Source organism: Saccopteryx bilineata, chromosome 4, assembly GCF_036850765.1.
Source record: "Saccopteryx bilineata isolate mSacBil1 chromosome 4, mSacBil1_pri_phased_curated, whole genome shotgun sequence".
Classification (NCBI taxonomy): Eukaryota; Metazoa; Chordata; class Mammalia; order Chiroptera; family Emballonuridae; genus Saccopteryx; species Saccopteryx bilineata.
The window spans coordinates 159586047-159729305 of record NC_089493.1 but is presented as its reverse complement, the minus strand read 5'-3'; the positions used below and the strand labels follow the sequence as shown (position 1 = coordinate 159729305).

The 143259-nt window shown below is 41.6% G+C and overlaps 2 protein-coding genes across 5 annotated transcripts; both read right to left on the bottom strand.

The window, feature by feature from the left end:
• Positions 1-13451: 13451 nt before the first annotated feature.
• On the bottom strand, positions 13452-31047 carry CAMLG (calcium modulating ligand). Of its 2 annotated transcripts, none has more exons than XM_066272496.1 (4): positions 30327-31047; positions 26598-27052; positions 23261-23326; positions 13452-14090 (listed from the first exon to the last, which is right to left on the bottom strand). In XM_066272496.1, exons 1-4 carry the CDS (start codon positions 30496-30498, stop codon positions 13899-13901), a joined length of 885 nt encoding a protein of 294 aa, XP_066128593.1. In that variant the 5' UTR covers positions 30499-31047; the 3' UTR covers positions 13452-13898. The 2 variants fall into 2 exon arrangements, with proteins under 2 accessions (XP_066128593.1, XP_066128592.1); XM_066272495.1 differs by having other exon boundaries at positions 26598-27055; positions 30327-31035.
• A 12129-nt stretch (positions 31048-43176) lies between these two features.
• Positions 43177-140710, bottom strand: SEC24A (SEC24 homolog A, COPII coat complex component). Of its 3 annotated transcripts, none has more exons than XM_066272490.1 (23): positions 140228-140710; positions 125166-125642; positions 117822-117992; positions 105587-105664; positions 104512-104672; positions 103851-104023; positions 102918-103020; positions 101793-101919; positions 98485-98594; positions 95970-96082; positions 93226-93344; positions 86682-86737; positions 85373-85579; positions 83779-83899; positions 83306-83464; positions 70732-70905; positions 64998-65108; positions 56210-56385; positions 54129-54266; positions 50698-50802; positions 50056-50148; positions 45174-45277; positions 43177-44901 (listed from the first exon to the last, which is right to left on the bottom strand). In XM_066272490.1, exons 1-23 carry the CDS (start codon positions 140322-140324, stop codon positions 44787-44789), a joined length of 3288 nt encoding a protein of 1095 aa, XP_066128587.1. In that variant the 5' UTR covers positions 140325-140710; the 3' UTR covers positions 43177-44786. The 3 variants fall into 3 exon arrangements, with proteins under 3 accessions (XP_066128587.1, XP_066128588.1, XP_066128589.1); XM_066272491.1 differs by having other exon boundaries at positions 117822-117941; positions 140228-140663; XM_066272492.1 differs by lacking the exon at positions 117822-117992.
• Between the last annotated feature and the right edge of the window lie 2549 nt (positions 140711-143259).

Below are 143259 nucleotides of genomic sequence, written 5' to 3'. Positions count from 1 at the left end.
GCTCTGGTGGAGACAGAGCCACGCCCGGGAGGGGCAGAGCATCGCCCCCTGGTGGGCAGAGCGTCGCCCCCTGGTGGGCCTGCCAGGTGGATCCCGGTGGGGCGTATGCAGGAGTCTGTCTCTCCCCGTTTCTAGCTTCAGAAAAATACAAAAAAAAAACAAAACACATTTGTAGTATTTTATATTGTAATTATGCTTACATGCCTATTAATTTTTTCAAATTTATTTTTTTTATTTATTAATTTTAGAGAGGAGAGAGAGAGTGAGTGAGAGAGAGAGAGAGAGAGAGAGAGAGAGAGAGAAAGAAAGAAAGGGGGGAGGAGCAGGAAGCTTCAACTCCCATATGTGCCTTAGACCAGGCAAGTGCAGGGTATTGGACCAGCAACCTCAGCATTCCAGGTCAATGCTCCATCCACTGTGCCACCACAGGTTAGGCAGCCTATTAATTTTTTATTTTTTGTATTTTTCTGAAGTTGGAAACGGGGAGGCAGTCAGACAGACTCCTGCATGCGCCCGACCGCGATCCACCCCGCACGCCCACCGGGGGTGATGCTCTGCCCATCTGGGGCATTGCTCTGTTGCAACCAGAGCCATTCTAGCGCCTGAGGCAGAGGCCACAGAGCCATCCTCAGCGCCCAGGCCAACTTTGCTCCAATGGAGCCTTGGCTGCAGGAGGGGAAGAGAGAGACAGAGAGGAAGGAGAGGGGAAGGGGTGGAGAAGCAGATGGGCGCCTCTCCTGTGTGCCCTGGCCGAGAATCGAACCCGGGACTTCTGCATGCCAGGCCGACGCTCTACCACTGGGCCAACCAGCCTGGGCTGCCTATTAATTTTTAATAGTAATTGTAAGAAGAAAGTACTCGTTTAGATAATATGTAAATTAGTACTTTATCATTGAATGAATTTTTTTGTGAATGTATCATGATGTAACAATTTATTGGAAATATCTGAACAAGAAATATCCTTCAGCCTGACCAGGCGGTGGCGCAGTGGATAGAGCATCGGATTGGGATGCAGAGGACCCAGGTTCGAGACCCTGAGGTCACCAGCTTGAGCGCGGGCTCATCTGGTTTGAGCAAAAAGCTCACCAGCTTGGACCCAAGGTCGCTGCCTCGAGCAAGGGGTTACTTGGTCTGCTGAAGGCCCGAGGTCAAGAGACATATGAAAGAGCAATCAGTGAACAACTAAGATCTCGCAACGAAAAATAAACTAATGATTGATGCTTCTCATCTCTCTCTGTTCCTGTCTGTTTGTCCCTGTCTATCCCTCTCTCTGACTCTTTCTCTGTCTCTGTAAAAAAATAAATAAATAAAACCTTCATATTGAATTTTAAGGCAAGTGCTGCAGCTAGAGTATCAACATTCAGTCTCGATTTCTCACTTGTCCAAAAATCATTAGCAATTGAAAAAACTCATTCAACTGTTGCATTAGTTCCAGGGCAGCACAATGTAAATTGAACAAGAATAAATAAATTTTCACATGGAATATGTTTATTTTATTTATTTATTTATTTATTTATTTTGTATTTTTCTGAAGCTGGAAACAGGGAGAGACAGTCAGACAGACTCCCGCATGCGCCCGACCGGGATCCACCCGGCACGCCCACCAAGGGCGAGGCTCTGCCCACCAGGGGGTGATGCTCTGCCCCTCCGGGGCGTTGCTCTGCCTGACCAGAGCCACTCTAGCGCCTGGGGCAGAGGCCAAGGAGCCATCCCCAGCGTCCGGGCCATCTTTGCTCCAATGGAGCCTTGGCTGCGGGAGGGGAAGAGAGAGACAGAGAGGAAGGAGGGGGTGGGGGTGGAGAAGCAAATGGGCGCTTCTCCTATGTGCCCTGGCCGGGAATCAAACCCGGGTCCCCCGCACACCAGGCCGACGCTCTACCACTAAGCCAACCCGCCAGGGCCCGGAATATGTTTATTTTTGAAGAGGCTGAATATTTCCACCCATCTTTTATCAATTTTGATGTGTTCATTTTCCCATTGTATTAATTTTTCAGAATTTAAATATACATTAAATCTTCTAATTTCTTCAAAGAGAAATTGTCTATTTTTCTTTTTTGCATTTTTTTCTGAAGCTGGAAACAGGTAGAAACAGTCAGACAGACTCCCGCATGCGCCCAACTGGGATCCACCCAGCACGCCCACCATGGGGCGACGCTCTGCCCACCAGGGGGCGATGCTCTGCCCATCCTGGGCGTCGCCATGTTGCGACCAGAGCCACCCTAGCGCCTGGGCCACAGAGCCATCCCCAGCGCCCGGGCCATCTTTGCTCCAATGGAGCCTCGGTTGCGGGAGGGGAAGAGAGAGATAGAGAGGAAGGTGCGGCGGAGGGGTGGAGAAGCAAATGGGCGCTTCTCCTGTGTGCCCTGGCCGGGAATCGAACCCGGGTCCTCCGCACGCTAGGCCGACGCTCTACCGCTGAGCCAACCGGCCAGGGCGAAATTGTCTATTTTGATGTCTGGTATTTCTTTAGATAAAAACTCAAGACAAGATTCGGCATCTGTCCAATAGACTTGCAATGAAGTAAAAAAACACCATTGAAAACTGTTATTTCCCATGATGTTTGTTTCAGACCATTCTTTGATATATTGAAAACATGTCCGGTAAAAATTCTGCACTTCTTTGATAAACGTTTCTGTTATGTCCAGATTTGATTCCTCTAAGTCTGACAATTATTTTTTGAAAAGGAAGAAATTTTTTTCAAAACGAAATTTATATTGAAAAATAAAGTCGCCCTGGCCGGTTGGCTCAGTGGTAGAGCGTCGGCCTAGCGTGCGGAGGACCCGGGTTCGATTCCCGGCCAGGGCACACAGGAGAAGCGCCCATTTGCTTCTCCACCCCTCCGCCGTGCTTTCCTCTCTGTCTCTCTCTTCCCCTCCCGCAGCCGAGGCTCCATTGGAGCAAAGATGGCCCGGGCGCTGGGGATGGCTCTGTGGCCTCTGCCTCAGGCGCTAGAGTGGCTCTGGTCGCAACATGGCGACGCCCAGGATGGGCAGAGCATCGCCCCCTGGTGGGCAGAGCTTCGCCCCTGGTGGGCGTGCCGGGTGGATCCCGGTCGGGCGCATGCGGGAGTCTGTCTGACTGTCTCTCCCTGTTTCCAGCTTCAGAAAAATGAAAAAAAAAAGAAAAATAAAGAAAAATAAAGTCATTCAAAATAAGACTATGTTCTGTAGCTGAAATGTGTTCACCTTCAATCTTTTGAATCGTTTTATGAAAAATAGATGCTTGATTATGTACAAAATACATTAATATATCAGATATTTTATTATTTAAAAATGATTCCAAGATTTTAGGACATTTGTCTAAACTTAAAAAATATGAATGGAGAGGCTCAAATAATTGTAGAACACACTCGTTAGCAGGTGTTAGAGCAAGCTATCTAACTTTTGAATATCCTAAAAGTTTTTTGTATTCAACATTTGCTTCTTCACAAAATGTTTTAAAGTAGCAACACGAACAGTAAAACGACTAAAATGCAAATAAATTGTAGTTACTATTATTTCAACATCAATTGGCATGGCACATGATACTGTGTTGATATGTGCATTGCAACCTATTCCTAGTATTTTCTTTTGGAGTAACTTTTTTTAAAATCTTTTTTTTAATTAATTTATTTTTACAGGGACAGAGAGAGAGTCAGAGAGAGGGACAGATAGGGACAGACAGGAACGAAGAGAGATGAGAAGCATCAATCATCAGTTTTTTGTTGTGACACCTTAGTTGTTCATTGATTGCTTTCTCATATGTGCCTTGACCACAGGCCTTCAGCAGACCGAGTAATCCCTTGCTCGAGGCAGCTACCTTGGGTCCAAGCTGGCGAGCTTTTTGCTCAAGCCAGATGAGCCCGTGCTCAAGCTGGCAACCTCGGGGTCTCAAACCTGGGTCCTCCATGTCCCAGTCCGACGCTCTATCCACTGTGCCACCGCCTGGTCAGGCTGGAGTAACTCTTTTAATTTTACATACATATTATTCACCCTTTTGTGTCTCCACCCAACAAAATTTGTATTTGTATCATCAGCCGTTAGTGCAACAACTTTGGACTTCAAATTGTTTTCATTTATTACTCTGTAGATGGTTTGACAAAATTTCAGAAATTTCTGACCAGGCGGTGGCACGGTGGATAGAGCGTCGGACTGGGACAACTTTGTGAATTATGGTATGAAATGTAAATGTTTCCTCCATTGCAGCCAACTGTTTTTTCATCTTCAGAATAATTTAGAGTTTTGAAAAAACTTGTTACTTTACAAATAGAAGCTGATGAATCTAATGATTACTTATTTTTGTTGGTGGTCAAGTGTTTCGTTATTACTGCTCTGCCCCCAACTGCAATACAAAATTCTCCACTGCAAATATTGCAGAAAACAATGGTATCTCTCTTTAAAAAGAATGTAAATTCTTTTTTTCAATTCATCATTGAAATGGCATTTTCTCTATTTTGATTTTTCAAGCCCTTAAATGAAATTTGAAATTAAAAATAAAATATAGAGCTACACGAACAATGCAAGCACATTATGAACTGAAAATGTTACATTATGGTAGGCAAATTTTCCAGAAGCTAGATTAACAAAACTAAATATCAAACAAAACCACTAATTTGGAATGATATTCAGGTATATTTATCAATTTCTAATTAAAAAACATCTGTTTTATGCAACTATTTAATCAAAATGCATTATTAATAGATACAGTTAGAGGATAGATTTCCACTTTAAAACTCGAGTTGCAGGAAAATATTGTAAATAAAATTATATGGCCTGGCCTATGGTGGCGCAGTGGATAAAGCGTCGACCTGGAAATGCTGAGGTTGCCGGTTCGAAACCCTGGGCTTGCCTGGTCAGGGCACATATAGGAGTTGATGCTTCCAGCTCCTCCCCCCTATCTCTCTCTCCTCTCTCTCCTCTCTCTTTCTCTCTGTCTCTCTATCTCCTCTCTAAAATGAATAAATAAAATAAAAATTAAAAAAAATTATATGTATTTGGAAATTATTAAATAGATAATGAATTAATAAAACATGAATTGTGGGCCCCATCTATGACACTGTGGATGAGCCTAGGGTATTTCTTCCAAGAAGCAGGTATACTGATCTCATTTGCACAAGGGCCACTTAACTATGTCTTGCCTGAATAGTCAGGTTTTCTATTCTTCCCTCGAAGATCTCTGTTGTGGGTGTTGATAGTCCTATTTTCTGCTGCTTTGTTTAATATATAGTGTTTCCTTTATTCCTCCTACCTCAATGCCCCACTCATATTTCAGGCTGGGACCTACTCCTAATTTAGAGCTCTCTTTCCACCTTTTGCCAACTTCTATTATGAATTTACCTTTGCCACCCAGCTTAGTATATCCCAAGGTTCTCTTTACCACGCCACAGTTGCAGAGCTCCAGGGAAAAGCACCCTGGTCTCATCTCTCCAGGCAGAGGAGAATAGAAGCTCCATATCCACACATGCTGCAGATGGCTTTTCCAGTCTACATAAATCATTACCAGCTAGAAGCAGCGGTCGTTGGGACTTGGACATGAGCTGCAAAGTATAGAATTGTGACAACAATTCCAGTGCCATGCGGACTTTTCCTGGATGTGGACTTTTCCTGGAGTCCTGCTCCTTGTGACAGCTCCTAAGGGACTGAACTGGGGTTGGATTGCATTTGCAGGGATCTGGAATGGTGTTGGTGCCAACTTGGACTTGGTGAACATGTTAAGGACACTACTCTTTTATGGATTGTTGTTGTATTGGCCAAGAGTTTGCTTAAAGGCTTTAATCACTGTAAAAAAAAAATAGAAGACTGAATAAAGAAGATGTGGCACATATACACTAGGGCAGGGGTCTCAAACTCAACTCAGCATGTGGGCCGCAGAGCAAGATCACAGCCGTTCGGTGGGCCGCACTAAGTCTACAAAAGGCAACTGTTACACAACACTTTTCTCACTGCAGTTGAAAACAAAAAAAAATCAGTACAACAAGCACAATCGTACATGCAGTTTACTCAGTGTCACAAAACGACCAGAAACTGTAGTTCGCATCACAACTGCTGTTAACTAAGCTAATATCTAGCTAGGATGCTAGAGAAATGAAAAATACAAGTAGGCCCCTAGGCTTACTTAATTTTATCCAAAATATTTTTTTTTTCATTTTTCTGAAGCTGGAAACGGGGAGAGACAGTCAGACAGACTCCCGCATGCGCCCGACCGGGATCCACCCGGCCCGCCCACCATGGGGTGACGCTCTGCCCACCAGGGGGCGATAATCTGCCCATCCTGGGCGTCGCCATGTTGCGACCAGAGCCACTCTAGCGCCTGAGGCAGAGGCCACAGAGCCATCCCCAGCGCCCGGGCCATCTTTTGCTCCAATGGAGCCTTTGCTGCGGGAGGGGAAGAGAAGAGACAGAGAGGAAGGAGGGGGTGGGGGTGGAGAAGCAAATGGGCGCTTCTACTGTGTGCCCTGGCCGGAAATCGAACCCGGGTCCTCCGCACGCTAGGCCGACGCTCTACCGCTGAGCCAACCGGCCAGGGCCTATCCAAAATATTTTGAACTTCGTGGATTAGTCTGCGGGCCACACAAAATTGTTTGGTGGGCCGCGAGTTTGAGACCCCTGCACTAGGGTATGCTACTCAGCCATAAGAAATGATGACATCGGATCATTTACAACAAAATGGTGGGATCTTGATAACATTATATGGAGTGAACTAAGTAAATCAGAAAAAAACAAGAACTGCATGATTCCATACATTGGTGGGACATAAAAACGAAACTAAGCCTGACCTGTGGTGGCGCAGTGGATAAAGAGTCAACCTGGAAATGCTGAGGTGGCAGGTTCAAAACCCTGGCCTTGCCTGGTCAAGGCACAAATAGGAGTTGATGCTTTCAGCTCCTCCCCCTTCTCTCTCTTTCTCTCTCTCCTCTCTCTCTGTCTCTCTATCTCCTCTCTAAAAATGAATAAATAAATTTTAAAAGAAATAAAAAAAAAACCCAAGACTAAGAGACATGGATAAGAGTGTGGTGGTTGGGGGGGGGAGGAAGGGGGCGAGGGAAAGCGGGAGGGGGAGGGGCACAAAGAAAACTAGATAGGCCCTGGCCGGTTGGCTCAGCGGTAGAGCGTCGGCCTAGCATGCGGAGGACCCGGGTTCGATTCCTGGCCAGGGCACACAGAAGAAGCGCCCATTTGCTTCTCCACCCCTCCGCCGCGCTTTCCTCTCTGTCTCTCTCTTCCCCTCCCGCAGCCAAGGCTCCATTGGAGCAAAGATGGCCCGGGCGCTGGGCATGGCTCTGTGGCCTCTGCCTCAGGCGCTAGAGTGGCTCTGGTCGCAGCATGGCGACACCCAGGATGGGCAGAGCATCGCCCCCTGGTGGGCAGAGCGTCGCCCCTGGTGGGCGTGCCGGGTGGATCCCGGTCGGGCGCATGCGGGAGTCTGTCTGACTGTCTCTCCCTGTTTCCAGCTTCAGAAAAATGAAAAGAAAAGAAAAAAAAAAAAAAAAAGAAAACTAGATAGAAGGTGACATAGGACAATCTGACTTTGGGTGATGAGTATGCAACATAATTGAAGATAACCTGGACATGTTTTCTTTGAATATATGTACCCTGATTTATTGATGTCACCCCATTAAAATTAATAAAAATTTATTTATAAATAAAAAACTAATAATAAAACCATGAATTGTGCTTACCTATGATTAAATATTCACTGAGAAAGAAATAATCATGAGTATACAATGTCATATGTGCCATGTCGTGTTTCAGTAAGAAGTACACAGAGCCATTTTTGCACTTGGTATATCGCGTGCTCTCTCAAGGTCTCCCATGCTAAGCACATGCGTCTCATAATCACGTCTCGCCACACTGTACTGATCCTTGATGAATTGTCATGTCAAATACAAATACGTCACATCACACGCAATGGATCGACTTTGCATCGATTGAATACGGACATTTACAGATTAGTCTTCCAATATCAAAAAGGAGGACAGATAGAAGGATACTTTTTGAGGGAGGATGGACCTTACAAAAGAAGGATTGTCTTCCCTAAAGGAGGACGATTGGTCACCTTAATTTTACTGTATGTAAAATTTACCTCAATACATTTGATTGTTAAAAAATGCAACTGACTTAAGGGTCTAAAATGAATTTTGCTCTTACTAAGCAGCCTACTCCCCACCCGTAGCTACAGTGCGGTCCATGCCAAGTGTAAGTAAGGCCTGCACTAACATGTGACCAGATGGACATCGGTGTGGCTCAGGTACGAGAGCCACTGTAAACTGTTTCTGGGCTGAAGGTAAAGTCTGTGGAGCTTAGTCTAAAAGAAATAGGAAACCACTAGTGATCAATTGTGGAGATACTAAAAAGTGGTCAAATTCTAGATATATTCCAGAGGCATCTCTCCAAACACTAATTATTAAATTGGATGTTAACTGTGAGGGGAAGGGAGAAACGAAGATGCTCCCTGAATTTGAACAGCACTACTGTGGATTTTGATGAATCTGAAGATGAGAAGTGTGTGAGAACAGCAGATTTAGCGGGGGGGGGGGGGGGGGGGGAAGGAGAGAAAAATCAGTGTTTTGGTTTCAGTGATGTAATGTTTGAGATGCCTGCTTAGATATACAGAAGGCAATAATGACTACATGAGGGGACATATTAGCCTAGAGTTCAAAGGAGAAATAGAGATTGGAGAGATAAAGGAGGGTTGTAAGCATTTTATGAAATGAATAATATTTGAAGTAATGGAATTGGATGAGGCCATGCAGAATTAATGTTACAACTTATATAGATTCTTGAAATCACTTATCTTGATTTTAATTGAAAAAATACTGAGACTTGGGAAACAATCTTAGATCACTAATTTTTTTGGACTCTAAGCTGAAACTAGAGCCCAGTATCTGATACCCTGACCAGAGCTCTCATTCCCCTTTAAAAGAACACATTGAAGTGACAATTCTGACTGCCTTTTTTTTTTTTAGATTTTATTCATTGATTTTAGAGAGAGGAGGGAGAGAGATAAAGAGAGGGAGAAGTTAGACGCATCAATTTGTAGCTGCTTCCTGTATGTACCTTGACCAGGCAAGCCCAGAGTTTTAAACCGGGGACCTCAGGCCCTGACCGGTTGGCTCAGCGGTAGAGCGTTGGCCTGGTGTGCGGGGGACCCGGGTTTGATTCCCGACCAGGGCACATAGGAGAGGCGCCCATTTGCTTCTCCACCCACCCCCTTCCTCTCTGTCTCTCTCTTCCCTTCCCGCAGCCAAGGCTCCATTGGAGCAAGGATGGCCCGGGTGCTGGGGATGGCTCCTTGGCCTCTGCCCCAGGCGCTAGAGTGGCTCTGGTCTCGGCAGAGCGTCACCCCCTGGTGGGCAGAGCATCGCCCCTGGTGGGCGTGCCGGGTGGATCCCGGTGGGGCGCATGCCGGAGTCTGTCTGACTGTCTCTCCCCGTTTCCAGCTTCAGAAAAAAAAAACAAAAAAACCCCAAAAACCTAAACTGGGGACCTCAGTGTTCCAATTTGATGCTTTATACACACTGTACAACCACAGTCCTTGACTGCCTTTTTTTTTTTTTTTTTTTTTTTTTTTTTGGTATTTTTCCGAAGTTAGAAGCCGGGAGGCAGTAAGACAGACTCCTGCATGTGCCTGACTGGGATTCACCTGGCATGCCCACCAGGGGGCGATGCTCTGCTCATTTGGGGCATTGCTTCTTCATTGTGGTCGGAGCCATTCTAGCGCCTGAGGTGGAGGCCATGGAGCCTTCCTCAGCGCCCAGGCCAACTTTGCTCCAATGGAGCCTTGGCTGCAGGAGAGTTAGAGAGGAAGGAGAGAGGGAAGAGTGGAGGAACAGATGGGTGCTTCTCTTGTGTGCGCTGACCAGGAATTGAACTCAGGACTACCACATGCCGGGCTGATGCTCTACCGCTGAGCCAACCAGCCAGGGTCCTGGCTTTTTATTTTTTAATTTATTTTTAATTTTTCTGTGACAGAGACAGAGAGAGGGACAGATAGGGACAGACAGGAAGGGAGAGAGATGAGAAACATCAATTATTTGTTGTAACACCTCACTTGTTCACTGACTGCTTTCTCATATGTGACTTGACTAGGGGGCTAAAGCAGACCCAGTGACCCCTTGCTCGAGGCAGCAACCTTGAACTCATGCTGGTGAGCCTTGCTCAAACCAGATGAGCCCACACTCCAGCTGATGACCTTGGGGTCTTGAACCTGGGTCCACCACATCCCAGTCCAACGCTCTATCCACTATGCCACCGCCTGGTCAGGCTGACTGGCTTTTTATGCCCACAATATATTTATGGAAAGTTCACAGCAGGTCTATGTCCCAAAAGAAGCTGCTTTTATCACACAGGTGGAAGAAGTACAGGCAGACCTCACTTTACTGTGCTTTGTTTTACTGCACTTCACAGATACTTTTTTTTTTTTTTTTTTTTTTTTACAAATTGAAGGTTTGTGGCAGCACTCTGTCAAGCAGCTCTATTGGTGTCATTTTCCAACAGGCTCACTTGATGGTTTGCCTTTTTTAGCTATAAAGTTTTTTTATTGGTGTTCTGCATTTGGACTAAATTGAAACATTGGATCTTTGGGGGCTCCAACCTGCTGGTTTTCAGATTGTAACTTGTACCATCAGTTCTGCTGAATTTCTAGCTTGTAAACTGCAGATCTTGAGACTTCTTAGCTCCATAATCTCAGGAACCAATTCCTTATAATAAATTTCTATCTAACATCTGCCTAAAATAAATGTTTTTATATGTCAATAGACCAAACAATGGCCGTTGGTGCCAATTCAACACCAAGAAGAATCCCCAGTTTGGGGTGCAGTGAAGAAAACTTTATTTAGTACAAAACAGCTCAATGGTAATAATACAGCCTGGCTGTGAAAACAGTGGCACTGTGGAAGAGCTCAACGGTGCCACAGGGCAGCAGGCAGCGAGGCTGCAGGGCCAGGCCCGTCTGCAGGAAGGCAACTCTGCTTTGCTCTGCACTGGTTTGCACTGGTCTGCACCTGTCTACACTGGTCTGCACCTGTTTACACTGGTCACACCTGTCTGCACCAGTTTGCTTCCAGAGACATCTTCCATGTTTCAACTGCAACCCAGGAACGTGGTCTTCAGTCTTCGGTGGAAAGTGCACTCCTGCCTGACCTGTGGTGGCACAGTGGATCAAGCATCGACCTGGAACGCTGAGGTCGCTGGTTTGATTCCCTGGGCTTGCTGGTCAGGGCACATATGGGAGTTGATGCTTCGTGCTCCTCCCCCTTCTCTCTCTCTCTCTCCTCTCTAAAATGAATAAAGTCTTTAAAAAAATAAAATAAAAAATTTTAAAAAGCACACTCCTATGAAATATTTTTAAATTAAGGTATGTAGTGTTTTTTTTTTTAGACCTAATGCACTTTATAGACTACACTGTAATTATAACTTTCATGTGCGCTGGGAAACCAAATAATTATTGTGATGCACTTTATGGATATTCACTTTATTGTGATAGTTGAACCAAACACACGATATCTCCATGGTAGCCTGTAATTATAGTCCACTCTGTCTCTCATGCATCACTTTCAGTAAATTGTCCTGGCTTCTAACGCCGATTTTGGTTCTAATTAACCCAGTCCTGAGCATCTCATAACCCTCTTGCTGTTTTTAGTACCAACTGTAATGCACATATTCACTTATACAACTAATCAGACTAAGAAGCTGCTGATGTTGCCTCTCAACAACCATCCCCGTCAGTTTAGTTTTAACACATATACATTTAAAGTCGCTGAGATTTCTGCCTGACCAGGCGGTGGTGCAGTGGATGGAGTGTCGGACTGGGATGCAGAGGACCCAGGTTCGAGATCCCAAGGTCACTGGTTTGAGCTTGGGCTCATCTGGTTGTTTTTTTGTTTTTGTTTTTAACAGAGACAGAGAGTCAGAGAGAGGAATAGACAGGGACAGACAGGAACAGAGAGATGAGAAGCATTAATCATTAGTTTTTCGTTGCGACACCCTAGTTGTTCATTGATTGCTTTTTCATATGTGCCTTGACCGTAGGCCTTCAGCAGACCAAGTGATCCCTTGCTCGAGCCAGCGATCTTGGGTCCCAGCTAGTGAGCTTTGCTCAAACCAGATGAGCCCGCACTCAAGCTGGCGACCCCGGGGTCTCGAACCTGGGTCCTCCGCATCCCAGTCCGACGCTCTATCCACTGTGCCACTGCCTAGTCAGGCGGCTCATCTGGTTTGAGCAAGGCTCACCAGCTTGGACCCAAGGTCGCTGGCTCGAGCAAGGGGTTACTCAGTCTGCTGTAGCCCCATGGTCAAGGCACATATGAGAAAGCAATCGATGAACAACTAAGGTGTCACAATGAAAAAAATAAATAAAGTCCCTGAGATTTCCAAAGAAAATTTTCTTTTTAATTATTCCAAAGACAATTAAATTTTTTATTTATTGATTGATTTTAAAGAAAGGGAAGGAGAAACATCGACCAGTTGCTCCACCCATTCATGCACCCATTGGTTGCCTAGTGTGTGCCCTGACCAGGAATCAAACCCACAACCTTGGCACATCAGTATGATGCTCTAATTGACTAAGCTACCTGGCCAGGGGCAAACACCAAGAAATTTTTATTTCTGTTTGACACTACTCAACATGCTTAGAGTGGCATCAGTAGACACAGGTATCTTATACCTGTTGTCTTTGAAATAAATTTGATAATGATCTCTAATTACTAAACCTTTGCATGTGTCAATTGAGAAATTTTTTTTTTTAAGAAACAAAAGTATATTTGTGCAACTAAAGACCACTAGTGTCTTCCCAGAGACTGAGGGGGATATGGCAAATCAAGATGCTTTCCAATCCTATAGACACTAGATTCATTATGGGATCAGGAAAAAAATATGTGCTTGTAATCTTATCCTAAATCAGAGGATTGAACTTAATTACACTTCTATTTTCCAGTATTCTGCTTCAAAATAAAGTGACAAAAATCAAGATTTTGTGAGTAAGAATAAAAGAAAGGATATATGTTTTTAAATCACAAGGCTTAATCAAATAAGCCATACAAAAACCTGTAAGGAAATGTAACACCAGGCGATATAACATTTATGTTTTATATACTCTTTTAAGACAAACATTCCAAATATGAGTGTTACTGAGTAGGTTAAAAGGATATTTATGCTATTGAGTTGCATACCTCAGTCAATTCTTCAAATCACATTTTTATATCTAATCATTCAAGTCCAGTTTGCTTAAAAAACATACTTCTGAAAATTAAAAACTCAAAAGCAAAAATTTCCAATTCTGAGATGGGCAATGAAAATTTTTTCATAAATAAAAATTAAAATAAATATTTCATAAATACCTTCTTATTTCACATGTATGAATCTTAATCTTTTCTCCCATTACAATATTTGGACTGGAGTAAGAAGACACTGACTCCACAAGAAAAGACACAATTGGCTACCTTATTCAGTCCTTATAAATTAAAATGTGCAGACTTAACATGAGCCACTTCCATTTATTTCATTTTATTATTAAGATGGCTCCATTTCTCGGGCAGAACAACACAAATAAATGCAAGATGTGGTCCCCAATTACAAAGGGCTGGCTGGCTCATCTGTGCCCCTCAAAGCATCAGCTCAGCCCCAGAAAGAAGAATTACAAATCTGAGAAGTTAGGGAAAGGTATTGACGAAGGATTCTAATTAAACAAGAAAAATCAGTTAGTGACATTGGTACTCTATTTTTCATATCAGTATTAATACAAATTCGACCCTTTTAAATCAGGGAACCTGCCATTCCATTCTTAAGTTATTTTACAACCCCTACAAAGTAAAAGAATTACTAAAGGTATAAACCGATTTGCCTCTTTTAGAGATACTGCAATACACCAGAGAAACTGGAAATTGGTTTTCTATAAGCTTCTCCTTCTGAGTTCTGCAGGCTTCATGGTACTTCAGAGCCCCAATACTCAAGCAGTTCATGACAAAAGATAAAAGTGAAAAAGTAGACACAGAGATCTGTGAAAACTTCGCCCATTTTGCTGTAAGTATCCATTGATCGATTTATCACTTCAGCAGGAATTCCAGACAACAGAAGTGCAGCTGTTAGTACTGTTGTCTTTATCTTCTTTTCACCCTGCACAGAGAAAGACAAGTAAATCTTATGGCTTTCAAAAGACAACTTAAACTCTATAAAAACAATATCAGTGCTATTTTTGCCTGATTTCAAAACTGTTAATGAAGTTTCAAAATATCAATCAATAATAAATCAACAGATATTTACTGAATAAATAACATGTTAAGTAGTTACTTAAACTGCAAGCGGTAGGAGAAAAGACACCATTCTTGCTATGAAGTTTAAAAAATGTCTTTGCCTGATCAGGTGGTGGAGCAGTGGACAGAGCATCAGCCTGGGACGCAGAGGACCCAGGTTCGAATCCCAAGGTTGCTGGCTTGATCAAGGGGTCTCAGACTCGGCTGGAGCTCCCCGGTCAAGGCACATATGAGAAGGCAATCAATGAACAACTGAGGTGCTGCAACTACGAGTTGATGCTTCTCATCTCTCTCCCTTTCTGTCTGTCTATCCCTTTCTGTCCCTATCCCGCTCTCTCACACATACACAAAAGTCTTATCTTAGAGCCAAGACAAGAATAACAATTTAAGATATATACACACAACAGCACAAGAAAAAGACATGTAAAAACATTACTAGATAGGACATAAATAAATGCTAAGTGAATGACATGGATAAGATGTGGTAGAGTGGCTCAAAGGAGATAAAAATTACCCCCAGGTTCTATATATAAAAGCACTGGGAAGAATTTCAAGAGAAATGGAATTAAAAACAGGCCTTCAAGCCTGAGCCACAGGGTTGCTGACTTGAGCTGGAGGTCACCAGTTCAATCTCTAGTCAAGGTATGTGTGAGAAACAATCAATGTGCAACTAAAGTGGAGCAATGAGTTGATGCCTCTCTTCTCCCCCCTCAAATATAAATAAATAAATAAATTTATTAAAAACAGGCCTTTAAGAATAAGCAAGATTTAGATGGGCAGAAGTAAAAGAAGAAATCATTTTTTTAAATGTTTACTGACTTTTGAGAGAGAAAGTGTGAGAGAGCGAAAGATGGCCCTGGCCGGTTGGCTCAGTGGTAGAGCGTCGGCCTGGCGTGCAGGGGACCCGGGTTCGATTCCCAGCCAGGGCACATAGAAGCGCCCATTTGCTTCTCCACCCCTCCCCCTCTCCTTCCTCTCTGTCTCTCTCTTCCCCTCCCGCAGCCAAGGCTCCATTGGAGCAAAGATGGCCTGGGCACTGGGGATGGCTCCTTGGCCTCTGCCCCAGGCGCTAGACTGGCTCTGGTTGCGGCAGAGCGACGCCCCTGAGGGGCAGAGCATCGTCCCCTGGTGGGCAGAGCGTGGCCCCTGGTGGGCGTGCTGGGTGGATCCCGGTCGGGCGCATGCGGGAGTCTGACTGTCCCTGTTTCCAGCTTCAGAAAAATACACACACACACACACAAAAAAAAAAAAAAAAAAAAGGAAAGAGAGTAAGAGACAGAAGGGAACATCGATCTGTTCCTGTATGTGCCCTGACTGGGAATTGAACTGGCAACCTCTGAGCTTCAGGACAAATGCTCTAACCAACTGAGCTATTCAGCCAAGGCTAAAAGGAGAACTCTTATTGAAAAGTAAATCTAATGATAACAAAAGTCAGAATAGTGGCAGGTGTACTGGAGAACAGTGAGTAATTTTGTAACAGAATCATAGGAACCTTCTGCAGAGCCCTAATTACCATGCAAGGCAATTCATACTTGATTACAAATGCAATAGGATATCACAGAACATTTATTTCCTAATAGAATTTTCTAGTTTCATTTTTTAAAGAGATTCAAGGATGTATTTTCACTTAATTTACTGATTTGGGGTAACCAAATCCAGTCATATGATTCCAAAAATTTAAGACTATAAAGAGCTATAGTTACTCAAGTGAAATCAAACCCTATGTCTACAAAAATATTCATACAAAAAAATCTTAGCTTCTTTAATGATAATAACCAAAAATTGGAAACAACCAAAAAGTCTATCAACAGTTTGGACAGGCCTGACCTGTGGTGGCGCAGTGGATAAAGCGTTGACCTGGGAATGCTGAGGTTGCCGGTTCAAAACCCTGGGCTTGCCTGGTCAAGGCACATATGGGAGTTGATGCTTCCTGCTCCTCCCCCCTTCTCTCTCTCTCTCTCTCTGTCTCTCTCTGTCTCCTCTAAAAAAAAATGAATAAATAAATAAAAATAATTAAAAAAAACAGCATAGAAACAAAAAAAATTAAAAAAAAAATTTTAAAAAACCCAGTTTGGACAAATAAATGGATATATTCACACAATGGAATATTACTCAGCAAAAAAAGGGGGGAGGGGCCCTGGCCGGTTGGCTCAGTGGTGGAGTGTCGGCCTGGTGTGTGGGAGTCCCAGGTTCGATTCCCGGCCAGGGTGCATAGGAGAGGCGCCCATCTGCTTCTCCACCCCTCCCCCTCTCCTTCCTCTCTATCTCTCTCTTCCCTTCCAGCAGCCGAGGCTCCATTGGAGCAAAAGATGGCCCGGGAGCTGGGGATGGCTCCTTGGCCTCTGCCCCAGGCGCTAGAGTGGCTCTGGTCGCGACAGAGCGACACCCCGAATGGGCAGAGCATCGCCCCCTGGTGGGCGTGCTGGGTGGATCCCGGTAGGGCGCATGTGGGAGTCTGTCTGACTGCCTCCCCGTTTCCAGCTTCAGAAAAATACACACACACACAAAAAAAAAAGGGGGGGGGAGGGATAAATTACTAATACATTCAACAACATGGATAATTACCAATACTATGCACAATAAAAAAAGCTTTATATAAAATGTATGTACAGAAATAATTCCATTCATATGAAGTAGTAAAACAGAAAAAAGTAATCTATGGTGAAAAAAAGAAAATCTGACCTTCAGAGTGTAGGGGCTGGGGCTGCCAGGAAAGGGATGGAACTTGCTGATAGTAATGTTCTAAACCTTGAAAGAATTTGGTTTTCATGGGCTGTCAAAACTCATTAAATGGTATACTAAAGACTTTAGCAATTCACTGTATGAAAATTTTACCATAAAGAAAAAGAACCACAGCCTGACCAAGCGGCAGCGCAGTGGACAGAACGTTGGACTAGGACACAGAGGACCCAGGTTCAAAACCCCGAGATCTCCGGCTTGAGCATGGGCTCACCAGCTTGAGCATGGGGTCGCTTGCTTGAGTGTTCGATCATAGACATGACCCCATGGTTGCTGGCTTGAGCCTAAGGTCACTGACTTGATCAAGGGGTCACGCGCTCTGCTATAGCCCCCCATTCAAGACATATGAGAAAGCAATCAGTGAACAACTAAGGAGCTCCAATGAAGAACTGATGTTTCTCATCTCTCTCCCTTCCTGTCTGTCTGTCCCTACGTGTCCCTCTCTCTGTGTCTGTTACAAAAAATAAATAAAAGAAACAGAAAAAGAACCACAAACAAACACTGAATTGTAATAAGTAAGCTGAATTGTACAGGGGTAAAGGATATTAACATCTACATCTACAACACACATAATTTGAGTGCATCAAGAAAAAAATATGTATTAAAACTGGAGAATCTGGCCCTGGCCGGTTGGCTCAGTGGTAGAGCATCGGCCTGGTATGCAGGAGTCCCGGGTTCAATTCCTGGCCAGGGCACACAGAAGTGCCATCTGCTTCTCTACCCCTCCCCCTCTCCTTCCTCTCTGTCTCTCTCTTCCCCTCCCACAGCCAGGGCTCCATTGGAGCAAAGTTGGCCTGGACACTGAGGATGGCTCTGTGGCCTCTGCCTCAGGTGCTAGAATGGCTCTGGTTGCAACAGAGCGATGCCCCAGATGGGCAGAGCATCGCCCCCTGGTGGGCGTGCCGGGTGGATCCCAGTCAGGTGCATGCGGGAGTCTGTCTCCTCCCCGTTTCCAACTTCAGAAAAATACAAAAGGAAAAGAAAAGAAAAAGAGAAAAACAAACAAACAAACAAAACAAACTGGAGAATCTGCATGACCAGGTGGTGATGCAGGGGATACAGCATCGATCTGGGATACTAAGAAGCCAGGTTCAAAACCCTAAGGTCATTGGCTTGAGCATGGGGTCACCAGCTTGAGTGTGGAGTCACCAGACATGACCCCATGGTCGCTGACCGGAACCCAAAGGTCGCTGGCTTGAAGCAAAGTTGGTGGCTTGACCAAAAGGTCACTGACTCAGCTACAGATCCGTGCCCTAAGTCAAGTCACCTATGAGAAGTAGTCAATGAACAACTAAAATGCCATAACCACAGGCTGATGTTTCTCATCTCTCTCCCTTCCTGTCCCTGTCCCTGTCTCTCACTTGCTATAAAAAAGAGAAGAAAATTGGATATACAATACAGAGTGTGGCAAAAGTAGGTTCATAGTTGTTTGTATGGGAACAAAACAATAATTAATAAATATTAATACAAAAATAAATTTTGTATTCTTACAACTTAAACCGACTTTTGCCTCACCCTGTATAATGAAATGTTAATTATACAATCTAGATCATAAGTATAAATGGGAGTTCCCTACAGAATTTTTTCAACTTTTCTACGTTTAGAAACTGTTATAACAAAATGTTTTGAGAGAAAAGTATATGGCAGTCTCCCTTCCTTCTCTGTCCACCATTCACCAAGTAATTTAGTACACTACTATTAAAAATAATCATTGTTAAAAGTTTCATGTATTATTCTTTCAGAGTTTCTTATACAGATATAAGCAAAATTAAACATCTATAGTTTCTTCCCTTTTACAAAAACGAAGTATACTGTGGGTCCTATTCTGTATTTTGATTTTTTTCTCTAAATATTTTTTTGAAAGCTTGTCAATATTAGTACATGAGCTTCTGAATGAATAGGTTATAACTCTTTTTTTAAAATTGATTTTAGAGAGAGAGAGAAAAAAAACATCAATTTGTTTACAGTGGTCGGCAAACTCATTAGTCAACAGTACGACTGAAATTTCTTTTGAGAGATAAATTTTTTAAACTTAAACTATATAGGTAGGTACATTCCTTATCGAGGTAGCGCCCGCACGTGGTATTTTGTGGAAGAGCCACACTCAAGGGACCAAAGAGCCGCATGTGGTTTGTGAACTGCAGTTTGCCAACCAGGGCACTAACCTATGCACTACACTCATTTGTTGATTTTTGTTCAAACCTAATACCTTGGCATATTGGCCGATGTTCTATCCAACCAGTCTGAGCCTAACTAGTCACTTATTAGTAGACATTTGGGTTGTTACCAAACTTTTGTCATTGCCAAACTACAATCCATGTTTCAAGGTTAAGTTTCTAAACAAATGCTTTTATTAAAACTATGCTTTTGGAACACTTGAAATCTTGCTCAGTGTCATATGTTGTCAGTTTGAATCAAATAAAACTCATAAAAATTTTTAAAAAATTACATATTTGGGGAAGGGGGTCAATATACATCTGTATCATCAAAAGAATGTTTTTATTTTTTTTAGATTTATTCATTTTAGAGAGAGGAGACAGAGAGAGAGAGACAGAGAGAGAGAAGGGAGGAGGAGCAGGAAGCATCAACTCCCATATGTGCCTTGACCAGGCAAGCCCAGGGTTTCAAACTGGTGACCTCAGCATTCCAGGTCGATGCTTTACCCACTGTGCCACTGCAGGACAGGCTTGTATCATCAAAAAATTTTTAATTAAAAAGAACATGTGGCCCTGGCTGGTTGGCTCAGTGGTAGAGCATTGGCCTGGTGTGCAGGAGTCCCGGGTTCGATTCCTGGCCAGGGCACACAGGAGAAGCGCCCATCTGCTTCTCCACCCCTCCCCCTCACCTTCCTCCCTGTCTCTCTCTTCCCCTCCCGCAGCCAAGGCTCCATCGGAGCAAAGTTTGCCCGGGTGCTGAGGATGGCTCTGTGGCCTCTGCCTTAGGCGCTAGAATGGCTCTGGTTGCGACAGAGCATCACCCCCTGGTGGGCGTGCCGGGTGGATCCCGGTAGGGCGCATGCGGGAGTCTGTCTGACTGCCTCCCCGTTTCTGGCTTCGGAAAAATGCAAGGGAAAAAAAAAAAAAAAAAAGAACATGTCTTGGCCTTCGTCAGATTGTTCAGTGGACAGATCATTGTCCCAGCACATTAAGGTTCTGAGTTTGACCCCTGGTCAATGCACGTACAAGAAGCAATCAATGACCAAATGGAACAATGAGTTGATGCTTCTCTCCCTCTCTCTCTCTCTCCCTCTCTCTCCCTTTCTCTCTCTCTCTCTCTCTCAAATCAATGGGGAAAGTTTTTTAAAATATCTTTTATTTTTTTACTTTTACTTTGTGTATTTGACCTATTTGGCCCCTTAAAAATATAAACGTCTCACCCTGGCCAAGTAGCTCAGTTGGGTTGAACATCTTTCCAATATGCCAAGGTTGTGGTTTGATCACTGGCCAGGGCAAATAAAGAATCAACCAATGAGGCCTGACCTGTGGTGGCACAGTGGCTAAAGCATCGATCTGGAACGCTAAGGTCGCTGGTTCAAAACCCTGGGTTTGCCTGGTCAAGGCACATAAGGGAGATGATGCTTCCTGCTCCTCGCCCCCCCCCATCTCTCTCTTTCTCTCGCTCTCTCTCTCTCTCCTCTCTAAAATGAATAAAATCTTTTTAAAAAAATAATTAAGAATCAACCAATGAACATGTAAATAAGTGATCAATGAATCAATGTTTCTCTGTCTCAGTCTCTCCTACCTTCCCCTCTCTCTCTAAAATCAATAAATAAGCAAAGAAAAATAGCCCTGGGCAACAGCTCAGTTGGTTAGAGCAGTAGTCCCCAACCTTTTTTGGTCCACGGACCAGTTTAATGTCAGAAAATATTTTCATGGACGGGCCTTTAGGGTGGGATGGATAAATGTATCACGTGACCGAGACAAGCATCAAGAATGAGTCTTAGACGGATGTAACAGAGGGAATCTGGTCATTTTTTAAAAATAAAACATTGTTCAGACTTAAATATAAATAAAACGGAAATAATGTAAGTTATTTATTCTTTCTCTGCGGACCAGTACCAATGGCCCACAGACCAGCATTGGTCTGCGGTCCCGGGGTTGGGGACCACTGGGTTAGAGCATCGTCCTGAAGCTCAGAGGTTGCTGGTTCAATCTCTGGTCAGGACACATATAGGAATAGATTGATATTCCTCTCTCTCTCCCTTCCTCTCTCTCTAAAAATCAATAAAATAAATTTTTAAAAAAGTAAAAAAAGGTCCTGGCCGGTTGGCTCAGCGGTAGAGCGTCGGCCTGGCGTGCGGGGGACCCGGGTTCGATTCCTGGCCAGGGCACATAGGAGAAGCGCCCATTTGCTTCTCCACCCCCCCTTTCCTCTCTGTCTCTCCCTTCCCCTCCCACAGCCAAGGCTCCATTGGAGCAAAGATGGCCCGGGAGCTGGGGATGGCTCCTTGGCCTCTGCCCCAGGCGCTAGAGTGGCTCTGGTCGTGGCAGAGTGACACCCCGGAGGGGCAGAGCATCGCCCCCTGGTGGGCACCTGGTGGGCGTGCCGGGTGGATCCCGGTTGGGCGCATGTGGGAGTCTGTCTGACTGTCTCTCCCCGTTTCCAGCTTCAGAAAATTAAAAAAAGAAAGAAGAAAAAAAAAAAGTAAAAAAATACTTAAAAAAAATTTTTTTTAAATGTGTTTCAATGAGGTCTATCAGTGCATTACAAATTACTAAGCAAATAGCCAAGTAGCCATTTTTCAGCAAAAAACACACAAAACTCAATCACACAAACAGAATTATCTTCTATGATAGCCAAGCCAAGTTCCATAAATCTGTATATGTGCAATCAAGCAGATCAGATAAACACTGAGACTCCCCATGATTCTGTTATGCAATTTCGGCCAAATATTTTTTGCAAATATAAGGTCCTTGGCAATAAAGAACAAGTGCATTGTTTTTTGTTGTTGTTTTTTAAGCTTTTTTATTGATTGATTTGAAAGAGAGAGAAACATTGATTTATTGCTCTACCTATACATTCATTGGTTGATTCTTTTTCTTTTTCTTTTTTTGTATCTTTCTGAAGCTGGAAACAGGGAGGCAGTCAGACAGACTCCCGCATGCGCCCGACCGGGATCCACCCGGCACGCCCACCAGGGGGCGATGCTCTGCCCATCTGGGGCGTTGCTCTGTTGCGACCAGAGCCACTCTAGCGCCTGAGGCAAAGGCCATGTAGCCATCCCCAGCACCCGGGCCATCTTAGCTCCAATGGAGCCTGGGCTGCGGGAGGGGAAGAGAGAGACAGAGAGGAAGGAGAGGGGGAGGGGTGGAGAAGCAGATGGGTGCTTCTCCTGTGTTCCCTGGCCAGGAATCGAACCCGGGACTTCCGCAAGCCAGGCCGACGCTCTACCACTGAGCCAACCGGCCAGGGCCCATTGGTTGATTCTTATATGCACATTGTCCGGGGATCAAACCTGCAACCCTGGTGTATGGCGATGACACTCCAACCAACTGAGCTACCCAGTCAGGACAAGTGCATTGCTATTAAGTGTCCACTAAGAAGCACAGTAAGATCAGTGAATCCATTTTAAAATTAATTTATCATAAAATGGACTATTGCCTGACTAGGCAGTGGCGCAGTGGATACAGTATCCAACTGGGATGTGGAGGACCCAGGTTCGATACCCCGAGGTTGCCAGCTTGAGCGTAGGTTCATCTGGTTTGAGCAAGGCTCACCAGCTTGAGCCCAAAGTCGCTGGCTCGAGCAAGGGGTCACTTAGTCTGCTGTAGCCCCCCCATCAAGGCACATATGAGAAATCAATTAATGAACAACTAAGGAACCGCAACAAAGAATTGATGTTTTTCATCTCTCTCCCTTCCTGTCTGTCTGTCCCTATCTGACCCTTTCTCTGTCTCTCTCTGTCTCTGCCACACACAAAAAAATTAAAATTAAAAAAATAAATAAATAAAATGTATTACTAAAGTTTTATTAAGTAACTAAATTAAACACTTTTATACACATACTATTTAAAATCCCTTTTGAGGTTTTTCCCCCCAATCCTTGGTGGATCAACATTTTTTGTAAAATATAATTAAAATGTTATGGCAACATCCAATGTCTATCAATGTGTCTCCTCACTTTCTGAACTTAACTCATTGCAAACAGAACAAATAGTTTGATTGGTGACCAATCACACTGAGTAGCACTGATTCAGACCATAAGTATGACTCATTTCTAAAAAGGTCTTAAGATAACCCAGTCATTACTCAATCTAAGTACATCATAATAATTTAGAAAAAAAATGTAATTTACCTTGGGAAAATATTTGTATAGTCCCATGTATGCAAGTTGTAAAGTAAGGAATGGAGCAAATATGGACTGTGAAGACAGAAGATACAATTATATACTTATAACATACCCATTCAAATCACAATAAATCAAACTAACAGCAGCTATAAACTCCAAGCAAAAAAACTATAATAAAATATTTAATTTTAACAGCTGAAAGTAGTTGTTTCTACAGAAGAGTGAACAAAGGGATTATATTTATTATCATGAACATGTTTCTCAAACCAAGTCACACTCTTTTTTTTTTTTTTTTTTTTTTACAGAGGCAGAGATAGACAGGGACAGACAGACAGGAACAGAGAGAGATGAGAAGCATCAATCATCAGTTTCTCGTTGCGCGTTGCGACTTCTTAGTTGTTCATTGATTGCTTTCTCACATGTGCCTTGACCGTGGGCCTTCAGCAGACCGAGTAACCCCTTGCTGGAGCCAGCGACCTTGGGTCCAAGCTGGCGAGCTCTTTGCTCAAGCCAGATGAGCCCGCGCGCGACCTCGGAGTCTCGAACCTGGGTACTACCGCATCCCAGTCCGACGCTCTATCCACTGCGCCACCGCCTGGTCAGGCAAGTCACACTCTTTAATGTCCCCAAAATGTCTTGTCTCATAAAAACTTATTTTTTAAAAAACTTAAAAGTATTCAGTGGTGACAGATGTACAATATACCATGCAGTAACATTTCTCTCATCTGGAGGTAATTTACTGACAATTTGAAAGTACACATAGGTCTGACCTGTGGTGGCACAGTGGATAAAGAGTCAGCCTGGAATGCTGAGGTTGCCGGTTTGAAACCCCAGGCTTGCCTGGTCAAGGCACATATGGGAGTTGACATTTCCTTCCCCCTTCTCTCTCTCTCTCTCTTTCTCTCTCTCTCTCTCTTTCTCACTCTCCTCTCCAAAAAGAATTTTAAAAATCTTAAAAAAAAAGAAGAAAGAAAGCACATATAAAAAGCCTGGTTCTCAAAATAAGTGCCCATACATTCCTCAGACTTTGGGGCAAAAAATTAACTCATGTAACTACATCTTTGGCCCTCAAATGACAAGCTATTCTTAGTAAAGATTATCTTGCTTCTCACACAATAAAATAAAAAAGATCGCCTGACCAGGTGGTGGCGCAGTGGATAGAGCGTCAGATTAGGATGTGGAGGACCCAGGTTCGAGACCCCGAGGTTGCCAGCTTGAGCACGAGCTCATCTGGTTTGAGCAAGGCTCACCAACTTGAGCCCAAGGTTGCTGGCTTGAGCAAGGGGTCACTTGGTCTGCTGTCAAGGCGTATATGGGAAATCAATTAATGAACAACTAAGGAACCGCAACGAAGAATTGATGTTTCTCATCTCTCTCCCTTCCTGTCTGTCCCTATCTGTCCCTCTCTCTGACTCTCCCTGTCTCTCCCACAAGAAAAGATAAAAAAATTAAAAAAGATCAAAATAATACATAATTTACACTTATTTCCAAAATTAAAACTATTATGAAAGGAATAAAGGAGCAAACATTACTGGATGAAAATATAGTGAAAACAGTGAAAATAAGTTGAAAATATGATAGGAAAGAAAACCAAAAAGCAAAAAAGATACAAAAAGTAGGCACAAAAATAGGACAACTTTAAAGCCTGAAAGCAGAGTCCTTTAAAAGAAAAAAAAGCAACTAAACATCTCACTTAATGCTGTATGCTACAAAAAAAAAAAAAATTCAAACTTGTTCAACAGATTCTCTTTAAGGAAAGATTGGCATAAAAATATATTTTTAAAAATTTGTGCAATAATATAAACCATAAATATCTAGAAAATCTTACATGCCTAGGACGTGATATTCTTAACATGTATACTGAATGGGCCTGACCAGGCGGGGGTGCAGTGGATAGAGTGTCGAACTGGGATGCAGAGGACCCAGGTTCGAGACCCCGAGGTCGCCAGCTTGAGCATGGGCTCATCTGGTTTGAGCAAAAAGCCCACCAGCTTGAACCCAAGGTCGCTGGCTCCAGCAAGGGGTTACTTGGTCTGCTGAAGGCCCGTGGTCAAGGCACATATGAGAAAGCAATCAATGAACAACTAAGGTGTTGCAATGCGCAATGAAAAACTAATGATTGATGCTTCTCATCTCTCTCCGTTCCTGTCTGTCTCAGTCTATCTCTCTCTCTGACTCACTCTCTGTCTCTGTAAAAAATAAATAAAAAGGCCCTGGCCAGTTGGCTCAGTGGTAGAGCATCGGCCTGGCGTGTGGAAGTCCTGGGTTCGATTCCCGGCCAGGGCACACAGGAGAAGCGCCCATATGCTTCTCCACCCCTCTCCCTCTCCTTCCTCTCTGTCTCTCTTCCCCTCCCGCAGCCAAGGCTCCACTGGAGCAAAAGATGGCCCGGGCGCTGGGGATGGCTCTTTGGCCTCTGCCTCAGGTGCTAGACTGGCTCTGGTCGCGACAGAGTGACGCCCCGGATGGGCAGAGCATCGCCCCCTGGTGGGTGTGCCGGGTGGATCCCGGTCAGGCACATGCAGGAGTCTGTCTGACTGCCTCCCCGTTTCTAGCTTCAGAAAAATACAAAATAATAATAATAATAATAAATTAATTAATTAATTAATTAATTAAAATAAAAAAAACAAAACAAAACATGTATACTGAATGGAAATATTACAAAGAGCAAGACACTAAACAATATATTAAGAACAGTGTTTTTCCTCATTCCTTTGCACAGTGTATAACAAAAGAACCTGTAAATCCCAGTTTTCAACAAGCAGCCACTGGCACATGAAGGTACAGCAAAAAGGACATTTTTATAATACTACATTATAAAATGCTGAAATGCCTTTCAAACCATAAAAAAATTACATGTTCAGGACCAAACAAACTTCATTTTAATGCTTAAAATTATTTGAAAAATGGTAATTAACATATAGTATATGTAGGTACTTTTGCCCTTTGGGTTTAGAACAAAACTGCCTGGGTTTAGTCCTAGCTGTCACTTAGTAGCAGTGTAACCTTGGGCAAATGATTTAACCTCTATGAGTCTTCATTCCCTCATCTATAAAGCAAAGATTCAAATGATACTTTAGTTCATAAAGATGAGGTTAAATGAATCCATATATGTAAATCACTTAGAATGGTACCTACATGTAGAAGGAGTTTAGCAATTACTATTAGGCTCTGTACTTAACCAGAATTCCTCATTCTATAACTAAGGTGGGTAGCTATTTATAACACATATCCAAATGGCCCCGTGAATCTGACAAATATTACGTTAATAGAGGCACTGAATTCTAAGGATTAAAAACAATCATTATTATAACTAATTTTCATTTTCCAGTAAGTTTCTTACCAAATATTTGCAAACAAAAGCTCTGACTCCAAAGGCAAGAAGAGCACATCCGACCAATCTAAAGATTCGGAAAGAGTCGAATTCTTCTGTTGTATTTCCATCCTCTTGATTGGGTTTTTCACTAATCAGCTGCTTCCGTAGCTTCATGGCTTCTTCAAATCTGGAGAGGTACTGTTCTAGGCCATGGCGAGAACCCCTCTGGACAGTGCCTGCGGTCAGGTCCCCTCGGTTCCGCTGCCGGAGCTCAAGGCTTACATCATTACTGCATTCAGGTGGTTTCATAAAAGAGTCCATTTTGTCTCCCATATCAGTCCCCTTTACCTCCGCCACAGCATTCTGCTGGTCAGTTGTTCCTGTACTGACCGAATCACCTAGCACTACTCGCTTTGAAACTGAAGGAACGGTGAGGGAGTTCAATTTATCACTGTCCTGTTGCTTTGCTTTTGTTTGACTTTCTTCTGAGAAAAGAAAGTTAGAAGCCTTATGAATTCATAGTAACTTAAAATATATGCCAGTGAGCTAGAACCCTGAATCTAAATTAATACTGATTCTGCATAAAGCATAAAAACTAGTTCTGGCACTAACCAAAGAGCTCAGGTGGTTAGAGCATACTCCCACCTACAGAGGCTGCACGTTGGATCTTGGGTGGGAGCACATACATGAATAAACCAATGTGGGCATGAATAAATGGAACAACAAGTCTAGGACTCTCCTTTCTTTTTCTTTTTTTTCCTTTCTCTCTCCCTTCCTTTCTCTGAAAATAAATAAAATTAAATTAAAAAAAAAAGAATTTAAAACATACACTAGTTCCTTCTTCTATACCCTCAAAATATATCACTCAAAAAGAGTATGTCTGCAGAGAATATAATCCAAACTTTGGGGGTAAAAGGCTAATAAACAAATTGGAGAAGATAGGCAGGGAGGAGCAAGCTCTAAAGATCAAGTTTTCATGAGTAATAGTATGTCCCTGAAGTATGGTTGCATTGTTAATTGGTTAAAAATAGAAAATTATTACAGCTTTTTAAAATCTGTATTTTTATTTTATTTTATTGATTGATTTTTAGAGAGGGGGGGGAGAGAGAGAGAGAGAGAGAGAGAGAAGGGGGAGGAGCAGGAAGCATCAACTCCCATATGTGCCTTGACCAGGCAAGCCCAAGGTTTTTGAACCGGCAACCTTAGTGTTCCAGGTCGACGCTTTATCCCACTGCGTCACCACAGGTCAGGCCTAAAATCTGTATTTTTTAAAAAATAATTTCTCAGCCTTTTGGCTAAGATCAAGTGTAATTCTATAGTTTAATATTATATTTCTGGCCCTGGCTGGTTGGCTCCGTGGTAGAGCGTCAGCCCAGCGTGTTGATGTCCCGGGTTTAATTCTGGTCAGGGCACACAGGAGAAGCACCCATCTGGTTCTCCACCCCTCCCTTTCTCGCTTCTCTCTCTTTTTCTCTCTTCTCTCCTCCCCTCCTACAGCCATAGCTCAATTAAAGAGAGTTGGCCCCGGCACTGAGGATGGCTCCATGGCCTCTGCCTCAGGCGCTAAGAAATAGCTCCAATTGCAAGGGAGCAGCGGCTCAGATGGGTAGAGCACTGCCCCCTTGTGGGCTTTCTGGGTGGATCCTGGTCAGGGCGCATGGGGGAATCTGTCTCTGCCTCCCCTCTTCTCATTAAATAAAAAATAATAAAATAGAGCCCTGGCCGGTTGGCTCAGCGGTAGAGCGTCGGCCTAGCGTGCGGAGGACCCGAGTTCGATTCCCGGCCAGGGCACACAGGAGAATCGCCCATTTGCTTCTCCACCCCTCCGCTGCGCTTTCCTCTCTGTCTCTCTCTTCCCCTCCTGCAGCCGAGGCTCCATTGGAGCAAAGATGGCCCGGGCGCTGGAGATGGCTCTGTGGCCTCTGCCTCAGGCGCTAGAGTGGCTCTGGTCGCAACATGGCGACCCCCAGGATGGGCAGAGCATCGCCCCTGGTGGGCGTGCCGGGTGGATCCCGGTCGGGCACATGCGGGAGTCTGTCTGTCTCTCCCTGCTTCCAGCTTCAGAAAAATGAAAAAATATATATATATTAATATTATTAATAATATTATAATTTTATTATTATATTTCTGAATCCAGAGTCCTGTTGGCATAGAGTGTGGTATCTTTTACAGCTACTGTTTAATCTTTCTACCGCAGTCAGGAAGCCATTAGTAGGGACTTACACAGTTTTTAGGATGTTGTTCTGCTTTAAAACAAAACCTTCATGACAGATAACATTTTCAAAGCAAAAGAACAAAATATAGGATGTAACTCAAGAAAGATAGTAAATGCTTGAGGAAAGAATAAACATTCTACTAATCATTAAAGAAATAGTCTAACTATTGTTCTAGAACAATATGAAATAGCACGCTTACCTCTCTTGGTAGTTTTCAGCTGCAAACCTGTGAACTGTCTGTAAGTTCAGAACTATGTATCTAAAGTTCCACAGAACAGAAGCCACAGAGATCTAAGGAGCTTTCAACCAGTAACTAAAGGCCAGTTACTAAAGGAAAGTTAGAGAACACTAGCACATACCAGATGCTCAGTAAATATTTAGATAAAATAAGTAAATAAAGTTACATAAAATTTTTTTTAAGACTTTATTTATTCATTTTAGAGAGGAGAGAAGGAGGGGAGAGAGAGAGAGAGAGAGAGAAGAGGGGAGGAGCAGGAAGCATCAACTCCCATATGTGCCTTGACCAGGTAATCCCAGGGTTTTGAACCGGCGACCTCAGCATTCCAGGTCGACGCTTTATCCACTGCGCCACCACAGGTCAGGCACATAAAAATTTTTTAAAGAAACTCATTGTACAGATCAGAGGGGAGAGAAACGAGGAACTCTATTACAGTTAGACATAGTTCCTGACATAATCACATTAATCTCAGCATTTTAGGTGAGAAGACCTCGGGTGAGCACATCCCACTTGTTGGTTCTATAAAGAATGGTCGCTCCAATTTTTTAGAAGACCTGTAGATGACAATGCTGAGGGCACTGAGCACAGATTGTAAGAGTCCTTGATCCATGCAGGAAGGACTCGGGGCAGTTGAGTACAGACAAGCTCATGGGGCCATAGTTGCAGCAAAAGGCAAAAGAAGGCAGACAGACGCTAGGGAAGGCGCTGGAAAGGAAAGCATTTGGGACAGTCAGAGCAGTACGCCTAGCGATAAAATGTGCGCCTTCCTAGGCGAAGGGGTGGGGAAGGAAGAGGGAGTTCCCCGTCTCAGTAAACTGGGCAGCAGGCACCACGCAGAGGGACTCGAGAGCGAGGGCTTCGCAGTCCGCAGCAGAGGGGAGACAAGGTCTGGGCGAAACCTCCGAAAAATAGAAGGGAGCGACAAGAAACGTCCTGAGCCTGACCTGTGGTGGCGCAGTGGATCAAGCATTGACCTGGAACCCTGAGGTGCCGGTTCGAAACCCTGGGCTTGCCCGATCAAGGTCAAGGCACATATGGGAGTTGATGTTTCCTGCTCCTCCCCCCTTCTCTCTCTCTCTATCTCCCTCTGTCTCTCTTCTCTAAAATGAATAAATAAAAATAATAAATAAATAAAAAGAAACGCCCTGAGGCTAAGAAGTGAGAACTTGGGCCATTTACCTACGGAGCAGGGGCAGAGAGCAGAGCTTGTTCAATAAGGTCAGCGGGGTGGAGGAGGGAAGGAATGATCCTGAAGACTGAAAGGGGTGGGCGGGACACTGACGGGCACACGGAGGTTCTCACCCGCGCCGCTCCCGGGCCTGTGAAAGCCCATGATCCGGTTGATGCGCTGTTCCGAGTTCATGAGCAGCTTTCTCCGCCGCAGCTCCGCCCGACGCTGGGAAGCAGACAGGCCTGAGCCCACCGGGGCCGCCGGCCGCTCCCCGCTGTCAGTAGCGACAGTCACCGGCTCCATCTTCCCTTCCACAATCTGGGAGTGGTGATGATGGTGATGGTGGGGCTGGCGGCGGTAGCGGTGAAGCCGATGACATCAGGCTGGGCCTCTGGGCGCGCGTCCCCCCTCCCCCACTCCCCACCTCACTGTAGACCCGCCCTCCGAGGCCAGGCTGCGGACTGCGCACTGAGGACGCGAGCGGCCCGACCGGACCAGGCCGAAGCTTGTGTCGCCATCTTGGATAAGGGCAGGGCGTGACGCCCCAGGTCCTTCGGCCTAGGCTGGCCTGGGCCGCTCTCCCCCGCGGTAGATCCCTCTGCTGTCAAAGCAGAGGTGAAGAGCATCGGCTCTCAGACCGTCAGCCCGAAAGGATTAGCATTCTCATCACAGATGTGTTCCAGGAAGCAAAATGGAGGTAGCAGCAGCATGCACTGGTTTCCACTGACCTTCTGTCGCCTCTCTTATAGGCCGAAGGGTCACGTCACTCTGGCAGGGAAGCTTTGGGGAGCGTGGCTTTTGGGATTTGTTCTCGGTAGTGATTCTTCATCCTCAACCGCTCTTGTCCCAAATGCGTCTGGTTTGTTTCACGCTTTCCTTACGGCTCTGTTCAAGACTTCTCCAATGAAACCTTCCCAGTCCATTCTATTTAAATCAACACTCCCTATTTTAATTTTTTTTTTTTTTACAGGGACAGAGAGAGAGAGAGAGAGAGAGAGAGAGTCAGAGAGAGGGACAGACAGGAACGGAGAGAGATGAGAAGCATTGATCATCAGTTTTTCGTTGCGATACCTTGTTTATTGATTGCTTTCTCATATGTGCCTTGACCGTGGGGCTGCAGCAGAGCGAGTGACCCCTTGCTCAAGTCAGAGACCTGGGTCCAAGCTGGTGAGCTTTGCTCAAACCAGATGAGCCCGCGCTCAAGCTGGCAACCTCGGGGTCTGGAACCTGGGTCCTCTGCATCCAAAAAAAAAATTTGTATTTCTAAATTACAATTGACATACAGTATTATATTCTTCAAGTGTGCAATTAAGACATACAATTTATGAAATGATCATCCTGTAAGACTAGTACCTATTTTCTTTATCTGCGTTTTTCTCTTCAACCCTTATAACTGACTCACAAGCTAAATTTATGTACTTATTCCGTTTTTTGTGTTTCTCTGTGAAGACAAGCCCTGTGTTTTGTTAATGGACGTAACTCCTAGAATGAGTGTGAGCGCTCATCAGGGTTGATTTAGGCAGTGGTGAGGGCCCAAATAATCTTAGGGGCCCAAGAAAAGGTTTGTTTATTTTTAGAGAAAGAGAGATGGACAGACAGGCAGAAAGGAAGAGAGATGAGAAACATCAATTTGTTGAGGCACTTTTAGTTGTTCATTGATTGTTTTCTTATATGTGCCTTGATAAGGGGGTGGGGGGGGTGGGAGGGGCCCATCTAAGCCAGTCACCAGTGACCTTGGGCTCAATCCAGCAACCATGGGGTCATGTCTATCATCCCATGCTTAAACCAGAAACCCTATGCTTAAGCCTGCAACCTCGGGTTTCTCTCTCTTTTTTTTTTACCTCAGGGTTTCAAACAGTGGTCCTCAGTGGCCACTGTGCTACTGCCTGATCAAGCTGTTTTTTCATTTCTTTAAAAATAAGGAAAACGGGCCCTGGCCGGTTGACTCAGTGGTAGAGCGTCAGCCTGGCGTGCAGGAGTCCTGGGTTCAATTCCCAGCCAGGGCACACAGGAGAAGCGCCCATCTGCTTCTCCACCTCTCCCCCTCTCCTTCCTCTCTGTCTCTCTCTTCCCCTCCCGCAGCCAAGGCTCCATTGGAGCAAAGTTTGCCCGGCGCTGAGGATGGCTCTATGACCTCTGCCTCAGGCCCTAGAGTGGCTCTGGTCACAACAAAGCGACGCCCTGGATGGGCAGAGCATCGCCCCCTGGTGGGCATGCCCAGTGGATCCCAGTCGGACACATGCGGGAGTCTGTCTGACTGCCTCCCCATTTCCAACTTAAGCAAAATACAAAAAAAAAGTAATAAATAAATAAATAAGGAAAACTTAGCCTGACCAGGCGGTGGCGCAGTAGATAGAGTGATGGACTGGGATGCTGAAGGATCCAGGTTCGAGACCCCAAGGTCACCAGCTTGAGCACGGGCTTATCTGGTTTGAGCAAAAAGCTCACCGGCTTGGACCCAAAGTCGCTGGCTCCAGCAAGGGGTTACTCGGTCTGCTGAAGGCCCACGGTCAAGGCACATATGAGAAAGCAATCAATGAACAACTAAGAAGTTGCAACGCGCAACGAGAAACTAATGATTGATGCTTCTCATCTCTCTCCGTTTCTGTCTGTCTGTCCCTGTCTATCTCTGCCTCTGCAAAAAAATAAATAAATAAACCTTTAGAAGAAAAATAAGGAAAACTTAATAATAATTAATATATAATAATGAATCCAGCCTGGAATATAGTCCTTATTCCAATACAGTCTTAATATATAAATTTGAATGAGCTTTTTATTATTTTGTGACAGAAACACAGAGAGGATCAGATAGGTATAAGAAAGGGAGAGAGCCCCTGGCCGGTTGGCTCAGCGGTAGAGCGTCGGCCTAGCGTGCGGAGGACCCGGGGTTCGATTCCCGGCCAGGGCACATAGGAGAAGCGCACATTTGCTTCTCCACCCCTCCGCCGCGCCTTCCTCTCTGTTTCTCTCTTCCCCTCCCGCAGCCAAAGCTCCCTTGGAACAAAGATGGCCCGGGCGCTGGGGATGGCTCTGTGGCCTCTGCCCCAGACGCTAGAGTGGCTCTGGTCGCCACATGGCGACGCCCAGGATGGGCAGAGCATCGCCCCCTGGTGGGCAGAGCGTCGCCTCAAGGTGGGCGTGCCGGGTGGATCCCGGTCGGGCGCATGCGGGAGTCTGTCTAACTGTCTCTCCCTGTTTCCAGCTTCAGAAAAAAAAAAAGAAAGGGAGAGAGGCCCTGGCCGGTTGGCTCAGTGGTAGAGCATCGGCCTGGCGTGCAGAAGTCCCTGGTTCGATTCCCGGCCAGGGCACACAGGAGAGGCGCCCATCTGCTTCTCCACCCCTCCCCCTCTCCTTCCTCTCTGTCTCTCTCTTCCCCTCCCGCAGCGAGGCTACATTGGAGCAAAGATGGCCCGGGTGCTGGGGATGGCTCCTTGGCCTCTGCCTCAGGCGCTAGAGTGGCTCTGGTAGCAACAGAGCGACGCCCGGGAGGGGCAGAGCATCGCCCCCTGGTGGGCAGAGCGTCGCCCCCTGGTGGGCGTGCCGGGTGGATCCTGGTCTGGAGCATGCGGGAGTCTGTCTGACTGTCTATCCCCCTTTCCAGCTTCAGAAAAATACAAAAAAAAAAAAAAAGGGAGAGAGTGAGATGAGAAGCATTGATTCTTTGTTGCAGCACCTTAGTTGTTCATTGATTGCTTTTCATATGTGCCTTGAGCAAGTGACCCCTTGCTCAAGCCAGTGACCTTTGGGCTCAAGCCAGTAATTCTGAGGTCATGTCTATGATCCCACACTCAAGCTGGTGATCCTGTCCTCAAGCTGGAGACCTCAGGGTTTCAAACCTGTGTCCTAATCCAACACTCTATACTGCTCCAACGCCTGGTCAGGGGAGTATGCTATTTTGGAGAAAGAAGGTCACAAAAAGAAAGTGCCTAAGGCCTACAAATGCAGCCCTGGAGCCCAGTAATAACTAAGTGAAGGAGTGAAATGAATGAAGGAATTGAATCTGGCATTAACCCTTTCTGGGAGGCTGCAGAGGTTGAAGCAGGCTAGTGCGCCCTCTGCAATGGAGCCAGCTGCACAATCACGCTCAAAATCAGCAAGTGGGTGAAATCTCTCTTAGGCAGAAGGAAATAAAATACTATTGTTAACTGTTAATCATCTAACCCTGTACCAGACAACAAAAAAGGAGTCTGAGAAAAAAATGTAAAAAACTTTATCTTTTGGACTCAACCACATAAGGAGCTTAAATATAAAACACAACTTTACGTGTTGGCCACATAGCTCAGTTGGTTAGAGCATCATCCAGAAGCACCAAGGTTGCTGATTCCATCCCTTGTCAGGGCACATACAGGGACAGATTGATGTTCCTGTCTCTCTCTCTCTCTTTCTCTTTTCCTCTCTCTTTAAGATCAATAAAACAGCCTGACCAGGCGGTGGCGCAGTAGATAGATTGTTGAACTGGGATGCGGAGGACCCAGGTTCGAGACCCCGAGTCTCCAGCTTGAGCGCGGGCTCATCTGGTTTAAGCAAAGCTCACCAGCTTGGACCCAAAGTCGCTAGCTCGAGCAAGGGGTTACTCGGTCTGCTGTAGCCCCACGGGCAAGGCACATATGAGAAAGCAATCAATGAACAACTAAGGTGTCGCAACGAAAAACTAATGATTGATGCTTCTCATCTCTCTCCGTTCCTGTCTGTCTGTCCCTATCTATCCCTCTCTCTCTCTCTCTCTGTCTCTGTAAAACAAACAAACAAACAAACAAAAACTACAAAAAGATCAATAAAACAAACATTTTTAAAAATTATATAAAATAAACACAACTTTATGTCTTGATTGTATAAAAGCTATTAACATGCCCTAGTTAATAATTTTAAACCATTAAAAGAGCTTTCTAGGCATATCTGTACAGACTTACATCTCTAAGGCTCAGACTGTATCTTTTAAAAATTCTGCAATGTTGCCCTGGCCAGGTGGTGGTGCAGTGGATAGACGGTTGAGTTGAGACTCTGAGGACCCAGGTGTGAAACCCTGAGGTTGCCGGCTTGAGCACAGGCTCACCAGCTTGAATGTGGGATTATAGACATGACCCTGTCGTTGCTGGCTTGAACCCCAAGGTCGTTGGCCTGAAGCTTAAGGTCACTGGCTTAAGCTGGAGTCCCCCCCCCCATCAAGGTACATGTGAGAAGCAATCAATGAACAACTAAAGTGCCACAACTGAGTTGATTCTTTTCATCTCTCTCCCTTTCTGTTTCTATCTTTCTCTAAAAAAAAAACAACAAAAAAACAAAACAAAACAAAAAAACCCCATAAAAATATCTAGGAAAATTATAAGACGCTAAAAATATTGAAGAAACAAATAAATAGAAGCCTCTACTATGCCCATGGATAGAAAGAATAAACATCACTAAAATATCCATACTGCACAATTTACAGATTCAACAAAATTCCTATCAAAATAGACCGTAGCTGGTTGGCTCAATGGTAGAGTGTTGGGCTGGCGTGTGGATGTCCCAGGTTCGATTACCAGTCAGGGCACACAGGAGAAGTGCCCATCTGCTTCTCCACCCCTCCCCCTCTCACTTTTTTTTCCTCCATCTCCCAGCAACCATAGTTCCATTGGAGGGAGTTGGTCCAGGTCACTGAGGATAGCTCCATGGCCTTTGCCTCAGGCACTAAGAAGAGCTGGGTTGTTGAGCAACTGAGCAAGGCCCAGATGGGCACAGCATCTCCTCCTAATGGGTTTGCCAGGTAGATCCCGGTAGGGGTGCATGCAGGAGTCTTTCTGCCTCCCCTCCTTTCACTGAGTAAATAAAAAAGAAACAAAAATTCCTATCAAAATACCAATGATAGAGCGTCGGCCTGGTGTGTGGAAGTCCCGGGTTCAATTCCCAGCCAGGGCACACAGGAAAAGCGCCCATCTGCTTCTCCACCCCTCCCCCTCTCCTTCCTCTCTGTCTCTCTCCTCCCCTCCCGCAGTCAAGGCTTCATTGGAGCAAAGATGGCCTGGGCGCTGGGGATGGCTCCATGGCCTCTGCCTCAGGCGCTAGAGTGACTCTGGTTGCAACAGAGCAACGCCCCGGATGGGCAGAGCATCGCCCCCTGGTGGGTGTGCCAGGTGGATCCTGGTCGGGCACATGCAGGATCCTGTCTGACTGCCTCCCTGTTTCCAGCTTCAGAAAAATACAAAAAGAAAAAGAAAAAAAAACCCAATGATTTTTTCACAGAATTATAACAAATACTTCAAAAATTTATATGATGAGGGTAAAAGAGGGATAAATGGTAATAGAAAGAGACTTGATTTGGGGTGGTGAACAAATGGTGCAGTGTAATACACCTGAAACCAGCGGTGGGATTCAAATAATTTAACAACTGAATTTCTGCCCTAATGACCGTTTTAAGTATAAAAAAAAGATATAACAAAAAGGTAGTTTATTATTTCATGTATTTAATACTTAAACAAGAACAATTAAAGAGGTACACAAAATTAGATTATGTTTTAAAATATTAATGAAAAAATATTAAATAATACCTGACAAAAAACAGCAAAACTGTTATTTACAGTATTTCCATATTGCTTTTTTTTTTTTTGTATTTTTCTGAAGTTGGAAACAGGAAGGCAGTCAGACAGACTCCCGCACGCGCCCGACCGGGATCCACCCGGCACACCCACCAGGGGGCGATGCTCTGCCCATCTGGGGCATTGCTCTGTTGTGACCAGAACCATTCTAGCGCCTGAGGCAGAGGCCATGGAGTCATCCTCAGCACCCGGGCCAACTTTGCTCCAATGGAGCCTCGGATGCGGGAGAGGAAGTGAGAGACAGAGAGGAAGGAGAGGGGGAGGGGTGGAGAAGCAAATGGGTGCTTCTCCTGTGTGCCCTGGCCAGGAATCGAACCCAGGACCTCTGCACGCCAGGCCGACCTGCTTTTCTTTCTTTTTTTTTTTTTTTTGTATTTTTCTGAAGCTGGAAACGAGGAGAGACAGACTCCCGCATGCGCCCAACCGGGATCCACCCGGCACGCCCACCAGGGGGCGACACTCTGCCCACCAGGGAGTGATGCTCTGCCCCTCCGGGCATCGCTCTGTTGCGACCAGAGCCACTCTAGCGCCTGGGGGAGACACCAAGGAGCCATCCCAGCGCCCGGGCCATCTTTGCTCCAATGGAGCCTTGCTGTGGGAGGAGAAGAGAGAGACAGAGAGGAAGGAGAGGGGGAGGGGTGGAGAAGCAGATGGGCGCCTCTCCTGTGTGCCCTGGCCGGGAATCGAACCCGGGACTTCTGCACGCCAGGCGACACTCTACCACTCAGCCAACCGGCCAGGGCTGCTTTTTTTTTTTTAAGTGAGAAAGACAGAGAGAGGGACAGATATGGACAGACAGGAAGAGAGAGAGAGGAGAAGCATCAGTTCTTCGTTGCAGCACCTTAATTGTTCATCGATTGCTTTCTCATATGTGCCTTGACCGGGAGGCTTCAGCCAAGCCAGTGACCCCTTTGCTCAAGCCAGAAGCCTTGGACTCAAGCCAGTGACCTGTGGGCTCACACCAGCAACCGTAGGGTCATGTCTATAATCCCACACTCAAGCTAGTGACCCCACACTCAAGCTGGTGAGCCTGCACTCAAGCTGGATGAGTCCACACTCAAACTGTTGACCTTGAGGTTTCAAACCTTGGTCCTCTGCCTCCCAGGTTGATGCTCTTATCCACTGCACCACTGACTGGTCAGGCCCATATTGCTTCTTTTTTTAAATTTTTATTTATTTATTTATTTTCATTTTTCCGAAGCTGGAAACGGGGAGGCAGTCAGACAGACTCCTGCATGCGCCTGACCAAGATCCACCGGGCATGCCCACCAGGGGGCGATGTTCTGCCCCTCTGGGGCGTCGCTCTGTCGCATCCAGAACCATTCTAGCGCCTGAGGCAGAGGCCACAGAGCCATCCCCTGCGCTCGGGCCATCTTTGCTCCAATGGAGCCTCGGCTGTGGGAGGGGAAGAGAGAGACAGAGAGGAAGGAGAGGGGGAGGGGTGGAGAAGCAGATGGGCGCCTCTCCTGTGTGCCCTGGCCAGGAATCGAACCCGGGACTCCTGCACGCCAGGCCGACGCTCTACTGCTGAGCCAACCGGCCAGGGCCCATATTGCTTCTTGATTGTCATCCTCACTTGCAGTTTTTTTCACCTCTGGACAGAATGAACATTACTGTGGGTGCTTAGAATATGCTGTTATGCAGATGAACGTTAAAAAAGAGTAAGGAATGTAAATTTGTGATTTCCACATTAGTCAGCTACCCAGGCATCCACTTTAGAGAGAACCCTGATTACAAGTGCCATTTGAACAACTGGTTGGCCAAACTCAACAAAAAAATTAGGTATTGGTTCTGCCAAACTGGTGTGAACTGGCTGAATCCTACCACTGCCTAAAATTGGACAGATATGTGGAAGGAACATAACTACACTGCCTTCTTATACCATACACAAGAATAAACTAAAAATGGGCTAAAGATTTTTTTTAAGTGAGAGGAGGGGAGATAGTGAGACAGACTTCCACATGTACCCTGACCGGAATCTGCCCAGCAACCCCCATCTGGGGCCAATGCTAGAATCAACTGAGCTATCCTCAGCCCCTGAGGCTGACGCTTGACCAATGAGCTGTCCTCAGTGCCTGGGGTCAAAGCTTGAACCAATCCAGCCACAGGCTGTGGTAGGAAAAGAAAGGGAGAAGGGGTGGTGGTGGAGAGAAGCAGATGGTCACTTCTGCTGTGTGCCCTGACTGGGAATTGAACCTGGGACATCCATATACTGGGCTGATACTCTATCCACTTAGCAAACCAGCCAGGGCCTAAAGATTAAATATAAGACTTGAAACCATAAAATTCCTAGAAGAAAACATAAGAAAGTAAAATCTATAATATTTCTGTAGTAAAATTTCTAATATTTTTTTTCTGATATATCTCCTTGGACAAGGGAAACAAAACAAAAATAAATGTGATTACATCAAACTAAAAAGTTTTACAGAAGGAAACCATCAACAAGATGAAAGACAACCTACTGAATGAGAGAAGATATTCACCAATGATATATCTGATAAGGGGCTAACATCTGAAATTTATAAAGAACTCATAGAATGCAACACCAAAAAAAAAAAAATCCAAATATAAACATTGGCAGAGAACCTAAAATAACACTTGTCCAAAGAGGACATACAGATGGCCAATAGACATGTGAAAAGATGTTCAACATCACTAATCATCAGAAAAACGCAAATTAAAACCACAATGAATTTTCTCTCTTCTTGTCTGTCTGCCCCCCAACTTGGGGGAATAAAACCCCCACAATGAGATAGCACCTCACACTTGACCTGTGGTGGCACAGTGAATAGAGCGTTGACTTGGAATGCTGAGGTCGCTGGTTTGAAACCCTGGGCTTGCCTGGTCATGGCATATATGAGAAGCAACAAGCAAGCAATGAACAACTAAAGGGAAGCTACTATGAGTTAATACTTCTTGTTCCCCCCCTAACGTCCTCTTTTTGTGAAATCAATAAACAAAATATTTTTTAAAAGAGAAAGCACCTCACACTTGTCAGAATGGCATCATCAATAAATCCACAAAAAAGTGTTGGTGAGGATGTGGAACCCTCTTGTACTGTTGGTAGGAATACAGACTGGTGCAGCCACTGTGGAAAGCAGTATGGAATTACCTTAAAAAATTAAAAATGGGGCCCTGGCCGGTTGGCTCGACGGTGGAGCGTCGGCCTGGCGTGCGGGGGACCCGGGTTCGATTCCCGGCCGGGGCACGCGGGAGAGGCGCCCATTTGCTTCTCCACCCCTCCGCCGCGCTTTCCTCTCTGTCTCTCTCTTCCCCTCCCGCAGCCGGGGCTCCATTGGAGCAGAGATGGCCCGGGCGCTGGGGATGGCTCGGTGGCCTCTGCCTCAGGCGCTGGAGTGGCTCTGGTCGCGACATGGCGACGCCCAGGATGGGCAGAGCGTAGCCCCTGGTGGGCGTGCCGGGTGGATCCCGGTCGGGCGCATGCGGGAGTCTGTCTGACTGTCTCTCCCCGTTTCCAGCTTCAGAAAAGTGAAAAAAAAAAAAAAAAAGTAAAAATGGAACTATTCATGACCCAGGAATTCCACATCTGGGAATATATACAAAGAAACCTGAAACACTAATTTAAAGGAATATACGTAGCCCTAATTTAAAGGAATATATGTAGCCCTGTATTCATTGCAGGGTTATTTACAATAGCCAAGATTTGAAAGCAGCTCAAGGACCTATTAGTAGATTTGTGGATAAAAAAGCTGTGGGACATTTACACAGTGGGTAATACTACTTGGCTGTGAAAAAGAAAATCTAATTCTTTATGACAGCATGTGGACCTGGGGAGTGAAATAAGCCAGTCAGAGAAAGATATGTACCGTATGGTTTCACTCATATATGGAATCTAATGAACAAAATAAACTAATAAACAAAATAGAAACAGACTCATAGAGAGCAGACTGACAGCTGTCAGAGGGGAGGGGAGTTGTGGGTCTGGGTAAAAAATGTGAATGAATTAAGCAAAAAACCCAAACAAACCCCCCAAAACCCCTCATAGACACATAACAGTATAGGGGTTACCAGAGGGAAAGGGGAGTAAGGGGGGCAAATGGTGATGGAAGGAGACTTGACTTGGGGTGGTGAACACACAATACAATATACAGATGATGTATTATAGAATTGTACACCTGAGACCTATATAATTTTATTAAGCAATGTCATTCCAAAACATACAATTTAAAAAATATAAAGTGTGCTCTGAAAACCAAGAGGGATATATAATAAACTGTAGATTATTAGGGATAAACTAATATTATCCTCAAATAAACAATTAGACAATAGGCAGATTATCAGTGACAAAATGGTCCAGAACTCAATGAAGTAGTTAGTACCTTAAGCACATTTATAGTAAAAAAAACCAAAAACCTTCCAATATGGTATTTTAAACCCAGAATTTTAAACTATCCTAGAGGAGTGAGCATCAAGAATTCGGTTTATAACCTCCCAGACAGCAACTTAGATTTAAAGAAACTTCAGCAATAGTTTTACACTAACTTGGATGCACAACATAGCACTACTCAGTGATTGGTAAATTATTCATATCACCTTAAATAACCATTCACTAGCCTGACCTATGGTGACGCAGTGGATAAAGTATTGACTTGGAATGCTGAGATTACCAGTTCCAAGCCCCAGGCTTGCCTGGTCAAGGCACAGAGGAGAAGCAACTACCAATTGATGCTTCCTGCTCCTTCCCCCCTGTCCCCACCTTTTTCTCTCTCTTCTCTTTAAAATCAATCAATAAATAAAACCTAAGGGAAAAAAAAGTTGCTTTAAATAACCAGGCACTAGCCCTGGTCAGTTGGCTCAGTGGTAGAGTGTTGGCCTGGTGTGCGGGAGTCCCAGGTTTGATTCCCGGCCAGGGCACACAGGAGAAGCGCCCATCTGCTTCTCCACCCCTCCCCCTCTCCTTCCTCTCTGTCTCTCTCTTCTCTCGCAGCCAAGGCTCCATTGGAGCAAAGTTGGCCCGGACGCTGAGGATGGCTCTGTGGCCTCTGCCTCAGGCGCTAGAATGGCTCTGATTGCAGCAGAGCAACGCCCCGGAGGGGCAGAACATCGCCCCCTGGTGGGCATGCTGGGTGGATCCCGGTCGGGCGCATGCGGGAGTCTGTCTGCCTCTCCATTTCTAGCTTCAGAAAAATACAAAAAAAACCCCCCAAAAACAAAAAACCAGGCACTATATGTAAGCTCTTTCAATTAATTTTATTGAATAGCCAAACTGATTAAATTAGCACAATTATCTGCATGGGTTACAAATGACTTTTTTTTTTTTTACAGGAATAAAACTGAAAATTACAAACTATAAAAAGACAAATCCTGTCTCTAACATTTTAGAGAAGCAAAGATTTAACACAACACATTGAAATTCAATACATATATGAATTTGAGAACGAGAATTTAATGTTACAATATTGTACACTACTTTACAAAATTAAAATTTCTATATAAGGATTATATTTGTAATAGTTAACAAAAATCTTGAAATCACATTTGGTGGTCCCCTAGATAATAGCTATTATGTATCTTTGATTAGAAGAAATAAATCTTTTATTTTAATTACTGTAAAACAGTCTATTAGACTCAATACATTACATTAAATTAAAACAATGAAATATATGTAACCTAAAATAAATGGTACAGCTTGAGTGAATATTAATATGTCAGACTTACAGAAATGTTATTTTAAAAATCCTAGAAATTAGAAAAATAGAGTACTTTTTATGGTAGAACTGCCATGCTCAGATTTAAATACCAAGATTGCCCTTGTCTGTTACTTTAGTAGTTGTAGATCTGTAGAAAATTCAAAGATCTTTCATAATTTATAACTATAATAAAAAAAATATGGCATAGTGTAAATATTAGTTGCTTTACATAAAAAAGTAATACAAGATGAGATAAGTGCCCTACTCAAAAAAGAAAAAATAAAAAAAACACGTTCAATATTGCAAAAAATAATTTTTTAATGTAAGTATCTCCAAAAGGCTCATTCATTGCCTCATTATCCAGAGAACAAATATTGTGAATCCTAACTAAAGTTATGATTTTTATGACCTGGCTTTTATAAATTATTCTAGATTGCACATGTTATACAATATCTAAAATAATTTTTTAAAGTAAAATTTTAAAAGTAAATTTGTGAAACATACTAACAAAGCATGTAGTAGTAACAAGAGCCATACCCACTCAGGGATGAAGTGAGGCACAAGGAAGATTACTGTCCCTAGAAGCACAAATTTTTCCCTCTGGAAGATTCTTTATTATAATTAAGAAAGGACCTACAAATATCAACATTTAAAATTCACATTAAGAAGAGAATTTTAGTTAAGAAACATCAGTGCATAATAATGACTCAGTTTCTTTAAAAGAGGGGAAAATATAAATTTATTTTTATTTGCTACACTTTGAAAATTGCTTCCTAATAAATGAAGCAGCTTTCAAGAATATTTCCAGTTCACTGTACCACATACATACTGAAAATAAACTGTAACACTGCTTAAGGGAGATGGTATCTTCATAAAACACAATTATTCTTGTTGATAGACAAGTAGTGTTTATTCTAGTGGGACCTGCTTCTTCCCTATCCCAAAACAACTCAGTTAAGTCAGCTCATATTGCTGTAAACCTGATAGTTATTATTTCATTGGTGATCATATGAGACCAAGAGTGTAAACACATTTTTTTCTAAACCATTAAAACAAAGAAACAAAAATCTTTTCATCAAGTATTACACATGAACATCTTTAAGAAGTTCATACAAGACAAGATGAATCTGCAAAAACTGGGCCAAACTCTTATAAAGATATTTTGTCACAGCACTTTAATATACAGATGTATAATTTACATATTTGTAAACAAAATTCATTTAATGGTTTTGCCTATAATGTTTCTCTGGCTGAATCAAAACAGCAGTCTCTTGAGCATGTTCAGAAATCAAGTTTCTTTCATAACTTCAATATATTGGATGTGTCATCTTAATGTCCATCATATTAAACAGCAACACTCATGCTATATTAAGTTTCACTATCCAAGAATAAAGATCCTATGAGTGGCTTTCAATTTAATTATTAAATTCCTTAGAAAAATGTTACTGATACATGAGACAGCATTAAGAAAACTTTATTTTACTCATACTCATTTCACCAATAACACTTTTATGACATATCATAGAGCAGACAAACAAAACCCACTCAAAGAATCATGGTAACAGGTTTCTCATCTCCCTATTATCATTGCCAGTCCCAATGTATTTCATGAAGGCAGCTCAGATTCTTTTCACTACAGAATAAATGTGTCCAAGTCTCTTGCAGTGAAATCAGAAAACCACTTAATTCATTTTTACTTCAAATCAAGGTGATTTTGTTCAAGTATAGAGAATACTGACAGATTTTAAAGCTTGACAGTTAATTCATATTCTTCTCAAGCTAGACCAGAGTTAGTTTACTCTAGTTTTACTTTAGTTAACATGATGATCCCTTATCCTCTTTAAATAAGAAAAAACAGGTATGGGGGAATGGATTCTAGTTTTTCTATATACTATTTACTTCTGACTTTTTTTTTTTTAGAAAGATCATTACCGATGGATTTGTAACTCCCCTAAAACTTAGTCTTGTGAGGTTTTTTAAATGTAGCAGCCAAAAATTCAGGGAAAAAAAGTGAGAAATATACATTTGGAACACAGAAGTCTTTTTTTTTTTTACAAAATGTACTTTGCCTCTGCAATATTATTGCATCTTATTTCAATTTATAACAACTCAAACATAATTGGCAGCAAAGAAAAAGGTATCCAATCATATGTAGATATATTGATTTGAAAAATACAGTATTCAGAGTTGCATGTTTGATTCTCTGCTGTGGTCATTTATTTGCTATAGTTTGTTGAAATCACAGTGACAACATATAATCACCACATCAGTCCACAAACCTAATAGGAGGAAGGTATCACACATTCTCAAGTGATCTGCATTATTGTAACTTTCTTTAGAAATACCTAAGTCAAATATCTTCATTTGTTCATTTATTCACTTGCTGTTGTATATGCAAAAGAAATTCATAATATGATAGTGCAGATTCTGTTCTGTCTTCTACCATGTTTTGAAGGAAATTTGCTTTCATTGGACTCTCATCCCTTAGGAATAAAAGAAAAATATATAAATTAATAAAATGTAATAGTAAAATAAACATTGGATTTGTCACAAGGCTTTTGACATACTTTTTACTAATAACTGGATGTAAAGCACAATTTAGTAATGTTTGAAAATTCTTCTTTTTCTTTTCTTTTTCTATGTTCTTCTAATGGCTTTGCTTTAGCAATAGGTCACATTTATTTATGACTCAAAACAAGTCCTTGCAAGGCCAAACAAGCTATTTCACTATTAGCAAATGAAAAATTCAACTTACCTTATTACATAAAGTACTGGGAAAAATGGTCTTTGTTCTCTAAGCCAACAGATGAAAGCTACTGTTCTGGCAGATTCTGGTGTATCAAGTTCCGGAAGGTCTGTCTATTAAACAAAAACCAGCAATATCTAACTTACTCTAATAATATCTAATGTAGCATCTACAGTGATTCTCAAGCTTTATCATGTACAGTAGTGCCCCCTTATCCATGGGAGATACATTCCAAGACCCCTAGTTGATGCCTGAAATCATGGATAGTCCTGAACCCTATGTTTTTCCTATCCATACACACTTACCTTTTCATGTAAAGGAAGCATTTTATAGCTTCTCTTTGTAATATCTAAATTGCCAGCATCATTGCTCTTGCACTTCGGGGCCATTACTTAGTAAATTAGTGGGCCACTTGAATACAAACACTCTGATATCAGTAGATCTGACAACTGATGTGGCTACCAAGTGACTAATAAGCAGATGGTGTATACAGAGTGGATACACTGAAAAAGGGACGATTCACAGCCCAAGCAACAGAGAAGGATGATGTGGGGTTTCATCACACGACTCAGAACAGCACTCAATTTAAAACTTATAAAATGATTATTTCTGGAATTTTCTTTTAAAAATATTTTATTGATTGATTTCAGAGAGAGAGAAAAGGGGGGAGAGAGAAACATCAATTTGTTGTACCACTTATTTATGCATTGATTGGTTGATTTTTTTTTTTTTTTTTCATTTTTCTGAAGCTGGAAACAGGGAGAGACAGTCAGACAGACTCCCGCATGCGCCCGACCGGGATCCACCCGGCACGCCCACCAGGGGCAAAGCTCTGCCCACCAGGGGGCGATGCTCTGCCCATCCTGGGCGTCGCCATGTTGCGACCAGAGCCACTCTAGCGCCTGGGGCAGAGGCCACAGAGCCATCCCTAGCGCCCGGGCCATCTTTGCTCCAATGGAGCCTTGGCTGCGGGAGGGGAAGAGAGAGACAGAGAGGGAAAGCACGGCGGAGGGGTGGAGAAGCAAATGGGCGCTTCTCCTGTGTGCCCTGGCCGGGAATCGAACCCGGGTCCTCCGCACGCTAGGCCGACGCTCTACCGCTGTGATTGGTTGATTTTTATATGTGCCCTGACCCAGGATTGAACTCACAACTTTGGCCTATTGGGACAACACACTAACCAACTGAGCAACTTAGCCAGGGCAGAAAATTTTTTTTATAATTTTTATTTTATTTTAATTTTTTACATTTTATTTATTCACTTTTAGAGAGAGGAAAGAAAGAGGGGGGAGGAGCAGGAAGCATCAACTGCCATATATGCCTTGACCAGGCAAGCCTGGGGTTTTGAACCAGTGACCTCAGTGTTCCAGGTTGATGCTTTATCCACTATGCCATCACAGGTCAGAAAGAAATGTTCTTTTTAATATTTACAGACAGGGTTGACCATGGGTAAGTGAAACTACATAGAGCAAAATCACAAATGAAAGGAAAGGTACTACGTATGAATTACCTAGGGATCTTGCTAAGCTGCAGGTACTGATTTAGGAGGTCAGAGGAGGAGCCTGAGATTCTGCATATTACAATTTTCTACTATTGTGGACAGAATATTTGAAGAGCCAGACAGTAAATATTTTAGGGTTGCAGGATATTTAGTCTCTGTAGCAACTACTCCACTCTGCGATTGTGCCACTAAAGTAGCCAAAGATAATATATATGTACTTGGACATGGCTATGTTCCAATAAAACTTTATTTACAAAAATAAGTGGCAAGTTCTCTTGGGAATAGTTTACTGAGCTCTGATCTAGAAGAACTTCCTAACTCTTCTCTTCATTTTATTAGGACATTTAGAATTAATGGATTCATTCAGGAAGTTGTCAAGAATATGACAATTTGTTATCTCATCGTTAAGATAGGTCATTCAAAAAAAAAAAAAAAAAGGTCATTCAGACCAGTTGTTTTACTCAAAGCCTGAAAGCTAATGTTAATCTTAGCTATAATTCTGACACACGTTTATTTATTTATTTATCAATTTATTGTATTTTTCTGAAGTGAGAAGCGGGGAGGCAGAGAGACAGACTCCCCCATGTGCCCAACCAGGATCCATCTGGCAAGTCCACTAGGGGGCGATGCTCTGCCCATCTGGGCCCGTTGCTCCATTGCAACTGGAGCCATTCTAGCACCTGAGGTGGAGGCCACATAGCCATCCTCAGTGCACGGGCCAACTTTGCTCCAATGGAGCCTTGGCTGCAGGAGGGGAAGAGACAGACAGAGAGGAAGGAGAGGGGGAAGGGTGGAGAAGCAGATGGGTGCTTCTCCTGTATGCCCTGGTCAGGAATCAAACCCGGGACTTCCACATGCCTGGTCAATGCTCTACCGCTGAACCAACTGGCTAGGGCCTGTTTATTAATTTAAAATTTTTATTCATTGATCCTAGTGAAAAAGAAGAAAGGAGAGGGAGATGAGCCAGAGACAGAGAAAGGAACATTGAGCTGTTCCTGCATGTGCCCTGACCGAGAATTGAACTGGCAACCTCTGCACTTTGAGGAGATGCTCTCGAACTATCCAGCCAGGGCCTGACATATATTTTTTAAATACAAGAATGTCCTAATGGCTTCTATGGATGGCATTAAACCCATAATTTGAAAAAATGCTGACATAAAACACATATTCCAAAGTTGGTAACAAACTGATAGGGACTAAAAAAATATGACACTAAATAAAACAATGTTATAATTAATTCTCACATTTTAATTTAAAACTATCAAAATGCAATATAATTTAACAAATGTTTTTCATGGATTCTATCAATTACTCTTCATAAGCAACAGCATTCTCTTTTTTTTTTTTTTTAATTAAATGAGAGGCAGGGAGGCAGAGACAGACTCCCGCATGTGCCCTGACTGGATCCACCTGGCAAGCCCCTATCAGGCGATGCTCTGCCTAGCTAGGCCTCAGCTCCATTGCTCGCAACTGAATTATTTTAGCGCCAGAGGCCGAGGCCATGGAGCCATCCTCAGCGCCCGGGGCCAATTTTGCTGGAATTATTTAAGCCAGGGGTCCCAAACTATGGCCCCCTGAGGCCATTTATCCAGCCCCCACTGCACTTCCGGAAGGGGCACTTTTTTCATTGGTGGTCAGTGAGAGGAGCACTGTATGTGGCGGCGCTGCAAAGCGCTGTGTTGCTCACGTACACTACTTCCGGTGACGCGAAACGCACGCATCACGACTCCAGAGAGCGTCATATCACTTGTTATGGCTAGCACTGACAAATATGGAACCGGACATTGACCATCTCATTAGCCAAAAGCAGGCCCATAGTTCCCATGTTCTTTATTTTAAATACTGTATTTGTTCTCATTTTGTTTTTTTACTTTAAAATAAGATACGTGCAGTGTGCATAGGAATTTTTTATAGTCCGGCCCTCCAACGGTCTGAGGGACAGTGAACTGGCCCCCTGTGTAAAAAGTTTGGGGACCCCTGATTTAAGCCATGGCTGTGGGAGGGGGGGAGAGAGAGAGAGATGGGAGAGGGAGGGTTGGAGAAGCAGATGGTCGCTTCTCCTGTGTGGCCTGACCGGGAATTGAACCTGGGACTTTCCACATGCTGGGCCGATGCTCTATCTCTGAGCCAACCAGCCAGGGCCAACAACATTCTTTCTTTTTTTTTTTTATTTATTCATATTAGGGAGGAGAGGGAGAGACAGAGAGAAAGAGAGAGAGAAGAGACAGAGAGAAGTGGGGGAGGAGCTGGAAGCATCAACTCCCATATGTGCCTTGACCAGGCAAGCCCAGGGTTTCGAACTAGCGACTTCAGCATTTCCAGGTCGATGCTTTATCCACTGCGCCACCACAGGTCAGGCAACATTCTTATTTTACAAATGAGGCTGCTAGTTACTTGTCCAAGGTCACAGAGCTAGTGTCCATTATGAATTTCTTCAATAATCAATAGTAATCCAACTGACACTGATCACGTCATTTGCTTGTTTCACAATTAACTTAGTTCTTACTCCAAAGCAGCAGTTAAAAGAACCCTCTCAAAGAACAATGAAATCACATGCCCAAAATACAAAGAACTAAAAAGCCTTAACACTAATGCCAACTGCAGCAAGCTATTTCTATTTTGAATTACTTTCAATTAAATTATTTTCTCTAAAAAAGTAGTACACTGTCAGACACATAAAAACAATTAGGTAATCTGGGTGATCAATTCATAAATTATATAAATGTCTAATCACTGGGTTGTATACCTGAAATTAATATAATATTGTACATCAAGTGTAATTGAAAGATAAAAAATTATTTTAAAAAATAAGCCAATGATGCAAAATAACCCCCCAAAATGCCTTTAAAACATAAAATGAGCCTAGCGTGCGGAGGACCCGGGTTCGATTCCCGGCCAGGGCACACAGGAGAAGCGCCCATTTGCTTCTCCACCCCTCCGCCGCGCTTTCCTCTCTCTCTCGTCCCCTCCTGCAGCCAAGGCTCCATTGGAGCAAAGATGGCCCGGGCGCTGGGGATGGCTCTGTGGCCTCTGCCCCAGGCGCTAGAGTGGCTCTGGTCGCAACATGGAGACGCCCAGGATGGGCAGAGCATCGCCCCCTGGTGGGCAGAGCTTTGCCCCTGGTGGGCGTGCCGGGTGGATCCCGGTCGGGCGCATGCGGGAGTCTGTCTGACTGTCTCTCCCTGTTTCCAGCTTCAGAAAAATGAAAAGAAAAAAAACCCAAAAAAACATAAAATGAGTATTTTCAATTGGAACAGAAATAATCTGTGGGAAAACTTTCTTCTTTGGAAAAAGTTTTAGTATTATACTATGATTTCAAAATAGGCTTTTCATGTTTTTGCCACATTTCAAGTGCCCTTTAAGTCTATTACAATCACTATAAGACAATCTTACCATAGTCTGTGGAATCAACGCATAGCTTTGAACTCCTAGAACTTGGCTGAAAAAATGCTGTCCACAATTTTTTCCAACCCAAAGCATCAGTACCTGGGGACAGAAAGAAAATCATTCTGAGATATAGCATAAGAGTGAGTTGAGTTTTGTTTGTTTGTTTTTTGAGAGAGAGAGAGGAAAAAAAAAGAGAGATAAGCATCAACTCATAGTTGCATCTCTTTAGTTGTCGATTGGTTTCTTCTCATATGTGCCTTGACCAGGAGGCTCAAGCCAAGCCTGTGACCCCTTGCTCAAGCCAGCAACCTTTGGCTTAAGCTAGTGACCACGGGATCATGTCAATGATCCCACGCTCAAGCCAGTAACCTTGAGGTTTCGAATCTGAGACCACTGAGTATGTTTCAAAAAATCAAAATGATTAATAAGTTTAGTGATATTGTATTGCTTTCAACAGAACTACTAATAACTACTATTTACCAAGATGAGACATTTTACGCTTGGTATGAAAGAAGACTATGGAGGGAGATGGTGGCCAATACGATTATATGTAGATTAAGTATCATATAATTTGTTCAGGAAGAAAGATATTAAGGGGAATGAAGGTACAGTAGTGTGCATACAGAAGAACTGAATCAGACCACTCACAGAGCCGGCATCCATGAGAAAAGCTCCATCCCTGCTCAGCTTCTCCACTGAAAGCTGAAGAATAGGTGGCTGAGGTATAGTTCTATCGTTGATGTTGAGAGCTCCCTGAGGAATGAAACAAAAGATGAAAATGTTTAGATATAGGTAATATGAAGTCACAATTAACCAAAAGGTTTCTGGAAATTATCCTTATTTATTTATTTATATTATATATATATTTTTCTTAAGTAAGAAGTGGGGAGGCAAAGATACAGACTCCTGCATACACCCTAACCGTCATCCACCCAGCAAGTCCCCTATGGGCAATGCTCTGCCCATCTGGGGCCGTTGCTCTGCAACTGAGCTGTTTTAGCGCCCAAGGCGAGGTCATGGAGCCATCCTCAGTGCCCAGGCTAACTTGCTCCAACTGAGCCATGGCTGTAGGAGAGGAAGAGAGAGAAAGAAAGAGAAAGAGAAAAGTGAGAAGAGGAAGGGTGGAGAAACAGAAAGTTGCTTTTCCTGTGTGCCCTGGCTGGGAATTGAATCCAGGACATCCAAGCACAGGGCTGACACTCTACCACAAGCCAACCAGCTAGGGCAATTATTCATACTTAAATATAAAAGGATGAAGAAATATTTATCACTTATCAAAACAAAGCACTGTGAAATAAAGCCAAATTAACTTCTAATCTTAATTATTATTTTAAAAATCAATACAATAAATTCAATTGGAGTTAATGAAATTCAAACCACATTAGTGAGATTCAAATAATGTCTGAAATTTAGTTAATAATAATAGTTGGTTTGGGTTATGTACATATCCTGAGGGATTTAATAGTTCTTCCCAATTTAACATTTATTTATTAAAACACTCAAACACACCTTTTAAATATTCATAACTATTCATTGTAAGACCTCTGGCCTTAGGATATATCGGAAGTAGGAGAGACTATAAACCTATTATAGCACATCAAAAATTTCCGCTACAGGTTTTCTAATGTGAAACTAAGAAAAAAGAGCCTTGTCTTGCTCTGGTGATAAAGGGAAGATATCAGTGGCTCTGTTTTCTAGTCTAGTAGAGAAGACCGATCTGAAAAAAGGAGGCCAATACAAAGGGTCTGAATCTGAGCTAAACCTGACTAGTTTGACGCCAGTTTTTTCTGTGGTTTGTTTCTGAGTGCAATATCAATCCCCTTTTCTTCATAAGCTTACCTGTAGGCCAAAGTGTCCTGATAAAAACACACTGATATATTAATAGTGCTTGTCTTTGAATGCAAATATTATGAGTGTTTTTTTTTCTTCTTTCTGGTGGTTTCCATATTATAGAAATACAAGCCTGACCAGGCGGTGATGCAGTGGATAGAGCGTCGGACTGGGATGCAGAGGACCCAGGTTCAAGACCCCAAGGTCGCCAGCTTGAGCACGGGCTTGAGCACTGGCTCATCTGGTTTGAGCATAGCTCGCCAGCTTGAGCCCAAGGTCGCTGGCTCGAGCAAGGGGTTACTCGGTCTGCTGAAGGCCCCACAGTCAAGGCACATATGAGAAAGCAATCAATGAACAACTAAGGTGTCACAACGAAAAACTGATGACTGATGTTTCTCATCTCTCTCTGTTCCTGTCTATCTGTCCCTGTCTATCCCTCTCTCTGACTCTCTGTCTCTGTAAAAACAAAACAAAACAAAAAAAAAGAAATACAATATATTGTTGTGTGTGTGTGTGTATTTTTATTCAGTGAGATGAAGGGAGGCAGAGACAAACTCCTGCATGTGCCCTGACTGGGATCCACCTGGTAAGCCCATCTGGGGCATTGCTCCATTGCTCAGCAACCAAGCTCTTCTTAGCACCTGAGGTGAGACCATGGAGCCATCCTCAGGGTCAGGGGCCAACTTGCTCCAATCGAGCCATGGCTGCAGGAGAGGAAGAGAGAGAGAGAAGCAAGAGGGGGAGGGGTGGAGCAGCAGATGGGTGCTTGTCCTGTGTGCCTTGACTATGAATCAAACCCAGGACATACATATGCTGGGCCAATGCTCTACCACTGAGCCAAACAGCAGGGTGTATTGTATTTGTATTTTTATGTTAATTTGCCATGTTTTTATTATAGACAGACAGACAAGAATGGAAAGAGATGAGAAGCATCAATTCTTCATTGCAGCTTCTTAGTTGTTCATTAATTGCTTTCTCATATGTGCCTTGACCACAGGGCTCCAGCAGAGTGAGTGATCCCTTGCTCAAGCCAGTGACCTTGGGCCTCAAGCCAGTGACCTTTGAGCTCAAGTCAGCGACCATGGTGTCATATATATGATCCCACACTCAAGCCGGATGAGCCTGTACTTAAGCCAGAGACCTCAGGGTTTTGATTGCGGGTCCTCAGCATGCCAGGTCGATGGTCTATCCACTGCGCCACTGCCTGGTCAAGCTAATATGCCATTTTCTAATGTGAGAAAAAGGTAGGCCCAATTAGTTGAACTTGTCAAATACAGGATTAATCTTGATTTATTATTTCTGTAATACAAACTAATAATGTTCTCAACAGTTTTCATTTGCTAAAAGTTACCTTAAATTTCACAGGCAATTCATACTTTTTAAAAAGAAATTATTTTTATTGATTGATTTTAGAGAGGAAAAGGGACAGAGAGAGAGAGAGAGTGAGATCAATTTGTCATTCCACTTATCCATGCATTCACTGGTTGATTCTTGTATGTGCCTTACTGGAGATCAAACCCAAAGCCTTGGTATATTGGGATCATGCTCTAATCAACTGAGCTACCCAACTAGGGCTGGCAATTTTTACTTTCTATATGTAAGCTCTATTAAATTCTTTAAACTTTGAAAGGTTTTAACCAAAATATTACTTCTGATATATATATATATATATACCCTAATTTGAACACCATATATATATATATATATATCCTAATTTGAACACCATTTTTAAAAATTTATTCATTTTAGAGAGGAGAAAGAGAGAAAGAGGGAGAGAGAAAGAGAAGGGAGAGGAGCAAGAAGCATCAACTCCCATATGATTTAACATTTTTATGCTTGGGATTTTAGGTAAATTTCCTACTGAGGACAAATAATGTTACAATATTTTTTCTTTAAGAACACTAAAAATTGAGCTGGTGTGTTTTAGATCTATTTTGATTTGTAGGGTACTCCTTTCCAGTCAATTTGTTTAAAGAAATAAATCATAGGTTGCTCTGGTCAATTTGACAATCTCTTCATTTACTTTTAACTCTGCTCTAGTGATTTGTCTTAGGCAACTTAAATAAAGGTGCTGTTTTCAGGAGCTTCCCAAAATCAAAATATCTTTTCATAGAAATAGCAAAGAAATAGAATAAAAAGCTTAAAAAACCAAAGCAAAACAAAGCCATTCCTCATTTCTGTAATTACATGGATATAATTTGGTTTATAAACCTTCAAGTAAAAGCCACTAAAAAGTGAATTAATCTTACCTCATCCGAAAGATTGTCAACTCTATATAAATTGGGATGAGTTGTAAGCATAAGATGAACTAAGGGCTGATTTTTGACTTGACACATAGCAAAAATGCGTTCATCTAGACGTGCATTCGTCCCAGTCTGGAATGATTTCTGTAACAAAAACCACCCCCACAAAGACAAAAGGTATTTAAAAAATACATATAAAACTGCAAATAACAGTTGTTAAAAAATTATCTTCTGACAAAATTGGCAAATTTGCTGTTAATTATTCTTTAAAGAATATCTTTTAAGAAGTCACACGCATGTACTAAATTTTAGCTATAACCCCAACTAATAGTCTTGAGAAATTAATTAACTAACCATGGCAAAGTCTTTTGATCTCTCTGGTATCTTTTTCCTAATCAGTGAAAAGAGCTAAACACTCTATCTACCATATAGTGTTCATATATGGTAGTATATAAAAACAAATACCACCACAAAGGGATAAAGTTATACTACAGATGACAAACTAATACATATACGAAGAACCAAAGATCTAAGTAGTCTATAAATGTGGAGTGATGATTAATGGTGGTTAACCATCCTTGTTTTTTCCATAGTTAGAGAAATTAAACAATATACAAAGGTTACATATTAGTATCAACCAGGAAAAATAATAATACAAATGCATTCATTGGCTGATTCTTTCATGTGCCCTGACCAAGAATCGAACCCACAACCTTGGTGCATCAGGACAACACTCTAATCAACTGAGCTACTAGGCTAGGGGGTAGAATAATGAAGTTTTGAGGTAAGGTTATAAGTGTTCCTAAGTGATGGGAAGGAGTAGGAAGAGTCAGAGATAACAGTAATGAAATTATGCCTTAAAACAATTGCAGTGACTAAAAATAAAGATGATTAAAAAAGGCTCTTAAAAAAAAAGGCTCTTAAGATATTTTAAATGGGCATGTGGATAATAACGAAGAAAGAAAAAAGCACTGTGGGAAATAGAAGAAAAGTTCCCTTTATTCATTCAAAAAATATTTACCGGCCCTGGCCGGTTGGCTCAGCAGTAGAGCATCAGCCGGGTGTGTGGAAGTCTCAGGTTTAATTCCTGGTCACAGGAGAAGCATCCATCTGCTTCTCCACCCTTCCCCCCTCCTTCCTCTTTATCTCTCTTTTCTCCTCCTGCAGCCAAGGCTCCATTGGAGCAAAGTTGGCCTGGGCGCTGAGGATGGCTCCATAGCCTCACCTCAGGCATTAGAACGGCTCCAATTGCAGTGGAGCAACATCCCAGATGGGCAGAGCATCGCCCCCTGGTGGACATGCCAGGTGGATCCCAGTCGGGCGCATGTGGGAGTCTGTCTGTTTCCGTACTTCTGACTTCAGAAAAATACCCCCCCCCCAAAAAAAAAAAAATTACCGAGTAACTATTATGTACTAGAACTGTTTGTTCTAGGTGTTAAAAAATAATGAACAAAAAAGATAAAAATCCTGTCTTCATGGACAAAAGTCCTAGTGAGAGAGAAGTAAATAATAAACAAAATGTGGTATGTCAGTGCTAAGTGCTATGGTTCTTGTCCCCAGAAAAGTTTGTGGCAAAAACAAAACAAAACAACCCCACTTAGTTGGCATAAAGTTATCTATACAATGTTTAGGGACTCAGAGAATAAAAATTTTGCCTATATATATATATATTTTTTTTCTTTTGTTTTTCTGAAGCTGGAAACGGGAAGAGACAGTAAGACAGACTCCCGCATGTGCCCGACCGGGACCCACCCGGCACGCCCACCAGGGGGCGATGCTCTGCCCCTCTGGGGCGTCGCTCTGTTGCGACCAGAGCCACTCTAGCGCCTGGGGCAGAGGCCAAGGAGCCATCCCCAGCGCCCGGGCCATCTTTGTTCCAATGGAGCCTCGGCTGCGGGAGGGGAAGAGAGAGAGGAAGGAGAGGGGGAGGGGTGGAGAAGCAGATGGGCGCTTCTCCTGTGTGCCCTGGCCAGAAATTGAACCTGGGACCTCCACACACCAGGCCGACGCTCTACCACTGAGCCAACCAGCCAGGGCCATGCCTTTTTATATTTTTGCTATGTAAGTTTCTGTTTTAATTATCTTACCTGTTTAAGGAGAGCCAACACAAAGAGTGGGAAAAGCCGCAAAGAAAAAGGAACCATAAGTCCAGGCTGGTGGTTACTTAGGACTGAAGAACGATAAGCTGAAAGAGAGTCTATGACGGCATTCACTAGGGCATCCCGAGCATCACTCAGACTGGCAGTCACAGACCTGTCAACAGCTAATAGAGGTGGGGATAGGGACAAAAAAATAAAATAAAATAGAAGTTTACCTCACAGAATAAAAAAAATACATTTTTTAAAATCTTTTTAAAAAAATTTTTATTTTATTTATTCATTTTAGAGAGAAAGAGCGAGAGAGAGAGAAAGGGAGGAGCAGGAAGCATCAACTCCCACATGTGCCTTGACCAGGCAAGCCCAGGGTTTCGAACCAGCAACCTCAGCATTCCAGTTTAATGCTTTATCCACTGCGCCACCACAGTTCAGGCCACATTTTTAAATTATACAAATTCTCTCTCCAATTTATTATGTATATAAGAAGCCAAACACAGCAATTAAAAGCACGTATTTTGGAGAATCAAACCAACATCTGCTGAAATGCTACTCTGTTATTTCCTAGCTGTATGATAATTTAGCAAGTAATTTAACCTTCACAAGCCTCAGTTTCCCTATCTATAAAGTGGGAAAACAGTATTATTTATTTTTATTGATTGATTTTTTAGAGGGGGGGAGAGAGAGTGAAAGAGGAAGAGAGAGAGAGAGGAGGAGCAGGAAGCATCAACTCCCATATGTGCCTTGACCAGGCAAGCCCAAAGTTTCGAACCGGCAACCTCAGCGTTCCAGGTTAACCCTTTATCCCACTGCGCCACCACAGGTCAGGCGGGAAAACAGTATTATATAGAATCTAAGACGTTATTAATTGTAACTCACCATTTTATCTTGTGTACTATTGAGAAAGAAAAACTCTGCAATTAAACATACATGCTTTTTTAACACAGAGAATTTTTTTTTTTGTGTGTGTATTTTTCTGAAGCTGGAAACGGGGAGAGACAGTCAGACAGACTCCCGCATGCGCCCGACCTGTATCCACCCGGCACGCCCACCAGGGGCGTCGCTCTGCCAGGACCAGAGCCACTCACTCTAGAGCCTGGGGCAGAGGCCAAGGAGCCATCCCCAGCGCCTGGGCCATCTTTGCTCCAATGGAGCCTCGGCTGCGGGAGGGGAAGAGAGAGACAGAGAGGAAGGAGAGGGGGAGGGGTGGAGAAGCAGATGGGCGCCTCTCCTGTGTGCCCTGGCCGGGAATCGAACCCGGGTCCCCTGCACGCCAGGCCGACGCTCTACCGCTGAACCAACCGGCCTGGGCCAACACAGAGAATTTTTTATTATATTTATTGAAAGAGCTCTTAGAGCCTAACCTGTGGTAGCGCAGTGGATAAAGCGTTGACCTGGAATGCTGAGGTCGCCAGTTCAAAACCCTGGGCTTGCCCGGTCAAGGCATATACAGAGAGAAGCAACTATTGTACTACAAGTTGATACTTCCCGCTCTCCCCCACCCTTCTCTCTCTTTCTCCCTCTTCTAAAATCAATAAACAAAATCTTTAAAAAAAAGATCTATTAGAGAATTATTTTCATCATGTGACATATTACTCTGTTTATATGCATTCTACATATTCAAAAAAATATATATATATATTTTTGTGATAGAGACAGAGAAAGGGACAGATAGGGACAGACAGGCAGAAAGGGAGAGAGATGAGAAGCATCAATTCTTCGTTGTGGCTCCTTAGTTGTTCATCAATTGCTTTCTCATATGTGCCTTGACTGGGGGACCACAGCAGACCGAGTGACCCCTTGCTCAAGCCAGCAACCTTGGGCTTCAAGCCAGCCACCTTTGGGCTCAAGCCAGAGACCATAGGGTCATGTCTATGATCCCATGTTCAAGCCAGTGACCCCGTGCTCAAGCTCATGAGCCTGCACTCAAGCTGGATGAGCCCGTGTTCAAGCCACTGACCTTGGCATTTTGAATCTGGGTCCTCCATGTCCCAATCTGACGTTCTATCCACTGCACCACCATCTGGTCAGGGTTTTTAATTTTTTTTTTTTCATTGATTTTAGCAAGAGAGAGAGGAAAGGGGAAGGGGAGGAGGAAAGAGAAAGAGAGGGAGAGAGAGCAAGAAAGAGAGAGAGAGATCTGTTGTTCTACTTATTTATGCATTCACTGGTTGATTCTTGCATGTGCCCTGACTGGGGAATCGAACCTGCAACCTTTATGTATAGGAACAAAGCTCTAACCAACTGAGCTACCAAGCCTGGGCTCAAAAACTTTTTAATACTAAAAACACTATACTTGTTTTAAAAACCTCTCAAACTACATCTAAACTCAATTCATGTGGCATCAAAAATATACTGAATTAAGTTATATTAGTAACTTTTTTTTTTTTTTTTTTTTTTACTTTATTTATTCATTTTTAGAGAGGAGAGAGAGACAGAGAGGGAGAGAGAGACAGAGAGAGAGAAGTGGGGAGGAGCTGGAAGCATCAACTCCCATATGTGCCTTGACCAGGCAAGCCCAGGGTTTCGAACCGGCGACCTCAGCATTTCCAGGTCGACGCTTTATCCACTGCGCCACCACAGGCCAGGCTATATTAGTAACTTCTATGACCAAAATTGTACACAGGCAAGAAAGAATGAAGACTACTGAGATTCCAAGATGGTGATAGAATAGGTGGAGGTTCCAACTGCCACCTTCCAGGACCAAACAAGTTCTAACTAAATATGAGAACAATCATTCTGAAAAACCAACTTTGGACTAAATGAACAAGAGTCTATAACCAAGGAGTCACAACAGAAACCACACTGAGACTGGCAGGAAGGGCAGAGATGTGAAAAGGGCTGCCTCACTCCCAGGAGTGAGCAGCAGCAAAGGGTCCGAAAGTACTCTCAGCTGTGGGGAGATTTTCCCTGAGAGGTATGGGTCCTAAGCCCTAGGCTGGGCACACTAGCCTAGAGCCCCAGAGCCTAGAAGAGGTGCCCACATAGCATTTGTGGTGAAAAGAGGCAAGGTTTCTATCTTTGAGAGAGATGGGAGTTCTCAGAGACACTCATGCTCTTAAAGGGCCGATGCAGTAAAATCTTACTCATAGCCACATGCCCTGGGCTCTGGTGTAGGGAGGGTTAAGTGGACTAGAGTCAAGTGAGAAGAGTATGAAATTCAGGGCCTTGGGGATAGACACAGTGGGGGATGGCCACCGAAACCCCTGTGCTGAATCACTTTCCAATACCGCAGTCCCCTCAGTGAAGCATTAGCCTGGGGGAAAGCAACTACCTCACCCTCCGGAATCTCTCTTGCCCCACCCTGTGAAGATTGGGCCCTACTGAGAAGCAAGCAGTGTTGGCCAGGAAGCAGGGGGTGTGACAGTGACTCAGTTGTCCAGCTTTGAAGCGGGAGCTCACCTCCCCCCACTTTCTTTTTTTTTTTTTAAAGATTTTATTTATTCATTATAGAGAGGAGAGAGAGTGAGAGAGAAGGGGGGAGGAGCAGGAGGCATCAACTCCCATATGTGCCTTGACCAGGCAAGCCCAGGGTTTTCCCCCCACTTTCTTGAGAATAAAATTGGTGCTTCCACCTCATGGGAGATTTAGGAGAATCTGTCCAGACTGTGGGCAGACCAAATGTCTGGGTTTCAGAGGTCACACCCACCAGACTCCTAGTGGCCACACCCCACTGAGGTCTATGAAAAAATTCAGGACAGATTGACACCTGAGGCTCTGGGGTAGGAACCACATCCACCACCTTTCCTAACCCCTGAATTGCCCCAGCCTTTAGACTACCAGAGGTTTTTTCGGGGCGGAACCCAACAAGCAGCCAGTGGACAGAGGAAGCAACTCTCAGGGAACCTTGGGACTTATGCTGACTTGCCCCCAGGTCCAGTGCTGGTAAAAGCCAGCCTAGGTGTGCAGCATGGTCCTTCCAGGTGCACCTAAGCCCAGAAGAGGCAACCACTAATTCTGGTTTGCTTACAGCTCCAAAAAGATTGGTGAGAACCAATCATGGGCAGTGTCTTACTGGTCTGCACCAAATTCCCTCCTAAGAGGCCCAGAACCAACATAACCAGTGGCCAACTACAGACTAAATCAGAGCAGGACCAAGTAATCTTTCTAGCAGCATATCCAAAGAGAAAACTTGTCAGGCATCAAACCCACCTAAGGCAATTCCGCTTTCTGTGGTCAGCACCTTCACAGCAGCTCAAACGCACTGGACAAGATAGAGCTTTACAGTTTTGGTCCAAGCTTTATAGTATCCTGCCCCCGCTGGAATAAGTTTCACAGGGTGAAAGGAGAGAGGCTTAGAACACAGGCATTCAAAGTGTGAGTTCCCTGGAGCCTACTGTTGGGACCAATCAAGGGGCTTAGCCACTTTCTGGGCAGGCACAATCAGCCCCAGTGGAAGACTTTCTCAATCTTCTTCTGAGATCAGGGGATCCCCAGCTAAAAGAACTTCTGCAGAGGGGACTGTCGGCCCCACCCAATCTGAACCTGCCACTCACCTCACTGAGGAGAAGTAGAATTGAAGTATCCAGCAGTGTTTGAGGCTCTGGAGAAGGGGCCACTTTCCTAGTACTGAGCTCCTACCAAGAGACCCCTGAAGTATGGGGTACCAATAACATTATCATCCCGACCCCAGCTTTCCTAACTCACTAAGTTTGCAACCTGTGGAGGGGTTAATGTGGTGAGGCCAGTCTGAGTGCCCTCTACAATCTTTCTACAGAAGACTCTGGGAAGATCATGCAGCTGAAAGAGGAGGTAGAGCAGCTAAAATGTTGAGGCAAGTCTTAAGGAACTTGGACCCTTTTATAGAGCTGCCCTCAGCCCTAAGCAGGAGAAAGTCGGTCCTTATACACAGGTTGGCCTCTCCCATGCACACTCAGGCATAGAAAACAAAGACACAAACAGTGAACAGAGTGATAGTTACAGACAGGTAGCCCACAGTGGGTTACAAACAACATCTGACATCAGCCTGTACAAGAATCCCACTCAAGAGGATCCAGAACCAACACAACCAGTAGTAGGTAGGAAACCACACCAATGCTAGACTCAACTAGCTACATAACCAGCACACCCAAAGGAGGAGTCCAGCAGGCACCAGACCCTGATGAGAATAACTATGCCCCATAGGACAGACATTGCACAGCATCTAATACATGTGATCAAGGTTGACCCTTAGAGACAGCCAGCCTGAAGGGTTAACTCCACCCACGAAAAGGCAAACTGCATTCAAGACACCACTGAGCCCACCTTCCTCATAAAGACATCACAACAAATATGGAAGTCAGAGCAGAGCTACCTAACTCATAGACAAAATGGGCAAAGAAATATGACCCAAATGAATCAATAAGAGAAATTCCCCAGAAAAAGAACTAAGTGAAATGGAAGTAACCAAACAACCAGATGCAGAGTTTAAAATAATGGTTATTAGAATGCTCAAGGATCTTAGAGTAAAAATTAAAAATGTTTGATCACGAGAATTTAGTAAGCATTAACAAGTAAATTGAAACCATAAAAAAGAACCAGTCAGAAATGGCAAACACAATTATCTGAAATTAAGACTGCACTAGAAGGAATCAATAGCAGGTTGGAGGAAGTAGAGGATCAAATCAGTAACTCAGAGGACAAAATAAAGGTAAGAACAGAAGCAGAGCAGCAAAAAGAAAAGAGGCTCAAAAAGGCTGAGGAGCCTAACCAGGCAATGGCGCAGTAGATAAAAGCATCAAACTGGGATGCGGAGGGCCCAGGCTCGAGACCCCGAGGTCGCCAGCTTGAGCGAATCTCATCTGGTTCAAGCAAGGCTCACCAGCTTGGACCCAAGGTCGTTGGCTCGAGCAAGGGGTTACTTGGTCTGCTGTAGCCCCCCGGTCAAGGCACATATGAGAAATCAATCAATGAACAACTAAGGTGCCGCAACAAAGAATTGATGCTTCTCATCTCTCTCTGTTCCTGTCTGTCCCTATCTATCCCTCTTTCTGACTCTGTCTCTGTAAAAAAAAAAAAAAAAAAAGGCTGAGGAAACTATGAGAGGCTTCTGTGACATGGAAAGAAACATTTGCATTATTGGAGTTCCTGAAGGAGAAGAGAATGAAAAAAGGATAGAGAACTTGTTTGAAGAAATCACAGCTGAAAACTTTCCTAAAATGATGAATGATGTGAAAAAATGTGCATATTTGAATCAATCAAATTCAGTGAAGAAAACTATTATGAACATTTTTCTTTCTTTCTATTTTTGTTTTAGATTTTATTTATTCATTTTAGAGAGAGGAGAGAAAGAGACAGAGAGAGATGGAGGGAAGGAACAGGAAGCATCAACTCCCATATGTGCCTTGACCAGGAAAACCAAGGGTTTCGAACCAGTGACATCAGCATTTTAGTTCAGGTAGACACTTTTATCCACTGCATCACCACAGTTCAGGCAATACTTTTCTTTAAAGGTTTATTTATTGTTGGCGTGAGCACAGAGGTTGCCGGTTCAATACCTAGTCAGAGCACATACAGGAACAGATTCAATGTTCCTGTCTTTCTCTCTCCCTTCCTTTTTTTTTTTTTAATACTTTGTTTATTTTACAGAGACAGGAGAGAGAGGGGAGCATGGAATGGGAAACATCAACTCATAGTTGCTTTATGTTAGTTGTTCATTGCTTGCTTGTTGTATGTGCCTTGACCAGGGAAGCCCAGGGCTTCAAACTAGTAACCTTGGCATTCCGGGCTGAAGGTTTATCAACTGCACCACCACAGACCAGGTTCCCTTCCTTTCTAAAATCAATAAATTAAAAAAAAAATTAAAAGTTTATTTATTGATTTATTGTTTTTAGAGAGAAAGAGGAAGGGAAAGAAAGAGAAAGAAAGAGCAAGAGAGAGATGTATCAAATCATTGTTCCATTCAGTTGTGCAACTGGTGACCTTGGGGTCAAGCCAGTGCTGTCACTGCTCCTGGACGATGCTCTATTCACCACACCACTGGCCAGAGTATTGTGAAGACATTTTAAAAATAGCCACAATGGCTGGTCCGATGGTAGTGGGTTATCAGAACTTATTAACTTAGTGTCACTAAAAATAGCCACAATACTGTCCTGGCCAGATAGCTTGGATGGCTGGAACACTGTCCCGAAGCACAGAGGTTGACAGTTCAATCTCTGGTCAGGACACATAAAGAAACGGGTCAATGTTCCTGTCTCTCTCTCTCTCTCTCTCTCCCTTCCTCTCTCACTAAAATTAATAAATAAATTTAAAAAATAATCCATAATACTGTTTGATATATAGCTGTTGACGATAATATAATCATTATCATACTGTTACCAAAAAATATTAGTTCAAGAAAAAATAAAGGCAGCGATCCTCAAACTTCTTGTCATAATTAACTTTTTTTTGAGAGACAGGAGAGAGATGAGAAGCATCAACTCATAGTTTTGTCACTTTCATTGTTCACTGATTGCTTCTCATATGTGCGTTGACCAGGGACTCCAGCTGAGCCTGTGACACCTTATTTCAGCCAGTGACCTTGAGATCACGTCAATTATCTTGCACTCAAGCTGGTAACCCTGTGCTCAAACTGGATGAGCCCTCACTCAACCCAGTGACCTCAGGGTTTTTGAACCTGGGACCTCAGTGTCCTAGGGCAATACTTTATCCACTGTGCCATCACTGGTCACGCTCATAATATTTAACAACATATGGGAAGACTAATGTGGAGTTTGACCCTTCACCAGTCTCCATCAAAAAAAAAAAATCTTCCCTGTAAGAAATGCATGAAAATGTGTAACTATTCCAGTTACAGGTAGATTTGAGTTTGAGCAAATGGACCCACTGGCAGTCTTCCCTGAAGGAGAAAAAGAGCAAGAACCAAAATTATGCTAAACTCTATGTGTTTGAGAAAGGGACCCCCCAAAAATATGTCAAGAAAAAAACTGGCATGAAGATATTAATAAATCTGTTAGTCCAAGGGATCTGTCCAAGGCTGCAAACTTATTGTATATGTGATAGTAAACTGGTTTGCAATCCCAAATTCCATGACTCCAAGGTCTAATGATCTTTATAGAACACTGTCTCTTGTAATCCAAGTTACAGAGCTCATAAAAGAGCTATTAACCACTACTATTAAACATTAAGAAATGATAATTTAAGTCCATAGGAGAGAGATTATAAAACCGAAAGCAGTTCATTTAAAAAAAAAAAGTTCTTTATTTGATTGACTTGAGAGAGTGAGAGTGTGTGTGTGTGTGTGTGTGTGAGAAAGAGAGAGAAGACAGAGACAGAGAGAGATTAATTTCTTGTTTCACTTATTCATGAACTCATTGACTGATTCCTTGCAAGTGTCCTGACTGGGAATCAAGCAGACACCTTTGGTGTAGTGGGATAATGCTCTGCTAGCCGGGGGAGACAGAAAGCAGTTTAGTGTTGCCTGAGGTCAACAAGGGAAAAAATGAGAAAGTGGGCAGTAACTGTTAATGGCATAAGATTGTTTTCTGGGTGATAGAAATATTTTAAAATTAGATTGAGGTGACAGCCACACAAACCTGTAAGTACACTAAAAACAGTGGAATTGTATACTTAAAATGGGTAAAGTTACATGTTATATGAATTATATCTCAATAAAACAGTTTAAATTTAAAAGATAAGGCAATATGCAGCAGATTCTTTATTCAAATAGTTATTTAGCAGGCATACATGGGATCCAAAACACCGAAACCTTTAAAGCTAATTATTTGAACAAAAACAAAACTCTGTGGATTTTTCTAATGTTATGACCTGTAAAATATTGACAATAAGTAATAAAAATTCTTACCCATATTGGCCAATAACCCTGAAATTGCTTGAACATCAGCTCCAAGAAAAACTTCATTCAGAGTTGAAACTACAGGCAAACACAAAGTATGAACACGAATTCTTCTTTCACCTTTTGGGAAAACATAAAAATGTTAGTAAGAGATAAACTATATTAAAAAATTTACAATAGCCCGACCAGGCAGTGGTGCAGTGGATAGAGCGTCGGACTGGGATGTGGAGGACCCAGGTTCAAGACCTCGAGGACACCAGCTTGAGCGCGGGCTCATTTGGTTTGAGAAAAGCTCACCAGCTTGGACCCAAGGTTGCTGGCTTGAGCAAGGGGCTACTCGGTCTGCTGAAGGCCCGCGGTCAAGGCACATATGAGAAAGCAATCAATGAACAACTAGGGTGTCACAACAAAAAACTGATGATTGATGCTTCTCATCTCTCTCCATTCCTGTCTGTCTGACCCTATCTATCCCTCTCTCTGCCTCTGTAAAAAAAAAAAAAAAAAAGTTTACAGTAGAATCACTTTTTTATTTAAAACCAAGTAGAATTAAATAGGTAGTAGAGATAAAAACTTTAATGTGAAACTCTAAAGTTTTATTTATATAAATATTTTTACTACAAATCTTTTTGTTCAATTTATTGCTGAAAAGACAACAGGGATGGATTCAAACGATGGTAAAATTTGAGCTTTTAAAAGCTGGCTTTTCTGAACTTTTTTGTTATTTTATCTTTTGTAATAAAAATATACATAAGTATATACACACAAAACTTTATATATAACATTACTCCAAAATATGTTTTGATTTTCAAAGTCAAGAGAGAAATCTTATACCTTTCTCTTTCATCACAGGAAGAAAACATAAAAGAAATGGCCTAATAGTCACAATACTTTCTCTTTGGTAATTTAGCCATAAGAACAAATATCAATAAATATATATAAAAAAGAAAACCTTTTGACAACCATCAAATATAAAACATCAGCTCTGGCTAGTTGGTTCAGTGGATAAGAACACTGTCCCTGTTCAATTCCCAGTCAGGGCACACAGGAGAAGCAAACATCTGTTTCTCTTTTCCTCCCTCTCTCCCTTCTTTCTCTTTTCCCCTCTGACAGCCAGTGGCTGGACAGGTTACAGCTTCGGCCCCAGGCACTGACAACAGATAAGTTGGTCCTAGCCCAGTGTCAGCCTCAGGTGCCAAAGATAGCTCAGTTGATTTGAGCATCAGCCCCAGACTGGGGTCTCTGGATGGATCCTAGTAAAGGCGCATGTGGAAGTCTGTCTCTCTATCCCTCCCTCCTCTCACTTAAAATAATTATATATACACATCATGTCAACCTTTAATTTCTGATTAGCAAGACTCCGAATACCAGAGAAAAAACCCCAAAAATCTAGAGAGATGAACATTACAATTTAAAACTAATGAAAATGTAAATATGCAAAATTCCTATTACTTTAAAAAAAAGAAATATCTGCACAAAAGGTAACACTGTTTAGAGTTTCTATTCTTGATAAAAACAATGTTAAAAGAAAGTAAGCGTGCGGAGAACCCGGGTTCGATTCCCGGCCAGGGCACACCGGAGAAGTGCCCATTTGCTTCTCCACCCCTCCGCCGCGCTTTCCCTCTCTGTCTCTCTCTTCCCCTCCCGCAGCCGAGGCTCCATTGGAGCAAAGATGGCCCGGGCGCTGAGGATGGCTCTGTGGCCTCTGCCCCAGGCGCTAGAGTGGCTCTGGTCGCAGCATGGCGATGCCCAGGATGGGCAGAGCATCGCCCCCTGGTGGGCAGAGCGTCACCCCTGGTGGGCGTGCCGGGTGGATCCCGGTCGGGTGCATGCGGGAGTCTGTCTGACTGTCTCTCTCTGTTTCCAGCTTCAGAAAAATGAAAAAAAAAAAAAAAAAAAGAAAGTAGATATAATATTTAGCCTATCAAAATGGCAGCAACGATAGCCACATAAAATCAGAGGCTGAGCCCTGGCCGGTTGGCTCAGTGGTAGAGCGTCGGCCTGGCGTGCAGAAGTCCCAGGTTCGAATCCCGGCCAGGGCACACAGGAGAAGCGCCCATTTGCTTCTCCACCCCTCCCCCTCTCCTTCCTCTCTGTCTCTCTCTTCCCCTCCCGCAGCCGAGGCTCCATTGGAGCAAAGATGGCCCAGGCGCTGGGGATGGCTCCTTGGCCTCTGCCCCAGGCGCTAGAGTGGCTCTGGTCATGGCAGAGCGACGCCCCGGAGGGGCAGAGCATCGCCTCTGGTGGGCATGCTGGGTGGATCCCGGTCAGGCGCATGAGGGAGTCTGTCTGACTGTCTCCCCGTTTCCAGCTTCAGAAAAAATACAAAAATAAAAAATAAAAAAAAATCAGAGGCTGAAATGAAAAGGGCACATGAGGGCCTACAAATCAGTAAATTTTTTCTGAATAGAAATTTGGCAATACCAAGATTTTTCTAGACAGTTCATTACTACACTCTATATTTCTTTTTTTTTTAAAGATTTTATTCATTTTAGAGAGGAAGGTGGGAGGGGGAGGGAGAGAGAGAGAGAGAGAGAGCGCGCGCAAGAGGGGAGCAGCAGGAAGCATCAACTCTCATATGTGCCTTGACTAGGACAAGCCAGGGTTTCGAACCGATGACCTTAGCATTTTATCCACTGCACCACCACAGGCCAGGCCTCACTCTATATTTCTAATCCTAGGAATTCATCTAAGGGAAATTATCACAAATGAGAGATTTGTTTACATGCATAGAAATTATCACCTTTTTCACAAAACAACCCCAAGTTTCCAACAATAAGTATATGAAAAGATATCCAACATTATTTATTAGGGAAACACAAAATAAAACCGAAAGAGATACCTCTATAGTTTATTTAAATGGTTAAAAACAAAAACCTCAAACCAAAACCAAAAAAAACCTAAACACTGAAATGCTGGTGAGGATGCAGAGCAGCTGGAACTCTCATATGCTATGGTGGGAATGCAAAATGGTAAAGCCACTTTGAAATCAGTTTGGCAGATTCTTAAAAAGTTAAACATATATTTACCATACAACCCAGCAATCTGTCTCCCAGGTATTTACAAGTGAAATGAAAATTGATGCTCACACAAAATCTGTACATATATGTTTACAAGGGCTATATTTGAAATTGCCAAATGCTAGGAATAACCAAATGAACTTCAACTGGAAAGTGAATACACACACTGGGTACAATGGAATACTACTTAGGAATAAAAAGTAACAAACTGCTGGTTGGTGTAATTACATAGATGAAACTTGGATGCACTATGCAAAGTGAAAGAAGCCAGGTACAAAAGGCTATCTAATGTATGACTCCATTTATATGACATTCTTGCAGAGGCAAAAACTGTAAGATCAGAAAACTGCCAGGAGCTAGGGAGAATTATCTGAGTTTCTTTACAAATTTTGGATAGTAACCCCTTAACAGATGTATCACTGAATAACTTAAAAAAAACCCAGGCCTGACCAGGTGGTGGCGCAGTGGATAGAGCATCAGGCTGGGATGTCAAGAACCTAGGTTTGAGACCTCGAGGTTGCCAGCTTGAGCACGGCCTCATCTGGTTTGAGCAAAAGCTCATCAGCTTGGACCCAAGGTCACTGGCTCGAGCAAGGGGTTACTCGGTCTGCTAAAGGCTCACGGTCAAGGCACATATGAGAAAGCAATCAATGAACAACTAAGGTGTCGCAACAAAAAACTAATGATTGATGCTCCTCATCTCTCCGTTCCTGTCTGTCTGTCCCTATCTATCTCTGTCTCTGTAAAAAAAAAAAAACAAAAAAAAAAAAACAAAAAAACATGAGATTTTTGGGGTAATAAACTGATTATGATATCTTGATTGCAGTGGTGGTTACACAATAAATACATATATTTGTCAAATCTTGTGGAGCTGTACACTAAAATGGTAGATTTTATCATACGTCAATTATATGTGTTTTTTTTTTAATGTTAAGAAAAGGAACCTGCCCTGTGGTGGCACAGTGGATAAAGCGTCGACCTGGAAATGCTGAGGTCGCCGGTTTGAAACCCTGGGCTTGCCTGGTCAAGGCACATATGGGAGTTGATGCTTCCAGCTCCTCCCCACCTTCTCTCTCTGTCTCTCTCTCCTCTTTCTCTCTCTTTTTCTCTCCTCTCTAAAATGAATTAAAAAAATTAAAAAAAAGAAAAAAAAGAAAAGGAAACAGGATGTTCTCCATTTGTTATTTAAAAGTGGTATCAAGAAACAGAAATCTATCTTTTAATTTATGATGTGCTGGGTTAAGTACAATCACAATAAAAAAGTAAAATTCTCTAATACTAAAAGTTTTCATTCAAATGCCTTTATTTATTTATTTATTTATTTAGTATTTTTCTGAAGCTGGAAACAGGGAGGCAGTCAGACTCCCGCATGCGCCCGACTGGATCCAGCCGGCACGCCCACCAGGGGGCGATGCTTTGCCCATCCGGGGCGTTGCTCTGTCCCGACCAGAGCCACTCTAGCTCCTGGGGCAGAGGCCAAGGAGCCATCCCCAGCGCCCGGGCCATCTTTTGCTCCAATGGAGCCTCGGCTGCGGGAGGGGAAGAGAGAGACAGAGAGGAAGGAGAGAGGGAGGGGTGGAGAAGCAGATGGGCGCCTCTCCTGTGTGCCCTGGCCGGGAATCGAACCCGGGACTTCCGCACGCCAGGCCGACGCTCTACCACCGAGCCAACCGGCCAGGGCCTCAAATGCCTTTAAAATTGCATACTCTTTTTTTTTTTATTTTTTTGTATTTTTCCGAAGCTGGAAACAGGGAGAGACAGACTCCCGCATGCGTCCGACCGGGATCCACTCGGCATGCCCACCAGGGGCCACGCTCTGCCCACCAGGGGGCGATTCTCTGCCGCGACCAGAGCCACTCCAGCACCTGGGGCAGAGGCCAAGGAGCCATCCCCAGCGCCCGGGCCATCTTTGCTCCAATGGAGCCTCGGCTGCGGGAGGGGAAGAGAGAGACAGAGAGGAAGGGGTTGGAGAAGCAAATGGGCGCTTCTCCTATGTGCCCTGGCCGGGAATCGAAACCGGGTCCCCTGCATGCCAGACCGACGCTCTACCACTGAGCCAACTGGCCAGGGCCTAAAATTACATACTCTTTATAGATTTTGGAAGGACTGTAAAGGTGAGTATACATAGCACAGAAACAGTCCTGAAACATTTTTTAAGGAGGTAAAACAGAGTTAGTGGCTGAGAATGGTAAACTTTAAAATAAAAAACTAAATTTAGCCAATCTTCACATCATCTTTAGGACAAAACACATTAACCTGCTTTATATTCTCCTTACCTAATATCATTACATAATACACTTTTTACTTATTTATCCTTTTAATTATATCTCCCCTACTAGAATAAGCTCTATGAGGAAAAGGATTTCTTAAATTCAGTTTATTGACTATTTTGTCATCAAAACATATTTCAGTGCCTGACTCTAAGCAGACTCTAAGTAAATACCTATATAATAAAATGGTTAAGAAAAATAAACACCAAACACCTTCAGTTTACCAAGAAGAGCAACAAAGTTCTCAAAACTAGGATTATGCTTTTGGGTTAATAGAAATGAGTAATTACCTCAAGGGTGGGAGTTTATCACAAACCACACAATACATGACCAAATCAAAATTCTTATCTTTTGTTACAACATTTTTCTTACAGTTAACAATACTGGACTATACACTTAATGTTATATGTTTTTTGCTATAATAAAAACAAAAAACAAAAAACCACAACAACTCACCTTTGCTGGATGTATACAAGAGTGCTGACTGAAAGGAAACCAACTGAGTGTCCATAAGGCTCTCCTCCACTGACATCTGCACTGCATACCCAGCGTCTGGGTTTACATTAGGCAAAGACAGTAAGTCTGTTGACCGAACAAAGAAGTTCCCATGGAAAGTATGAATGGAAAGACCTAGAAGAAAAACATTTATCAAAATGATTTATATACACACCTACAGATGGATATTTACATTTTATCTTGTCACTTATCAAACTGACAGAGTAAATGAAAAAGTTTAGATGTGATACTGTAATTTATAAGAAGAACTATATATATATATTTAGTCTATATATACTGCTCACAAAAATTAAGGGATATTTCAAAATGAATATGAAGCGATATAAAAAAGCATTTGATTTATTAAACAAGAACATCAGAAAAGCAAACAAGTCAAATAAAGTTGTTCCCTTATGCAAATGAGATGCAAAATCAACTTTTATTTCATTGGTAAAAATGCGCTATACAAATGGCTGAAAGTGGCCCTGGCCAGTTGGCTCAGTGGTAGAGCACTGGCTTGGTGTGCAGGAGTCCTGGGTTCGATTCCTGGCCAGGGCACACAGGAGAAGCGCCCATCTGCTTCTCCACCCCTCCCCCTCTCCTTCCTCTCTGTCTCTCTCTTCCTCTCCCGCAGCCAAGGCTCCATTGGAACAAAGTTGGCCCGGGCGCTGAGGATGGCTCTGTGGCCTCTGCCTCAGGCGCTAGAATGGCTCTGGTTGCAACAGAGCAACACCCCAGATGGGTAGAGCATCGCCCCCTGGTGGGCATGCCGGGTGGATCCCGGTCGGGCGCATGCAGGAGTCTGTCTGACTGCCTCCCGGTTTCCAACTTCAGAAAAATACAAAACAAAAAACAAAAAAAACGAGCCCTGGCCGGTTGGCTCAGTGGTAGAGCGTCGGCCTGGTGTGTAGAAGTCCCGGGTTCGATTCCTGGCCAGGGCACACAGGAGAAGTGCCCATTTGCTTCTCCACCCCTCCCCCTCTCCTTCCGCTCTGTCTCTCTCTTCCCCTCCCGCAGCCAAGGCTCCATTGGAGCAAAGATGGCCCGGGCGCTGGGGATGGCTCCTTGGCCTCTGCCCCAGGCGCCAGAGTGGCTCTAGTCGCAACAGCGCGACGCCCCGGAGGGGCAGAGCGTCGCCCCCTGGTGGGCGTGCCGGGTGGATCCCGGTCGGGCGCATGCGGGAGTCTGTCTGACTGTCTCTCCCGGTTTCTAGCTTCAGAAAAATACAAAACAAAACAAAATAAAACAAAACAAAAAACCCCCCAAAAAACCAAATGGCTGAAAGTAGTGAAGAATCTGCACATTCCTGATCCCCTAATGCAGGGGTCCCCAAACTGCGGCCCCCTGAGGCCATTTATCCTGCCCCTGCCGCACTTCCGGAAGGGGCACCTCTTTCATTGGTGGTGAGTGAGAGGAGCATAGTTCCCATTGAAATACGGGTCAGTTTGTTGATTTAAATTTACTTGTTCTTTATTTTAAATATTGTATTTGTTCCCGTTTTGTTTTTTAACTTTAAAATAAGATAAGTGCATTGTGCACAGGGATTTGTTCATAGTTTTTTTTTATAGTCCGGCCCTCCAATGGTCTGAGGGTCAGTGAACTGGCCCCCCTGTGTAAAAAGTTTGGGGACCCCTGCCCTAATGTTTGTGAGCAGTATACTTAGCTCTTAAAACCCTTAGAATTTACGTAGTAATGAGAATGATAAAGATGTCTTTTGCTATGTGAATGAGGTGACTTTTAGAAAGCATCTAGGTAATCTAAGGAGGGGGCTGGTTACTAGAGCAACCAGACACGTGATTAGAGGGTTGGAACTTTTAGTTCACTCCTCTCCCCTCCCTCAAAACACATCAAGGGAGGGTAGAGAGGCTGGAGATTGAATCAATCACCAATAGTCAATAATTTAATGAATCATGACTATGGAATAATGCCGCCATAAAAAACCCAAAAGAATAGGAATCAGAGTTTCTAGGTTGACGAACTCATGGAGATTTGGTGAGGGGGCTACACTCAGAGCATATGGAAGCTTCAAAAGCTCCGTACTATTTCCCTTTCCCTATACCATGTCCTGTGTGTTTCCAAGCTATCCTCTTTTATAATAAATCAGAACTTTAGAAAGCAAAATGTTTCTCTGGGTTCTATAAGCTGCAAATTAATGAAACCCAAGGAGGAGGTCGTTGGGACTTCCAATCTATAGCCAGTCAGTCACAGCACAGGCAACAATCTGTTCTTAAAATTAGCTTCTGGCTTGACCAGGCAGTGGAGTAGTGAATAGTGTTGGACTGGAACGTGGAGAACCTCGGTTCAAAACCCTGAGGTCGCCAGCTTGAGCATGGGCTCACCAGCTTGAGCACAGGATCACTGGCTTGAGCGTGGGATCATAGACATGACCCCAGGGTCGCTGGTTTGAGCTCAAGGTCACTGGCTTGAGCAAGGGGGGGGGTGTCACTCACTCTGCTGTAGCCCCCCAGTCAAGGCATAGATGAGAAAGCAGTCAGTGAAAACTAAGGAGCCGCAACAAAGAATTGATGCTTCTAATCTCTTTCCCTTCCTGTCTGTCTGTCCCTCTCTGTCTCTTTCTCTCTCTCTCTCTCTCTCTCTCTCTCTCTCTCTCTCACACACACACACACACACACAAATTAGTTTCCGAAGTATGTGTGTGTATTGGGGTGAGAGGGTTGCAGAGAACCTGTGGGATCTCACGCTATCTCCTGGTAATGTCAGAATTGAATTAATTAATTGATGATGTGGGAAAGGCATTGAAATTTGGATATTAGATAATTCAAAGTATTTAGTGAGGGTGATGGAGGTTTAATACTAGATATCATCTCTCTATTTTTAGCAAGAAAGAGACAGAGAGAGATAAAGACAGGAAGGGAGAGAGATGAGAAGCATCAACTCACAGTTGTGGCACTTTTTATTTCTTCATTGATTGCTTCTCATATGTGCCTTGACGGGCGGTGGGAGGGCAGCTCAAGCCAGTGATCTTAGCCTCAAGCTAGAGACCATAGGATCATGTCAGTGATCCCCCGCTCAAGACAGGGACCCCATGCTCACGCTGGTGAGTCTGCACTCAAACCGGCGACCTTGGGGTTTCAAAACCTGGGTCTTCAGTGTCCCAGGTCGATGCTATATCCACTGCACCACCACTGGTCAGGCTAGATACCTTCTTTTCTTTTTTTTGTTTGTTTTTTTTTTACAGAGACAGAGAGAGAAAGTCAGAGAGAGGGATAGATAGGGACAGACAGGAACGGAGAGATGAGAAGCATCAATCATTAGTTTTTCCTTGCGCGTTGCGACACCTTAGTTGTTCATTGATTGCTTTCTCATATGTGCCTTGATCGCAGGCCTTCAGCAGACCGAGTAACCCCTTGCTTGAGCCAGTGACCTTGGGTCCAAGCTAGTGAGCTTTGCTCAAACCAGATGAGCCCATGCTCAAGCTGGCGACCTCGGGGTCTTGAACCTGGGTCTTCCGCATCCCAGTGTGACGCTCTATCCACTGCGCCACTGCCTGGTCAGGCTTCTTAAATAATGGTGAGGATTCAAATTTTCAAAAAAACTTTTTGAAAGGATAAATTGGCAATATCTATCAAAATTCTAAATGGATACTTACTTTGATCCTAGTAATTTTATATCTAAGAATTTAACCTACAGATACACTCAGTCAAGTGCCAATTTATATATGCAAAAAACCCCAAAACAGTACCATGACATAACAAAAAATATATATCAGAAATATCCTCAATGCCAATCAGTAGTAAAATAACTAAATTGTTATTTGTACATTCTACTGAATACTAGTAGAGGTTTGAAAGAATGAGATCTATATAAATTAGTATCAATGGATCTTCAAGACTTGCTGCAAACATGTACAATGTCATAAATGCTAAAACAGTGTATTATCCACTTTTCATAGAGAGGTGCCTAAGTATGTAAATGTATAGAAAAGCCTGATATACACACCAAGATGGTTACAGTAACTTCATAAGGATGGAATGAAAGTGAAAGTACATTCACACAAAAGCTGATGCAAGAAGACTTCAGCTGTTATCAGTAATGTTATTACTTTTTTTTATTTTTTTATTTTTTTTAAAAAATATTTTATTTATTGATTTTTAGAGAGAGAGAGAGAGAGAGAAGGGGGAAGGAGCAGAAAGCAACAACTCCCATATGTGCCTTGACCAGGCAAGCCCAGGGTTTCGAACCGGCAACCTCAGTGTTCCAGGCCGACACTTTATCCCACTGCGCCACCACAGGTCAGGCAGTAATGTTATTACTTTAAAAAAAAATAATGTGGCCCTGCCCGGGTGGCTCCGTTGATTAGTGTTGTCTCAACATACTGAGGTTGCAGGTTCAATCCCTAGTCAGGGCACATACAGGAATAAATCAATGACCACATGATATAGCTGGAACAACAGATGGATATTTCTCTTTCTCTCTCCCCCTCCCTCCCTCTCTCTAAAAATCAATAAATAAAAAAAATTAAAAGAAAATAATGTTATTACTCTTTACTACAATAGATGTATGCTTTGCTTATGAAATAAAAATCAACTTTAAAACAGTAATTAGGCCCTGGCTGATTGACTTAGTGGTACAGCATCAGCCTGGCATGTGAATGTGCTGGGTTCGATTCGCAGTCAGGGAGCACAGGAGAAGAGACCATCTGCTTTTCCACCTCTCCCCCCTTATTTCTCTCACCCTCTCTCTCTTCCCCTCCTGCAGCCGTGGCTCCATTGATTTGAGCGCATTGCCCCAGGCGCTAAGGATGGTTCGGTGTAGCCTTCACCTCAGGTGCTAGAAATAGCTCAGTTGCGAGCATGGCCCCAGATTGCCAGAGCATCAGCCCCAGATGGGGGCTGTCGGGTGGATCCCAGTCAGGGTGCATGCAGAAACCTGTCTATCTTCCCTCATCTCACTTGGAAAAGAAAGAAATAAAAAAAGCCAGATGTAATCCTCATTGATTTTCTTTAAAGGCTAAAACACATCCTTATATATGCATGAGGAAACTATTCAAGGGCATATGCGAAACTCTGAAGTAGAATACACTAGGCTAAGTTTAATATTTCATTTTATATCTTTTGTACTGTATTCTTTCATTTGTAATGAAATTTATCATAAAAAAAGAAAAAGCAAAACCTAATAAGCAGGTGACCACAAAGACTTATTAACTTAAACATTCTAGAAAGAAGGCAAACTGTTGGTTTGTTGGTGTACTTACAAGCTCTTTATGCAAATTAGGTAATATATCAATAAAATAGCTTCTGTCCTGACAAACAAAAATAGTTTTAAAAGCACTTTTAGGAAATACATTTCCAGTAATTTATACTCAATATGTGCAGAAATAATTTTTTTTTTGTATTTTTCCAAATTTAGAAGCAGGGAGGCAGTCAGACAGACTCCCAAATGCGCCCAACTGGGATCCACCTGGCATGCTCACCAGGGGGTGATGCTCTGCCTAGCTGGGACATTGCTCCACTGTGACTGGAGCCGTTCTAGTGCCTGAGGTGGGGGCCATGGAGCCGTCCGTCCTCAGGGCCTGGGCCAACTTTGCTCCAATGGAGCCTTGGCTGCAGGAGGGAAAGAAAGAGATAGAGAAAATAGAGAGGGGGAAACGTGGAGAAGCAGATGGGTGCTACTCCTGTGTACCCCAGCCGGGAATTGAACCCGGGACTTCCACATGTTGGGACGATGCTTTACCGCTGAGCCAATCAGCCAGGGCTACAGAAATAAAAAATTTATGAGGCCCATCAATCTTGAATGAATGGGATACAACAAATGAGACCTTTAAAACATAAACACTAAAAAACTACTTGAGCCTGACCTGTGGTGGTGCAGTGGATAAAGCATCGACCTGGAAATGCTGAGGTCGCCAGTTCGAAACCCTGGGCTTGCCTGGTCAAGGCACATATGGGAGTTGATGCTTCCTGCTCCTCCCCCCTTCTCTCTCTCTGTCTCTCTCTCTTCTCTAAAAATAAATAAATAAAAATTTAAAAAATAAATAAATAAAAACTAGTTGAATTAATGAATGAGTTCAGCAAGGCTGTAGACTGTGCAATCAATAGGTAAAAGATTAATTATATTTATATGAAGAAGCAATGACATTTTTTTTAGTGAGAGAGACAGAGACTGAAACAGAGAGGAAGGGAGAGAGATGAGAAAGCATCAACTCATAGTTTCAGCACCTTAGTTGTTCACTGATTGCTTTCTCATATGTGCCTTGACCAGGGATCTCCAGCTGAACCAGTGAACCTTTGCTCAAGTCAGTGACCTTGGGGCTCAAGCTAGCAACCATGGGGTCATGTCTATGATCTCATGCTCAAGCTGGCAACCCAGCGCTCAAACTGGTGAGCCTGTGCTCAAGCTGGCAACATAGGGGTTTTGACCCTAGGTCCTCAGCATCCCAGGCCAATGCTCTATCCACTGCGCCACTGCCTGGTCAGGCAAGAAGCAATGAATTTTTAAAAACAATTCCATTTACAACTGCATCAAAAGTATGTAGGAATTTAAAGAAATGTAATACTTATACTCTAAAAATTTTAAAATACTGTTGAAAATAAATTAAAAGAGACCAAATAAATGTAAAGAAATAGCCTACCTGTTGGTGGGAAGACTTAATACTGTTAAGATGGCAATATTCCCCATATTGATCTACTTATTAAATGCAAGCCCTTTCAAAATCTCAGCTAGGGCCTGGTCTGTGGTGCTGTAGTGGATAAAGCATTGACCTGGAATGCTGAAGTCACTGGTTTAAAATCCTGGGCTTGCCCAGTCAAGGCACATATAAGAAGCAACAAATGAACATCTAAAAGGAAGCAAATGTGAGTTGATACTTCTTACTTCCAACCCCCTCTTCTCTCTCTGTAAAATCAAAAAATAAAAAATAAAAAAATCCCAGATAGCTTCTCTGCAGAAATAGACAAACGGAGCCTAAAATTAATATGGAAATACATGACACCCAACAATCTCACCTAAGTATAAAAAAAGTTGGCAGCACTCATATTTCCTAATTTGAAACTTATTAGAAAGCTACCATAATCAAGATAGTTTGGAACTGGCATAAGAATAGGCATACAAATGAACAGAAAACAATTCAAACAATCCAGAATCTAGAAAAAAACCTTCAAATTTATGATCAACTGATTTCAAAAAGGGGACATGGGTCCCAAGAGAATTCAATGTGGGGAAAAATAATCTTTTCAACAAATGATTTCAACAAATATCCACATGCAAAAGAATGAAGTCAGGTGTTGGCTGGTTGGCTCAGTGGTAGAGCGCCGGCCCAGTGTGTGGAAGTCTCAGGTTTGATTCCTGGCCAGGGCACACAGAAGAAGCGCCCATCTACTTCTCCACCCTTCCCCCTCCCCTTTCTCTCTCTTTGTTTTCCCCTCCTGCAGTCAAAGCTCCATTGGAGCCAAGTTGGCCCATGCGCTGAGGATGGCTCCATGGCCTCCACCTCAGGAGCTAGACTGGTTCTAGTTGCAAGGGAGCAACACACCAGATGGGCAGAGCATCGCCCCCTAGTGGGCATGCCGGGTGGATCCCGGTTGAGCGCACATGGGAGTCTGTCTCTCTGCCTCCCCGCTCTTCACTTCAGAAAAAAAAAAAAAAGAATGAAATCAAACACCTACCTCAAATACAATAATAAAATTAACCCAAAGTAAATCAAAGACTTAAATATAAGAAGTAGAAGTATAACTATAAAACTTAGGGGACAAAAAAAAAAATACAAACCTTAGGAGACAGCATAAGTATAAATGTTTGTGACCTTGGATTAAGGAGTGGTTTAATGCTATAATATCAAAAGCACAAAAAGAAAAAAAATTGAGTAATGGCACATCACCAAATTTTTAAAAATACTGTGCTTCAAAGAGTGCCATTAAGAGAGTGAAAAGGTGCCTGACCAGGTGGTGGCACAGTGGATAGAGCGTCAGACTGGGATGCGGAGGACTCAGGTTCGAGACCCCAAGGTTGCCAGTTTGAGCATGGGCTCATCTGGCTTGAGCAAAAAGCTCGTCAGCTTGGACCCAAGGTCACTGGCTCGGGTCGCTGGCAAGGGGTTACTCGGTATGCTGAAGGCCCGCAGTCAAGGCACATATGAGAAAGCAATCAATGAACAACCAAGGTGTCGCAACGAAAAACTAATATTGATGCTTCTCATCTCTCTCTGTTTCTGTCTGTCTGTCCCTATCTATCCCTCTCTCTCTCTCTCTGTCCCTGTAAAAAAAAAAAAAAAAGAGAGAGTGAAAAGGCAACCTAGGAAATGTAAAAAATAATGTTGCAAATCATATATCTGATAGAAACCTTGTATCTAAAAATATGTAAAGAATTCTTACAACTCAATAATAAAAAGACTAACCAAATTTTAAAATGGGAAAACAATCTGAATAGTTTTCCAAACATGTTAAACAAGTAGCCAACAAACATAAGAAAAGATGTTCAACATCATTCATCAATAGAGAAACAGAAATCAAAACCTCAGTGAGGCCCAGGCTGGGTGGCTTGATAGATAAAACATTGTCCTGGTGTACCAAAGGTCACAGTTCAACCCCAGTTTAGGGCACTTACAAGAAGCAACAAATGAGTGCACAACTAAATGGGACAACTATTTGTTGAAACGAGTTGATGCTTCTCTCTCTCTCTCTCTCACTCAAATCAATGTAGAAAAAAAAAAATCCCTCAATGAGATACCACAACACATCCACTAAGATGATTAAAATTAAAAATACAGGACAATAACAAGTACTGACAAGGATGTGGAGAAAGCAGTACCCTCATTAACTGCTAGTGGGAAAGTAAAATAGTGCAACTGCTAGAAAACACTTTGCAGTTCTTCATAAAGTTAAACATACAGTTTTATGACCCAGGCATATACCAGAGAGAGAAATGAAAACATGTCCCTAAATCTCTATATAAATATTCACAGCAATATTATTCAGACTACTCAAAAACTGGAAACAACCTAAATGTTCATTAACTGATGAGTGAAAAACAAAATGAAGAATATCTATATGATGAAATACTACTAGGCAATAAAAAGATATAAATATTTTTTTAAAAAGGAATGAAATACCGATATATGTTATAACATGAATAAACCTTGAATACACTTTGCTAACTGTAAAAAGCCAATCACAAAGGAACTCATATTGTATGACTCCATTCATATGAAATACTCAGAAGAGGCAAATCCATAGAGACAGAAAGACTGGTAGTTGCCTAGAGTTGCAGTTTTGGGGAGGAGGTGAGGGGGAATGAGTGACTGCTAATCAGTACAGGGTTTTTTTTGGGGATGATGCAAGTGTTCTAAGATCAACTGTGGTAGTATCATAGCAAATATTTTTTTTTCATCAAGTAAGAGGCAGGGAAGCAGAGAGACTGACTCCTGCATGCACCCCAACTGGGATCCACCCAGCAATCCCCATCTGGGGCTGATGTTCTGCCCATCTGGGACCACTACTCCATTGCTCAGCAACCAAGCTATTTTAGCACGTGAGATAAGGCCATGGAGCCATCCTCAGCACCTGGAGCCAAATTGCTCATTTGAGCCACAGCTGCAGGAGGGGGAGAGCAGAAGATGCTGGGCTGACGTTGTACCACTAAGCCAACCAGCCCAGGGCTTTAAAACTACTGAACTGTACACTTCAAATGAGTGAATTGTATGGTATGTGTATGTAAATGTTATCTCAAAGCTCATATTAGCCCTGGCCGGTTGGCTCAGCGGTAGAGCGTTGGCCTAGCGTGCGGAGGACCCGGGTTTGATTCCCGGCCAGGGCACACAGGAGAAGCGCCCATCTGCTTCTCCACCCCTCCGCCACGCTTTCCTCTCTGTCTCTCTCTTCCCCTCCCGCAGCCAAGGCTCCATTGGAGCAGAGATGGCCCGGGCGCTGGGGATGGCTCTGTGGCCTCTGCCTCAGGCGCTAGAGTGGCTCTGGTCGCAATATGGCAACGCCCAGGATGGGCAGAGCATCGCCCCCTGGTGGGCAGAGCATCGCCCCTGGTGGGCATGCCGGGTGGATCCCGGTCGGGCGCATGCGGGAGTCTGTCTGACTGTCTCTCCCCGTTTCCAGCTTCAGAAAAATGAAAAAATGAAAAAAAAAAAAAAAAAAAAAAAAAAAAGCTCATATTAAAAAACAAAAACAAAACAGAAACAGAAAGTTATTGTAATAAATCACTGTTTGTGGGTGATGCTAATTCTGTGAGTTATTTAGAGACGTGACAACCTCTTACGTGTTTGATACCTTATATAAGAGATTACATATGAGGCCCTGCCTGAATAGTTCAGTTGGTTAGAGTGCTGTTCCAGTATACCACAGTTGCGGGCTCAATCTCCAGTCAGGTCACATACAAGAATCAACCAATAAATGCATGAATAAGTGGAACAATAAATTGATGTCTCTCTCTCCCTCTTCCTCTCTAAAAATCAATTAAAATTTTTTTTTTAAATACATAGGCCCTGGCTGGTTAGCTCAATCAGTTACAACATCATCCTGAAACACCAAGGTTTTGGGTTTGAACCCCAGTCAGGTCACTTACGGAGAGTGATCAATGAATATACAACTAAGTAGAACAACAAAATGAATGCTTCTCTCTCTCTCTCTCCCTTCTCTCTCTCTAAAATTAATCAATAAAATAAAAAATACATTATTTATTAAAAAATAGATTACATGTTTTCTTTAACATTGATTAACTCAATCATTTTTTCTTTTTATTACAGTGATGGATAATAACTATCACTTAATAACTTAATTTTGTACATGGTTTGACCAATAAATTTCAACACCTAATAGATTTGTAGACCCTTATCTTTTAAAAAAATGTATTATTATTACTTTTTAATTTATTAATTGATTTTAGAGAAAAGGGAAGAGGAAAAAACATCAATTTGTTGCCCCACTTATTTATGCATTCCTTGCTTGATTCCTGTATATACCCTGACTGGGATCAAACCTACAACCTTGACATATTGGGACAATGCTCTAACCAACTGAACTTCCTGGCCAGGGCTAGATCCTTATCTTTCAATATCTAATTTTTTGCTACATATTTCATATATTCTTTCCACTTTAAAAAATGATTGCTTCACTCAGGCTGGATGGCTCAGTTGGCTGAAGCGTTATTCTGAAGCACAAGGTTGCTAGTTGGACCCCCACAAGGCACATACAGAACAAGCCAATGTTCCTGCCTTTCTCTCTCTCTCTCTTCCTTTCTAAAATCAATAAATTTTTAAAAAATGATTGCTTCATACCCTTTTATAGAGCAATAATATTTTAAAAATAAATAAAAGATTAGAATCAGGTTGAAAATGTAGAGAAATGAAATACCAAGAATTATAATTTCCCATTTTCATAAGAAAATAGTCATCGTTTGCCCTGGCTGGATAACTTGGTTGTTAAGAGCATCATCCCAAAGCACAAATGTTGCTGGTTGGATCCCCGGTCAGGGCACACACAGGAATAGATCGATGTTACTCCCCCCATACTTTCTCTCACTAAAATCAATAAAATAAACATTAACATGTTTTTTTAAAAGGAAGAAAATAGGCCCTAGCCGGTTGGCTCAGTGGTAGAGCGTCGGCCTGGCGTGCGGAAGTCCCGGGTTCGATTCCTGGCCAGGGCACACAGGAGAGGCGCCCATCTGCTTCTCCACCCCCTCCTCCTTCCTCTCTGTGTCTCTCTTCCCCTCCCGCAGCTGAGGCTCCATTGGAGCAAAAGATGGCCCGGGCACTGGGGATGGCTCCTTGGCCTCTGCCCCAGGTGCTAGAGTGGCTCTGGTTGCGACAGAGCTACCACCCGGATGGGCAAAGCATCGCCCCCTGGTGGGCGTGCCGGGTGGATCCCGGTCGGGCGCATGCGGGAGTCTGTCTGACTGCCTCCCCATTTCCAGCTTCAGAAAAATACAAAAAAAAAAAAAAAAAAAAAAAAGGAAGAAAATAGTCATCATTTAGCAGCCACAAAATATTGGACACAGGCATTTCAAAACTGTCAGATTATTTGCAAAGGAACACTGTGAAATTGTTAGTAGCAGGTGCCAGGTGAGAAGAGCATACATTAAGTCTCCTACTTATAAAGATGGATGGTGGTAGTGTTATACAAGAATGAAAATGGACTTAATACCCTCAACTGTACACTTTAAAATGATGAAAATGGTAAATTTTATGTTATATATATTTTACTACAAAAAAATAATTGTTTAAATAGAAAGATCTTCTATTACTACCGTTCAATAAGTAGAATAAAAATCCATCAGTAATATATATTATTTTCTTTGGGGATATAATCTCTTTTCATTGAGATATAATTCATATACCATAAAAAACATCCTTTTCAAGTGTATAATCTAGTGGTTTTTAGTATATTCAAAGTAGTCCCCTTTAAAAGCAATGTTTTTTCTTATTCCTAATTGTATACTCCACAAGAGTAAGTACAATATCTTTGATGAGCAAATTTTGTGATAAGACTAAGTAAAAACATGTATTATTTACGGGTGGTATCAAATGCAACATCTACTCTTATGTAAATGCAAAAAATAGTGCACCCACCTTTGGTGCACCGAATCCTCATGACTGCCTCAAAGCCAATCTTCCGAGTGAGGTATCTTTGTAGCTCCTTCTGTAATTTCTGTACTTGGACTGGGTTGTGCTGATGGTGGTAAGAAGGATAGTAATAGACACTACCTGCTGAATACCGAGAAATACAACCTAGAAGAGAATGTACACTCCTTTTCAATTCTGCCATTAACTACTGTTACAACACCAAAGTAGCTACAAGCATTTGAATCAATCTTTCTTTAACATCCCCAGTAACTGTCAAAAAGAATACTTCATTCCTTTAAATGGTAGTACAGAAATTTCTCTAAGTTTTTAGAGTAGAAGACTACAGGGTTTATAAAAGACTAAACCGACTAACTCTCCGAAATGAATAAAATTTCTTTCAGTTTATCCTAAATTTAGAATATTATATAAATATCATCTTGACATTCATTTGAGAAAAGTAATCATTATGAAAGACTTACCCAGAGAAGCCAAATCAGAATACTGTCCACTAAGAAGAAATAAGTCAACGGCTACCTGCTGACCAGAACAGTCCAAAGCTAACTTCTTATAGAAGTCAGTGGATGGTGTCAAGTGAATTTCCTATTAATAATAAATTAAAAAAAAATTTTAAGTCATTAAATTGTTATAAAATATAAATTTTTATCTATACACACCAAGGTATTAATATCCTTGGATATTGTATGAAATCCTTTTGCTTTGATATAGTTCTAGTTTTTCAGTAAAAAATATGTACTGCTTAAGAATGTTTTCCTTTTTTTTTTAGGTGATGAACGGGAGATAGTGAAGCAGATTCCTGTATGCATCCCAGCTGGGATCTACCCAACAAACCCATTGGGGCCAATGCTCCAGTACTGAGCTATTTTTAGAGCCCAAGGCTGAAATGCTCCAATGGAGCTATCATCAGTGCCCAAGGCCATGCTCAAACCAATCGAGTCACTGTCTACAGGAGCAGGAGATAGAAGGCAGGGGGTGGGGGTGGGGGTGGGGGTGGGGTGAAGCAGATGGTCACTTCTTGTGTGCCCTGACTGGGAATTGAACCTGGGACATCCATACGCCAGGTTGACACTCTATCCACTGAGCCACTGGCGAGGGCCAACTTTTCCTTTTTTCTTTTTTTTAATTTTTATTTTATTTATTCATTTTAGAGAGGAGAGAGACAGAGAGAGAGAGAGAGAGAGAGAGAGAGGAGAGACAGGGGGGAGGAGCTGGAAGCATCAACTCCCATATGTGCCTTGACCAGGCAAGCCCAGGGTTTCGAACCGGTGATCTCAGCATTTCCAGGTCGACGCTTTATCCACTGCACCACCACAGGTCAGGCGAGGGCCAACTTTTGTTCTACTTTTAATATTTTTTTTGTTTTACTTTTAAAAAGAAATAAATCTATTATACTAATTTCAATAATATATTAAATAGTATGCTGGAAACAGTTTAAAATAATTCTTATGTAATATCTATTTAGTCCTTTTAACTACCATAAGAGGAGCGTACTATCATTATTTTTACTTTATAAATATAAGAAAACAAAGGCACAGAGAAATTAAGTAACTATTCAGGTTCATACTTTGAAAAAGCAGTTGAACTTAGGCAGACTAACTCCAGGACCAACACCATAATCATAGTATAAGGCCTCTCATAATCTTTTTTTAAAAATTATTTTTATTTATTCATTTTAGAGAAGAAAGAGAGAGAGAGAGAGAGAGAAGGGGGAGGAGCAGGAAGCGTCAACTCCCATATGTGCCTTGACTGGGCAAGCCCAGGGTTTTGAACCGGCAACCTCAGCATTCCAGGTCAACGCTTGATCCACTGCGCCACCACAGGTCAGGCCTCTCATACTCTTTTGAGAAATACGCATCTCAAACTAGGTTTATAGACACAAGGTGCTCAAAAGCAATCCATGCAGTCAGTATGTCGAACTGAGTATTTTCTACTGGTCACCTGGTTCTTCTTTGTCCCTCATGTTCCTTCCTCTCTACAACTGAAATATATAAGCTATGTGGTCAAAGGGACAGAGCACCAGCATAAATCTTATCATACATTTGATGACCTTCTAACCTTAGCAGACGACCTCTGGTTGGGTTCTTCTCGTGGTTTCAGGGCTCCCACACCAAGAGTTGGGAGTTGTGTTTGAAAGACAGACATTCGACCACCAGTTGGGGACATCAGCTTAAAGGCAGCCTGAAGTGCAGGACCCAAGGCACTCTGGGTCTCCAGGGTCTTCGTGAACATTTGTGGCAAAGTTTTCAGTAAATCTTGGACAAGCTTGTGAAATAAAGCAAGAAAACTCAAGAGTGTTATAATAAAAAAAAATTTTTACAGAAAGTCAGTAACTAATATAATAGACAAGACATTGAGTCATGATGATGGTCAGAGAATCTACAGACAGTACAAAAGCAATGAAGTTGGTAAAATGACAAGAAAGCTATTTATATTAACATTATAAATTGGCAAGCAAGACAAATAAAAATTGGGGCCTTACAGTTCTTGCACATGCGGTAGTCCAGCAAGACTATAAGTCCAAAATGTATCCAAAAGAACCATCACAGTTTAGAGATTTTATTTATTTTAATGCCATAAAATATGGCCTTCTCAATCACCTCTACACACTGTATTATTTTCAGTTCTAAAGTGAGTTTAACTCTTCCCTATTGCAAAATCTAAGAGATCCAGTAAATTTGCCAACTAGTAATAATCACAGCAAAAGAAAAATAAAACAAAAAACAACTACCTATTCAGGTTATGTTATACAAATAAAGAGAGTTAATGGGAAAAAAATACATTGCACTATGGCAAAGTCACTGTTGCCAACAGCTGAGACCATAGACTTGCTAGTTAAAATGTTACCCCTACGGCATATATGCATGTACAGGGTAGACAACATCCCCCCTTCAGACACATTCTGTTCACCTCTCACTGTATTATGTCATGGCAATTTCCAGGCAGGTAATAAGAGTTTCTTCTTAACTGACCCCAATGACACTCTGTGAATCAAAAAAGCAAAGGGCACTGAAAGCGGCCTAGCTAAAGTGCTTCTATATAGTGACCAGAAGCTTTATTTCAGCAACCCTCCCAATTTCCCAAATGGCTAGCAAGGCAGGCTTCCTTCAGATTTTTCTCCTTAATGGAAAAACTCATCTCCTATCCTACTATGAATAACTTGCTACATTAAACTTAAAAGCAATCAATTCAAGGGCAAACTTAAAAGCAGGTCTTCTGATGAATTTTAATTAATAGCAAAATAGAAAATGCTACACATCTTAAAAATGTCACAGAAAGAAGCAAAATTTTACTTAATGTTCATTAAAAAAAAATACATTCCTTCAATATTGCAATTAAATATGTGGGATAGGAAAATGTGCCTTACCTCTTTACTTTCATTTAAATTTACTAATAAGTTCTCTGGCATAGGTATAAAAACATCTGAAATAAGAAATAAATATATTTTTAACAAAACTTACTTGTGAACAGTGTTCCAAATACATAATACTGATATAAGTAACCACAACCATACTTACAGAAAAGCGGCCTCCTCATAGCACTGTCTATGTATGTTCAAAGAGACTAAAGGAGCATTGATTTAGGTACCTATAACAACTTAACTGTTACTGTGTAAAAGGTAAATAACCTCCCAATTGATCTGTAAGCACTCAGTAAGGGTTTCCACAGTGCTCTGCTTCTTACTTCAAAGACAATTCAGAATTCTACTTTATGTTCTTGCTTAGCCCTGGAAGCCAGCCAAAGAAACATTATTTAAAAAAAAAAAAGGTAGACTCAGATAACACAACACAAAAATACTCTGTCTTTACATAGACATAATTCAGCCCAACAGTGCTGAACAGACTATCACTCAAAAAGCAGGTGTCCACCAGTGCTTCTACTTATGGGAACACAAAATCAAGTGAATTAGAAGGAATGCTAGCTTAACCACGTCAGATCAGCTTCTTGGGATTTAAATTTACTCTTGCTTATCAATTAAATTCCCTTCCTGAGAAGGGAGCAAAATGGAAAGGAAATGTGGTTGGTGATGAAGTATTTTAACAGGGTCCCACTTTCTACATTAAGTGTACTGTTTTTTACTACAATAAAATAAGAAGGCTCATAATGTTTGTAAAAAAGTATCAACAAATAATTTGAAACATTAAGTATTTTCATTAGCTGTCATATAAAAACTGTTTAGATTTCTTCCTTTTATTTAAAATTAAAAATAATTTTGTAAGTTTTATTGAGATATAATTCAACCTTACAGAAATATACTTAGTGATTCTCTTTTATATATTAAGAGTTGTGCCTGACCAGGCGGTGGCGCAGTGGATAGAGCGTCGGACTGGGATGCAGAGGATTCAGGTTTGAGACCCCAAGGTCGCCAGCTTGAGTGCAGGCTCATCTGGTTTGAGCAAAAGTTCACCAGCTTGAACCCAAGGTCACTGGCTCAAGCAAGGGGTTACTCGGTCTGCTGAAGGTCCGCGGTCAAGGCACATATGAGAAAGCAATCAATGAACAACTAAGGTCTCGCAACGAAAAACTGATGATTGATTCTCATCTCTCTCCGTTCTTATCTGTCTGTCCCTGTCTATCCCTCTCTCTGTCTCTGAAAAAAAAAAAAGAGTTGTATAACCATCATCAATAATTCCAGATCATTTTCATCACTGCTCAAAAGACCCTCACAGATTAGCAGTTACTCCTCACCTCCCTGCCAATTCCCACAGCTCTAAGCAGCCACCAGGTTTTCAGATTCTGCATTTGTCTGTTCTGGACATTTCATATTAGTGTAGTCACACACATTATGAAGTTCTTTTTTTTTAAGATTTTATATATTGATTTTAAAGAGAACCTAGAGAGAGAGAAAGGTGTGTGGAGGGGTGTGGGGGAAGAAGCTGGAAGCATTAACCTATAGTAGTTGCTTCTCCTATGTGCCTTGACCAGGTAAGCCCAGGGTTTTGAACCAGCAACCTCAGCATTCCAAGTTGACACTCCATCCACTGCGCCACCACAGGTTAGGCAATGACTGATTTCTTACAACTAGCATATTGTTTTCAAGGTTTATCCATGTTGTAGCATCTATCAGTACTTTATCCCTTTTATCATACAGATATACCACATTTTTTTTAGTCATGAAAAGATGAGCATTTGGGCCCTGGCCAGTTGGCTCAATGGTAGAACACTGAACTAGCATGTGGATGTCTCAAGTTCAATCCTGGTCAGGGTACAAGTGAGAAGTAACCATCTGCTTCTCCTCCCCTCCTCCCTCCCCCTTCTTTCTCTCTTCCCCTCCAGCAGCCATGGCTTGACTGATTTGAGTGCATCAGCCCTGGGTACTGAGGATGGCTCCTTCATCAAGCCTCCACCTCAGGTGCTAAAAATAGCTCAGTTGCAAGAATAGGCCCCAGATGGGCTGAGCATTGGCCCCAGATGGGGGTTGCCAGGTGGATCCTGGTTGGGGAGCATGTGGGAATCTATCTCCCCTCCTCTCACCTAAGGAAAAAAAAAAAAGATGGGCAATTGGATTGTTTCTACTTTTTTGCTACATTGCTCTCAATAGTTGCCTATACATTTTTGTGTAGATTGTGTTTAATTTTCTTATATACGGATTGAGTGGAATTGCTGAGTCATATGATACTCTATATGTTTAACTTCAGAAGAACTGACAGACTGTTTTCCATTACTGGCTATATCTTTTCCATTCCCACTAGCAATGTACGAAGAGTTCCATTTCTCCACATCCTTGCAAATATTTGTTATTGTCCTTTTTCACTTTTTCCATTTTAAAATAATTTTTATTTCTTAATTATAGTTGATATACATTATTATATTATTTTCAGGTGTACACTCTAGTGATTAGACATTAAATAATGTACTGACCATCCTGATAAATCTCACATCCATCTGACACAATACATAGTTATTAGAATATTATATTCCCTATGCTGTGCTTTCTATCCCCATGACTATTTGGTAACAACCAATTTGTACTTCTTCTTTTTTTTTTTTTTTTTTTAGTCTTTTTTTTTTTTTTTTTTTTTTTTAGATTTTATTTATTCATTATAGAGAGGAGAGAGAGAGAGAGAGAGAAGGGGGAGGAGCAGGAAGCATCAACTCCCATATGTGCCTTGACCAGGCAAGCCCAGGGTTTCGAACCGGCAACCTCAGTGTTTCCAGGTTGACGCTTTATCCACTGCGCCACCACAGGTCAGGCGATCAATTTGTACTTCTTAATCCCTTCCCCTTTATCATCTTCCCCCTCCCATCTGGCAACTGTCAAAATGTCCTCTGTATCTACAAGTCTGTTTCTGTTCTGCTTGTTCATTTTGTTTTTTTAAATATGATTAAAAAAATTTTTTTTTTATTGATTTGAGGGAGACATAGAGAGAGAGAGGAGGGAGAGAGAAAGAGAGAAACATCAACTCATTGTTCTACTTAATTATTTCATTTTTAGTTGTGCATTCATTGACTGCTTCTAAGTATGTGTCCTGATGGGATCAAACCCATGACCTCAGTATGTGGGGATGACGCTCTGCTCACTAAACCACCTGGCCAGGGCCTAGATTCAATTGTTGATAGGTAAGTACTTATTGTCATTTTATTGTTCATATTTTTTCTTTTTCTTTTTTTTTATTCTTTATTTTTCATATTGTTCATATTTTTTATCTTTTATCTTCATCTTCTTAGAAGACCCTTTAACATTTCATATAATACTGGTTAGGTGGTGACAAACTCCCTTGGCTTTTTCTTGTCTGGGAAGCTCTTTATCTGTCCTTCAATTTAACAGGATAGCTTTGCTGTATAGAGCAGTCTTGGTTGTAAGTCCTTGCTTTTCATCACTTTGAATATTTCTTGCCACTGCCTTCCGACCTGCAAAGTTTCTGCTGAAAAACCAGCTGACAGCCTTATAGAAGCTCCCTTTTATATAACTAACTGCTTTTCTTTTGTTGGTTTTAAGATTCTCTCTGTCTTTAATCTTTTGCATTTTAATTATGATATGTCCTGGTGTGGGCCTTTCTGAGTTCATCTTGTTTGGGTCTCTCTGCACATTCTGGACTTATATGTCTATTTCCTTCACCAAGTTAGAAAAGTTTTCTGTCATTATTATTTCAAATAGGTTTTCAATTTCTTGCTCTCTTTCTTCACTTGGCACCCCCGTGATGCCAATGTTGCTGTGCTTGAAGTTGTCTCAGAGGCTCCTTATACTATCCTCATTTTTTTGTGTGTGTGACAGAGACAGAGGGAAAGAGAGAGGGACAGACAGACAGGAAGGGAGAGAGATGAGAAGCATCAATTCTTTGTTGCGGCTCCTTAGTCTCCTTAGCTGTTCATTGATTGCTTTCTCATATGTGCTTTGACCAGGTGACTACAGCAGAGCGAGTGACCCCTTGCTCAAGCCAGTGACCTTGGGCTAAGGCAGTGACCTTGGGCTTCATGCCAGCAGCCCCGTGATCAAGCCAGTGACCTTGGGGTTTCAAACCTGCATCCTCTGCGTCCCAGTCAGACGCTCTATTCACTGCGCCACTGCCTGGTCAGGCTATCCTCATTTTTTTTTTTTTTTTTTTTTGCTGTTCTGATTGGATGATTTTTGACTTATATTCCAAATCTCTGATTTGATTCTTGGCTTCACCTACTCTATTATTGATTCCCTGTAAATTATTCTCCATTTAGTTAATTTATTATGACTGGTCCTTTTTTTTTTTTTTAAATTAAATGAGAGGAGGGGAGACAGAGAGACAGACTTTCACAGGTGTTCTGACCTGGCAAGCCCCCCATTGGCGAATGCTCTGCTCATATGAGGCCATTGTTCTGTTGATTGGCAACTGAGCTATTTTAGTGCCCAAGGTGAGGCCATGAAGCCATCCTCAGCGCCTAAAGCCAAATTCCTCAAACCTTTTGAGCCATGGCTGCGGGAGCCAAAAAGAGAGAGAAAATGAGGAGGAATCGAAAAGCAGAGGGTCGCTTCTCCTGTGTGCTCTGACCAGGAATCAAACCTGGGACTTTCACATGCTGGGCCGACGCTCTACCACTGAGCCAGCCAGCCAGTTGTCACTGTGATTTTGATTTGCATTTCTTTTTTTTTTATTATTCATTTTAGAGAGGAGAGGGAGAGACAGAGAGAGAGAGAGAGAGAGGAGAGAGAGAGAGAGAGAAGGGGGGGAGGAGCTGGAAGCATCAACTCCCAAATGTGCCTTGACCAGGCAAGCCCAGGGTTTTGAACCGGTGACCTTAGCACTTCCAGATCAACGCTTTATCCCACTGCACCACCACAGGTCTGATTTGCATTTCTTTTTTTTTTTTTTTTTATCGTATTTTTCTGAAGCTGGAAACGGGGAGAGACAGTCAGACAGACTCCCGCATGCGCCCGACCGGGATCCACCCGGCACGCCCACCAGGGGCGTCGCCATGTTGCGACCAGAGCCACTCTAGCGCCTGAGGCAGAGGCCACAGAGCCATCCCCAGTGCCCGGGCCATCTTTGCTCCAATGGAGCCTTTGCTGCGGGAGGGGAAGAGAGAGACAGAGAGGAAAGCGCGGCGGAGGGGTGGAGAAGCAAATGGGCGCTTCTCCTGTGTGCCCTGGCCGGGAATCGAACCCGGGTCCTCCGCACGCTAGGCCGACGCTCTAACGCTGAGCCAACCGGCCAGGGCTGATTTGCATTTCTTAAATGACTAACAGCTTTAAGTATTTTTTTCATTATTTCATCATTGATCATTTGTAAATATTCTTTATTTTTAATATTTTTAAATTTTTTAAAGTGAGAAGCAAGGTGTGGGGAGGCAGAATGACAGGCTCCCGCATGCACCCGACCAGGATCCACCTGGTATGCCCATCTGGGCCATTGCTCCGTTGCGACAGGAGCCATTCTAGCGCCTCAGGTGGAGGCCATGGAGCCATCCTTGGTGGCTGGGCCAACTCTGCTCCAATAGAGCCTTGGCTGCGGGAGGGAAGAGAGAGATAGCGAGAAAGGAGAGAGGGGAAGGATGGAGAAGCAGATAGGCACTTCTCCTATGTGCCCTAGCTGGGAATCAAACTCAGGACCTCCACATGCTGAGCCGATGCTCTACCACTGAACAAACCGGCCAGGGCCTGTAAATATTCTTTAGAGAAATGTCTATTCACATCTTTTGCCTATTTTTGACGTTATTTTGTTGCTGTCGAGTAGTTCTTTAGTTGTTCTAATATTAATCCTTCCTTAGATATATGATTTGCATATATTTTCTCCCTTCTGTGAGATGCCTTTTTTATTGAGCTGTCTTTTTACTCTTGATAGTATTCTTTAATGTACAGTAGTTTCTTTAATATTGACGAAGTCCAATTCTTTTTTCTTATTGGCTTTGCTTTGGTGTCATATCTAGGAAATCACTGCCAAATCCAATGTCATATTTTCCTGTTTTCTTCTAAGAGTTTTTATATTTTGTAGTTTTAGCTCTTTTATTCATTGAGTTAATTTTTTTATCTGGTTTCAGGTAAGGACCAAGTTAATTAATCTGCATATTCAGTATCCCCAGAACTATTTGTTGAAAAGACGGTCTTTTCCCATTGAATGTTTTTGGTATCCTTGTCAAAAATCAAATGACCATATAAGATGGTTTATTTTTGGGTTCTCCATTCTATTCCATTGGTCTGTATGACTATACTCAAATATTTTTTGAATGAATAAAAAAGAAGAGGTAAAGAGTTCATCTGAGTTTTAACACTGACTCATTTTTGTTTCCTTGTTCAGAATTCACTTTATCATCATAACTGTTCTTCTATTAAATGAGGGATTGGATGGATTCTTACAATTCCAACAACAATCTTATAATTTTACATTCAAAGTTTTTCTCAATATAGTAGAAATATACATGTCTAATTTGTTAAATAGTCATGAAATACTTCTAAAACTGAAAATAACTAAGTTCAATTATTTCAAATGTACAATACATACCTTCAATATCTGAAACTATTAGCATCTGAGGTTGAGAGAGACCTTCTTGAAGACTGTAGAAGTGGATTGTACTATCAAAAGTTATAAAGCCAATTTTTGTCCTCGTGTTGCCAGGGAGTCTAAAAATAAATTTAGAAGAGTATTTTTATCAAGTTTTCCCATATATACATATTAAATATCTGCTAAGAGTTACATGCAAATATTTATTTTCATATTATGGAAATTTTCCCAACATAAATGTTTAACCCACCCAATATTAAAACCTCTGAAAACATACTCTACTCAAAGTAAACATACAACCCATAAGCCAAACGATCAATAAAATCTAGTAATAATATAGCAATTCAAAACTCATTATGCCTATATAAAATTATATAATCACTTAGGAAATTGCATATAAAAATCCTGGAAAGCATGTACAAAATTTTGTGATGAGTTTAATTTATAAAAATTACTAAAATACTATATACCAACTCTAAAATGTAATATAAATTTAGGTCCTGCATATCTTGAAAATTTGTACCCATGCTTGGGTGAATCAGTGAACTCTTCCTCAATAGACAATCCCAATACACAACTTGCAACATTAAAAGTGCAAATGCTGGCAAGAACAAAGATGCCCCTTATCACTAAGATGAAGGAGTTAGTCTATTTCTGATGAGATTTGGTTTTCTATATTCTTCCATACAACATGAAAATACTATATAATTCATTATATTTCAAGGTCACATAAGTTTTTATAAGTTACATTAAGTATCTAAGCACCATTTAAAGTGCCAATATTTTAAGAGACTTAAGAGATATGACAATCAGCCTGACCAGGTGGTGGCGTATTGGATAGAGCATTAGACTAGGATGCAGAGGACCCAGGTTCAAAACCCTAAGGTCACCAGCTTGAGCCTGGGCTCATCCAGCTTGAGCACAGGGTCACTGGCTTGAAGAAAGTGTCATTTGCTCTGCTGTAGTTCCCCTCCTCCCGTCAAAGTACATACAAGAAAGCAATCAATGAACAACTAAGGAGCCGCAATGAGGAATTGATACTTCTCATCTCTCTCCTTTACTGTCTGTCCCTATCTGTCCCTCTGTCTCCATCACCAAAAAAAAAAAAAAGGACATGACAATCAAATGCAATTTATGAATACAGTTTAGATACTAATTCCAAAAAACATACAGTAAAAATACTTTTTTTTTTTTTTTTGTATTTTTTTCCAAAGTTGGAAATGGGGAGGCAGTCAGACTCCCGCATGCGCCCGACCGGGATCCACTCGGCATGTCCACCAGGGGGCAATGCTCTGCCCATCTGGGGCGTTGCTCTGTTGCAACCAGAGCCATTCTAGTGCCTGAGGCAGAGGCCATAGAGCCATCCCCAGTGCCCGGGCCAACATTGCTCCAATGGAGCCTCGGCTGCAGGAGGGGAAGAGAGAGACAGAGAGGAAGGAGAGGGGGAGGGGTGGAGAAGCAGATGGGCACTTCTCCTGTGTGCCCTGGCCGGGAATTGAACCTGGGACTCCCGCACACCAGGCCGACGTTCTACCACCGAGCCAACTGGCCAGGGCCTAAAAATACATTTTTGAGAGAACCAGAAACAAAACTTGAACTGGGTATTAGTTCATACTATGAAATTGCTAATTTTGTTAGGTGTGACATTCATATTTTAATTAGGTCTAAAAATTATTCCAAGTATTTATAGGTAAGATATGCTGATTGAGACTTACATTAAAATACTCAAGGGGGAAAAAACTATGTGTGTGTGATTACATGAATCAAGAACAGCTGAATGCTAGCCCTGGCTGGTTGGCTGAGTGGTAAAGCATTGGCCTGGCGTGTGGAAGTCCCGGGTTCAATTCCTGGCCAGGGCGCACTAGGAGAAGCGCCCATCATCTTCTCTGCCCTTCCCCCTTTAATTTCTCTCTATCTCTCTCTTCCCCTCCTACAACCACAGCTCCATTGGAGCCTAGTTGGCCCAGGCACAGAGGATGGCTCCATGGCCTCCCCTCAGGTGCTAGAATGGCTCCGGCTGCAATGGAGCAAGGCCTAGATGGGCAGAGCATATCGCCCCATGGTGAGCATGCTGGGTGGATCCTGGTCGGGCACATGCAAGAGTCTGTCTCTCTGCCTCCCCGCTTCTCACTTCAAAAAAAATACAAAAAACAGCTGAATGCTAAAAATGTTGAAGTTCATTACATTCTTCCAACTTAATATGTTTAAAATTTTTCCATAATAGGCCCTGGCTGGTTGGCTCAGTGGTAGAGCGTCGGCCTAGCGTGCAGGAGTCCCAGGTTTGATTCCCGGCCAGGGCACACAGGAGAAGCGCCCATCTGCTTCTCCACCCCTGCCCCTCTCCTTCCTCTCTGTCTCTTTCTTCCCCTCCCACAGCCAAGGCTCCATTGGAGCAGAGTTGGCCCAGGGCGCTGAGGATGGCTCTGTGGCCTCTGCCTCAGGCGCTAGAATTGCTCTGGTTGCAACAGAGCAACGCCCAGATGGGCAGAGCATCGCCCCCTGGTGGGCGTGCTGGGTGGATCCTGGTTGGGCGCATGTGGGAGTCTGTTTGACTGCCTCCCCGTTTCTGGCTTCGGAAAAAATTTTTCCATAATAAAGAGTTAAAGTTTCTCAGAGAAAGTAAGGCCTTAAGTTCAAACTAGGCTTTTAGAACATAATTACATAGCTTCTTTTTTTATTTTGAAACTACTTATCCATTTTGTAAACACTTTAGTTTCAAATTTAAACTGAATTAAGATACTTACAAATCAAGATTGTCTAACAAACTCTGGCAAACTGAAGTCAAGTATCCAGTTTCAACTGCATTGTGAGATACATCAAATACAAAGAGGTACACTGGAGGCTGAGGTGGTCGTAACTGAAGAAAAAAAGAATCTCATTAAATACATTTAATAGGATTAAATTTAAACTTACCATTTGCCATATCCACATACAGCAAAGCAATAAAATAAGCATTATTTACAGATTAAGTGGAGAGTATAAAAAATAATGGACAAAGGAAATAATAAGAACGAAAGTTTAAAAAACAGACAAAACTATAAAATGTTTTCAGATGGACACTTAGAAAAGATGTGATTGCCGTAAGTCAGAAGAGCCTTTTCTCTAAGACTGAAAGGAGAGGGAATGTGATCAGAAGGGCTTCTAGGAATACTGGCAACGTTAAATTTCTTGACCTGGGTGGTGCTAACACAGCATTTATAGTTATTTGGTTTTTGTTTTTTTGTTTTTTTAATTAGGGCAGCTGGGCGCACCCCACCTTTCTCTTTCCTGGGCCCTACTTCTAAAATCCAGTTATTTGGTATTTTATACATTTATGTTTTATAGATTTTTCCATTTGTGCATTATATTTCACAATATAGGGGAATTATAGTTCTGAAAGTGATACATTAAGATGCCTTCAATAACCAACACATTTCAGGCTAGTTTCATAAAAATGTATGACTACATATTTTTTTTAGTTTACTGTTTTATTTTTAATTTTTTTTAATTGTTTGATTTTAGCAAGAGAGGGAGAGTGAGATAGAGACAGGAACATCAATCTGTTCCTGTGCCCTGATCAGGGATTGAACCAGCAACTTCTGTGCTTCTGGACAATGCTCTAACAAACCAAGCTATTCAGTCAAAGCTAATTTATTGACTTTAGAGAGAGAGAAAAGGAGAGAGGGAGAAGGAGGGAGGGGAAGAGAAAGTGGGGAGGTGGGGAGAAACATCAATTTGCTGCTCTATCCATCCATGTGTTCATTGGTTCACTCTTGTACATGCCTCCACCTGGGATCGAACTCACAACCCTGGCACATGGGGATGATGCTCCAACCAAATGAGCAACCTGGCCAGGGCACTATATTTTTTAACTTCCAAATTCAAAGCTCTATTTTCAATTTAATAAAAAGCATCAAATAACCACAACCAGAACTGGGCGTAAAGTGTTCAAACTTTTATATATTTTTGCATGTATCACTTGATGAATCATAGAACCTGTTGTATGAGAGGAGAGGAAGAAGAAAAACCTCTTATAATAGGCAAGTTCCAAATTTAAAGGAAGCCATTTTTGCATATCCTGGGAGATTAAAGGAAAGAAATGTAGGAAATCCAATTCAAAAGAACAAATGCCTCTGCATATTTTGGTTTTAATTCAACAAAGGGACAGGTACACTGCAGAAAGCTAATGCCAACCATGTAAGTATCACAAAAATGTTTTCTATGCTAAACTATCTCTGTGGTGGAAAGATATAAAACCCTCATAACTTCTATACTAAAATGGCCCCAAGTGCTCAGGTAGAAAAAGACTATCTCACAAAAACATACTAAAATAAAACATTAAAAGTTGGTGTTAAGTTCTATCTTCATATACTCCTTCCCTTACAATCAATTATGGCATGGTGACACAGTAACCAAATCAAAAGACCTGGAACTTAATGAAAGCTCTACCACTTATTAAAGAATATTTGGGCCTGACCAGGCAGTGGCGCAGTGGATAGAGCGTCAGACTGAGATACGGAGGACCCAGGTTCGAGACCTCGAGCTCGCCAGCTTAAGTGTGGGCTCATCTGGTTTGAGCAAAGCTCACCAGCTTGGACCCAAGGTCTCTGGCTTGAGTAAGGGGTTACTTGGTCTGCTGTAGCCCCACGGTCAGGGCACATATGAGAAAGCAATCAATGAACAACTAAGGTGTCGCAACGAAAAACTAATGATTGATGCTTCTCATCTCTCTCTGTTTCTGTCTGTCTGTCTGTCCCTATCTATCCCTCTCTCTGACTCTCTCTCTGTCTCTGTAAAAAAAAAAAAAAAAATAGGATAAAAGAGAATAAGAATATTTGGCTGGCAAATCACTTAAATTAGTAAATCTGTTTTCACATGTAAAATAGGATTAATAGTATTCCCTGGCTTAGTTCAGAGAGTTGTTTGAGATGATCAAAAATATAAGTACTTTATAAAATGCTAATTTAATTCAGTCATAATTATTATTTTTAAAATGCATGATCTCAGATACTCACACAAGCGTATAAAAGTACTTGCAGGAAGATATTCATCACACTGTTATTTGCAATTAGAAAAAAACTGGAAGTGACTTAAGTGGAACTTTACATATACTTTTCAGACTTACCCTTTTATACTAATTAACTATTTTTATATAATGACAAGAATATCTTTTATGAATTTAAAACTATAAAATTTTGTTAAAGGATGCCATATTGTTTTACTTAAAACCCAGTATTATGAAATAAATAAGCTATATAAAAAATAAAAACAAAAACTTACCATGTACTCTGAAGGAGCCATAAACTCAATTGTAGCATTCTGAACTTCAGGTCTTCTGTGAGGTTCTCCATAGGCTCTGGTCAAAGGGTTGTACATGAATTCTTCAGGTACTATGTAAGTTAACAACATATAATGATAAAACTGATAAATTAAGTATAATAAACCTTGTGTTTGGCTGTTTCTTCATTTAGTAATTTATAAATACTTCAATTTATAGATCAGTGGTTCTCAACCTGTAGGTCGTGACCCCGGCGGGGGTCGAACGACCAAAACACAGGGGTCACCTAAAGCCATCGGAAATACATATTTTATTTAAAAATGTATTGTATAATAAATATGTATTTTCTGATGGCTTTAGGCGACCTGTGTTTTGGTCGTTCGACCCCCGCCGGGGTCACGACCCGCAGGTTGAGAACCGCTGGACTAGATATTAAGGAATAATATGTACATTTTGTTTTTGAGCTCATTTAAGTTCCCCATAAACTAAATGGCCCTACATATTTCTTACTTTTATAACTAAATCACTGTGATTTTTCTTTCTCTGTCTTGTAATATACTCTTGACTTAATTCTTGCTAAAGCTGCTTTTCTAAAATAGCTTGAGAAGCCCTGGCTGGGTAGAGCATCAACCAGATACGCCAAGGTTGCAGTTTGGATCCTCAGTCAGGGCACATACAAGAATCAACCAATAATGCCATGGCCGCATAGCTCAGTTGCTTAGAGTATTGTCCTAAAACATGAAGGTTGGAGGTTCGATCCCCGGTCAGGGCACATTCAGGAACAGATCAATGTTTCTGTCTCTCTCTCCCTTCCTTTCTCTAAAATCAAATTATATTTTAAGATTTTATTTATTGATCTTTTAGAGAGACAGAGAAAGAGGGTGGGGAGAAGCAGGAAGCATCAAATCATTGTAGTTGCTTTGTATGCGCCTTGAGCAGGTAAGCCCAGGGTTTTGAACCGGTGACCTCAGCATTCCAGGTCGGATGCTTTATCCGCTGAGCCACCACAGGTCAGGCTAAAATCAATAAATTAAAAAAAAGAAAATATTTTTTAAAATTAACCAATAAATATATAAATAAGTAGAATAACAAATCAATGTTTCAAGCTTCGTCCTGAAGAACAAGTTGCCAGTTTAATCCCTGGTCAGGGCATATACAGGAACAAATTGATGTTCCTGTCTCTGTCAGTCTGTTTCCACCCCCACTATAAAATGATAAAAAATAAAAAATAAATAAAAACAAAAACAACTAAACTTTGTCTTAAATTTCAATGGTACAAAGATATTAACATTTGACATATAATATATACCGACTCTGGCTGTTCCTAGAAAGCTATGGTAAAAATACTTCAAAGTTTAAAGTCTAAGGGTTTATTATTTAATTTTATTATCTCTTTGGAACATCAGTTATCTATAAATTATAACAAAGTAGAGTTCAGACAGTATATTTTTTTTTTTTGTATTTTTCTGAAGTTGGAAACGGGGAGGCAGTCAGACAGACTCCCGCATGTGCCCAACCAGGATCCACCTGGCACGCCCTGCCCATCTGGGGCGTTGCTCTGTTGCAACCAGGGCCATTTTAGCACCTGAGGCAGAGGCCACAGAGCCATCCTCAGCGCCCAGGCCAACTTTGCTCCAATGGAGCCTTGGCTGCAGGAGGGGAAGAGAGAGACAGAGAGGAAGGAGAGGGGGAGGGATGAAGAAGCAGATGGGCACTTCTCCTGTGTGCCCTGGCCGGGAATCGAACCCGGGACTCCTGCATGCCAGGCCGATGCTCTACCACTGAGCCAACAGGCCAGGGCTCAGACAGTATTTTATAAATAAATTATTCTTTTTTTTTTTCAGTGAGAAAGGGAGAGGGAGTGGAACAGACAGTAAGGGTGAGAGCTGAAAAGCATCAATTCTTCATTGTGGCTCCTTAGTTGTTCATTGATTGCTTTCTTATATGTGCTTTGACTGGGGGGGCTACAGCAGAGCGAGTGACACCTTGCTCAAGTCAGTGACCTTGGGCTCAAGCCAGCAACCCTGGGCTTCAAGTCAGAGACCTTTGGGTTCAATTCAGTGACCACGGGGTCGTGTCTATGATTGCATACTCTAGCTGACGACCTGGGGGTTCAAACTTGCATCCTCAGCATCCCAGGCTGATGCTCTATCAACTGTGCCACCACCTGGTCAGGCTGAGAGATTTAATTTTCAAAGTGGATGCCAGCTTATCATCTTTCTTCTATAATCCTATCAAAGTGTTGTTGGTTAGATATTAATTGTAAAAGTTACTGAAAGATCTTCAACTAACCTTTTAACACTGTTCACATCCCTTCAGACAGCAGTGAATGAAACTAATGGCAGCTATTCTGTGGACTTATTTTCTTTTACCGTAGCACAGCAATTTTCAACCTTTTTCATCTCATGGCACATATAAACTAATTGCTAAAATTCTGCAGCACACACAAAAATATATTTTTTTGTAGATTTCACAAACAAAAAAATAGGTATAATTTTGATTCGTTCATACCAGATGGCTATTGTTGTATTGGCTGTTGTCATCCTTTTATTTGACAATCTAAGGGAAACGAGGTCCGTGCCCCTGACTAAATAGGCATTGCATGTTTTAAAAATTCTTGTGGCACACCAGTTGAAAATCATTGCCCTGGAATAAGGGCATGGGACAATTTCTAAACAAAAATATTTCTTAAATTACAGGCTTAAATAATACCAAAAAAATATCATTTATTATATACTTGATATAATAAATGTAAAAAATGGTATCAAAGTAATAGTATCAAGGCTCTGGCTGGTTGGCACAGTGGTAGAGCGTCAGCCAGCATAAGGACATCCCGGGTTCAATCCCCAGTCAGGACACACATGAGAAGTGACTGTGTGCTTCTCTTCCCCTCGTCTCTCTTTCCTCTCTTTTCCCCTCTTGTAGCCAGTGGCTTGACAGGTTTGAGCATCAGTTTCCGGTGCTGAGGATAGCTTGGTTGGTCCCAGCATTGCCCTCAGGCCTTGAGGATAGCTTGGTTGATTTAAGCATCAGCTCCAGATGGGGGTTGCTGGATGGATCCCAGTAGGGGTGCATGTGGGAGTTTGTCTATCTCAAAAAAACCCCAAAAGTAATAGTATATAATGTTATTTTTGCTTAAAAATATATAATTATTTATATGTAAGTACCAGCGCATAGAAAAAAGTTAACAGAAGCTATCTCTAAATAGAATGATTATAGGTAAATAAGACAGGTCTTTTTTTTTTTTTTTTTGCATTTTCTGATTTCCCTACAATTCAAGCAGAAATTTTAAATGTTTCAAAAAGCATACCATCATTTACTTGGTAACATAAGTTACACTTCCATCTCCTTTGATCAAGAAAGCTGACAAAAGGGTTGATGTACGTCCTGCATGAACGGCATCTTACAATTGTACTGGAGGTAACCACAGGCAATTGCTGAAAAAACAGAACTAATTTTTAAAAAAGCAGTAATCATCATGACTGAAGATGAAACATTAATCATACTTCCTAAATAACTGTTGTGATATTATAATTTTGGAGAAAAAAAATGTAGGGTATAAAACTGTGTCCAAACTACCACACAAAGAAATTACATAGCAGAATTATATTGATTTGAAACCCTATTGCTTTTCTCCAGGACCAGTCTTTTAAATATTATTTATTTTCTCATTAAACAATTACATTGCAAAACCAACATAACAAATTTACAATGTATTTTTGAGATCAGCGGCAAAGGAATGATCAACATTCTAAACAAAGGGCTGGTGAAATTATTTGGAAGTTCTTCATGATACATTATTAAGTTCTCAGGAAAGAACTGTCATATTTAAATATTCAATTAAACTTTGCAATTATGTTCCTATCTAAAGTTTATTCAACATATTAAAAGTTGTAAAGTCTTAATATAAAGAAAATCAGTAAATATTATACAATACAATCCTATCATCAAAAGGACGTTTGTTTTGGAAAAAATCAATTCATTTATGCATTGATCCTCTCAAGAGTATGTGGCCACATGTCAAGGTCCCAGAGTCTTAGAACAAAACTAAAAGGGCTGTTCTTTTCTCTTAAACAGCTTCTTAATGCAACAAATTTTATTCCAAGAATGGCAGAATTGGGAGGCTGGGTAAAGTATTTTAATGGGTAAATAATTTATAACTTGTTAAAATAACTTGGTTCATTTATTTATTTTCTTTCAGTATCTCTATTCTATTCAGTACCGATTGGATTTTTCAACAATATGTTTATTTTACTTCATTTTTCAAAGTGTTTGGTAATAAACTTTTTGGTTGAATTACAAACAAAAGAATCAGTCAATAGTAAAATTCCTAAAGAGAACTCAAATTCTATGTGATTCTTGCACTATTGTAGAAAATTCCTCACACACCAAAATAATTTTGTACAAAACATTTACTTTGACTAATGAAACATACCACTAGGTCTTTGAAAGGATGAAGTAGCAGTCCCAAAGGAAGTTTGGCTTTATTCAGTAAGGCCTGAGTCTGAGGAATGCTAGTCAGTGTGCATCGAAATAATCTATATTAAAGTAAAATGATGTGTCAGTTGTTGCTATAATTATCTTTGAACAACAAAAAAAATTTAAAGGTACACCATTTCAACACTGGGTCAGATTACAAATAAAATATTTCAACAGGCACTCTCTCATTTTATCCCATTTAGATAGACATTTAAGTCCTATTCCAAAGTAAGGATAGATGGTTACAATCCTCTATTATATATAATTAAAGAAAAGTCTTTTCTCTGCTTGTGTGTAAGGCTGTCTGTCTATTAAATGACCTATTTCTTTATTATATAAACCAAGATTACACTGGAACAACGAGGGGATAATCCGAATTTTCAAATACACATAAAGTTTATTACTGAAAAGTTCATCTTTGGTGAAGGTTCTAAAAGACTATTTATAACAAAATTCAATTTATCACAACATCTTCACTATATACATTTAAACTTGTATGGTCAATTTTAAGGGAGAAAAAAGTATTATAATTATGTTTGTTATAAAAAACAATTTAAAAAGAGCAAATAAAAGATTATATAGAATCAAATCTCTGTACTCTGGACTGAATAAATAACATAGCTACCACAATGCTAATGAATATCACACTCCCATTACAGCTGATAAGGACCTCAATCACCTCAGGGGTTACAACCCTATTTCTGAACTTAGATCATTTCAAATACCAATTAAATAAGCAACAGAGTAGTTTTCTGCATGCAGAACTATGTACTTTCACAAATTAATATATTTTTACAACTTGTTCATAATATATGAAGCTCCAAAACTACCTGAAAAACTTTTAGAACAAGTAAAATGTCATATTTAGTTACAAACACTTAAGCCTTACTCTGGGTTACAGTTGAGTCTCTGGATATCTTCATGCAAATTTGGAACTGGAGGTTGCAAAGGTGTTGATGGCAGCATGTTTCTTTCTTGAAGAAGGTTAATAACTCTTAGCCCCTCTGGATGTAGACTTAATCCACTCATGCTTGCAGTTAAATGATTAGCACCTAAGGGCATCTAACGATATACAATTTTAAAGTAAGTAGCCTTTAAAATGTCTTCAGTTGAAAACAGAAGTGTATAAGGACTTAGTTACTTTATTTCTGTCTAAATAAAGCCATAATCTAGACCTCACAATTTTTTTGGTTCTGGAGATATACAAAAGAACAAAGATCTGGTCTGACCTGTGGTGGCACAGTGAATACAGCTTCGACCTGGAATGCTGAGGTCGCTGGTTCGAAACCCTGGGGTTGCCCGTTCAAGACACATATGACAAGCATTCAATGAACAACTAAAGTGAAGCAACTACAATCTCGCTCCCTCTCTCTCTAAAATCAATAAATAAAATCTTTAATAAAAAAAAAAGAACAAAGGTCTTATGAAATATCCATTATTCTTCCAATTTGTTAAAAGTGTTCATTATACACTTCCTAATAACTTTTTCATGTATATTTAGTTTAAACCAAAAGATGGAAAGTAAATAAAAACAAAAATAAAAAGTTTACCTGAGAAAAGGCCTGTGGCCCACTTGGGTAACTCAAGGAAGAGGGTGGCATTCCGGTTGTACTAGGTGGTGTTGTGTTCTGATAACCAGGTGGTAAGGAGGGATAGGAATAGCCAACACTTCGGCTTATTGTTGGATTCTTATTAGTAAGCTGTGGTGTTGCTAGAAACAAGGTAACTTTTAAGTTCTATTTTATACTCCAGGATACTTTAAATCAACACACAGATCCATTAAATTTTAGGAATTATAACTCCAAATCCTTTGGGTCATTTAATACTTTCAATTATCAGTTTTATAAAATAAGATAAACACTAGTAACAAAGTAATAGCAATGATTAATATCTATTTAATGTAGACTATAGTTATAAACACAAAAATAAGTTTGCTACAATTAATTTATGTTTATATGTACAGATGAAAATTCTAATTCAAAACAACTTTAATGAAAACATACAAAATGCTCAACTGGTTAAATAAATTTAAATAGCTCTAACTGATGAAAATATTGTATAGTCATAACATCATAATAATAAAGCTCAAGATCCCAAATCTGAAGAGAAAAACAAAAAACCATATGCATGGAGAAAAAAAATACTAGCAGTATGTACTGCTGTGGGACATGATTATGAAGATTTCATCTTTGTTTACTAAAATGAACACATATTTAAAATTTTTTTTTAAAGTTTCATAGCGCCTGACCACGTGGTGGCGCAGTGGATAGGGCGTCAGATGGGGATGCAGAGGACACAGGTTTGAAACCCGAGGTTGCCGGCTTGAGCATGGGCTCATCCAGCTTGAGCGCAGGTTCACCAGCTTAAGCATGGGGTTGCTGGCTTGAGTCTGGGGTCACTGGCTTGAAGCCCAAGGTCACTGGCTTGAGTAAGGGGTCACTCGCTCTGCTGTAGTCCCTTGGTCAAGGCACATATCAAAAAGCAATCAATGAACAACTAAGGAGCCACAACAAAGAAGTAATGCTTCTCATCGCTCTCCCTTCCTGTCTGTCCCTCTCTCTATCTCTATCTCTCTCTCTCTCTCTATCTCTGTCACAAAAGAAAAAAAGTTTCATAGCATCTCACCCAAGAAGCCACCGCCTTCAATTTCATCATAGTTGTTGTGAACCACCAGAGATCCATTGTTGGTACTTGATGTAATACCTAAGAAGGAAGTTTATTAGTATTTACATTAAAAAAAACTGTTATAATTTCTGCAAGAGTGGAGATAATTTAAGTAACTTTCCAAACAACAAATATAGTTTAAACCATAGCTCAAGAAAAATGTCAAATGTTGAAATAAAAATGTCAAACAATGCCAGTTTTTACTTTTATTCTAATTTATTTTTGTTTATATGTTGTCTTTTTAAGTATATTTACTTCTTTTAAAAATGTTTATTTTGCCTGACCAGGTGGTAGTGCAGTGGATAGAGCGTCGGACTGGGATGCGGAAGGACCCAGGTTCGAGATCCCGAGGTCGCCAGCTTGAGCGCAGGCTCATCTGGCTTGAGCAAAGAGCTCGCCAGCTTGGACCCAAGGTCGCTGGCTCCAGCAGGGGGTTACTCAGTCTGCTGAAGGCCCATGGTCAAGGCACATGTGAGAAAGCAATCAATGAACAACTAAGAAGTCGCATCATGCAACAAGAAACTGATGATTGATGCTTCTCATCTCTCTGTTCCTGTCTGTCTGTCCCTGTCTATCTCTGCCTCTGTAAAAAAAAAAAAAAAAAAGTTTATTTTATTAATTTAGAGAGAGAGGAAAGGAAGGAGGGAGAGAGAGACAGGAATATCAATCTGTTCCTGCATGTGCCCTGACTGGGTATTAAACCAGCAACCTCTGCGCTTCAGAACAATGATTTAACTAACTGCACTATCTGGCCAGACAACGCCAGTTTTAAAAAAGCTTTATCTATTGCATTTAGAAAGAAATATGAAGGGAAAGAGAAACATCAATTTGTTGTTCCACTTATCCATGCATTCACTTGTTGATTCTTTCATGTGCCCTGACCAGGGTTCAAACTTACAACCTTGGCGTATTGGGACAACACTCTAACCAACTGAGCTACCTGGCAGGGGCCGATGCCAGTTTTTAAATATATAAAATATGCAAAAGTATCAATTGATTTTGCCTGACTTGTGGTGGCACAGTGGATAAAGTGTCAACCTGGAATACTGAGGTCGCTGGTTTGAAACCCTGGGCTTGCCCAGTCAAGGCACTTGTGAGAAAGAACTACAAAAGCTGATGCTTCCTGCTCCACACTCTCTCCCCTGCCTTTCTCTTCTCTTCTCTTCTCTCTAAAATCAATAAATCTAAAAAGGCCCTGGCCACTTCGCTTAGTGGTACAGCATCAGCCTGGTGTGTGGATGTCTCAGGTTCAATTTCCTGTCAGGGCACACAGAAGCGACCATCTGCTTCTCCACCCCTACCCTTTGCTCCTTCCCCCTTCCTCTCCCACAGCTATAGCTTGACTGGTTTGAGCGTATCAACTCCCGGGCGCTGAGGATGGCTCCATGGAGCCTCAGGGACTAAAACTAGCTCAGTGGTGAGCATGGCTCCAGATGAACAGAGCATTGGCCCCAGATGGGGGCTGCCAGCTGCATGCTGGTTAGAGGACATGTGGGAATCTATCTATCCTCCTCTCACCTGGAAAAGAAGGAAAAAATATTTAAAAAAGAAAAGGTCAGTTAATTTTATAAATTTCTAAAGAGGTTGTCCTTTGTGGAGTTTATAAAATATATATACTATCTTAAAAGATTTCATCATTTGTGAGAGCAGCATTAAAAACCTCTAAAGAGGCCCTACCAGTTAGCTCAGTCAGTTAGAGAGTCATCCTGAAACACCAAGGTTGAGAGATGACGTCAGAGTAATGGCAGGGTAGGAAGTGATACCAATAAATCTCCCCCAAAACTCAACAAGATCAACCAGAAACAGAAAAACCTATCCTTGGAGCCTCCAGATGTTTTGCAATACACCCGAAGGTATGGTCGAGCAAAAAATTGGCTAAATATATAACCAAACCCCGAAGGAAATAGGGAGTAAGAAATGCTCCGCCTTTCTCACTAACCTAAACAGGGCAGCTTTCTCTGAGAACTGTGAATATAGAAACTGAGGCGGGCAAAGGGGGTGAACAGATCCAGGCCGTGGCACAAACGGCCGAACCAGGCTGTGGCACAGAGATCCAAGCCGAGGAAAAACTGTTCCTGTGGCAACCTGGGCAATACAAGCTAATACTTGCGCCAAACCCAGACAAAGACAGACAAGCGGGGCAGCCATTTTCCCCGATCCCCTGGTTGGCGCGCGCAGATAGTGGGCGAGAGATTCCTTCCAAAGCCACGGGAGTGGGTGTCCGTGTTGTCCCACAGAGAGGCAGAGTCAGAGGCCTTTGTGTGGGCCGAAAGCGGAATCTCTGGGCAGCCCCAGCGCCCTGGGAAAGCAGCTTACGGAAGGGAGCGAGAACTAATTCCAACGCTGGAACTTTTCCGTGCTGGTGGGGGTTTCACTCAGAGGGAAACGCGGCCGGCCTGATATCCTGGTCTGCGCGCGCAAACAGTAAGCGAGAGATTCCTCCAAGTGCCTCAGCAGTGCGAGCCAGTGTTATCGCACAGAGGGGCAGAGTCAGGGGCCTTTGTGTGGGCCAAAGCGGAATCTCGGGCCACCCCAGCGCCTTGCGAAAGCCACGCACGGGACGGAGCGAGAGCCAATTCCAATGCTGGAACTTTTCCATGCGGTTGGGGGTTTCATTCAGAGCGTGAGACTGCCGGCCTGATATCCTGGTCTGCGTACGCAGATAGTGAGCGAGAGTTTCCTCCAAGCGCCCTGGGAGTGGGTGCCCGCCTGTGTTACCGGACAGAGTGGCAGAGCTAGAGGTCTTTGAGTGGGTGGAAGCCATGCCTGATTATGCTAGCAGCTCTGACTGACTGAACCTTACCCAGAGCCCTCTGCTGAGTGGAAATAGAGTGGGGAGTTGCGAGCTCTTTGAGCCTCTTACTATCCAGGCAGAGGCAGCAGCAACCCCATAGCTGGATTATCAGGCTACTAATTGAGGAAGGAAAGACGAGGAGAAAGGCTCCAGGTACACGGACTCTCTCACTGTCGGAGCCTATAAATGCTAATGAGCCTCGACTGCCAACGAGACTAAAGCACAATACATGACATCACCATAGAGACTTATCAACTGCAAACCTCTACCTGAGCGTGCCAAAGGGGCAGAACCTGGGGTACAGAGTCACCGACGAGGAAGAGGGAGAGAAAAGAAAAAGCAAGAAGATAACCTCTCAAAATCAAGAATAATCCGCAGACTTTATAACCTATCCCATTTTATTATATTTGTTCGTTTGTTTCTCTTATCTTCATTCTTGATATATTTTTTTCCTCCTCCAATTTGGCCAATTAACTCTCTGCCAGTCTTACTCTCCTCTCCTTGAACTACACTACCCATAAGTGTTGCATCTCCCATTATCTTTTCTTTCCTCTTCCTTTCTCTCTATGAGGGTTGCACTCCAAAACCCTTAACTCTCTCTCTCTCTCTCCTCTTTTTTCTTTTAGTGGTTCCCTCTTTTTCTCTCTCTCTCTTTCTTTTCTCCCTCTATATTAGTTTCTTCCTTTCTTCTTTACATCGCCTCTCATTCAAACCTCAATAACAAACAAATTATCTTATCTGGGACTCAAACTTATGTTTGTGGCATTTTGGGGGGTTTTTACTTCACCTTTTTAACTCACTAGCAGTGCTCCCACCCCTGGCTCTCCGTTTTATCTAGTTCTTGTTCCACTAAATACAATAATAATTTTTTAATTTGTTCCTCTATTTTCCTGTTTCCCTCTTATTCCTCTCATCATAACTCCTAGTCAACCAACACCTAAAAGCAAATCATTTTATTCTTGACCCAAAATTTTTCCTTATTTGCTTTTTGTGGGTCCACACCCCCTTCTTTTTTCTTTTTTTTTTTTTTGCCCCTTTATTACTCTTCCCCAATTCAGGCCCTCCATTACAGGCATTGTTTGTTATAATTCACAGTTCACAAGATTTTCTCAAGAAAGAGGGGAGAGGAGAGGAGAGGAAAAAAGGAGGGGGGGAATAATTTCCTTTTTAAAAAATTTTTATTTTATTTTATTTTTCTTTATTTCATTATTAATTTTTTTTAAAAAAAACAACTCTTTTCGATTTTTTATTTTTTTAACTTTTCATTTTTTAGTAAATCTCATTAATACTATCAACAAAACCACCCTCAGATGCCATTAAGGAAGAGAAAATCGAATATCATGGATACAAAAGAAAGAGAGGTAACACAGCTAGATGAGGAAAAATCTATGGAGAAAAAATTTAATATATTGGAAACCCTGGAGCTAAATGACAGAGAATTCAAGATAGAAATCCTAAAAATCCTCCAAGATATACAAGAAAACACAGAAAGGCAATTTAGGGAGCTCAGAAAACAACTCAATGAACACAAAGAATATATTTCCAAGGAAATTGAAACTATAAAAACAAATCAAACAGAGATGAAAAACTCAATTCACGAGCTGAAAAACGAAGTAACAAGCTTAGCTAATAGAACAGGTCAGATAGAAGAGAGGATTAGTGAAATAGAAGACAAGCAACTTGAGGCACAACAGAGAGAAGAAGAAAGAGACTCAAAAATTAAAAAAAATGAGATAGCCCTACAAGAATTATCGGACTCCATCAAAAAGAATAACATAAGAATAATAGGTATATCAGAGGGAGAAGAGAGAGAAAATGGAATGGAGAACATACTCAAACAAATAATAGATGAGAACTTCCCAAGCCTGTGGAAAGAACTAAAGCCTCAAGTTCAAGAAGCAAACAGAACTCCGAGTTTTCTTAACCCCAACAAACCTACTCCAAGGCACATCATAATGAAATTGGCACAAACCAACAGCAAAGAAAAAATTCTCAAGGCAGCCAGGGAAAAGAAGAATACAACATATAAAGGAAGGCCCATTATATTATCATCAGATTTCTCAGCAGAAACTCTACAAGCTAGAAGAGAGTGGACTCCAATATTTAAAGTCCTGAAAGAGAGGAACTTTCAGCCACGAATACTATACCCATCAAAGCTATCCTTCAAATATGAAGGAGAAATAAAAACATTCACAGATACAGAAAAGATGAGGGAATTTATCATCAGAAAACCCCCACTCCAGGAATTACTAAAGGGGGTTCTCCAATCAGATACAAAGAACAAAAAAAAAACAAAGCCACAAGTAAAAGCTCCAAGAAGAACACAATAAAACCAAATTTCAATTGTGACAACAACAAAAAGAAAGTGGGGGAGAAGATGGAGATTAACAGTAGCAAAGGACGATGGAGTGCAAAAGTACTCACAAAATAGTGTGCTACAATGAACAGGGTAGGAACCCTTTTCATTACTTAAAGGTAACCACCATTGAAAAAAGCACCACAGAAGCACATGAGATAAAAAAGATAGCAACAGAGGAAAGATGTATGGAATACAACCAAATAAAAACAAGATAGAAAAACGAAAGAGAAGGATCAAACAAGACACAAAACTAACAGAAAGCAAGATAGAAAATGGCAATAGGGAACTCACAAGTGTCAATAATTACACTAAATGTAAACGGATTAAACTCACCAATAAAAAGGCACAGAGTAGCAGAATGGATTAAAAAAGAAAATCCAACTGTATGCTGCCTACAGGAAACTCATCTAAGTAACAAGGACAAAAACAAATTCAAAGTGAAAGGCTGGAAAACAATACTCCAAGCAAAAAACATCCAAAAAAAAGCAGGCGTAGCAATACTCATATCTGATAATGCTGACTACAAGACAGCAAAAGTGCTCAGAGACAAAAATGGCCATTTCATAATGGCTAAGGGGACACTGAATCAAGAAGACATAACAATTCTTAATATATATGCACCAAACCAAGGAGCACCAAAATATATAAGACAGCTACTTATTGACCTTAAAACAAAAAATGACAAAAATACAATCATACTTGGAGACCTCAATTCACCGCTGACGGCTCTAGATCGGTCATCCAAACAGAGAATCAACAAAGACATAGTGGCCTTAAACAAAACACAAGAGCACCTGGATATGATAGACATCTACAGGACATTTCATCCCAAAGTGACTGAGTATACATTTTTCTCCAGTGTACATGAATCATTCTCAAGAACTGACCATATGTTGGGCCACAAAAACAACATCAGCAAATTCAGAAAAATCGAAGTTGTACCAAGCATATTTTCTGATCATAAAGCCTTGAAACTAGAATTCAACTGCAAAAAAGAGGAAAAAAATCCCACAAAAATGTGGAAACTAAACAACATATTTTTAAAAAATGAATGGGTCAAAGAAGAAATAAGTGCAGAGATCAAAAGATATATACAGACTAATGAAAATGACAATACGACATATCAGAATCTATGGGATGCAGCAAAAGCAGTGATAAGAGGGAAGTTCATATCACTTCAGGCATATATGAACAAACAAGAGAGAGCCCAAGTGAACCACTTAACTTCACACCTTAAGGAACTAGAAAAAGAAGAACAAAGACAACCCAAAACCAGCAGGAGAAAGGAGATAATAAAAATCAGAGCAGAAATAAATGAAATAGAGAACAAAAAAACTATAGAAAAAATTAATAGAACAAGGGGCTGGTTCTTTGAAAAGATCAACAAAATTGACAAACCCTTGGCAAGACTTACCAAGGAAAAAAGAGAAAGAACTCATATAAACAAAATCCAAAATGAAAGAGGAGAAATCACCACGGACACCGTAGATATACAAAGAATTATTGTAGAATACTATGAAAAACTTTATGTCACTAAATTCAACAACCTAGAAGAAATGGATAAATTCCTAGAACAATACAACCTTCCTAGACTGAGTCAAGAAGAAGCAGAAAGCCTAAACAGATCTATTAGTAGAGAAGAAATAGAAAAAACCATTAAAAACCTCCCCAAAATTAAAAGTCCAGGCCCTGACGGCTATACCAGCGAATTTTATCAAACATTCAAAGAAGACTTGGTTCCTATTCTACTCAAAGTCTTCCAAAAAATTGAAGAAGAAGCAATACTTCCAAACACATTTTATGAGGCCAACATAACCCTCATACCGAAACCAGGCAAGGACGGCACAAAAAAAGAAAACTACAGACCAATATCTCTAATGAATATCGATGCTAAAATACTAAACAAAATACTAGCAAATCGAATACAACAACATATTAAAAAAATAATACAACATGATCAAGTGGGATTCATCCCAGAATCTCAAGGATGGTTCAACATATGTAAAACGGTTAACATAATACACCATATCAACAAAACAAAGAACAAAAACCACATAATCTTATCAATAGACGCAGAAAAGGCTTTTGATAAAATACAACACAATTTTATGTTTAAGACTCTCAACAAGTATGACCAGGCTGTGGCGCAGTGGATAGAGCGTTGGACTGGGATGTGGAAGGACCCAGGTTCAAGACCCCGAGGTTGCCAGCTTGAGTGCAGGCTCATCTGGTTTGAGCAAAAGCTCTCCAGCTTGGACCCAAGGTTGCTGGCTCGAGCAAGGGGTTACTCAGTCTGCTGAAGGCCCACGGTCAAGGCACATATGAGAAAGCAATCAATGAACAACTAAGGTGTCGCAATGAAAAACTGATGATTGATGCTTCTCATCTCTCTTCGTTCTGTCTGTCTATCCCTCTCTCTGACTCTCTCTCTGTCCCTGCAAAACCCTGGGCTTGCCTAGTCAAGGCACATATGGGAGTTGATGCTTCCAGCTCCTACCCCCCCTCCTCTCTAAAATGAATAAATTAAAAAAAATTAAAAAAAAAAAGACTCTCAACAAAATGGGTATAGAAGGAAAATATCTCAACATGATAAAGGCCATATATGATAAACCATCAGCTAACATCATATTAAATGGCACTAAACTGAAGGCTTTCCCCCTTAAATCAGGAACAAGACAGGGTTGTCCACTCTCTCCACTCTTATTTAATGTGGTACTAGAGGTTCTAGCCAGAGCAATCAGACAAGACAAAGAAATAAAAGGCATCCATATTGGAAAAGAAGAAGTAAAGGTATCACTTTTTGCAGATGATATATCCTATACATCGAAACCCCCAAAGAATCCACAAAAACACAACTAGAAACAATAAGCCAATACAGTAAGGTCGCAGGATACAAAATTAACATACAGAAGTCAATAGCCTTTCTATATGCCAACAATGAAACAATTGAGAACGAACTCAAAAGAATAATCCCCTTCACGATTGCAACAAAAAAAAAATAAAATACTTAGGAATAAACATAACAAGGAATGTAAAGGACTTATATAATGAAAACTATAAACCATTGTTAAGGGAAATCGAAAAAGATATAATGAGATGGAAGAATATACCTTGTTCTTGGTTAGGAAAAATAAATATAATCAAGATGGCTATATTACCCAAAGCAATATACAAATTTAATGCAATTCCCATCAAAATTCCAATGACATTTTTTAAAGAAATAGAGCAAAAAATCATCAGATTTATATGGAACTATAAAAAACCCCGAATAGCCAAAGCAATCCTAAAGAAAAAGAATGAAGCTGAGGGCATTACAATACCTGACTTCAAACTGTATTATAGGGCCACGACAATCAAAACAGCATGGTATTGGCAGAAAAATAGACACTCAGACCAATGGAACAGAATAGAAAGTCCAGAAATAAAACCACATATATATAGTCAAATAATTTTTGATAAAGGGGCCAACAACACACAATGGAGAAAAGAAAGCCTCTTCAATAAATGGTGCTGGGAAAACTGGAAAGCCACATGCAAAAGAATGAAACTGGACTACAGTTTGTCCCCCTGTACTAAAATTAACTCAAAATGGATCAAAGATCTAAACATAAGACCTGAAACAATTAAGTACATAGAAGAAGACATAGGTACTCAACTCATGGACCTGGGTTTTAAAGAGCATTTTATGAATTTGACTCCACAGGCAAGAGAAGTGAAGGCAAAAATTAATGAATGGGACTACATCAGACTAAGAAGTTTTCGCTCAGCAAGAGAAACTGATAACAAAATAAACAGAAAGCCAACTAAATGGGAAATGATATTTTCAAACAACAGCTCAGATAAGGGCCTAATATCCAAAATATACAAAGAACTCCTAAAACTCAACAACAAACAAACAAACAATCCAATAAAAAAATGGGAAGAGGATATGAACAGACACTTCTTCCAGGAAGAAATACAAATGGCCAACAGATATATGAAAAGATGCTCATCTTCTTTAGCTATTAGAGAAATGCAAATCAAAACTGCAATGAGATACCACCTCACACCTGTTCGATTAGCTATTATTAACAAGACAGGTAATTGCAAATGTTGGATAGGCTGTGGAGAAAAAGGAACCCTCATACACTGTTGGTGGGAATGTAAAGTAGTACAACCATTATGGAAGAAAGTATGGTGGTTCCTCAAAAAACTGAAAATAGAACTACCTTATAACCCAGCAATCTCTCTACTGGGTATAGAACCCAAAAACTCAGAAACATTGATACGTAAAGACACATGCAGCCCCATGATTATTGCAGCATTGTTCACAGTGGCCAGGACATGGAAACAACCAAAAAGCCCGTCAACAGATGACTGGATAAAGAAGATGTGGCACATATACACTATGGAATACAGCAAAATGGTAGGATCTTGATAACATGATACGAAGCGAAATAAGTAAATCAGAAAAAACCAGGAACTGCATTATTCCATACGTAGGTGGGACATAAAAGTGAAACTAAGAGACATTGATAAGAGTGTGGTGGTTACGGGGAGGAGGAGGAAAAGGGAGAGGGAAAGGGGGAGGGGGAGGGGCACAAAGAATACTAGATAGAAGGTGACAGAGGACAATCTGACTTTGGGTGATGAGTAGCAACATAACTGAATGACAAGATAACCTGGAGTTGTTATCTTTGAATATATGTATCCTGATTTATTGATGTCGCCCCATTAAAAAAATAAAATTATTTATAAAAAAAAAAAAAAAGAAAGAAACACCAAGGTTGCACCAAAGTTGGGGGTTCAATCCTCAGTCAGGGCACATATGGGAAGCAACCAATGAATGCACACTAAATGTAACAAATAAATGCTTCACTCTCTCCCCCTTTTCCTCTCTCTGTCTCTCTAAGAAACAAACAATAACAACAAAACTCTAAAGCAGTACACACTAAAAACACCATAATCAACATTATTTAAAAATAAAATTATGAAGATAAAAATAATTTTTTTCAAAATATGGAACAAAATAGAATTCAGAGTTAATTTGAAGGTGTTATAAATTAATTAGAATGACTGTTTTAGATGAGAGAACCACTAAAATAAAAAAATCTATATCTCCTCAACTTGTTTACTCCAATTTGAAATTTTAAAGTTAAATGCTTATGAAGAGTATAAATTTATTTCTATGTATGTATGCTATTTATTAATTCTAATTCAGGTCCAAGAGAAACTAAAATCAGTAAAGAGCATCAACCCCTAGTAGCTAAGTACAAAGGTGCTAACATTAATAGTCATTCTTTAAATCATTTAAAAAAAATTTATTATTATTTACTGATTTCAGAGAGAGAGGACGGGAAGGAGAGAAGGAAACATCAATTTGTTTCACTTATTTATGCATTCATTGGTTGTCTCTTATATGTGCCCTGACCAGGGATTGAACCCCCAACTTTGGTGCATCTGGCCTTAACAGTCATTTTAACACCAAATAGATTTAGTGGCTTCAGTAAAGTTGGTAACTTCTATCCAATTCTCAATATCACTATGATTTGATACAGAAAAATTTAGTAAAACTGTTTACAGGACAAAAAAACCCCACATTATATGTGTGTATTTGCAATTTTATTTTATTTTAGAGAGAGGAAAAGAGAGAGAGAGAGAGAGGAAGAGAGGAAAAGAGGAAGAGAGGAAAAGAGGAAGAGAGGGAGGCAGAGAGAGAGAAAGAGATCAATTTGTTTTTCAACTTATTTATGCATTCATTGGTTGTTCTTATATGATCCCTGACCAGGACTGAACCCACAACCTTGGCATAGGGGGACAATGCTCTAATCAACTGAGCTAACCAGCCAGGGGCTCATGTGTATATTTTTAATTAGTTAAAAATTTAAATACTGTGGCAACCAGTGGGACATTGCTTTATTATTTTGTTTTTCATTGTTAATACCATTTTTTTCAAACTACTCACAAGTCTTTTTTTTTCTCTTATGTACAATTCTACAAAAGGAAATGCCAAAGAAAAATGGTAATTTACTGTATTTAGTAGTATTATATGGGCAATGGTTTGTCTCCTCATTTTCTGTTTTCCTATTTCCACATCTTGCTGCAATGGTTTTATTACTGCTAAAATCAAATTTTTTACTTTACAAAATATTATTTAAATTACAGTAATAAACACATTTTTTAAATTCAGTGAGAGGAGAGGAGGCAGAGATAGACTCCCATATGTGCCCTGCCTGGGATCCACCCTGCAAGCCCACTATGGGGCGATGCTCTGCCCATCTGGGTGGTGCTCTGTTGCTCAGCAATTGAGCTCTTCTCAGCACCTGAGGTGGAAGCCATGGAGCCATCCTCAACACCCAGGGCCAACTTGCTCCAATCGAGCCATGGCTGCAGGAGGGGAAGAGAGAAAGACAAAGAGAAAGAGAGAGTAAGGGAGAGAGAAAAGCAAGAGGGAGAGGAATGGAGAAGCAGATGAGCACTTCTCCTGTGTGCCCTGACCAGGAATTGAATCCAGGAATACAAACACTGGGCCCACACTCTACCACTGAGCAAACTGGCCAGGGCTAATAAACACATTTTAAAGTTAAAGATGAAGACAATAGTTTAAAATATTTTATTTATATAAAATTTCAAAATGCTTGTATATTTAACTTTTTATTTAGACACCTAAATATTTGCTAATATTAACAATAACAGTGGCAATCAAAATACAAAATACTGCTTCCATGGAAAAGAGCAAATATATTAAAGAATAGTTCTAACATCATATCCAGAAAAGCAGGAAATCTCTTCTCACCTCTCTCCTAATAAGCACCTAACTTTATAAGCACAGCAATAAAAAAATTAATAGCAGTGCTTCCCAGATGTTAGTCCACAGCCCAGCATACAGAGGACAGTGGAATTGTGAGAAACTTTCTTAAAATTCTAAATTTCTGAAGGCCAATCATAAGCAAAACAACTCAATTTCTAGAAAAATATGATATGGAGGCACAGTTTTCAGAAAATATTCATCCTTCTACCCTAGATCAAAACTTCAGGACTTGATTTTGTTTTGCCATGCTTACCTTCTTGGTTGATAGCTGAATTAAATGAGGGCTGGGGCACAGTCCTATGTGATGATTTCTGAGCAGTGAGGGCCCTCACTGGAGGTGGTCCTCCTGTTGGAAGGGGCCCAAGAGGAGCTCCTGGTTGAAAAGTAGTAAACAGAGGTGGATTCATTATGGGGGGTGCAGAACCTATGGAAACATTGATTTTTCATGTTACTAAAGAATTTATTTTTTATTATTTTTTTATTTAATTTTTTGTTTTAGTGAAGATAGTCTTTTATTTATTTATTTATTCATTTTTAGAGAGGAGAGAGGGAGAAGGAGAGAGAGGAGAGAGAGACAGAGAGAGAGAAGGAGGGAGGAGCTGGAAGCATCAACTCCCATATGTGCCTTGACCAGGCAAGCCCAGGGCCTCGAACCGGCAATCTCAGCATTTCCAGGTCGACCCTCTATCCACTGCGCCACCACAGGTCAGGCACTAAAGAATTTAAAACAAAGGCCAAAACAGCCTTTTACCAAATCTGAGTTCCTTTGAAACTTACATTTATAATTATAACCACCAAAAAATTACCAGAAATATGTTAATTTCACAAACTTATGATTTAATTTATATGCATACTTTACACATTTCCAAGTCTTGCCTACAATGCTTCTTATCTGTCAATTATTAAAGCAGTGTAAGTATAAACGCAGCATCAAATCACTTATAGGACTGATACAGTGCCCTAATTATTAATTTTTCATTAATTGGCCCCAGAATTTCAACAGGCCATGTCAAATATTCAGTAGAAATTAACATAAATAAAATTTTATTAATGGCCTATTAATATCAATTGGGTTTCCAGTTAGCTTTGTAAAACTACAAAGTATTGTAATTACTCTAAATTCTTCAAGTTTTATTTCATTTTGCTTCATTTTTATTGGTGGTATAACCTGTTAAAAATGAGATAGTAGATTTGTACACTGTTCAATAGCTAATAACAATGAAAAGTGGTTTACTTTCAATAATGGTTTATATACTATATTAAGAATACTCCCTAAGCTTAAAAACCAGGAAATGATCCAAAGTTTATGCATATGCCTTATAAAATACTGCTATACAAGAGGTATAAAAGTACCTATCAAACTAAACAAAGAACAACATGGTATTTGCCCTTGTATCTATCTATCTACCAGTATTCTCACTGCCTCAATTTCACTAATTTTCTATTAGGACAATTAAGTTCTGGCCAGTGTAAAAATATTATCAGTTACTCTTGGGGAAATTCTTCTATGTGATATCAAAAGTTCCAAAAACCACAACGACCTGCTCATTCCAGTCAACAATATTGCTGCCACCTTCTCATTTGCCAAAGAGAAGGAACAAAGTCTACAAAGTAGATAAAATACTACTGATAACTATATGATTTAATTTTTCATCCCAAGGCTCTTTTTATCCTCTGAATATTTAAGTGAAATAGGTAATAAACTTTATTTATAATATATTCTAATCCTGTATTTTTTAAAACTAAAGGAATAAAGATTCTAGCCAAGTATGAAAATTTTCAATATTGTTCTTCAACAGTGTTCAAATCTTCTAGGGCCTAATTGAAATTTTTTTTGTATTACTAAACCTTATAGCTCCCAACAAGACTAATCAGTGCCCTGCTGACAAAAGCGAAGACATAGATTACTACCATGTAACTTCCTTATCAAAGAAGCACCCACACATATCTTTGGCAACACAGACAAGTCAAAAGAACAAAAGGGCAAGGTACAGTACCAACTCAGCATGAACAAGAATGTATGACACATCTGGCCACAAAATGTAACAACCTAATGTTTAATAACATACAAATGAACTTATTAGAGATTTTTCACAGCTTTAAAAAGAATTATTTTTTAATCCAAAAAATGCTATATTTCATAGGATAGACGTTATTTTTTCAAGCTGCATAGTTTTTATCAACACTAATAACGAGAATTTTAGAATCTGCCTTCTAAGATCTCTAAAGTTAACGTAGGATGCTAACAGGTGGCCTATTAAAAAAAAAGAGAGCCTGACCAGGCGGTGGTGCAGTGGATAGAGCGTCAGACTGGGACACAGAGGATCCAGATTCGAGACCCCGAGGTCGCCAGCTTGACCAAGGGGTCACTCGCTCTGCTGTAGCCCCACTAGTCAAGGCACATATGAGAAAGCAATCAATGAACAACTAAGGTGCTGCAACGAAGAATTGATGCTTCTCATCTCTTTCTCTTCCTGTCTGTCTGTCCCTATCTGTTCCCCTTTCCGACTCTGTCTCTGTCACACACACACACACACACACACAGAGAACTTTAATATGTGGACTAGAAACTCAGTATAACTTAGATACAGTTTTGAAATCAATCAGGCATCAATGGTGGGTTGAAAAAACAAAGATAGAAAATGAGCAATTTTTTTTAGAGGTTTCATATGAAAAAGAGAAGGACAGTCATACATTTATTTTAGGTTCATTTTATTAGTTTATATATCTTTCTCCTTTTATTTTTTTAAATTTTATTTTATTTTATTTTTTTCTGAAGCTAGAAACAGGGAGAGACAAGTCAGACAGACTCCCGCATGCGCCGACCGGGATCCACCCGGCACGCCCACCAGGGGCAACGCTCTGCCCACCAGGGGGCGATGCTCTGCCCCTCCCGGGCATCACTCTGCGGCGACCAGAGCCACTCTAGCGCCTGGGGCAGAGGCCAAGGAGCCATCCCCAGCGCCTGGGCCATCTTTGCTCCAATGGAGCCTTGGCTGCGGGAGGGGAAGGGAGAGACTGAGAGGAAGGAGGGAGGGGAGTGGAGAAGCAAATGGGTGCTTCTCCTATGTGCCCTGGCCGGGAATCGAACCCAGGTCCCCCGCATGCCAGGCCGACGCTCTACTGCTGAGCCAACCGGCCAGGGCCATTCTCCTTCTTTTACATAGAACCCTTCATAAGCTGACACTTGCTTATGTCTCCTTATTTTTTTTTAAATTTTATTTTTTCAGGCTTGTCCATTTTTTAAAATTTTTATTTTTTTACAGGGTCAAAGAGAGAGAGTCAGAGAGAAGAATAGATAGGGACAGACAGACAGGAACGGAGAGAGATGAGAAGCATCAATTATCAGTTTTTTGTTGCGACACCTTAGTTGTTCATTGATTGCTTTCTCATATGTGCCTTGACCGTGGGCCTTCAGCAGACCAAGTAACCCCTTGCTTGAGCCAGCGACCTTGGGTCCAAGCTGGTGAGCTTTTTTTTGCTCAAGCCAGATAAGCCCACGCTCAAGCTGGTGACCTCGGTCTCAAACCTAGGTCCTTCTGCATCCCAGTCCGACATTCTATCCACTGTGCCACCGCCTGGTCAGGCAAATTTTTTTTAAATTTGAGATTAAGTGAGTTAGAGACAAGAAGGAAGAGATTGAGAAGCATTAACTCGTAGTTGCTTTCACTTTAGTTGTACATTGAGCTTTTCATATATCCCTGGACTAGGGCATGCCCGTGTTCCCTTGCTCAAGTCAGTGACCTTGGACTTTCCATACCAGCGACCTTTTGGGCTCTTCATACCAGTGACCTTTTGGGCTCAAGCTGTTTTGGGGTCATGTGGACAATTCCCCTGCTCAAGCTGGCTAGCCCACACTCAGCCAGCAACCTTGGGGTTTCAACTCTGTGATCTCAGCACTCCAGGTTGACACTTTATCCATTGTACCACCACAGGTCAGGCAACACTTGCTTTTATCTCTTTTACCACATATATGCTATAGTCCAGGTACTCTACCTGAAGGCTTCTGCTATAGCTCCAAAATATTTCGTATTATTGATCACATGCTTTTAAACAAGAAACTACACCTACTCGTAAAATAGTATTTTCATAATACCTATTTCCAAATTATTTTCTGGTGGCTTTGGGTAAATTATTCAAGCCTCAGAATTCCACTTATAAAAGAGACTTGCGAAAATTAAGATAACATATATAAAAGTGTGGTGAAGTGCTGGAAAATAATAAATATTTTAAATGATTGGTACTTACTCATTGTGTCAAATAAATAATAAAAGTAACCAGGAGAATTTTGGTTCTAACAAGTGTGGGACAAAAGATTTCCACAAAGAAACTAAGTTTCTAGAAAAAGCTTTAATTTTTACAAGACCAAAATGCATTCACCAGGGCCAATGGCTGGTCAAGAAACTAAGAAAAATAAGTAGTGTCAGCAGTTAACAAACTACAAGCTTAATGACGTGTATATAGTACACAGATGAATAAATACACGTGACTATAAAAAGATAACCATTGATATTATTATTTCACTTGAATACTCACACTAGTTCATTTCCTTGAGGATGTCTGCTGAGCAGAATAAACCTGCAGACCCCAATACAGGATTTTATTTTTATTTTTATTTTTTTTGCATTTTTCTGAAGCTGGAAACGGGGAGAGACAGTCAGACAGACTCCCGCATGCGCCCGACCGGGATCCACCCGGTACGCCCACCAGGGGGTGACGCTCTGCCCACCAGGGGGCGATGCTCTGCCCCTCCGGGGCGTCGCTCTGCTGCGACCAGAGCCACTCCAGCACCTGAGGCAGAGGCCAAGGAGCCATCCCCAGAGCCCGGGCCATCCTTGCTCCAATGGAGCCTCGCTGCGGGAGGGGAAGAGAGAGACAGAGAGGAAGGAGAGGGGGAGGGGTGGCGAAGCAGATGGACGCCTCTCCTGTGTGCCCTGGCTGGGAATCGAACCCGGGACCTCCGCATGCCAGGCCAACGCTCCACCACTGAGCCAACCGGCCAGGGCCCAATACAGGATTTTAAATGCTTTTCAAAGTAACTCTACATGTTGATAAGTGTATAACACAAATTTTAATAGTTAAATGAATCTATTTTGAACCAGATATGAACAAACACTAGGTTAAAAATAAAAAAGATTGGCCTGGCCAGCTGGCTCAATGGACAAAGCATCAGTCTGGCATATGGATGTCCCAGGTTCAACTCCCACTCAGGGAACATAACAGAAGTGACCATCTGCTTGTCTTCCCCTCCCATTACCCCTTCTCTCCCTCTTCTTTCCTTCTTCCCCTCCTGCAGCCAGTGGCCCCATTGGTTCAAGCACTGGCCCGGGAGCTGAGGATAGCTTGGTTGGTCCAAGCAAGTCAGCCTCAGGCACTAAAAAAACAGCTCAGTTGATTTGAGCATCAGCCCCAGACACAGGTTGCAGTGTGGATGTGCATGGGGGAGCCTGTCTCACTATCTCCCCTCCTCTCACTTCCAGCTGTATTTTTTTTTTTTTTTTTTAATAAAAATGGACAAGTCGATTCTAAAGTTTTTATGGAAAAGCAAGGGAATGGACCCAAAGCTGCTAAAAACAATTTTGAAAAAGAAAAATTAATTTGGTAAAGTCACACTTTTCAAATTCAAAGCTCACTACAAAGCTACAGTAATCAAGATGTCTGGTAGTGGTATAAAGATAGGCATATGGCCTGACCTATAAGTGGCGCAGTAGATAAAGTGTCAACCTGGAATGCTTAGGTCGCTGGTTCGAAACTCAGGGCTAGCCTAGTAAAGGCATATGTGAGAAGCAATCAATGAACAACTAAAGTGAAGCAACTCTACAAGTTGATGCTTCTCACTCTCTCTCCTTTCTCTTTCTCTCCTTCTCTCTCTCTAAAAATCAATTTAAAAAAGTCATATAGATCAATGAAACAGAATTCAAATTCCAGAAAGAAACCCTTACCTTTATGATCAAATTATTTTCTACAAGGGTGTCAAGATAATTCAATGGAAGAAAGAATAGTCTATCAAAGAGTCCTGGGACAACTGTATATCCACATGCACAAGAATAAAGTTGAACCCCTACCTAACACCATACACAAAAATTAATTCATACTTGATCAATGATCTAAATGTAGGGGTTAAAACTATAAAACTCTTAGAAGAAAACAGATGTAAATCTCTATCTACTGCTTTTTTTATTTTAGCATTTTTAATTTAATTTATTGGGGTGACAGTGGTTCATGTCCACCGCTTTCTGACCACAGTTGTGCTCAATAACATCCTCACTCCAAAAATATTATCTGTTTTGACATTTGGGATACTATAGTTTCTGGGGCTAAAAACTGTCTATGCCAGGGGTCTCAAACTCAACTCAGCATGTGGGCCGCAGAGCAAGATCACAGCCGTTCGTTTGGTGGGCCGCACTAGGTCTACAAAAGGCAACTGTTACGCAACACTTTTCTCACTGCATTTGAAAACAAAAAAAAATCAGTACAACAAGCACAATCGTACATGCAGTTTACTCAGTGTCACAAAACGACCAGAAACTGTAGTTCGCATCACAACTGCTATTAACTAAGCTAATATCTAGCTAGGATGCTAGAGAAATGAAAAATACAAGTAGGCCCCTAGGCTTACTTAATTTTATCCAAAATATTTTGAAGTTCGTGGATTAGTCTGCAGGCCGCACAAAATTGTTCGCGGGCCGCAAGTTTGAGACCCCTGGTCTATGCCATAAGAAAAAGATAACCCAAGCCTCAGATCAAGATCAAAGAGAGCCTGACCAGGTGGTGGCACAGTGGATAGAGCATCGGACTGGGATGCGGAGGGCCCACGTTCGAGACCCCGAGGTCGCCAGCTTGAGTGCGGGTTCATCTGGTTTGAACAAAGCTCACCAGCTTGGACCCAAGGTCGCTGGCTCAAGCAAGGGTTTACTCAGTCTGCTGCAGCCCCACAGTCAAGGCACATATGAGAAAGTAATCAATGAACAACTAAGGTGTCGCAACAAAAGACTGATGATTGATGCTTCTCATCTCTCTCTGTTCATGTCTGTCTATCCCTCTCTCTGACTCTCTCTGTCTCTGTAAAAAAAAAAAAAAAAAAAAAAAAAGACCAAAGAGAGACCACAGGGATTGAGCTTCCCTAGAATACAAAACAGAACGCAGCTAGTAAAAGTAATGGCCAGTCCTTACAGAAGTGGTTCTATACGCGTACTTGAATCCCTGTGATATCATGGATCACTCAAAAAATACAGAGGATAAAACGCAAAGCAGAAACAACCCATCATTTTAAGTTAACTTACAGTTTAGAGAAGTAACTTATTTAAACATTAACAATGATTTAAAAAATCAATAGTTGCATGACTTGTGGTGGCGCAGTGGATAAAGCATCAACCTAGAACACTGAGGTCACCAGTTCAAACCCCTGGGTTTGCCTGGTTAAGGCACATATGGGAGTTGATACTTCCTGCTCCTCCCTCCCTTCTCTCTTTCTCCTCTCTCTAAAATAAATAAAAATCTTAAAAATCAATAGTCTTCCATATGGTTTTAGGCTTGAAATATTAATTCAAACATCTATATAAGCAAGTTCCCATTTCTATATTTTAAAGAAATCTACCTGATTTTATGAAGTTGTTTTGAAGTGAAGGATCTCCAGAAGAAACATACTGATGACTTGTCAAATTTGTATTCCCAGACATAGTTGGTCCAGATGATACATTAGGACAATCATTTGTCTGTGATCCTGCAGATGGATAGTTATATTGCCAATTCAAAGGTGGTGGTAGGTTGGCTCCAGGATGAAAGCTAACAGAAGGCATCGGTATAGCAGCTGAGTTGTGAGAAGTATGTTGTGGCATTCGGGGAACAGGACCACTATGGAGTGAAGATGTCACTGGAGTAGAAGCCACAGGTGGTCTATGAAGAGTCTGCCCAGGTCTCTGATAACTACTTAATGGAGACACAGTCTGAGGACCACCATAGGTAGATTGTCCAGAGACTGGATTCAAAGTTTTTGCTGGTATTAGATGAGGGTAGGATCCTGGAAGCTGAGAATTATATCCTTGTGAAGACATCAGTGCATTTTGGATAGGACCTTCCAATAATAAGAAGAAAGGTCAGTCTTGCAAATAAATAAAACAATACTTTAAAAAATACAATAAAACATACAGTATACTTACCACTCAATAATAAAAAGACAACTCAATTTTAAAACAAGGAAAGGATTTAAATAGATCTTCAACTACATTTGAAAAGAGATATACAAATAAATAGCCAGTAAACACAAGCAAAAAACTCAACATTAGTCATTAGAGAAATACAAATCAAAACCACAATGAGATACCACTCACACCAAGTAGGATGGCTAAAATGAAAAAGATGGAAAATAATAAGTGTTGCCAAGGATGCACAGAAACTGGAACCCTCATTCATTGCTAGTAAAAACATAAAATAGTGCAACTACACTGGAAAACAGTTCAGCAGTTCCTCAAAATGTTAAACACAGTTATCATAGAATCTGGCAATTCTACTACTATTCTGCAAAAAAATTTGTATATGACTATCATAACATCATTATTAGTAATAGCCAAGAAGTGGAAACACCCAAGTGCCCATCAACTAATGAGTAGGTAAACAAAAACAGTTATATCCAGACAATAGAATTTTTTGTTTTTTCTTCTTGTGATATTTTGGAACAATGGAATATTATCTGGTCATAATAAGGAATGATGTAATGACAACATGCTACAACATAAGTAAACCTTCAAAACATCATGCTAAGTGAAAATACTAGTCACAAAGGACCATCCATTATATGATCCATTTACATGAAATATCCAAAATAGAAATGTCCAAAAACACAGACATATATTTGAGGTTGCAGTGGAAGGAGAAGGAGGAGGAGGAGGAGAAAGAAGTGGAAAAAGAAGAAGAGGAGGAGGAGGAAGAGGAAGGGAAGGAGGAAGAGGAGGAGGAAGAGGAAGAGGAAGAGGAAGCGAAAGGGGAAGGAGAGGAAGGGGAGGGGGAGGAGGAGGGAGGGGAAGGAGGAAGGGGAGAGGGAAGAGGAGGAAGGAATGGAAAGTGACTACTAATGGGTATGGAGTTTCTTTTTGGGGTGACCAAAATATTCTAGCCCTGGCTAGATGGCTCATTGGTTAGAGTGTTGTCTGGAAGCACAGAAGTTGCCAGTTCAATTCCTGGTTAGGGCACAAATAGGGACAGATTGATGTTCCTGTCTCTCTCTTTCTCTTTCCCCCTTCTTCTCTCTAAAAAATCAATAAAGTAATTCAAAAGAAATATTCCAAAATTTATTGTAGTGATGGTTGCAAAACTCTGAATACACTAAAAATCATTGAATTGTACACTTTAAAGCTGCTACAAAAAATTAATCCCTAACCCTAGCCAAGTGGCTCATTAGATAGAGTGTGTAGTCCTGCCACACTGAGATCACAGGTTTAATCTCTAGTCAGGGCATGCAGTAGAAGCAATCAATGAGTACACAACTAAATGAAACAACTAAGTAGAACAGTAAGTTATGTTTTTCTCTCTCCCCCCACCAAATCATTGGAAAATTTTTAAAAAATCAATCCCTGGAATCATCACTCTACTCAGGAATATACTATCATTTCTGACCATAAAATTAGACAATAAAAGAAAATATGATGAATATTTTTTAAAAATGGCACTCATACAAACTTTAAAAAAAGTCTTTGCCTGAGCTGTGATGGCACAGTGGATAAAGTATAAACCTGGAATGCTGAATTCGCTGTTTTGAAACCTTGGGCTTGCCTGGTCAAGGCACATATGAGAAGCAACTACCAGGAGTTGATGCTTCTTGCTTCTCCCTCTGCCTTTCTCTTTCTCTAGTCTCTCTCTAAAAAGTCAATAAAATCTTTTAAAGTTCTTTTGGACTTTTATATTTAAAAGATATAAAAAGAAAATATCTTAAGCCCTGGCCAGTTGGCTCAGTGGTAGAGCATCGGCCTGGCATGCAGGAGCCCCGGGTTCGATTCCCGGCCAGGGCACACAGGAGAAGCGCCCATCTGCTTCTCCACCCCTCCCCTCTCCTTCCTCTCTGTCTCTCTCTTCACCTCCCGCAGCCAAGGTTACATTGGAGCAAAGTTGGCCAGAGCGCTGAAGATGACTCCATGGCCTCCTCCTCAGGCGCTAGAATGGCCCTGGTTGCAACAGAGCAATGCCCCAGATGGGCAGAGCATCGCCCCCGGTGGGCATGCCGGGTGGATCCCGGTCAGGCACGTGCAGGAGTCTGTCTGACTGCCTCCCCGTTTCCAACTTCAGAAAAATACAAAAAAAAAAAAAAAGAAAGAAAGAAAGAAAGAAAATATCTTCCATTCATACCTCCTCAGACCATGCAACCAATGTACAAATTCACTAATGTCATCAGATTAAATTGAATCCTTTCATAATTATACAATGTTTACAAACATGCATTAGCCCTGTGTATGTAGATACAGGTAAGTTGGGAGGCCTACAAAAGCATATATTAATATACAGTATGAATTGGAGGGAGTTAGTCTATATACATTGCTCTCCAAAACGAAAAACATAGGTATCCTTTTGGGACAAAAGAAATAGATCCAAATGTGTTAGCTGCAGCATTGTTTATAATAATAAAAAATTGGAAAGGGATCATTGGCTCAGAAGGAGCCCCTGATCAAGGCACATATGAGAAGCAATCAATGAACAACTAAAGTGCCACAACTAGGAGTTGATGCTTCTCATATCTCTCCCTTTCTGTCCCTGTCTCTGGTTCTCTCTCTCTCTAAAAAAATAAAAAATAATTTTTTAAATTGAAATGTTGAATAAAATTACATTTGATTTATATATTAATTTTGGATTGTTGACATTTTTACAATAGAACACTTTTCCCATTCAGACATATGGTATATCTCTCCATTTATTAAAAACTTATTTTATATCTGCCAATTATATTTCATGCTTTTTTCATTAAGATTTTAAAATTAATTTTTTAATTAAATTTCATTAATTTATTTCTTGATATTTTGTAGCTCATAAGTACTATGAATAGAATATTTAGTTTCATTTCTAGTTAAAAGAAAAAGCTATCAATTATTCAAAGTACCATAAATGCCCAAGGTGAGATTTTCCTCAAAAAAGAAGTCATTTTATATAAGTTTCTACAGAGGTTCTTATTGTACAAGAATGCTTTGCCATAGGGGATTAACACTATTTTTTAAATGGCAGGTAGCAATCCATTATGGCTTATAAAATTAATGACTTACCATCTGTTTTATAAGAAACAGTAGATAAAGAATGGAAATTACAGGCTGATCTGTGGTGGTGCAGTGGGTCAAGTGTCAACCTGAAATGCAAGGTTGCTGGTTCAAAACCCTACTAGGCTTGCTTGGCCAAGGAGCATACAAGAAGCAACTACTACAAGTTGATGCTTCCTGTTCTTGCCCCCTCCCTTTCTCTCTCTCTTTCAAAAAAATCAAGAAATAAAACCATTAAAAAAATGAAAATTATCACCAGCACATTTATGTAATAAGGGCAAATATATAGTTTCATTTATGAATATATATATGAATATATATACTAGGTCACTAATTAAAAAATATTTTTATTACAGATTACACAATTTGAAAGCCACTTGACCAACTGATACCTTTTAGTCCTCCCTTATCTCTACGATTTATTCCCTTGACATCCCTTTTACCTTTTACACACCCCTTTTAAAACATGGATCATATCAGCTCCCTCCCCTACTCTAAAATTCCAAGGTCCTTATCTTAGTTCACAAAACCCTCTGTCTTTCCTTCTGGTTTCATTTCTTACTTTTTTTTTTTAAATTGGACATTCATTCTATTCTAATAAAACAGTGCCAGGATAATACGTATGTTCTGTCTGATTTAAAAGTATTCTATTCTTCTGATTCTATTTGTTTCTTGTCTCTAAGGCGAATGTTAGTATAAAGTTCAATTTTTCTGTAGTTAGGTTTAACACAGAGTATATCAACTCAAGACAAAAAAGTGGCTGTTTTAAACCATAGAGTCCCTCAAATCTATCTTTGTTATATTAATCAAGTATGGTTTTTCTCTCATTCAGCTTCTCCAGTCCCAATTGGATATTATTAGTTAATATTTGCTCATCTGTATAGACCAAGGAGTCTTTTTATCTGATATATCTAACTCTGGAGAGGTGGCTATGCATGCTGTTTTTAAGCCAACTTGGAGCATGTAGTTTCAAACAAACATATACCTATACAATTCCACTTTGTAACAGTTTACCAAACAATATAAAATGGCTTAATAAATAATTCTAAAGACAGAAAGTCCCTTTTAAATATGATGGAACCCTTATTCTTTTTTTTTAAGCAAGAGACAGACAGACAGACAGACAGGAACAGACAGGAGGGGAGAGAAACGAGAAGTATTAACTCATGGTTATGCCACCTTAGTTGTTCATAGATTGCTTTCTCATATGTGCTTTGACCTGGGTGGAGGGGGGGACTCCAGTTGAGTGAGTAGTGACTCCTTGCTCAAGCCAGAGACTTAGGCTCAAGTGAGCGACCTCAGGCTTCAAACCAGCAACCTTTGGGATCAAGCCAGCAACCAGGGGGTCATGTCCATGATTCCATGCTCAAGCCAGAGCCCCACACTCAAGCCAGCAACCTTAGGGTTTCAAACCTGGGTCTTCAGCTTCCCAGGCCAACACTCTATCCACTGTGCCACCACCTGGTCAGGCAGGAGCCCCTATTCTTTGAGTTTAGTAAACACCTATGGTAAAGTCACTATGTCAACTGACATCAATCACTCCCGTTTACTGTCCAAAGCATTTACTAGCAAACTATTCAAAGAATTTCTTAATCCCCTTTCTCTCTACTCAGCTCCAGCCACACCCACATTTTAAATGTTTTTTCAACAAGCTTAAATATGCTCCCACCTTAGGATTCTTATATTCTGCCAAGTACACTCTTCCACTAGATAACATCACTCCTCCATCTCTTCATTCAGGTCTCAGATATAATCTCCTCATAGAGGCACTGCCTTAATACTGTACTATCTAAAATATCATCTCTTCCCCTCTGATCCTGCCCTATTTTTCTTTGTAGTGTTTACATAACTATATTATTAATCTATAGTCTGTCTACCCCACTATAACATAAGCTCCCTGAAAGCAGTAACTTTTTTGTTCATTACTGTATTCTCAGAACCTAAAATGTGCCTATCACATAGTTGGTACTCAATAAATGTTTGTTAAATGAATCAAAGAATAAATATTATAGCACAGTCTTTCATCTGAACAACAGAATACTATCTGAGAAAAAGTGAGAATCAACTTGAATAAAGGATCGTTTCAATTGCTGTAGTGATCATCTGATGGAATCCCTTAAAATTATCCCACAATATGGAACCATAATGTGGGAGATTTCTGTAAGCAAGTCTTTTAAATAAATAAACTAAAAGAAAAAATAAAAAAATAGTCCCTTTCTTGAAAAAGTCAGCCCTAAAGACATTAGGTGGGAAGTTGGAGGAGGGTGACAGGGGAAGCACCAGCAATGGGAGAATGGTTACATAGAGGGGAACTGAACAAATATATATATATATATATATATATATATATATATATATATATATATATATATATGATAATGGAAACAAGGTCTCTCACTCTCAGAGGAGAGAGTCACAAACATGGAAAGAAGAAAAAACTAGGCCCTGGCCAAAGTAGCTGTTGGTTAGAGCATCCTCCTGATATACATAAACAAGTCATTGTTTCTCTCTTGTTCTCTCTGCCCCCTTTTTCTCCCTCTCTGTTAAAAGAAAAAAAAGAAAGAAAGAAAAGTGCCTGACCAGGCAGAGGCACAGTGCAGTGAATAGAGCAGTGGCCTGGGACACAGAGGACCCAGATTCAAAACCCCAAGGTTGTCGGCTTGAGCACAGGGTCACTCAAATGTGTCCCAAAATCACACAAGTCAATGTAGTTCACTGAACTCAGTCTTCTTCTATATATTCAAACTCAACAGTATGGTGCATATTTGATTTCTGGGACTTACCATAGAAAACTATTTAAAGGAATGTCATAAAACCTGTACAATCAACTTCCTAATAGTACAAGGTTACTCTAATCAGCGATCTTCAACCAGTGTGCCACAAGAATTTTTAAAACATGCAATACCTGACTATTTAGTCAGGGGCACTGACCTCTTTTCCCTTAGATTGTTAAATAAAAAATGACAAGTCAATACAACAATAGTTGTACAGTGTGAATGAATCAAAATTTACCTTTTTTTTTTTTTTTTTTGGTCAGATCGGCCAAAAATGTAACATTTTTTTGTGTGTCGCAGAATTTTAGTGATTAGTTTATGTGTGCCATGAGATGAAAAAGTTTGAAAATCACTGCTCCATAAAAAATATATCTAGAAAAAGGCACTGTGAAGTAGTGATTAAGAGCACAGACTAGAACAACTGAGATCAAATTCTGGCCTTGAAATTTAGTAATTGTCCTTGAGCAAGATATTTAACCTTTATAGACCTCAGCTTCATCTATAGAATGGGAATAGTAATAGTACCTAAACTACAGTGTTGATGTGTATGGTAGGCAGAAAAATGACCCCCCAAATATGTCCACGTCCTTATCCTTAGAACCTATGATCTGTTAGTTTAATGGCAAAAAAAGGAATTCAGGCTACCGATGGACTTACAATTGCTAATCAAATGACTTTGAGTGGGGAAGACAGGTAGGCCCAATGTAGTAACAAGGGTAAAAAAGGAAAGCAGGAAAATAAGGGTCAGTGACACTAGGTGAGAAAGACTTGAAAGGGCATTGCTGGCTTCGAAGACTATTTGGGGGCCATGAGCCAAGGAACAAATATAACCTCCAAAAGGTGAAAAAGATAAAAAACCATATTCTTTGCTATAGCCTCCAACTGGGAACATAGCCCTGATGACCTATTTCAGAGTTTGGACCTCCAGAACTATAGGATGGTTTAATTCAGGCGTCCCCAAACTACAGCCCGCGGGCCACATGCAGCCCCCTGAGGCCATTTATCCGGCCCCTGCTGCACTTCCAGAAGGGGCACCTCTTTCACTGGTGGTCAGTGAGAGGAGCACTGTATGTGGCGGCCCTCCAACGGTCTGAGGGACAGTGAATTGGCCCCCTGTGTAAAAAATTTGGGGACCCCTGGAATTTATGTTGTTTAAAGCCACTAAGTTTGTGGTAATTTGTTACAGCAACAATAGAAAACTAATACAATGTGAATGAGATTTAGGTGAAATGTTTATAATGGTGTTTCTCATATAGTTAGTACTCAATAAATCAATGGTAGTCAACCTGGTCCCTACCGTGTAGCCCACTAGTGGGCACTCCAGCTTTCATGGTGGGCGGTAGCGGAGCAACCAAAGTATAAATAAAAGATAGATTTAACTATAGTAAGTTGTTTTATACAGATTTATTCTGCCAAACTTAGCGAAAATCCGACATAAAGTACTTGGTAAGTAATTATTATTATATGCTTTAACTTGCTGTAACTCTGCTTTATAAATTTTATAAAATAAAGTTACTTCTCTACTTTATAAATCACCATTACTGTGGAACTGGTAGGTGGCTAGAAAATTTTACTACTAACAGAGATACAAAAGTGGGCGGTAGGTATAAAAAGGTTGACTACCCCTGCAATAAATGTTTGCTACTGCCATCATCTAAGAAACATGTATTTGTGTTCTTAACCAATTGCAACACTCATTGATATTTCTGTTACCAGTAAACCAAATTATTTCATCTGAACTAATCTTTTTTTCCTAGTCTTTCATTTAGTTAAAGACTGATCCTATATTTAGGCTAATTGTTCACTTTATTACAAACGATTAAGGAACCTTCTATTATTCCGATTGAAAAAACACATTTCAGCCTGACCAGGCAGTGGCGCAGTGGATGGAGCGTCGGACTGGGATGCAGAGGGCCAGGTTCGAGTCCCTGAGGTCACCAGCTTGAGTGCAGGCTCATCTGGTTTGAGCAAAAGCTCACCAGCTTGGACCCAAGGTCGCTGGCTCAAGCAAGGGGTTACTCGGTCTGCTGTAGCCCCGTGGTCAGGGCAAATATGAGAAATCAATCAATGAACAACTAACGTGTTGCAATGAAAAACTAATGATTGATGCTTCTCATCTCTCTCTGTTCCTGTCTGTCTGTCCCTATCTATCCCTCTCTCTGTCTCTGTAAAAAAAAAAAAGAAAAGAAAAAACATATTTTACTAAATATCTCCTGAGACAGAGGTGAGATAAATCCACTCTATCTACTGCACACTTTATCTACTGCACCACTACAGGTCGAAATGTGATGTTGAAATTGCAAAGAAATAAACTAAATACTAAGAAAAATTATGACTTGGGTGGTGAATACACAACACAGTGTACAGATGATCCGTTGTGGAATTGTGCACCCAAAAGCTGTATAATTTTGTTAACCAGTGTCACCACAATAAAGTCAATAAAAGAGGGGAAAAAAATTTTTTTGTAAGAAAAATTAGGATCAAGTCATGTATTAATTATAATCTAAATAAGTTAGGTTGCAGTTTCAAAAAATAGAGTAAATATTTATTGTAATTATATGTATCCACATAAAGAAACCAAAGAAATCCTTGATTCAGGCACTAATTCAAGGTGCTAGGTCCTGGGATTCAGAGATAACAATCAGATAAATTCAATAAGAGTGGTTAAGTAAGACTGCCTAGATTTAAATCTAGGTTCCACAAATCTAAGTCATTAGCTGCATGACGTTGAGCTAGTTGCTTTACCACTCACCTCAGTATGTTTTTCAGGAGCTTCCAGTGTATCAGCAGAGACAAAAAAAGAGCTCAATGCCATAAATTTTAATAGAGATATGCAAAGAGTCATATGGGAGTCCAAAGTTACTTGTCCCCTGAAAACATTAAAGGGAACTTGGCCACAACAATCAGTGTTACAGACTAGTGTTTTTTCAACCACCAGTCCATGAGAAATTTCACGTAGGTCCACCAAAGAATTAACCACCCTGATGCTGTAAGATAATAGATCCAATGATCTTAAATTTGCTTATGCTCAGGGTCGCTGCCACTTACCAGCCTGTATCATCAATGAAAATACTATTTAAGTTGTCTTAGATATCTTTGGAATTTGTAAGCTCCTTTGAACAACCTTTTGCACTGTGTACAGAATATCCAAATCAGATGCAATAGACAAAAAGCATTTAGACAAACTTAGGTAACATTCAATGCATTGTACCTGTGGGGTTTTGAAATCAAGCACCAGTTTGTACTGTGTTGCACTGTTATGCAGGTAAGATAAAACTATTCATTAGGTGTTTCTGTTTCCAGCCAGCTAGGTCACCATTCCCCAATAAAAAGGTTAAAAACCACTGTTATAGTTCATATGTCAATTTTATTCACAGCTTGCTTCGATCATGACTAAAACTTTCCTATATTTGGCCCTGGCCGGTTGGCTCAGCGGTAGAGCGTCGGCCTAGCATGCGGAGGACCCAGGTTCGATTCCCGGCCAGGGCACACAGGAGAAGCGCCCATTGCTTCTCCACCCCTCCGCCGCGCTTTCCTCTCTGTCTCTCTCTTCCCCTCCCGCAGCCAGAGCTCCATTGGAGCGGAGATGGCCCGGGCGCTGGGGGATGGCTCTGTGGCCTCTGCCTCAGGCGCTGGAGTGGCTCTGGTCGCAACATGGCGACGCCCAGGATGGGCAGAGCATCGCCCCTGGTGGGCGTGCCGGGTGGATCCCAGTCGGGCGCATGCGGGAGTCTGTCTGACTGTCTCTCCCTGTTTCCAGCTTCAGAAAAATGAAAAAAAAAAAAAAAGACACATACTCGAGCAAGCAACAAGCAACTAAAGTGAGCAACTATGAGTTAATATTTCTCACTCTATCCCCTGACCCCTTCCTCTCTTTGTAAAATCAATAAATAAAATCTTTAAAAAAAATAAAATAAAAAATAAAACTTTCCTATATTAAATACACAATCATAAACATGGTTTAGATCTTAGTGAAACTAAAAGAGATCTACATTTCTATCATGCCTAAAATAGAGATGAGTACAAGTCTAGCCTTTAAACTGGTAATCAAACCTCCTTACACACGTATCTATTGAGTTTTAGCTTATAATATTGTGCAAAAATCCACAGAAAAATTCACCAGGAAAAAAAAAGTTAGAAGTGAGCTCTAATCTCACAATGAGTAAGTCAATACGTGTTTAGTGCCCTAAATTACAAAATACGCAAATCTAAAACTTTCATTCAATAAAACTGTTAATTCCTAAAATGTGCTAGATACCATACGGGGAGCTGGAGAGAAGATGATGCACAAAAGCAGATAATCTTGCCCTCATAGGTGTTCTAGTCCAGAGGCAAATCAGATATTATTTTATAAAATTACAACATAATGGGAGAGAGGGTTGAAAATATTCTTCTCTTTTTTTTGTTTGTATTTTTCTTAAGCTAGAAGTGGGGAGGCAGTCAGATAGACTCTCACATGTGCCCGACCAGGATCCACCCAGCAAGCCCACTAGGGGGCGATGCTCTGCCCATCTGGGGCGTTGCTCCGCTACAATCTGAGCCATTCTAGCACCTGAGGCGGAGGCCGTGGAGCCATCCTCAGCGCCCGGGCCAACTTTGCTCCAATGAAGCCTTGGCTGTGGGAGGGAAGAGAGAGACAGAGAGAAAGGAGAGGGGGAGGGGTGGAGAAGCAGATGGGCACTTCTCCTGTGTGCCCTGACCGGGAATCGAACCCAGGACTTCCACACACGTAGCCAACGCTCTATCACTGAGCCAACCAGCCAGGGCTCTCACTTTCACTCTAAATAGGAAAAATGAGTATTACATAAATGTTAACAAAATAAATTTGATAAAACCATAGTTTCTAACTGCCTTGGCAAATGGATTCAAATAGTTAAAATAAATCAGCTAATTAACAGTAAAAAGCATGATTTGCCTTTAACCTTATTACAAGGTTATCAGATGAAGATGTGCCAGTTTAAGTAGTCTTTTCAGTTTCACTATCAATTTTTGCAAAGGAAATATGTGTACACAAATCTATACAGAGACCTAGAAAAATCTGTCTCGACAATTTTAAATTGTAACGCAGTGTTACAATCCACCACAGAAAAAAAGGTCTCTTTATGTGAGGGATTCTGTAATATAATGACACAATATAATATGAAAGCAAGTTATAGAAAAATGTAAAAACCGATTATGGCCTTGACCAGTTGGCTCAATGGTAGAGCATCAGCAGCACAGCCAGTGGATGTCCCAGGTACGATTCTCAGTCAGGGCACACAGCAGAAGCAATGGTCTGCTTCTTCACCCCTACCCCTCCTCCTTTTCTCTCTCTATATCTCTCTTCCCCTCTCGCAGTAATGGCTCAGTTGGAGCAAGTTAGACACAGAGCTGAGGATGGCTCCATGGCCTCACCTCAAGTGCTAAAATAGCTCGGTTGCTGAGCAACAGCCCCAAATGGGCAGAGCACTGGCCCATAGGGGGCTTGCCCGGTGGATCCTAGTCCAGGAGCATGTGGGAGTTTCTCTTTGCCTCCCCACTTCTCACTTAAGAAAAATAAAAATAAACAAAAATTTTTTTAAAAAAAAGATGATTAAAGTAGTTCCCCTTATTCACAGTTTTGCCTTCTGCAGTTTCAGGTACCTTTGGTCAACTATGGTCGGAAAATATTAAATGGAAAATTCCAGAAATAAACAATAAGTTTTAAATTGCATGCTGTTCTGAGTACCTCATTTCATCTTACATAAGCATTGTATCATCTCACATCATCAGAAAAAAGAAGGGTAAGTACAGTACAAGTTAGTTTGAGAGAGACCATATTCATATAACTTACTGTGCCTAATGCATAAATTAAAATTTATCATAGGTACATATGTATGGGAAAAAACATGGCATAGATAGGATTCAGTAATATCTGCAGTTTCAGACATCCACTGGAATATAACTCCCGTGGATAAGGTTATACATATCCTAAATTTGGCCTTTTTTTTTTTTTTGTATTTTTCTGAAGCTGGAAACGGGGAGAGACAGTCAGACAGACTCCCGCATGCGCCCAACCGGGATCCACCCGGCACGCCCACCAGGGGCGAAGCTCTGCCCACCAGGGGGTGTCGCTCTGCCGCGACCAGAGCCACTCTAGCGCCTGGGGCAGAGGCCAAGGAGCCATCCCCAGCGCCTGGCCATCTTTGCTCCTATGGAGCCTCAACTGCGGGAGGGGAAGGGAGAGACAGAGAGGAAGGGGGGGGGGGTGGAGAAGCAAATGGGCGCTTCTCCTATGTGCCCTGGCCGGGAATCGAACCCAGGTCCCCCGCACGCCAGGCCGACGCTCTACCACTGAGCCAACCGGCCAGGGCCTAAATTTGGCCTTTTGATTACAATCTAAAAATATCTGAAGACCCAACTGAATTATAATAAGTAATTTAAGCAAGCTACTACATTAAATCTAAAGCTTAAGAGTATTCAATAGAATATTTAAGCAGCAATAATTGAACCAAAAAATTACATTCTAGCATTGAACTTTCTTTTCACCCTCTAGAGAAATACTCTCCCCTCCAATTCTCCACCACGTACATACTCTATTACTGGGATGCACAAAAAAGAAACCCAATATAGAACATTAGCCATTTCACTTAGACTTCTACAAAAAAACTTTAGAAATCGGACTTATAAAAAACCTGTTCCTTATATCTTTTAAAAGGCATGTATTATACAGTTCCATTATTCCTTCCCTATGTGAATCCCCATTTGTCTCTGGGCAACCTGTGTACAAGGAGGGGACTGGACCTTGGTCTTTACTTTCCCAAGGACACAGAGCTTAGAAGGTATGCAACAAGTGTCTGTTGGACTGGATCAAATCAACATAGTGACAACATCTCCAATACAGCATATCACATTGGCTGAATTACTGTGACATTTCAAAATTAATAAAACTATACCTTCATGTAAGCTTACAAGCATATTTGCAGGATCTACCATTTAAAGTGCATGTATAATTGCAATTTATAGATTATAAGAAAAAGCAATAGCTATATGACATCTTAAGTTTTTTTATCCTAAAGTAAATTTCCTTTTTTTTTTTTTACTGTATTTTCTTTTTTTTTTAATTTATTTATTTATTTATTTATTTTAGAGAGGAGAGGGAGAGACAGAGACAGAGAGAGAGAGAGAGAGAGAGAGAGAGAGAGAGGAGAGAAGGAGCTGGAAGCATCAACTCCCATATGTGCCTTGACCAGGCAAGCCCAGGGTTTTGAACCGGCAACCTCAGGATTTCCAGGTCGACGCTTTATCCACTGCGCCACCACAGGTCAGGCCGTGAATTTCTTAAAATTATTTCATCCCCAGTGTAAATGTTAGTAAGTAGTCTAAAATAAATGTAGTTTACACAATGTTACCATAAATTTGAGAAAGAATAATTGATTCAATTTAACATCATTTCAGTGCTTACCCCCATTTATTCTTGCTCTTGCCCACTCACATTCTTAAAAGTCTTTTAGAGCCTTCTTTGTAAAATAGACAGTAGTCTTCTCTAAAAATAATATAAATTAGCTATTTTAGTCATTGGATATATTCTTGAACTTCACAGCAATTTTAGATTCCAATGGCCAATTTAAGTATTTTATTACTATTCTAGTTTTGTTTTTATGAACCAGAGATTTATAGGTAAATTGGTAACTTGGCAAGCTGGCAGACAATTATAAAATCTTTTTTAAAAATGTTAATGGGTACAAAGTACTTAGAAGACAACTGAGACACAATACTCACTACTATTGTTATTGCTGTATTTCATCACATTGAAAATACCCTCCATCATAAAATGATCTATTATTATCTGTACTGCCTGGATAGAAAAAAATGCCTACTCTAAATGCAAAATGCCATCAATCTGGAGATGCACGCTGATGTCAGAGATATTGAAATGTGAAATAAAAAGTATGTCTTGATAAAAAAAATAACAATTACAATAAAACCACAGGACAGGACAATTTTTAAAATCTAGAAGACGTAAAAAATTATAAGACAATCTCACACCAAATGACAAATTATAGTGCCGCATGCATACTCTAGTCAGGTTTGGAGAGTTGTGTCCAGCCACTTTCCATGTAAAGACCTCTGGAATCAAAAAGGAGGTCCTCCCCTCTAGTGGTTCTTCTAAAGTAGAAAAACTGAACAGGTGGCCTAAACACAGTTCTAGGAAGGTTCTAGGAAAGATCTGAAAAGCATCTTCTTAAAGCACATTCATCTCCGCTAAGTCAGACACTGAATATGACCCCATCCCACTGCAGGCTCTGTGGGACCGAAATGAATCAGACCGCAAACTCTGCTCTCGGGAAGATGGGTGAGGTTGGCGCGTTGTAGGGAGGCACACAAACAACTCTGAGCTGGGTATGCGAGTTCTGCGGTACGGGATCGAAGCTATTTTCACCCAGGTATACCAGCGCGCTGCTTACAGCAAGCGCTTATGAACTGTTTGCTGATCAAATGAATAAATAAAAAACATATATGAAACATACTGGCCGCGGTCTCCACGGCCCAGTCGCCCACCGCCACCGGCTTCAGACCCATATCGGGAGGTCACCCTCTCCGCCTCTCGCCTCAGGCGGCGGCAGCAACCAAAGTTCAGCTCGAGCCCCAGGCCCAGACTGCGCCCTCCCCGCTCCCCGAGCGGCACCTACCGTTGGTGTAGGGAGACCCCGAGGCCGAGGCGGCCCCATTCTGGGCCTGGAGGCTGGTCAGGGTGCCGCCGAAGGCAGGTATCCCCGGCTGGGACATGACGACGGTGGTTATCGGGGTTGGAAAGGGCTGCCCGGGATTCGCGACAGCGCCAAACGAAGAGGTGAAAAGATGACTGCTGGAAGCTGAGGGAAAGAACTAACGACTTAGGACTGAAGGCGAGGAGGAGAGAGGGCGGCGCATCAAACCCTAGGCCTGGAGCCGCATCCCCCCGGGCCCACTGGCGGCCACGGTTGGCCTGGGAGCTGAGAGTACGGAGACAGGCCCGTGGGACCTAGAACGTCTGGCTGGATGGAGGCAGCCAAGAAGAGCTGAGAGAGGCCCCGCCGGAAGTGTCTGTCAGCCGCCGGCCGCGCAGGCGCAATCGGGACACGTGGCACTTCCGGCTCCGGGCTAGCGGCTGCTACCGCAGTAGGTGTCCTCCCCGCGGAGCTGCCCAGAGGGTACCTGACAGCTCCGGGTGTCCGAGCCGTAAGGACCATGCTCGGCCTCCCTTGCCACGTCACTGACTTTCGCCACCGGCCGGAAGTGGTGTGTGTCACCGCTACGGAAATCCCCGCCGTCGTAAACGTCATCTTGCCAGCAAGGCTGGAACCTTAGCGTAATCAGGGCTTCACTGTTCGCTTTCGTGGAGCGGGACTGACAGCTCATCTCCTCGGGTTTTTGTGAAGATTACCTGAAACTACAGACATCATCATCTTCCATTAAGACTATATCTCTGGTAGCTGAACCGATTAATGTTCATCGCCTTAGTTCATTCTACATTTTGTCATCATATTCCAGGTGTAAATTGTAAGGCTAAATTTTAGAAGAGGTGGTTAATTTTGTACGTGTATTTAAAAAAATTATGTACGTGTATTAAAAGTGTAATCATCTTAGGGGAGGCCTTTGCTTTTTGACCTGAGGATTCAGAAGTAATTTTAATTTTGAAACTCTGATTCATATCATAGTCACACTAAAGTTCATTAACAGCACATTGAATAGCACGTTTAAATGGCAGTTTTATTTCCTCGTCTGGGTTTACAGAAAGGTAAAACATTCAAACTTCCTTTCTGGGCGACTTTCTCTATGGAGCCTTTCCCCAGCCCATTCTTCCAGGCGCGGTTTCCTTGCCTCTCTCTTTCTCTTTAGCTACAAGGGCCCTACCTTTTGCCTCTGTGACTTGTTTCCTGAGCCCATTCCTTATACCCTCACTTTTTCTACCTCTGTGACTGTCTAACTTTCTAGTTTGAGTCTTGGTTCTAAATTCTTTCTTAGCCAGAACTGAAGTACCTAGGTTGCTGAACCAAGAAAGTGGGGTCTGACTCCACAGGTCTAACATCTGGTGCCCTTTCCCTGCCAACAGTCCTATATGGTGACTTTAGGTCTCCGCGTTTGTAAAGCTTGCTCTGCAGGCCTCCCGTGAACTTGTCAGGTTTAAATGTGGCCCCTTTTTCATCCACAGGACAAATGGCTGTTGACCATGGTGACTACTTTGAATAAAGAGAAATAACCAGACTTTTCAGGGAATACTGGACCTTGTTTCTAACCTAACACTAAGTCCTAGAGACCCAAATGTCACTGTTCTATTCGTGAAAAATAGGAACTTATGGTCAACAGTGGAGTTTTAGCTCCGATCCATGTAACAGTGGTGGGCCCAACAAGCCCCTGAATCTATCCTGTGGTTATTTCCCCATTTCTGTAGTGCAAAATTAGAACAGACATGCTTAGCAACAGGCAGGATCCCCCTATTGGATCCCTAACCAACAAAGTACTGTTTGAATGATAAATCTGAGATAGGTGTGTAGGAAGTGGGGGTGAGGGGGGAGCACCCTGATGAGATCTGAGGCCCAGAGAAGAGATCCTGCGGAAACCAGGGAAAGGTGAGAAAGGTTTTGTTGGAATACGATGGAAGTTAAAGTTGGAGTATTTCAAGATCTCTAACCTAAGATAGTTGATATTTGGGCATTAATTTGCAACTGTTAGGGAGTTATTGCTGGCTTTGAACAATAATGTGGCATGAAGTAAAATTCTGTGCAGGTCAAAGGGGGTGGAATATAGGTAGGGAGTTACAGATAAATATGCGGTTCCTGATATTAAGCAGTTTACAGTGGAATAATGAAGCAAATACACACATCAAGGCAGGATATTATAAAGACTCAAGAAAGGTGTGAAATCATCAGGCCCTGGCTGGTTGGCTCAGTGGTAGAGCGTCGGCCTGGCGTGTAGAAGTCCCAGGTTCGATTCCTGGCCAGGGCACACAGGAGAAGCGCCCATTTGCTTCTCCACCCCTCCCCCTCTCCTTCCTCTCTGTCTCTCTCTTCCCCTCCCGCAGCCGAGGCTCCATTGGAGCAAAGATGGCCCGGGCACTGGGGATGGCTCCTTGGCCTCTGCCCCAGGCGCTAGAGTGGCTCTGGTCGTGGCAGAGCGACGCCCCGGAGGGGCAGAGCATCGCCCCATGGTGGGCAGAGCGTCGCCCCCTGGTGGGCGTGCCAGGTGGATCCTGGTCGAGCGCATGCGGGAGTCTGTCTGACTGTCTCTCCCGGTTTCTAGCTTCAGAAAAATACAAAAAAAAAAAAAAAAAAAAGGTGTGAAATCAGAGAAAAAGAAAGGTCTCAAACAGGGAATGAAAGCAAGAAATGCTTTGGCAATCTGCTTCACCTCAGATTTTTCTGTTCTCTCCTACCCCTTAAATTAAATCAATATTTGTAACTTGGCTACAACTATGATATCTTATTTGCCATTGGCATCTATTCATGAGAGTGTTATTTGCTCAAAGTTTTTTAGCCTAAACTTCTCGTTTATCATTGCCCACAGTTGCTGACAAGGCAGGGGAAGGAAGAAGGTGCAAATATGAGTCCTCAGGGTCAAGAGACCAAAACCGCAAGTCATGAAGCTGAAGCATGTGTAGAGAAGAGAAGTTTGACCTCCAGCTGCACCTGAAACCAAAGTTTCCTCCCACTTCCCCACCACCACCCCACATACACCACACAGA

Coding starts and splice junctions, on each gene's coding strand:
- CAMLG (XM_066272495.1), bottom strand. CDS start 30,498: ATGGAGCCGGTGACTGTCGCTACTGACAGCGGGGAGCGGCCGGCGGCC. Junction 27,056..30,326: donor CAGGCCCGGGAGCGGCGCGG/GTGAGAACCTCC, acceptor TTCTTTTCTCAG/AAGAAAGTCAAACAAAAGCA. Junction 23,327..26,597: donor CTTTTGTTTGCAAATATTTG/GTAAGAAACTTA, acceptor CTGTCTTCACAG/TCCATATTTGCTCCATTCCT.
- SEC24A (XM_066272490.1), bottom strand. CDS start 140,324: ATGTCCCAGCCGGGGATACCTGCCTTCGGCGGCACCCTGACCAGCCTC. Junction 98,595..101,792: donor ATGTTACCAAGTAAATGATG/GTATGCTTTTTG, acceptor TAACTTACATAG/TACCTGAAGAATTCATGTAC. Junction 93,345..95,969: donor TTGTTAGACAATCTTGATTT/GTAAGTATCTTA, acceptor ATTTATTTTTAG/ACTCCCTGGCAACACGAGGA.